Raw genomic sequence first — 144,179 nt, forward strand, 5'->3', positions numbered from 1 at the left:
AATGCTTAATCAAAGAGCAAAGGCATCCTTCCAGTGAAAAAGCTGAGGTGCGTCAGATGTGCCCCGGCACTGCTGGTACCGCGGTGTCCCACGGAGCCGGGCCCAGTCCTGACGTCCAGGGTGCAGGACACACTTCGGAAGGACCCTGGGGCGAGGAGGGAACCGCACCCGCGGGAGCCCGCCACCAACCAGCTACTCTCCATGGGTTTCTCCCAGTGACCTCTGCTTAAGACGGTCCTGCTCACACCGTGGAAGCCGTCGCCCGTTCCTTCCTCCATAGTCTCACAGGCGAGACCTCTCATGCCTTCCCCGATCACAGTCAGAACACGAGATTTGAAAGCACACTAAGAAGTCGGGAAGAAGAAGGCAGTCAGGAGCATCGCTACAGCGAACCGAGGCATCGCTGTTAGGGCAAGGCTGGGGCGCGACGAGCGGGTTGGGGCGGGGCGGGGCGGGGCGAGCGGTGGCAGGGCGGGGCGGGACGAGCGGTGGCGGGGCGGGGCGGGGCGAGCGGTGGCAGGGCGGGGCGAGCAGGTCGGAGCGGGGCGGGGCGGGGCGGGGCGGGACGGGGCGAGCGGTGGAGGGGCGGGACGAGCAGGTCCGAGCGGGGCGGGGCGGGACGAGCGGTGGCGGGGCGGGCCTCGCTCGGGGGTTACGAAGACGCTGTGCGCGGCCCTGTGGCTGAGTGCGCGGGACTGCTGCCCCCGCCCTGTGCTCACTTGACTCTTAGCCTTTCTTCGTTAGAGACATGCAGAGCCCGAGAACGGCTGTGCCTCTCTGCCTCAGTTTACCGCACCTGGGGCACTGGTGAAGAGGGTATGCAGAGGCGCAGACCTTAATAATGTACTGCCCCAATTCGGACTCGGAGTTCCCAGTTATTGGGCAAATCAATGTGTTTCAAGTATGAAACAAGTGTGTTGCGGTTTGCTAGCTTGCGTTTTACATTGGCACGGGCAGGACCATGTGTGTGTGGTCTGCGGAAGGCTTGGTGTGCTTGCACTCCGCGGCAGACTGCAAGCTGAGATTGCTTGCCTCCACAGGGAAGGGCCGTTGTTTGCTATTGTTTGCCAGAGAATGGTCCTGTACCCCCCCCCCCCCGCCCCCAGCCTGTTTTGCTGGAAGAGTTCAGAGAGAGAGAGAGGGGGAGAGAGAGAGAACCGAGGTTGGGTGCCCTCATATTTCAGCCGGGCCTATTTGGCTGGGGAGTGCTGAGACTGGTGGGGGCTGTGAGGAGAAAGGGAAGCGGTCCACCCTTACCAAACTTTAGATTTTATTAAACGGAATGGCCCACCATCCTCCCACTCCACAGTTCCTTTACCGTTTGACCTAATCCAATGAGAACCTGCATGGGCATGGCAGTGGTCATTGGCCTTACACCATTCTAGATCATTCCTTGAGTATAGGCAGATCTGAGAGCTGTGCATAGACATAGCTAAAAGCTGCACAACTTAAAATTTCATGATTACAACTGTAATCACCAGTTTTGCCTTCTACTCCTAATATGTCTGCGTTGGTGCCACCCTGGCTCCCATTCCTCTTTTTGCTCAAAGACGCACTGCCTCAGTCTCTGATGTCTCTGGTGCCTTTTGCATTCTCTGCATCAATCTGAGAAGTGAGTATGGGACCTTGTTTTCTCACAGCACAAGTTCTCTGTCCCTGAAATTGGCAAAAAAAAAAAAAAAAAAAAGGGTGACAGACAACACGAATCCTGGCTGATTAGTAACAGTTGCACATTAGACTGAAGATGTTTAATGTCCAAAAGTACCACCACATTTGTAGGTGAGATAATTTGAAGCCTTTTTGAGGAATCGGTTCAATTAATAGCAACTGGATTTATTGTGTACAAAGTGATGTGTGAGGGATGCTACACATGTTCTCTGCTTTCAAAGAACACAATTTCATCGAAAAGGGAAACGCCATTTGAGAGAATTCCTGTCAGTACAGTTAAGTGATGGGTGGGGCAAATTCTGTGTTTCCACTTCTGCGCTCAGCCTGAGGCAGGCTGTGGGGAGCATGGTGCCCTCTCCCCTCAGATACTCCCCAGTGTTTATTCTCTGCCTCTTCGGAGTCCTTTCTTCTTCCCTAGCCAGAATTAGTTCTTCTCTGACAGCCGGGGGGGGGGGGGGGTGGGGGGGTGGGGGGGGTGGGGTGGGGGGGGGTGGGGGGGGGAGTGAGCTGGGGATGGTAGAGGGATAAATTCTTGCAAATCTTTGTGATTTTCACCAAAATGAAGAGACACATCTTTTACACTGGTGGGTATAGATAGTAACAATGACCACAGCATACAGAGATGGTACCTGAGCAACAAGATAACAATGAGGGGTTCTGTGGTCTCCTGCTCTAGTGGGCAACTGTGCATTCAGGGGTCTGGAAAAGTGGATTGCTCTGACATGCCAAAGGTGTGTTATTGTAGATGCAAAAGTGTAATAGGCTCAGTTAAGGTGAAGACTGATATTTGTCAAGGAAGATACTGCCTAGGACATGACTAGCTGTTATAACAGGCTTTTTTTTTTTTTTTTTTTTTTTTTTTTTTTTTTTGAGAGAAAGGGAGGGAGACTTCCACATATGCCCTGACAGGGATCCACCCAGCAATGCCTATATGGGCCAATGCTCGCAAAGTAGCCTTTCCTAGTGGCTGAGACAGAGGCTCCATGGAGCCATCCTCAGCACCTGGGGCAGGTGCACTCCAGTCAATTGAGCCATAGTTCCAGGAGTGGGGAAGAGAGAGAGAGAGAAAAATGAGAGAAAGGTGAAGGGGAGAAGCAGATGGTCACTTTTGTGTGCTGTGACCGGGAATCGACCCTGGGACTTCCATACGCCATGTCAACGCTCTACCTCTGAGCAAACTGGCCAAGGCCATGACTGACTTTTAGTTAGAAAGTTTTATGTTCAGACCATCCTATGCAGTTACTTTCTGAAGTGTCTGAGTTTGTAAGGCCCACCATGTAGGCCACCCCTGGGCTTATCAGGTTTAGTATGTGGCCTTTTTGTTAAAAAGAAAATACACACACATATATACTGTTAAAATCTAATACAGAAGCTATATTTATCAAACTTTTGTCTAGCTGTTAATCTGAAAAGGCAACCCACAACCAAGTGAACAAAATAAGGAAAGAGAACAATCGTCTAGATACTTTTTGACAAATCCAATTTTGCTGACCTCTGGTTTAAGTTTTTTGGGGGTTTTTTAAACTTTAAATTCCACTATTTGTCATTCTGTTTCTTTAACAAGCCAGAGACTGAATGGAACTATTTACCAATTCAATTTTATTTCCATTTCAACTAGTACATTATTCTTTGCCTTACAGAAAGATTCCAATTCTATGTGTTCCTGAAATACAAGCCCATGAATATCTCTGACATCAAGTAATTCAAAGATAGTCTATTCACAAAGTACATTATTTGGACAGTTTCTAATAAAGTCTAATAAACTAAGTAGCTATTAAAAGGTTCAAAAAATATTAGAATGGATGATAGCTATGAAAACAAAGAGCAATCTTTTAAACAATCAACAAAAATAAAATGCCATTAGGTATTTACCTACATATTTATAGTTTATAGGTCTGTGAATATCCTGTCTTCTGCCAAAGTAGAAATTGTTATGCCTAATGTCTTCACATTCTTTACCTCAATTATATAAAAACCCCTTCTTTCTAATAATTTAATTTATTGACTTTTTAATGTATAAAATTCCAATGACTGAACTCCCAAAAAAAAAAAAATATTTATCATCCATAAACCCACTACTATTTATATTTGTTTTTATAAAATTTTAGCCTTTTGGAAAAACTCATAGAAGTAGATATGGTAAAATGCTTTCTTAAAGTGCTTTTTTTGTCCAATTAAGCAACTTAATAATCACTTCAAATTTTAATACAATATCAATCATTGCTCCCAAATTTCCCATGTTCCTAATAGATCAACACTAGTATAAATCAAAAAGACTTTATCTGTATTCATTTTAAATAAAAAAGACCATCTCATTTCCTAATAAAGAGGGAAACTACTAAATAATTTTATAGAGCCTTATTTTTATTTTTCATGATTAGTCTATTACCTGTTTGGAAAAAGTCTTTTAAATGGTATCTAAGAATTAGTTTAGTTTAGGAATATAGTTTCTGTTTAGCTTACATACTGAAAATTCTGACAAGCACCTAAAAAAATCCACAATTAGTGCAAAAAGAAGAAGGCATATTTTAAGTCATTCCTTCCCCATACAAATAAAACTAAGGTGATGCCAAATTTTATGTAAATATATAATAATTTCCTACTTTGCTTTCTAAAAGATAGCAAATACAAAAATAGCTTCACATCAGGTTTAATTAGGACACATGTATGATTAGTGTTGTTTTAAACTGAAAAAATATGTTAGCCACATTTAAAAAAAAATAAACTTACTGAGAATATAGCTATATTGCTAAAGGCCAGGTATCAATTCTTTTCCTTGTAAGTAGGATACAGGCCATAAAACTTAAGCAGCCACTCCGCAGAGATGAATACATTTTTTAAATACTGGTTAATCCGTGGGGAATTCCACGTCTGTCTCTGAACTGCATACATCTTGTAAGGCTTTGGTGTAGGTGAGTCACAGCATGTCCATCATTTATCTTTCTTCTTGGCCCTGTTCTTCTCCAGTTCCTCCGTCTGCTCCTCCTCCTCCCCTTTCACGTGTGCATTTGCGCCCCCTTCTTGCTTTCTTTCCTTCGAACTGTCAATTAGTTTGTAGTCCTCAAGGATCGTCTGTCCGGTCTCTTTAGCGGTTTTCTTCACCATCGCTTTGATGCCAATGTTGTCAATGTTATAGGCAGTTAATCCAACATTAATGGCAGAATCCACTGCGTCGTGCGTAGCTTCCCCCGCAGGGTGTCCGTACCTTTAACAGAGAGATCAGAGGAAGGACAATAAAATTATAATGTCTTCCAAATTAGTATTAAAGTGAGCATTCAGGGATAACACTATTAGCATGTTATCCCTGAAAACAAAATCAAAGGTTAGGTTTCAACTTAATAACTTAAAACATATGAAAGAATAGAATCACACTGTATGAAGGCTGTATTTTCTCCTCTAGCAAAAAACAGTATGCGAAAATAAACTCAAGCTAGTGGAGAGTAATGTAATATTGTTTAGGTTGAAGAATAAAATGTGAATGAAAGATTATTCATCAGCCATTATTTCCTTTTTTCATCTCTTCTGGAAATACTGAGAGAATTCCCACTGAAGCAAGTGCAGGTCACAGAGAATCTAGTTATGACAAGATTTCGAGTTCTACCTTAACTAGACTGGTAGACTGGTTAAGTCTTTTCAACCACCAGAATCTGAGTTCATCTTTTTTTGTGTGTGTGACAGAGTTGGAGAGACAGAAAGTGGGACAGATAGGGACAAAGAGACAGGAAGGGACAGAGATGAGAAGCATCAATTCTTTGTGGCAGCACCTTAGTTGTGCATTGATTGCTTTCTCATATGTGCCTTGACTGGGGGCTACAGCAGACTGAGTAACCCCTTGCTCAAGCCAGTATCCTTGGGTTCAAGCTGGTGAGCTGTGCTCAAACCAGATGAGTCCGCGGCTCAAGCTGGCGACCTCAGGGTTTCAAACCAGGGTCCTCTGCGTCCCAGTCCGATGCTCTACCCACTGTGCCACAGCCTGGTCAGGCCTGAGTTCATCTTTAAGCAGATATTCTATAATACTGTCTCCCCCTCACTCCACTCCACTGTGGACTCACTGGCCTTCTTGTTGCAGTTTGAACCCACCAAGCACATAGGCGCTGCCTTAGGACCTTTGCACTGGCTAGTGAGGTACCTGTCAAGACTACTTTCATTCCAGGTATACATTCAGCCTGGCTAACTGCCTCGCTTTCAAGTCAGCTCACTATCACCTTCTCAGTGTCTAATCTATTTAATTAGCCTTATCCACATGCCTCCCCCACTGCCTGTCAATCACCCCTTAAACTGCTGCTCTTTGTTCGTCTATAACTTACCATCTGCCATATATTCAAAATACAGACCTTATTTATGCCCATTGGTTTTGTTTTGCTTGCTGTGTCAGGAGAATATAAACCCCATTACAAGAGACCCTTTGCTTTGTTCATTAATGCATCCTAAGCACTCCCAACAGTGCCTGACATTCAGAATTTGTTGAATGAAATAATTATTCCTGCTCTATCAATCTCATAGTTTCCTGAAGATAAAACGTATAGCAAAGTGTTTGAGGAATTATGAAGCACTATACAAAAGTGGTTATTACTGACAATAAAATCTGTGTTTAATACCATTTCTATAAGAAAATACATTTTGAGATCCTGTACAAGGATACTAAAACTTACCCAGTTTTGTTTTACTCTTTACCTTTTTCTAAATACCAGACTTTAAAGCTCTTCTTTTCCATAGGTTTCCCCAAGTAAAGGATTGCTTGGAAAGAATTAAAAATACAAAGGCAAAATTTGACAATTTTCTCCAGGAAACACTGAAGTTTCCTAGGTGCTTTGTTACCTGCATCTGGACATGTTATACTAACACCAGATCTGACCTCTGAACTAACCTTCTATCGCTGTTAGCCTGGCCTAGCACAGGTCTTTGTGATCCTACCGGTTTATGCATGCTGGACTTTTTCACTCAGTGCTAGAAAGTGAAGCGATCTTACTATGCTCCTGAATGGGGATTCCAGCCTGTCCTCTGCCTCATGTTCACTGTAGCCAGAGCCCAGCTAATCCCACCATCTGTCAAACTGGACATCCAGACCAGTCTTGACTAGGGTTTTCTCACTAGTTAACAGACAGAAAAGCTTCCGTAAGTGCTTTCTGGTGCTTTGTAACCCCTCAGTACCCCGTAGGCCTTGCTGAGGTTGCAGAACGCACGGCATTCCCATGGCCAACAGGCCCCAGTCACATTACTGTCATGAGATGGCTAAGGCTGCATGAGAAGAAAGACGTAGTGGTGGTTTCAGCCACGGAAGAGTGACCATAACCTGTTAATTCTCTTAGGGCTTCTCTCTCCAGACGGAGCTACAGTGAAGTAGCAGGAAATCCTCTCCAGATTCACAAACTTGCACTTTTGAATGTTTGGAATGTTCCCCATCCTACCCACAGTCTGATACCTCTGCATGTTCTCGTTCCTCTATGTCAGTGGTCCCCAACCCCCGGGCCGCAGACCGGTACCAGTCCATGGGCCATTTGGTACCGGTCCGCAAAGAAAGAATAACTAACTTACATTATTTCCGTTTTATTTATATTTAAGTCTGAATGATGTTTTATTTTTAAAAAATGACCAGATTCCCTCTGTTACATCCGTCTAAGACTCACTCTTGACGCTTGTCTGTAAGTTTGACAATTATATTTAAAAATACCAGTTTTTACGCCGGTTGCATAACTTTATTCTGTGCATTTATCCGTCCCACCCTAAAGGCCGGTCCGTGAAAACATTTTCTGACATTAAACAGGTCTGTGGCCCAAAAAAGGTTGGGGACCACTGCACTATGTGACACACCCCTAGAGGCAACACTCTTTGTAACAAGGCACTAACAAGGGGCTGTGCGGGGGCTGCTAACGTTCTCGTCCTTCCTCCCATGCTGTCTCCACTTCAGCAGCAATCCCTGGTGGTTTGGGAAAGTGTATCAAACAGAGTCAGAAAACTAGGTTCTAATTCCAACTGTCAATAACTAGCCATATGGCTTTAGTGAAGCCTTGACCTTCTGCACTTCAATTTCTTCTTTATTTCATACATGGGAGATGTTAAAGCACATTAAAATCGCCACATTACTAAATGTTTATTTTTAAAGACCCTATAAAACAGTTCAGCATAATTACTTTTAAAGACCTCGTAAAGCAGCTCAGCAGTCCTGTGGATTGTTTTTACACCTCTGCTTCCCAGGATGCCCTAGAGTCAGTATTCCTGGCAGGCATCTGCTCTTGCTCTTCCTTCCTCAATCAGTAACTGCTCAGTGCTTTCCTTCCTTCATCTCCAAACTACGCTGTTAGAACTCCTCGAAATTCTAGCTCTAGCAAAAAGATAAAGCTTATTTGTGATCTGTTACTTTTTGAAAAGTTAATTGTAGACCTGACCAGGTTAGCTCAGTTGGTTAGAGCATCTTCCCAATATGGCAAGGTTGTAGGTTGAATCCCTGGTCAGGGCACATACAAGAATCAACCAGTGGCCTGACCAGGTGGTGGTGCAATGGTCAGAGCATCGGCCTGGGATGCAGAGGCCCCAGGTTCAAAATCCCGAGGTTGCCGGCTTGAGCGAGGGCTCATCTTGCTTGAGCATGGGCTCACCCGTTTGAGCTTGGGATCATAGGCATGACCCCATGGTCACTGGCTTGAAGCCCAAAGTCACTGGCTGGAGCCCAAGGTTGCTGGCTTTAGCAAGGGGTCACTGGCTCAGCTGTAGCTCCCTGGTCAAGGCACATATGAGAAAGCAATGAGTGAACATCTAAGGTGCTGCAAAGAACTGATGCTTCTCATCTCTCTCCCTTCCTGTCTGTCTGTCCCTATCTGCCCCTTTGTCTCTGTCTCTCTTGCTTAAAAAAAATCAACCAATGAATGCATAAATAAGTGGAACAACACACTGATGTTTTTCTCTCTCTCCCCCATCAATTAATAAAAATTTAAAAAGTTAATTTTAAGTAGAGATTTTAAAATAGATTTTATGTAGAATAACATTACCTACCAATTAAAGAATTAAAACTATGAATATAAAGTATGCTCTAAATAAGTCAATGGGATTCAATTTACAACCTGAGTGACTGAATGGCTGCAGTGGTTATGTCGTTGGCATACAATGAGCCTGAAGATGAAAAGCTAACCGGAACACAACTGAGAGCTGCCGGCATACAGGCGGAAACCGTGTCACAGGGAGAGGTGATATGCAGGAAATGCAGAAAGGGCTACAGCAGACAGTCCACCTTGCAACCCGTATTCACCGGGGAAGTGTGGAAGACAGCAACCCTGAGTAGTCTGGTAAGACAACACTGAAAGGTGAGCCACATGAGAACACACTGGTAGAACTGCAGACAGCAGTCTTAGCAAGCATGAAATCCTAGAGAAAGATCAAGCAGGAGGAGAAGCTATCGTAAGCATGTGATCAGATTTTATTCATGAAAAGTTTTAGAACCTAAGATGTAAAGAAGACATGTCTTTCAAGTCTACAGATAATACAAAGTGAAGGGCACCAGGACACACATCGAAATCTGAAGCCAGAATGAAGAACAGACTAGTGTTGAGTCAAAACTAACAAAGTGGAATTAAGCGTGCATACATGTGAAGCTCTTAATTTCAGGTACAAATATCAAGTGTACAAAAATTAGATGAAAGTTTAGATTTTAAATAAAAGGTACACTATAAAATACCAACTTTGCTATGGGTCAATAAAGCAATAGCTACTAAAAAGATAGTTTTCGTCTTATGTACTGTGTTTATCAAACACTAAGTATGACCAAATAAAAGGCTGGCAGGCCCCACTGCATTCAATCTGGCCACCACACCTGCGAATAGCAGATTCGATTCTGAGTTCCAGGTCTTGAGAACACTGACGAATGAAGGGTCTGGAAATCATACTTCATATGAACTTGTTAAAGGAACTGAGAGTATTTAGAAGACAATAAAAAATAAGTGAAAGACATAATGTGGTGTTGACATATTTGTTATAGTTACCAACAGAAATGAGAAGACTTATCTGAGGCAAGTCCTGAGTATGTGGTTACACAGAGATGGTTTTGGATGATATGACATCTGCCAAAAGAGTCAGCCTCAATGGGTCTGAATGTTCGAATTTACTTAAAAATAAATATATTAAATATAATAAAAACACAGCTGGCTTCCTAGGTTTCAACTCTGACCTAATACACCAGCATCACTAGAGCTTGGCCCAGGACTCTGAATTTTTGAAAAGCTCCCCAAATGGTTCTGCTGGAGCAAAGGAGCACTGGCCCTTGGACTAGCATCAGAGCCCGTGACTCAGAACAGCGTGTCAGGCTTAGACCCCCCGGTGTGGCGAGGCTCGTCCTCCCTCTGCTGTTGTGCAGGCTCTAACGCGAATGAGAATCAATAACCACTGTTCTGCAGTTCGCTGGCTCCCAGTCCATTTCCTAGATGCCGACACCTTTACTCGGGTAACGCTGTTTATACTGCTTTATTTGCCTCTTTACCCAATTCAAATTTAAGGGGAATTTGGATTAAAATTCACTAAACAAACCAATACAACACTGTACCTTTAAAAGAGTAAATTACTTACAAGAAAATATTTTTACTAAGCTTATTCTTTACAAATGTGTTTTCTACGATAAATATTATTGATTGGAAAACAAAAACAAACCTAACTTACTTAAATTATTTTCCTCTAAACAATTTAAAGTGGAACAAAAGGTGCTTAGTAGAGCTGAATTTAGAAGCTATGTAGGACAGTGGTAAATTATTTAGTAGATCCTACACTGCAATTAAGTACAACAGTTTTAAAGTGCTTATTGCTTTTTGTTGTTTTTGTAGGTCTTCATGTTCCTAAATCAAATATGAGACAAAAGTATTAATGCAACTAATGAAAATGAACAGTCTTAATGAATAATAATAGTTTCTATACATTTACCTAAAATTTTTAAGAGTGTCTTTAATTATTAACTGTATAGATCCTCAGGTAAACCATTCCTAATCAATGAACATGGTCCTGAGTTATAATCAAAAGCATAAAAGACACAGAAAATATACTTCTCCTAACACAATTGACTTCTAAATATGTCTAAATAAAGAAGATAATCTATGTATCAGCTTTATCACCAGAAAGCAGATGAGAAAATTTATATAAGACATCTGTTTTTCTCCTAAATATAATACACAGAATTAAGGCAGATTTAAAATAATTACTTGGGAGAATAATTTATCATAGATAATAAGAACATAAATTTTCTTTTTTATACTATCATCAGTTAAAGTAGAAAAACACAAATGCTCATTCTATCAAATACTTTTTCAGTGTAAATAAATGAAAATTCATAAATATAAATAAATATGTTTATTACATTTATAGTCACACATGTAAATAAATATAAATTATTGTAAATAAACGAGAATAGAATTAAATGAAAGAATATCTAGCTCTTCCATTTCTTCAGTGGTAAACACCTGATTTAATACTTGCAGTTTGTTCTCTTTAAATGACGATTTCTACTTCTGGGCCAGATTATTCATGAGTGGTAAAGCACTATGACTTGGATAAAACCCTTTATTACCCACTGCCCCTCCCATCTTTCCAAGTTTCTACTCAAATCACTGCTCAGAGTAAAGTAGCCTTATAGTTAGAAATACAAACGTACCTAACTTCCCACTTACCTGCTTTTTTTCACTCCGTGAATCTTTAGAGGAAAGGATAAGAAGAATAGCCATTCACATGGGAACAATGCAGTTCAAAACCACTGTTAAAATATCCTAGTCATCATACCAAGTTCTCCTCACTAAGCAACCCAAAGTACAAAACCTACACCAGAGTCCTGCACTTTCCTAAGCATGTGAACCCCTCCGCTCCATTCACTTAGGTCAGCACTTGTTTTCCAATCAAGCAGGAAATGGCCAAACCCAACAGAGCACTTCCTAATTTAACTGCCTAATCTGTGCTAACAAATGCCTCTGTTGATCTCAAATAATTCACTTTGGGTCTTAAAAGCACTTCTGATCTTCTCTTGCTCTTGCAACAAAAGAAACTATTTTTCTATTTACAGCTGATCCATCAGAGTAACTTTAGATGCATAACACAGAGTATCACCCCCAGGTCAATGCCACAGGTAGCAAGACAGTGTGACAGGAGACGGGTTTTGCATATCCATCAAAAGAATCTCAGATCTACTCTGTACTTTCTTTTCAAAATATTTTGGTAAAATCGACACTCCAAGATAATGTGCCACATTTCTTTGATTCAAAAGTATGCATGCCTCAGACTCAACAAAGTAACTCAGACAGGAAATTAAGTTAGCATTTTCTAGGCCAGTGGTGAAGTACTGTGATGGCAAGGAATCCAAATACCTGCTGGAGAGGCAGGAGACAACCCTAGATACTGAACTTGCGCAGACGTCCCATCAAGGCAGTTGCAGACAGATACTGCATGACAGTCTACTCTAAACTAATTCAAAACTAAGAAAGCAGCTTGGGTCCCTCATATTAGATTTAATTTTCAGACCCTGACCCCTCTAGTTTGGTTTGGGCTAAAGACAGGGTAAAGAGGTAAAATCAGAACATCCTATTTTAAATCTTATCTTTAATTCCACCACTTAACAGATGAGCTTAGACAAATCATTAATTTCTTTGTCCGTTCTTTAATATATGAAATAGAAGACATACCACCTGTCCATTCCAATACAAATGTACAGTGGCAGATTCAAGCAAGATGTGACAAGAGTTAACATCCTTTGTAAACAGATGGAGGTATATTAACACAGGAAAACAGTTTTTAAGAGAGACAGAGGGAGGAAGATTATCACTCAATCTTTTCCCATCAAAATATAGGCAAACACCACCCACTGAGAACATACAGTTAATAAAGTATACAAAAACTCAAAGCTTTTTATACATAAATCTAATTTTTTGCATTAATGATGAACAGATATTTATAACAATTGGAAATAAAGAAAAAAATCACAATAATTCCATTAATCTGCTAAAAATATTCTTCTCAATAAAAATAGTGAGTTAAAAGAAAGTTATCAGATACTTATTAAAAATAACTATGCAATCAATGAAATAGAGGTAAGCAGAAGTCTATTCCGACCAATGATGGTGCAGTAGCTCGTGGCTGGTCACTCTATGCTTACAGAACATTGGACAGAGGAAATGAAAAAAATTAATGTGGTTTAATTTTAGGAAGCTCAATAATCAAGGTCATGAGCTGGAACTGTTTACCGAGAAAGGCTGTAAAGCATCCTTTCCAAGGACTGAGCAGTCATGCAGATGTCTTGACTATATTAAACCAACATTTCTCCAAGCGTTCAGTGAGATATTATGATGTTTGGGGAAAGAAAGGTCTGTGATGAAATATTTTAGAAAATTTTGACTTGAAGAAATTAAATTTATTTACTAAAAAAGCAAAAAAAAACAACCCCAAAATAACTATGCAATCATTTTAATGGTCCTGGATCTTACAAAGGCTGTAAGAGATTTAGTCATTAAAGTATAAAATTCACCCTGGTTGGTTAGCTCAGCTGTCCCGAAACAACAAGGTGTGGGTTTGATCCCTGATCATGGCACACATGGGAAGCAACCAATGAATGCACAACTGAGTGGAACAAACGAATGCTGCCCTTCTCCTCCCCTCTCTCTTCCTCCCTCTGTTTCTCTAAAAAATCAATAAATAAAACCTTGGCAAGATAGCTCAGTTGACTGGAGCACTGTACTGGCACGGAAGCTGCCAGTTCAATTCCCTTGGTCAGGGCATATCCAAGAGCAGCTTGATGTTCCTGTCTCTCTCTCTCTCTCCCTGTCTCTCTCAAGAATGAATGAATGAATGAATGAATAAGTGAGTGATAAAATTTAACTTACTTGTATCTGACAGTCTGGACAGTTTCTGAGGAAACATTATTAACAATGCATTTAGCAGCGCATTCCAATCCCTGCCAGACAGTTGAAAATCCTGCAAATATATTTAAAAGTAAGTAAAAACAGCCTATAGCAAACAGACCTTCTTAGTAAATTTCCAGCCTTTCTGTTACCTTGAACACTGCTTGCTGCTACGACCATCGCGCCATCCAGGGGAGACTTTCCGCTTCTGTCTTTTTTGAGAGACTCTGGAACCAGTTTGCTCCCGTGCTTCTTGACATGAGGGGCTAGCTCCTTGCCAACACAGCTGGCTACAGTGCAAACGCCATCAACTAACACAACCATAAAAAACAAACAAAAAGACACCCAACTTTCAAAAACAGTATTCTTCTCTTGATTTTACTACTCTTATTTAGCAAAAATCTTCCACGAGCATCTCAAGTTGTTTACTGCATGTTACCATTTCTGTGTAAGGACGAGGACCAAGGCTGGCTATTTTTTAAACAAAGGCTATTGTCTTGTGTAGGGACCTGTCTGCAGAGCCTACTGATGTGTTAATCTTGCCTCTTAAATGCATGTTCTTTTTGGCAGTTTGCTGAAAGGAGAGACCTTCACCTGACTACCTGACTGCTGCAGTGCAGGTGGGCAGTTCACAGTCCATGTTTTCCTCCTAAGCATTTTTGTAATTCTTCTCCTTATCTGCAAATATCTTACTGAAATAGTACTCAAGTATTTAAGTCTATATAAAAGTAAACAAACCACAATCTGATTCAAAAGAAAATTAAATACCAAAGAGATAATCTTACAAAATGTAAAGATAATCCATTAAGAAGCTATCTAAATCATCTTAAAATGCCAAACTGAGAGCTGTCAAAGAAGAAGGGGTTAAAAGCATATTGGTTGGGAAGGCTGACACCAGCCTTGAATAATGAGACAGCCAACACAAATTCAGGACTGTTCCTTGTCAAAGGCACAGACGCTCCCCAACATAATCAAAACCACCTTTACCTAGTGTTTCTCAAACATCTTATATACAAATACAAGAACCACCCAGGGGGTTCATAAAATGCAGATTCCGAATCAGCTGGTATGTCAATCTCAGAAACACTGCTAAGGCTCTCTGGTAGGTGATTTGCCAGGTCTACAGAGCCTACTGTGAGTTGGATGGTCAAACTGCTTTGTCCTAATTCTTTAAAGTTAAACCATCTGAAGAAGCATTCAGAGTACCTTGAATGACATTATTTTTCATTTAACTGAAGAGAAGTCATCTAAAGTTACGTTACCCAGGAACTGGCTGACTTTGGCGGCTCCTCCTGTAGCCTGCTTTGCTATGTGAAGTCCCCTGGTCACAGCTGGATTAACCTCCACTGGCTTTTCTTCTGGTTGAATCCGTTCTCGAAGTTTAGAGGCACCTTTCTGGATTGCTTTCCCAGTAAATTCGGCACCTTTGACTAAACCCCAACTCACCCAGGAAGCACCTTTAAAAAAAAATTTTTAAGGCACAATATTATAGGCTGATTATACCTTTAAACCCTTTAATAACTAATTGATCAGCAGGAAAAAAGAAATCTCTAAGGAGTTCAAATATTAGATGCCAAACATGACATGAACTTTCAAGCCAACTCTGCACTTAACAGTTTTCTGCTTGGAATTATACACATTTTGTAAGTCAATTCATCTTTAATACTTATATCACGTACCCTTAGTAAGAGCTCTGTATCAACTCTGCTACCGCTATCACGTGTGGGTGTCCCTGCTCACCACAATACTGTTAGGGACAGATTTGGGGTTGCAGCGCCACTATGATGGGATTTGGCTAGAGCACCCAGGGATCCCTGGTCTCCTTCCTTAGCCCAGGCACCACGCTGTGCCCAGGGTGGCCTTCAGGGTGCAGACACAGACAACGCTCATTGGAAACCAAGGCCCTGTCTCTAAAGCACCAAGGCAGAGCTCTTGCTTGCTGGCTTTAGTCCAAAGCCATAAGGCAGGGGGTCCTGTTCCTCCCTTAATCCTAAACCCCAACGGCGGGGTCTCAGCACTTTGTAGCTTGCACATAAACCTGCATGACAAAGACAAGAGAACACCAAAGGAATGCATGAGGAGAAGATCTAGAGAGAAGAAAAGGGAGAGGCCCAGACGGTGTGAGTGTTTCCCATCTTCAGAGGCGGCTCCCGTCCTCTGCTTCACTGGGCGCTGGCAGCACCCAGGAAGGGAGAGCAGGTGGTGGAGACTTCTCTATCCTGTGTGGGCATAGCAGGAAAGAGACGGGAGAAGCAGGAAAAGATTCAGGAGCAGAGAAGGTCCCCTAAGAGTAGGGGAAGGTAACCCTGCTCTAGAGAGAACACTCAATTTTAACTGTTTCCTTTTTCACAATACCTCAAAACAAGTTTTTAAGGCTGGAAGGCTGGACATAAAAAATTCTTAAGTACTGTCCCCCAAGGTCTGTGCCATGGTTCTTACATAATTATTTCAGCCCACAAGTGAGCAGGTCTCCAGTGATATCTGAAAACCAGACCTATTTAAAAATGCTAGCCAACCAAAAGTGCCAAGTATAACTGATTAGAAAAAGTGATGTGTTTCTTCTTGTTTCAGCCAACATGTCTACCCTACCACCACTGTCCTGCCCTTGGGCGGATCAGGTCTCAAACCCAGGAAACCAGGTTCCATCTATGAGCTCCCGTAACAATTAAAGGGATTAAAGATGACTATTGAAAAAAATTATATTTCTAGAGTTAAGTTACAGGTTGAAATGTTTTAAGAAGTAAAAACCAGCTGGAGTTGAAGAAAGAAGACTGAGATACCATAAAATTAACTGACTATGAAGCAAAGGAGAGCTCCAATAGACTAGACTACAGTGGACCTCTGCAACAAACGAGGGATGAATCCATCAATGACTGCGGAAATACATGGAGATGAGATCCGTGGAAAGTCATAGGCCTAATTAAGGGAAATACTAGATGCAGCCATTGGCTGGTTGGCTCATTGGTAGAGTAGCAGGCTGGCATGTGGATGTCCTGGGTTCAATTCCCAGTCAGGGCATATAGGAGAAGCAACCATTTGCTTCTCTACCCCTCTCCATTCTGTCTTTCTTTCTCTCTTCCTGTCCCATAGCCATGGCTTGATTGCTTCGAGCACATTGGCCCAAGGCACTGAGGATGACTGTGGAGCCTCTGTCTCAGGTGCTAAAAATAGCTTGGTTATAAGCACAGCCCCAGATGGGCAGAGCATTGGCCCCAGACAGGGGTTGCCAGGTGGATCCTAGCTGGGGTGCATGTGGGAGTCTATTTCTCTCCTCTTACCTGGAAAAGAAGGGGAAAAAAAATACTTGATGCAAACTGTAAAGAAGCTCTCACCATGGATGAGCATACATTAGAACCGTAGACATTGCAGTGGTAGATAAGGAAATGCAGCATTTCATTGGTAGCTATTAGAGCTTTTAAATGGCATGTGTAGTGTCAGCAATAGATTTATTCTACCCACATTTGCATCCTGTGCCCCCAGGTAATGCTGATATAGAACAGGCCATGAATGGTTACTGAATAAATGATAGGATAATAGATGACTTAAAATGACATAACTCAAATCTAACCTAATCAGTCCTTTATTACCAATCATCTACCTGCTCCCAAATTAGCTCGCTAGATTCTACTCCATCTAACAAGTTTGGCAGCTACCTTCTTAAAATGGAAGTCCAGCCTTCTCAAGGCAATAGTCTACACAGGTACATTTCAGGCAATTTTACTTCACTTTTTTTCACCTTTTATATTCATAAAACAAGACTAACTTTTACTGACTATACTCATCCTTTGAGAAGTGAACAGGAATTAATCATGGGCTAGGTGAATCAACTCGATTAAGATACCGTATTTCCCCATGTATAAGATGCATCTTTTTCCAAAAAAATTGGGGTCTAAAAATTGGGTGCATCTTATACAGTGGTTATAGATTTTTTTACTTGCATTTCCCACTTTTTCACACTTGATTTTGCGCTCATTGTTGAAGTCAGTGATTCATCAGCAGACACAGATGAGAACAAGCTAATGGATGGGAGTTTTGACAGTGATGAGGAGTTGTATAAATTTTATGATGAATAAAACTTGAGTTCAATAACTTTAATATATTTTTTTTCCGTTTTGGACCCCAAAATTAAAGAGCATCTTATACACGGGGGAATACGGTACTTTGTATAAAGCCTGTGTGAATCAGGTAGAAAGTCTCTTGACAAATCATAATTTTCCCTGGATTTACTCTGGTATTTTCTGCACCTGTCTTTGTCATTTTGCCTTAAGTATTTCTTGAGCTAGTTGTTTTTCATTCCACTAATTATAAAGCAAACAAGGAGCCATACTGATCAGCAGTGACATGGTTTTAACGTCCCCAGCTGTGAGGGTGCTCAGAACTCTGTCCCTAAGGACATAGTATGAGAAGAAAAAGAGTGACAAGCCCAAAGACACGGAGAGTTCTTTTAAAATCGCTGAAGAGACCTCTCCCCAGGATGAGCTGGCTCTAAGGACATCTCGCAGCCCTGAGAATCTGTGTGGCACTAGAAGGCCTCAGCCTGTGGTAGATGAGTTTCCAGAGATGTCCAAAACCAGTGTCTCGTATTTCACATGTTCTCTCAACAAGATCTTGACATTCTTCTCATTGAGAATGGAGGGGGAAGGGTGTCTATGTCACATGCCCTTGACTGTGTGGCACTGGGAATTTCCAAGAATGTGTCAGAAAGGGTAATGCAGCTTGTGCCTGTTTGCTGGACCACTCACGCTGGGAACCCTGAGCTACCATAGAGAGGCTAGGCTAGGCGTAAGGCCATCATGCTGAGGAAGTTGAGCCACGTGGACAGGCCACATGTGCACTCCATTGGGAAGTCCTAGATTTTGAGTTTTACCAACCTGGATGCCAGCTGTAGGACTGAAGGAATTTCAGGTGGTGACAGCCCCCAGCTACAGAGTTACTGGTCAGCCTGGTTTTCTAGCAGAGGCCCTAATACCGTGAGGCAAATACATGCCATCCTTGCTAGGACCTTTTGAATAGTTGGCCCTCAGGATTCCAAACCATAAACAAATGTTTCTTATTTCAGGAGATTAAGTTTGAGATGGTTTGTTACACAGTGATAGTAAATGGACAATTTTATAGCTGTATAAACTCAAAAAACTTAAGAAAAGGACCTTTGAATTTAATCATGTACATACGTGTGGACATGGGCACAGCTACATGAACACTAACCTATAATAGCTGAGCAGCTTGTCAAGTTAAGGGACAATGTAGAAGAATGAAGGTTTTCTTTACAATTTTTGGAAAAATCCCTTGTAAGGGTCAACTTTAACTGTTACAATCATATTTTTAAAATTTAGCTTTATCTTTTCTTCTTGTCTCCAGCAATATTTTAACACTAGGCAAAATATTTTGTTAGCTCCTACCTAATTGGTTATTTTCAGTTATTTTAGCTTGCTGGTTTTGCATGTTGAAGATGTTTCCCTGCTTTATTATTATTATACACCTTTATTATTTCAATGAATTTTTATTCCAAGTGGAAACCTACACTGACAGTGGTTTAAATACTGGTGAAGATCCCTTTAATGAGTCATGAATCTCGCTTACTGAATATGACTGGCAATGTTTTTTTCCAAACTCAAATAGGTGGCCTAATTCTGAGAACTACAACAGTTGAAACAGTAAAATGTTAACCAATTAACCTTTTGTTTGTTTTTTTTTGTATTTTTCTGAAGCTGGAAACGGGGAGAGACAGACAGACTCCCGCATGCGCCCGACTGGGATCCACCCGGCACGCCCACCAGGGGCGACACTCTGCCCACCAGGGAACGATGCTCTGCCCCTCCGGGGCATCGCTCTGTTGCGACCAGAGCCACTCTAGCACCTGGGGCAGAGACCAAGGAGCCATCCCCAGCGCCCAGGCCATCTTTGCTCCAATGGAGCTTTGGCTGCGGGAGGGGAAGAGAGAGTCAGAGAGGAAGGAGAGGGGGAGGGGTGGAGAAGCAGATGGGCGCTTCTCTTGTGTGCCCTGGCCGGGAATCGAACCCAGGACTCCTGCACTCCAGGCCGACGCTCTACCACTGAGCCAACCGGCCAGGGCCCCAATTAACCTTTTGATAGTACGAATGTTCATGTACATCCTCATGCCTGCACGATCATACAAAAATTTTTATTTTAAAAATGTATAAGGCAACATTAAAAAAGGCAAATGTATGTTCTTCTTGTTCCCATAAATTGGTTATCAAACAAACATGATTTTAAGTTAATAAAACTGTAACTGGAACTAATTTCATTTTTTGGAAAAAAAACAAAACCCTCACTCCCAGGGGTCAGTAAGCATGAAAAAACTCACTACTCAAAGGGTTAAAGAAAGACATAGGTCGGTGATGATCATTCTGGTTTTAAAATAACTGGTCCTGGAGCCCTTTCTGACCATACTAGAGAGTGGAGCCTGCTCCCAGACGGCATGCTGTCCCTCTCAGCCCCGCTCCCAGACGGCGTGCTGTCCCTCTCACACCGGCTCCCAGACGGCGTGCTGTCCCTCTCAGACCCGCCCCCAGACGGCGTGCTGTCCCTCTCACACCCACCCCCAGACGGCGTGCTGTCCCTCTCAGACCCGCCCCCAGACGGCGTGCTGTCCCTCTCACACCCACCCCCAGACGGCGTGCTGTCCCTCTCAGACCCGCTCCCAGACGGCGTGCTGTCCCTCTCACACCCGCTCCCAGACGGCGTGCTGTCCCTCTCACACCGGCTCCCAGACGGCGTGCTGTCCCTCTCACACCCGCTCCCAGACGGCGTGCTGTCCCTCTCACACCCGCCCCCAGACGGCGTGCTGTCCCTCTCAGACCCGCTCCCAGACCGCGTGCTGTCCCTCTCAGACCCGCCCCCAGACGGCGTGCTGTCCCTCTCAGACCCGCCCCCAGACGGCGTGCTGTCCCTCTCACACCCGCCCCCAGACGGCGTGCTGTCCCTCTCAGACACGCTCCCAGACCGCGTGCTGTCCCTCTCAGACCCGCTCCCAGACCGCGTGCTGTCCCTCTCAGACCCGCCCCCAGACGGCGTGCTGTCCCTCTCACACCCGCTCCCAGACGGCGTGCTGTCCCTCTCACACCGGCTCCCAGACGGCGTGCTGTCCCTCTCAGACCCGCTCCCAGACCGCGTGCTGTCCCTCTCAGACCCGCTCCCAGACCGCGTGCTGTCCCTCTCACACCGGCTCCCAGACGGCGTGCTGTCCCTCTCAGACCCGCCCCCAGACGGCGTGCTGTCCCTCTCAGACCCGCCCCCAGACGGCGTGCTGTCCCTCTCAGACCCGCCCCCAGACGGCGTGCTGTCCCTCTCAGACCTGCTCACACTTGTGTTCCTGTGTGGTTAGGGAGGGCGGCCTTGCTCCCAAAGACAGAGGAATAGCTTACCATTTTTTGGTAGAGGAGAGGGAAGAAGGGGAGAAAATAAAAGGATTAAGAAGGAATTTCAAAGGGAAAGGGAAAATAACTAATTTTATGTTTAGAGCTATTGGAGAGTTTGGGCATTCCTAAAGCTTTTCACTATCCATTTTCCCAAGAGTAGAACAGACCAAGAACTTACACCCTAATGGCAATACGTGACATTCTAAACACTAGTTCCTTCTATTGTTGGTTAAGTGTTTATAAACTGATCATTTAAAACCAAAATATAAAATATTATCTTCCTAATATATTCTTTTATATATTCTTCTATATATTCTTTTAAGGGTTCCAAAGGTTTCACACAAAAGGGGGAAATGTTAACATTACTGTGCTACCTGACAGAATGTTCTGAGCCACCTTCTCGCTCCATTCAGGTAACTCCTTTGCCTTTTCTTCTGCCACTGGCTCACAGGGTACCAGGTGACTCAGATTAACCTCTTCGCTTGAAGTACCTTTAGCCTAAATAGTAGACATGTTTTAAAATGTGAAACAGTAACATACTAAGAGAGGAGAAAGTTATAAACCTTATGTAATAGAACATTAAGCCAACAAATACTAGCTATAATTAATAAAAGTATTTCCAGCCATCCCGGTTACCAGTACATTTTATAGCATACAGTGCAATACCACAAGTGCCATGGAGGTGAAACTTTCTGGTCTTCTATAAGGTAAAAGTGAGATTTAAATACCAACACACCTTCAATACAGCATTTAACAAATCATATTTCAGTTGACGTTTTTCTTTCCTTGACTAGACTTTGGGTCCTCTGTATTGCTATCACCCCCCAGTATGTATCTGGTACACAGTAAGCTTCGGAGATTTCTGCTAAGTGACTCAGTGAGAAAGGATGTACCCAAAAAACTGATTTTGACAGCAATCAAGTAAAAGCAAGTGAAAATATATAAACACAGAATGAGTCATTCCATTTGAATAGAAATGGGGAACACAAAATGCCTGTATCATTATCATTCAACAGTGTTGTACAGTATTACAGCCAACACTCAAAATCTCAACACTAAGTTTATTCATTCTAAGAACCTAGGAGCAGGCTAACTCGGACCTCATAGTATAAAATAACGTAAAAATCAAACAGCCCAATATAAACATAAAAAGAACTTCATTTAAAATATAAAAACATTAAAAACAAAACAAAAACTTCTATATGGGGGAAGGAGCCACTTTAAGTAAAAACTTAAATATAAATTTGTACAAAATATTTGACAATGGGCCAATATCTCTAAAATATATAGAGCTCCTAGAAACTGAGGAAAAAAAAGATGAGAAACTCAGTAATAAAAATGGATAAAGGACATTAATAGACATCACACAGAAAACAAAATTCAAAGAACCCTTACGCAGATGGGCATCACTCATCATAAAATCAGTGCAAATTAAGATATTCCAACATTGCTCTCCTCCTCCACCAGACTACCAAACACAGAATGCTAGCCACCCACCTCTGCCGGCCAGGCTCCGGACAAAGGCACTCGCATACACTGCTGCTGGGAGTGCTGAACAGAATGACCCTTAAGGAGGACAATTCAGTGAAATCTATCGGAGTTACAAATGCATTTCTCTTGTGACTCCATAACCCCACCTTTAAGAATTTACCTGATGAATTAACCTACAAATTTATCAATCAACAGACTTACAAACTTATTCACTGAACTAATGTTTATAATAGCAAAAAAACTGGAATCACGCCAAATACCTATCAATAAAAAATCGGTAAAAGACACTAAGATGTAGTCATAGTTGAAATACATGGTAGTTGCTGGCCCTGGCCGGTTGGCTCAGCGGTAGAGCGTCGGCCTGGCATGCGGGGGACCCGGGTTCGATTCCCGGCCAGGGCACATAGGAGAGGCACCCATTTGCTTCTCCAGCCCCCCCTCCTTCCTCTCTGTCTCTCTCTTCCCCTCCCGCAGCCAAGGCTCCATTGGAGCAAGGATGGCCCGGGCGCTGGGGATGGCTCCTTGGCCTCTGCCCCAGGCGCTAGAGTGGCTCTGGTCGCCGCAGAGCAATGCCCCGTAGGGGCAGAGCATCGCCCCCTGGTGGGCAGAGCGTCGCCCCTGGTGGGCGAGCCGGGTGGATCCCGGTCCGGCGCATGCAGGAGTCTGTCTGACTGTCTCTCCCCGTTTCCAGCTTCAGAAAAAAAAATACAAAAAAAAAAAAAAAAAAAAAATTAAAAAAAAAAAAAGAAATACATGGTAGTTGTAAATAAAAAAAAAAGTTGAGGCAGTTATTGACATGGAAAGAATGCCCCAATTTTTTATTATTTGTATGTACATAAATATCCTCACAAAATGAATATGTGTGTGAATATGTATTAATATGCATAAATCACACCTGCACACACTGGGACACTAACAGCAGCAGTACAGAGCTGGGAGCTAGGGGCCCGGGGGACAGGGATGGGAAGCTAACAGCAGTGCAGAACTGGGAGCTAGGGGCCGGAGGACAGGAATGGGAAGCTAACAGCAGTGCAGAGCTGGGAGCTAGGGGCTGGGGGACAGGGATGGGAAGCTAACAGCAGTGCAGAGCTGGGAGCTAGGGGCTGGGGGACAGGGATGGGAAGCTAACAGCAGTGCAGAGCTGGGAGCTAGGGGCCTGGGGACAGGGATGGGAAGCTAACAGCAGTGCAGAGCTGGGAGCTAGGGGCCAGAGGACAGGGATGGGAAGCTAACAGCAGTGCAGAGCTGGGAGCTAGGGGCCGGGGGACAGGGACGGGAAGCTAACAGCAGTGCAGAGCTGGGAGCTAGGGGCCGGGGGACAGGGATGGGAAGCTAACAGCAGTGCAGAGCTGGGAGCTAGGGGCCGGAGGACAGGGATGGGAAGCTAACAGCAGTGCAGAGCTGGGAGCTAGAGGCCCGGGGACAGGGATGGGAAGCTAACAGCAGTGCAGAGCTGGGAGCTAGGGGCCGGAGGACAGGGATGGGAAGCTAACAGCAGTGCAGAGCTGGGAGCTAGGGGCCGGAGGACAGGGATGGGAAGCTAACAGCAGTGCAGAGCTGGGAGCTAGGGGCCGGAGGACAGGGATGGGAAGCTAACAGCAGTGCAGAGCTGGGAGCTAGGGGCCGGAGGACAGGGATGGGAAGCTAACAGCAGTGCAGAGCTGGGAGCTAGGGGCCGGGGGACAGGGACGGGAAGCTAACAGCAGTGCAGAGCTGGGAGCTAGGGGCCGGGGGACAGGGACGGGAAGCTAACAGCAGTGCAGAGCTGGGAGCTAGGGGCCGGGGGACAGGGACGGGAAGCTAACAGCAGTGCAGAGCTGGGAGCTAGGGGCCGGGGGACAGGGACGGGAAGCTAACAGCAGTGCAGAGCGGGGAGCTAGGGGCCGGGGGACAGGGACGGGAAGCTAACAGCAGTGCAGAGCTGGGAGCTAGGGGCCGGGGGACAGGGACGGGAAGCTAACAGCAGTGCAGAGCTGGGAGCTAGGGGCCGGGGGACAGGGACGGGAAGCTAACAGCAGTGCAGAGCTGGGAGCTAGGGGCCGGGGGACAGGGACGGGAAGCTAACAGCAGTGCAGAGCTGGGAGCTAGGGGCCGGGGGACAGGGATGGGAAGCTAACAGCAGTGCAGAGCTGGGAGCTAGGGGCCGGGGGACAGGGATGGGAAGCAAACTTACTTTTCACCATATACGTTTTTGTTCATTTTGAATTTGTGTTTAGTGGGGCATTAACTTAAATTTAAAAAAAAATAAATTTCTTGGGACCATTTTGGACTCCCAATGTCCTCATAAAGCTCGTCTAAGATATTCAACGCAAACCACAGTGGCACTTTACAAGTAAATGTAGAATAGTCATCCGATAGTCATTAATTCAAAGATAATTACTGAGCACTAACAATAGCAATACAATAGTAAACAATCCTCACACAATGCTTTCTTTCTTTATACATTTTGTGTATATTACTACTTCTGCCTAGAATAACCTGCGACCTGCTCTCGTCTGACCAACTAACTCTTCACCTGTCAGAACTAATCGGAGCTGCCGTGCCCTCAGGGGGAGCCTCCTGGCTGCTTCCCGCCACAGCCACACGCCCTCTCGTAGTTATGAGGCTAGTTGTACATCAAACAGAAGGTACAACCCAGCTTTCTCCACGGTCTACGTGCTTTCATCTAATAATCACACTGGACGGAGATGATCTCTTTGCTAATATGTCCTCCCCACTGGAGAGTCAATTCCTTGAGGTAAGAAATTAAAATTTTTCCCACTATGCTCAGCATTCTAGCACTTAATAAATATTCACTAACTCTGATCCAGATTTACCATTTACAGCATACCATATACTCAGAATCTAAGAAATGAAATAAGAAACTACTAAATATCTACCAAATGTTTTAAATAACCCACTCTGTGTCCTCCTGACCACCCACGCATAAGGAACTGAATAAAAATGGCAGTCTGAGAAAAAGCACACCTAGTCTCAAGATCCTGGTATACATAGGAAGGTGAGGAACAACTCAAACTAAAAATATACGTACATCATTCATGAAAACATAAATATTTTTCAAGTAGTTGCAAAACAAAAGCTATCCCTCAAAACATGGAATGTCTTTTAAAATACTTAAGTAACAAACACTTAGGAAGGGAAATACTAAAACTGATGATGTTTACCAGTAATCACTCTGTGACTCCAAGAGTGGTTTTCTTTAGTAAATAGGGACAAGATCTCAGACATAATGGAAACTGGTGAAACGTACACACACCCCGCACCTCGTTGCTCTTCCCTTACCTTTTTACCCCGCTTTCCTTTATGATGCACGTCCTTACTGCCTGGGTCCACTGAAGGGCCCGGCTGTCTCACTTCGGAGCTACTGGCTTCCTTCAGGTGGTCAGGGGGGAGTCTTGCTCTGCCAGGGATCTGGAATTCATTTTCTCCTTCAGCCTGGTTCCAGTTGGCCTACGAAGTAGAGGACTAACTTTACTGACTTTCCTCTATGCTAATAACACACCTGGTTAAATGTCAGGGTTTGATAGTCTTATTTCAAATACAAGGACTTTTGTTTGTGTTCCTCTATCCAATCACCAAACCTCAAACTTGTGAGTTTGTTAGTGCACAGCATATGACCTAAACCAGATTTCAAAAGACAAAGAATAAAAAATTTATACCAGGTCTAAGCTATCATTAAATCAGATGCAGCTACATTTGAATTTAATTATATAACAATACATTTTCAGAAACCTATGTAAGCTTAAGTATAAAGGCAATGAACCAAACTGTCTAGTTTAACCACTCTGCATTGCTAGAAAGCTGATGGACGACCTTTTTTGCACTTAATACTAAAGGTGGTCTGCGGGTATGCACTTTGCTGAATGATTACTTAAGAGTGAAAAAGACTGGTCAAAATTATTGCTAGTAACTAACTTTTGTTTACAGTTGGAGCTTTGGGACAACAGAGCAAAGTAAAAACAGCATGCAACCAAAGAAGTACGCAAACATATAACCTAAAAGTTTAATTTCTTTCCTAAAGCCTAATAATACAGGCTCAATGAGTGCAGGAGCGAAGGGAAAAGCAGCTGAGTGTTAGGTCTGGGGTATGAAAGACTGTCACTCCATTCTACTGCTAAACAGCAAAGCTGAGACTTATACCCACATCCATTTCACCACGTTCCTACCTCTTATGAGCACACAGGCTGTACACACTTCTGTATGGGGATCATGTGTTCTGTCAACACAGATTAAATGTTTAGCACAGACTATGCTATATGTTGTACACTGAATAGGTCATTCATATACATAGTTCACACAACTTGATGCTGAGACGACTGTGACCTTTCACTCAGCTGGTGATGTGCTCCCATCACCTTTGATATTTAAATATCGGTGTGGATTCAGAGCATATTCTACTTTTTAAGAAGACAGGAATAATCTTTCAGAACCGAAATCAAAGGAAACTATAGTTGTGTGCCCTGGCCAGTTGGCTCAGTGGTAGAGCGTCGGCCTGGCGTGCAGGAGTCCTGGGTTCGATTCCCGGCCAGGGCACACAGGAGAAGCGCCCATCTGCTTCCACCCCTCCACCCCTCCCTCTCTCCTTCCTCTCTGTCTCTCTCTTCCCCTCCTGCAGCCAGGACTCCACTGGACCAAAGTTGGCCCAGGCACTGAGGATGGTTCCATGGCCTCTGCCTCAGGTGCTAGAATGGCTCTGGTTGCCCCAGATGGGCAGAGCATCGCCCCCTAGTGAGCATGCCAGGTGGATCCCGGTCGGGCGCATGCGGGAGTCTGTCTGTCTGCCTCCCTACTTCTCACTTTGGAAAAAATACAATAAATAAATAATAAAGTAATAAATAAAAAGGAGATAGAAATCATAAAAAAGCTCAGGCCAGTGGCACAGTGGATACAGCACCATCCTAGAGTGCTGAGGTTGCCAGTTTGAGACCAATTAAGTGGTCCCCAACCTTTTTTGGGCCACAGACCAATTTAATGTCAGAAAATATTTTCACGGACTGGCCTTTAGGGTGGGATGGATAAATGTATCACGTGACCAAGACAAGCGTCAAGAGTGAATCTTAGACGAACGTAACAGAGGGAATCTGGTCATTTTTTAAAAATAAAACATCGTTCAGACTTAAATATAAATAAAACAGAAATAATGTAAGTTATTTATTCTTTCTCTGCGGACCAGTACCAAATGGCCCACGGACCGGTACTGGTCCGCGGTCCGAGGGTTGGGGACCACTGAATTAGGACACATATGAGTTAGGACACATGTGAGAAGCAATCTATGTGTGTACAACTAAGTGGAACAATGAGTTGATGCTTCTTTCTCCTTGCTCTTTTTCTTCCTTCCCCCACCTCAAAAAAAAAAAAAAAAGGACTCATAAAAAGAACCAGTCAGAAACGAAGACTATAATAACTAAAATGAAGAGTATATTAGGTGGAATCAACAGCAGATTAGTTGAAGCAGAAAACCGAATAGGATTTAGAAGACAATGTGTGAAAAACACCCAACTGGAACAGCAAAAAGAAAATAAATCCAGAAATACGAGGATAGTTTAAGGGACCTCTGGGACAACATCAGCATAACAACATTCACATCATATGGGCTGCATAAGAAGAAAGACAGCAAGGAATTAACCTATGTGAAGAAATACTGATGGAACACTTGCTGAACTTGGTGAAGGAATTAGACATACAAGCGCAGGAAGTACAGAATCCCAAACAAGATGAACCCAAAGAGACTGACACAAGACACAACCTAATTAAAATGGCAAAGATAAAACCGGAGAATCTTAAAAGCATTAAGAGAAAAGCCACTAGTTATGTACAAGGGAGCTCCCTTAAGACTTTCAGCTGATTGGCCCAGGCTGGTTGGCTCAGTGGAGAGAGTATCAGCCTGGTATATGAACATCCTGGGTTCAAGTCCCAGTTAGGTCACACAGGAGAGGCAACCATCTGCTTTTGTCCCCCTCACAGTCCCCCTTCTCTCCTTCTTCCCTTCCTATAGCCAATGGCTCAGCTGGTCCAGTGTTGGCCTCAGGCACTAAAAATAGCTCAGCTGATTCAAGCATCAGCCCCAGATTGCCAGGTGTATCCTGGTCAGTGCATATGCAGGAGCCTGTCTCCTCTACTCTCATTTACAGACTTTCAGCTGATTTTTCAACAGAAATTTTGCATGCCAGAAGAGATTCACATGAAATATTCAAAATGATGAAAAGCAAGAACCTACAACCAAGACTACTCTATCCAGCAAGGCTTTAATTTAGAATCAAAGGAGAGATAAAGAGTTTCTCAAACAAGAAAAACCTGAATGAGTTCATTACCACCAAACCAGTACTAAAAGTCTTCTTAAAAATGTAAATATGAATAAGAAAATATCACAAAGGAAAAATTCTCATTGACAAAGGCAAACACATTATAAAAGGCAGTGATCACCCAACGCGAAAGGCAAAAGTAGGAAGATCACGTGTAAATACAAAGGCAAATTAAGGGATATATATTGCTATAAGCATACACACACACCAAAGTTAAAAATAATGACAAAAACATAAATCTATAGGGCCCACCCACACCAGGACTCCTGTGTTTCCTGTTATCCTGCTTTGCATTTTCTTCTATAGCTCTTATCTCCTCCCAATGTATTGCATACTAATTTGCTTGTGTGTTCAGAAATACAAGTTTGGAATTTGCTGTAAATAGTGATGAAGATTGTGAACTCTGGATTGAAACCACCTGGGCTTATGTTAAAGTAGGTTTTCTCTTTTTTTTTTTTCCTGAAGTTGGAAACAGGGAGGTAGTCAGACAGACTCCCACATGCGCCCGACCGGGATCCACCCGGCACGCCCACCAGGGGGCAATGCTCTGCCCATCTGGGGCATTACTCTGTTGGAACGAGAGCCATTCTAACGCCTGAGGCAGAGGCCACAGAGCCATCCTCAGCGCCCGGGCTAACTTTGCTCCAATGGAGCCTTGGCTGCAGGAGGGGAAGAGAGAGACAGAGAGGAAGGAGAGGGGGAGGGGTGGAGAAGCAGATGGGTGCTTCTCCTGTGTGCCCTGGCCGGGAATCGAACCCGGGACTCCTGCACGCCAGGCTGACGCTCTACCACTGAGCCAACCGGCCAGCGCCTAAAGTAGGTTTTCATCTTGAAGACAACCACATGTTACCTGGAGCCGAAGGTCAGACATTTGTCTTAACAGATCCTCGAAGAGTTCTCTATCATCTTCTGGTAATTCAGAAGACAGGACGACCCCCACAAAGCATCCTGACGCTTGTAACATTGTATCAGGAAACATGTAGGCTCCCACAGTGCATTTAAGAACTGGAGATCTATCCGGAATCAGAGGGTACAGCCAGTCACAAACCTAAAAGGATTAGTTTAAAAAAAAAAATCAATGAATGAAACTATGTTTTCACCAAGGTTTTTAAATTGTTATACCAGAAAATACACATTTCAAAGTTTGAAACGCATTTTACAAGGCTTAATAGAACCACCAGCATCAACAAGCCCCCAATAAAAATTAGCAATTTACTAGTGTGATTTTTCCAGCAAACCAGTCACAAGAACTGTAGTTCAACCTGACTTGTGGAGGTGCAGTGGATAAGGCGTCGACCTGGAACACTGGGACCCCAGTTTGAATCCCTGGGCTTGCCCGGTCAAGAAACCCATGAGAAGCAACTATAGTACTACGAGTTGATGCTTCCCACCTCCTCCCACCTTCTCGTTCTCTCAAATCAATCAATAAAAATTTTTTTAATCAGAAGAACTGTGATAAAAATGTTATTGCTCCACTATGTAAAACTGGTGGCTTTAAACAGACCACTGTTAAACTATTAACCGATAATGAGCATAGCTTTAAATAAATAATGGACAAAGTAAATGCAAGTTTTCTTTATTTCCTTTGTGGAAATAAATAACATCAAACTGTTTTCAAGTACTCTACACATACTTACTGATACAATCCTCAAAATTCCATGAAGTTGGTTAGTATTGTTTAATTAGAAACAATTAATTTAACCTACCGTGACAGAGGCTAGAATAAAACACTGAGTCACGTTACTACTGGGGACTCTGAGAAAGAAGACTAAGAACAGTTGCTGGTGGCTAACTGGGCTCACATTTTAAGAAACAGAGCCTGGCAGCCATTACTGCACAGGAGCCTCTCACAGAAGCTGCGCTTCAGGGAGAAGCCTGCACTGCACCCCCTGCCGGCACTGTGTTCCTGGCACCTGAGCCAGGCTTTATAGAGGAGTCCCTGGAGTCCTGTTTCAACCCAGAGGACTGTGGCTTCCCCCATCCAATTGGAGCTGCAGCTCCAACCAACCAAAGTGGCTCCATTCTGACAAATTAGGATAGTATTTGGTCCAATCAAACTGAAAGTTTCATTTGAAATAGTCATTTGCATGAGGGCAAACCAACCAGGGACCCATGGGAACTTGGGTCTGTATCAGTCAGCTCCCCTCTGGCTCTGGGAATGCCCTTCCCATTTCGCCACAGACTGAAAAGCAGAGCAGGCCAGCACTAGGCAGAGCAGCGCTGTCTACCCTGAGAGGGGACTGGTTGTAAGGCCACCTAACAGCAGTGCTATTTTCACAGCGTCTGCTGTGTCACAATTGAGCTATGTGCACTGAATACAATTTTCTTTTTCACTGCACCCCAAACTGGGGATTCCTATTGGCCAACAATGTTTGGCTGACCCTGTCAATTGCTGCGAAGTTTAGTCAAAATGACACAAAGTTGCCCTGCAAAGTCACCTGGGAGGGTCACATTGTCAGTACACTGAGAACTGAGACTTAAGCTCTCTTCCTAGAGATCTAAATTCAGAAGAAACTAAGTTTAAATTGGAATAGACAAATGTATTCACTTCCATTGAGATACCATTCTTTGAGTGACCTGAACATAAGTGTGCCCCTCACCGAGGACACTCTCTTCCTAACATTAAGAAACCTGCATGCCCTGGCTGGATAGCTTGGTCAGTTGATGCCGGAGGTTGCTGGTTCGATTCCCAGTCAGGGCACATATGCAGAAGCAGCTCCATGTTCCTGTCTCTCTCTCCCTGCAGGCAGGCAGGAGGGAGGAAAAAAGGAAAGAAGGAAGGAAGGAACTTGCTAGAACAATCTGTTACCAAAATACTGTGTGGTGAACATAAGGAACACAAAAGATTTCATATGAACAGATGGAAAATTCTCATACTACCATCATCTCTGACCAACAGAATGAACGGTCAGGGATCAGAGTACTCAGGTCTCTTTCCTGGAAAGTGCTTAGTAAACATCTGGAAATTCTTTTTCTTTTCACAGATTCTCTGTTTTCTAGTTATCTCAAAAGTCAATCTCTATCTTTTAAAAAAAGTCAAATTTCAGGCAAGTTACAATAAAACTGTATACTGCATTTTCCAAAATATGATATATAACCATCTGTGGAACGTGAAATAACTTCAAGTATACTAACTAAACTTGAGTAGTTATGTATTTTAATGTGAATCAGGAAAAAATACATCTTTCCCTCAATTTCATAGTTGTTACTGTTTAGGATAAATTTAACAAATGAGACATCTGAATAAAAATATTAAAGTAATTGCAGAGATATGGATTTGACTAAAAAATGGTAAAGTTACACTTAAATAACTCAAGTTGGAAAGTTTCGGAGAGGTGTTTTTACTATGCCTTGATAACTCTACTATTAACTCCCTTCTTATCACCTTGGTTAAACTGGAGTATCCCGAAATCTCGCGTAAACTGTTCCAGGCACTCCTCACAGCAGGTTCTACAGGCTGATGAGCATCTACCACTGGCTGATTTTGCCCAGTTCCACTTTCAGACGGCACCCTCGTGTCCATGTTCTATGTGAATTGACTACAAACTTAATAGGCTTAAAAAGTGTACTGAAACTAAAACCAAGAGCAAAATAGTTCTTAGAAGCCCTAAAATTCTAAGTCTGCCTACTTAAAAGCAAATTATTTTCCAATTTCCTAACTAGGCCAATAGTAATTTTTGCAGCCTTAGAAGTTATATATTCAACTTCTAATACCTAGCTGGTTTAGTGCTTGTTTTTTTTTTAAAACATGCAAATATCAATTGCTTTTTAGAATACTACAAATATCTAAAGACAACAATAAGAGCCCCTTAAAGAGACAAATTAAATTTTTGGTATAATTTTACTTTTTTATTTAGGACCAAAAATAGGAGAGAACAAAATAATTAAAAACAAAATTCAAAGCACTAAAATAAGACAAATTTTACTGGACACCGAGTCATTTTAAAGGCTAATCTCATGTAACCAGGTACAGTGTTTCTGGTGTTCATTTCCCACAGCTCCAGGAGCTCCTCTGCTGCAATGCAGCTCCATTACCAGATCAGCAGAAACTAGAAGCTCCTAAAAGCCTCCTCGCAAACCCTAGTAAATAATCCGACTCTTTTTGAGATGTGTGTGTGTGTGTGTGTGTGTCTGTGACAGAGAGAGAGACAGAGAAAGAAAGAGGCAGGAAGGAAAAGGGATGAAAAGCATCAACTTTTCATTGAGGCACCTTCGTTGTTCATTGATTGCTTTCTCACATGTGCCTTGACCGGGGGGGCTACAGCAGAGCCAGTGACCCCTTGCTCAAGCCAGCAACCTTGGGCTGAAACCAGCAACCTTGGCTGAAGCCAGCGACCATGGGGTCATGTCTATGATTCTAAGCTCAAGCCAATAACCCCACGCTCAAGCTGGTGAGCCGTGCTCAAGCCGGATGAGCCCACACTCAAGCCGGAGACCTTGCGGTTTCAAACCTGGGTCCTCTGGGTCCCAATCTGATGCTCTATCCATTGCACCACCGCCTGCAGGCTAACCCTACTCTTTTTCACCTCAAGACTTCTTTCCTATAATAGCCTACAGATTTCACAATATTCTTTCTGTCTAGTATTAAGTCTTGCTTTCAACAATGCCCCAAAATATGTTCTTCACATATTCCTAGTAATTATCAAACTACCTTTATACAACATTCAAGTTGACTCCATGTAAAAGCTGTGTAAAAATTAAAAAGAGAATAAACCAAAAAAGAAAATGAACTCAGACAACCAGTGAATGTGACTAAACCACATCTGGGCTGTGGACAAAAGCACCTACCTGCCTTGCTCAAATAATCTCCCATCCCCGTAAACACCTTTGTTCCACCCAATGTATACCGAGTCCTCATTTCTAGAACCTGTCCACCTGTACCAATGTCCCCACTTTTAAAAACATGTTACTGTCCTGCCACCTTCAGAACACCTCGGTAATCCACAACAATGCCCTAACAAAGCCTTTACTTATCACCAGCCCTTGCTCTCAGACCAAGGACATCCAGGTAAACTGATCTGCTCAGAATGTTAAAACTGTATTCTAAATTATCATCACAGCCTCATCTTCTAGACCAGGATTCTCAGCCTTGGCATGACTGATATTTTGGGTTGGATAATTTTTTGTGATTGGAAGATATCCTATTTAGATGTTTGGTGGCACCCCTGACCTCCATCTATCATATGCCAGTAGCAGCAGCATACTCCCTCCTCCCAGTTATGACAGTGACAATTGTTTTCAGGGTTGTCAAAATGTCCCAGGGGAGGGGAGGTCATCCCTGGGAGATCCACTCTTCTAGACTCTGGACCAGTATAAGGCTGGTGGTCACAGCCATGCAGTTCACACTGGATTTGGGCAGATGGTAAAGGAACTGTGGAACCAGAGGATGGTGGGCCATTCCATTTATTAGTCTTGCAACTGTGAATGAGCAAGCAGGCAGGGAAAACCGCTTCCCTCTCTCAGGGCTGAGGGGCAAACAGGCCGATGGTGGGGGACCCCTTCCTGGGCAAACAACAGCAAAAAGTGGCCTCTCCCAATGGCGGCAGTCAATCTACAATGCCAGCCTGACCCAGACACGTGGTGCTGCCCCGTGCTTATGCACCAATGAGGCAAAGTACAAGGGAGCAAGCCTAACATACTTGTTTGCCCAACACCCAGGGTTAGGCCAGTTCAGCCCCTCAGCTGGAGCATGGCTGCATCTGTGGGAATTTACAGTTATATATCAACATAAATCCCTTTTAAACTTAAAGTTATTAGGTTTCTTCTCTAAAGAATTAAAAATTGAAGACCTGAATAACAAATTTAATACTAAAACAAAACCTTGTGTGTTAAAAAAAAAGCCTATCAAACACAAACAGGCATTCAAAGCTCATAAATTTCATGTATTTAAATGGAACTAGGCTTTACAACGATCTTTTTCCTTTTGCACTTATTGCCTGTACCCATTATAAATGTTAACAAACAAAAATGTTATTTTTGCACATATTTCAAATTATGCTTACATCTTTCTTTGGCTTACCTGAAGAAACCCTGGAGGACGGTTTAGGAATGTATCAAGGGAATTATCCAAGAATCTCACGATCCGAAGGTACCCAGGATATGAAGGTGCGCTAACCTCCCCTGCAGGGTTTACAAAAAAAATCTGCACTCCGTTTGGTATCAAAATCAACTCATCTGCATCCAGCCCTAAGGTCTCAAGAGGAGGTGGCTGGGAATGGTTCCTGTAAAAGTCTTCTCCCACGGACGCAAACTCCCCAGATTCCGTCCCGTAGGACACGGTGTAGTGCCCCTCGGCAGCCTGGGGCGTGTAAGCAGGCGGGGCCTCGGCGGGACTGCTCTGAGGCTGCGAGCACAGAGCGCCAGGGGCGCACGCCGCCCCGGGGCTGGCCGCCGACGTGCTGCCATCTACATCCACGTGCTGAGGAGGGGAACTCAAGGACTGAGGCTCCGGTAACTTTCCAGACAGGTCTTTAGGGGGAAATTCTGGGTATAACTTTGGCACCTCCTGAAGGTCGTTCCGCAGAGAGGTGGCCAGACCCTTCTCTAGAATCTCCAACCTGGTGCGCACGTTCTGCAGCGTCTCCTTCATCTTCTGCTGCATCTGCCTAGCAGATTCCCACCCAGGACCTGCGTGCTCCGGGTCTGTGGATGAGATGCTGATTCCCCTGAGCAGGTGTCCTATTCCTTGCTTATAGTAGTTCTTTGCTTCTTCCTTCTGACCTAACTCATCTGTATTCAGTCCTTTATTGACAAATAAAAAGGCCTTCTGGTATGCTTCCTTGATGACCTTAATTTCGGCAGGTTCTCCATTCTGTGGCTCTTGCTCCATTTCTGCAAAACAGGAAATTATCTTCAATTATCTTACTTAGCTGTTTGTGTACTTATTATTTTCTTCTACCTGAATCTACTTCAAGAGGACCCGAGCCTTGTTTGTCTTGTTCACTGCTGTATTCCCTAAGCCTACTGTTAGATCTGACATAGAGAAAGCACTCTGTATGCAATCGTTGAATGGATAAACAATGCACTTGGTCCTAAATATCCTTTTAAATAAAAACAGAAGAGGAATAAGGCAGAATACAACTACTGAATAATTTTCTTGTTCCAGTTTCTTGTAAAAAATAAATGTCTTATCACTTATCTTTAACCTTGGAACCAAAGTGTCATTCTAAAATTCATTATAATATAAATGAGGTTGAACCACACATTGGAGATGACAGAAATGAAAAAAAAAAAAAATAGCTGGATGAAGCTTTAAAGTAACCCCACTTCCATTTAAAGCTGGCAGGCTACTCACATGCAGTTAGCTCCCTCCCAAAACTCCATTAAAATCTCTAACAAGATCATTAAAAAAGCATAACCGTTCTTTTTAATGAGAAAAAGGCATGAACAAACACTTCACAAAAGAACATTTAAATGGCACACAAAAAGTATTCAACACATTGTTCCCTCGGGGAAATAAATCCAAAATCCAGGTCAGTGTGACCACACACTTACCATACCACACAGTTAAAATTGCAAAGACTGACAAGTGTTAGAGAAGACAGCAAATGGAACTCTCAAACTTTGCTGATGTAAGTGAAAAATGGTACTACAAACACGACAGAAAACTGGCAATTTCTACTAAAGCTAAACATCCACCTGCTCTATGACCCAGCAATTCCCCTCATTTGTACATAACCAAGAGAAATGAATGAACACGCACACCAAAAACATGTATGATAATATTGATAGCAGCTTCATTCACAAAAGCCAAAAATTTGAAACAACTCATACACCAACCCACGGGAGAAGGGAGAAACGGTAGTATGTTTTTACAATGCAATAATGCACAAGAACTAAAAAATAAATAAACAAACCAATGCCTACAACACCGACGAATCTCACCAATTCTTGAGAGCTAAAGAAGCCAAACAAGAAAGACTTCATGTTAAGACTACACAATATATGAATAATTCTATACAATTAAAGTTTAAAAATAGGCAAAACTACTGTATAATCTATATAAATAAAAATGTAAATGTTCGTTTGTTCAAAATCTTATATCTCTGAAAGTTCTTCACCGATTGCTTTGAAATTTTGGCACAACATTGCATTAGAATATGCATGTGTTTTTATGTTTTTATATACCTACTATTATATAGATTTCACACCTGTGACAGGTAAAAACATGTTTTTGAAAAACAGCGCCATCTGTTGGACATAAAAGCAACACACTACTAAATATTTTACGATTCCATTTCAATGTTATGGGAGAAATATAAATTGCACATGGCTGAAGATATTTTCCATTGAATACGCAAGGAAAATTCAAATATGAACTCGTAGGTTTCATTTCTTTAACCCTGCCAACACAAGTTTCGTTTCAAGCTTGCGGCAGGTGACCAACCACAAAGGAATGTCTGATGTCACAATTCCAATGAAGTAATGGACGGTTGAAACTGCTGATGATTGGCCCTGGCTGGTTTGCTCAGTGGTAGAGCGTCGGCCTAGCGTGCAGAAGTCCCGGGCTCGATTCCCGGCCAGGGCACACAGGAGAAGCACCCATCTGCTTCTCCACCCCTCCCCTCTCCTTCCTCTCTCTCTCTCTCTTCCCCTCCTGCAGCCGAGGCTCCACTGGAGCAAAGATGGCCCGGGCACTGGGGATGGCTCTGTGGCCTCTGCCTCAGGCGCTAGAGTGGCTCTGGTCGCGGCAGAGCAACGCCCCGGATGGGCAGAGCATCGCCCCCTAGTGGGCGTGCCGGGTAGATCCCGGTCAGGCGCATGCGGGAGTCCGTCTGACTGTCTCCCCATTTCCAGCTTCAGAAAAATACAAAAAAAAACCCAAAAAACAAAAAACAAATGTGCAACATAGATCATATATGGCTCACGACGTCTAAAATATTTACCTGAAACATTACAAAAAAAATGTTACTAACCCATCCCCCTACAGAGTTAGTCTGATTCCAAAACTAATCATCTAGATCAGGGTTTCCCAACTTTGGTATAATTGGCATTTTGGGCTGGATAAGAGCGTCAGACTGGGATGCGGAGGACTCAGGTTCGAAACCCCAAGGTCGCCGGATTGAGTGTAGGCTCATTGGTTTGAGCATGGGCTCACCAGCTTGAGCTTGGGGTTGCTGGCTTGAGCGTGGGTCATAGACATGACCCCATAGTCGCTGACTTAAGCCCAAAGGTCACTGGCTTGAGCAAGAGGTCACTTGCTCTGCTGTGCCCCCTGGTCAAGGCACATATGAGAATAAAAGCAATGAATCTCTCTCCCTTCCTGTCTGTCTGTCCCTATCTGTCCCTCTCTCTGTCTCTCTCTGTCAAAAAAAAAGACTTTGTTCAAGGAGGCACACTTATCTCTATCTACTTGATGCCCTATGACAATGGCAAAACTCTCTGAACTTAGTCAAATGTACCCTGGGCAGCAAAATCATCCTTGCTGATAACCACTGCTCAAACCGGAATGTGTACCCCTGAAGCATCTGAAAACTTTTAAGAAAAAAGCTTCTAGATTCCTCAGCTCCCATTTGGTAAACCTCACTAACCATGACCTGCAGTGTGGGGACTGCAGCCTCATTACCATGCTGATTTTTTTTCTCTCTCCCAAGCTCTTCCCACTTCACAAAACAGTCATACCTCGCATCCATTCCTATTTTTACTATGGTTCATTATCCCAGGATAGAAAGCTCCCTAGGTGGAACTGCACACACACAAAAAAGTCAAAGGTACTGAAATCAAAGGTATTTATGACTTTGATTAAATTTAGCTTTAAATCCAAACTCTAGAAACACCCCCCCCCCCCCCCCCCCGTGCCTGGTCCGGTCCTAGTCTCTCCCCTTGGCTCATCAGCAAGCTGGAGGCAGAAGGCAGCAAGAAGTAGAAGACAAAGTAAAGATCCCACAGTGGAAACCTATGGCAAGCTAAAGATAGTTGACTTAAGTTGTGTTTCAGCTCCTAAGTCATAAGGTAGAACAACCCCCTGGCTACTTTCCCATGAAACCAGACAGAGGGATGTCAGAACTACCCTCAAGACCTAAAGAAATTATTTATTACCTTTAACCTCTGACCAATGAACTCCCAGCATGACCTCCAACCCCCTAATCCATACCAATGTGTCTTGTAACTTTGCCCTGTATAATCTGTAACCTACATATAGGCCATTGGGGAGTTTGGGACTTTGAGCACTAGTTTCCCATTCTCCTGAGTGGCACCCTTCTCCACTGCAGTGCTTGGTGTTTGGCTCTGCTACTTCCAGGTGAATGAACTCTTTCTGTTAATAATGTTGTTGATTTTAATTTAGAAAACTTTAATTATCCATCTCATTATGACAAATTTCCACTAAATGTCTTCTTTTCATATTTAATTATTATATCAAAACCCATCAGGCATTATGATTTTCTGACCAGCTATATTACTACCTCTAATAACTCAACCTAGATGAAAAATAACTTTTGGAGTTAAAGTCAGAAGAAATTTCTAAAATGTTTCAACTTAAAAACTATTATTAAAATATGTATGACAATAAGAAACTTTCAAGCATAAAGAAATTACATTAAGACCCAAATGCCCTAGGCAGCAGCAGCAGAGGGGATGGCAGGCCTGCAGACAGACCATACCTAGGGAACACAGAGGCCACACCCAGTGGACTCCAGTGGCCAAAACCTTCTTTTACACAGACAAAATGAGAAGGCAGAGAAATGCAACACAAATGAATCAAGAGAAATCCCCAGAAAAGGACCTGAATGAGTCAGATATAACCAAAATACCAGATGTAGAGTTTAAAATAATGATTGTTAGGATGCTCAAAGATCTTAGAACAACAATAGATGGTCATTACAAACACCAAAATATGGAGATAGCAAATATAAAAAGGATATTGAAAAAATAAAAAAGAATCAGTCAGAAATGACAAATACAATATCAGAAATGAAGAACACAATTGAAGGAATTAAAAGCAAGATAGATGAAGCTGAGAATCAGATCAGCGACTTAGAGGACAAGATAAATGATGGCACGAAAGCAGAGCAGAAAAAAGAAAAGAGACTCAAACAGTCTGAGGAAACTCTAAGAGAGCTCTGTGACAACATGAAGAGAAATAACATCCGCATCATAGGGGTTCCTGAAGAAGAAGAGAAAGAACAAGGGATAGAGACTTTGTTCAAACATATCATAGCTGAAAACTTCCCTAAATTAAGGCAGGAAATCATCTCACAAGTTCAAGAAGCACAGAGAACTCCATTAAAGAGAAATCTACACCAAGACACATCATAATTAAAATACCAAAGCTAAATGATAAATAGAAAATATTAAAAGCTGCTAGAGAAAAAAAGGCTATCACCTACAAAGGAGCCCCCATAAGGATGACTTCCGACTTCTCAACAGAAACACTTGAGGCCAGAAGGGAATAACAAGAAATATTCAAAGTAATGCAAACAAGAGCCTACAACCAAGATTACTTTATCCAACAAGGCTATCGTTTAAAATTGAAGGAGAAATAAAAAGCTTTCCAGACAAAAAACAAACAAACAAAAAAAACTCAAGGAATTCACTACAACCAAACCAATGCTGCAAGAAATGCTAAGGGGCCTGTTGTAAACAGATCAAAGGAGAAAAAGAATATAGCAAAAGAGAAATACAGTTTTAAAGAATAAAATGGCAATAAACAATTACATATCAATAATAACCTTAAATATAAATGGATTAAATGATCTGATCAAAAGACATAGGGTAGCTGTGTAGATAAGAAAACAGGACCCATACATATGCTGTCTACAAGAGACACACCTTAAAACAAAACATGCACATAGACTGAAGATAAAAGAATGGAAAAAAATATTTCACACACATGGAAATGAAAAAAAAGCTGGGGTAGCAATACTTATATCAGACAAAATGGACTTTAAAACAAAGACTATAGTAAGAGATAAAGAAGGTCATTACATAATGATAAAGGGAGCAATCCAACAGGAAGATATAACCATTATAAATATCTACACACCTAATATAGGAGCACCTAAATATATAAAGCAGACTTGGATGGATTTAAAGGGTGAGATCAACAGCAATACTATAATAATAGGCGATTTCAATACCCCACTAACATCACTAGATAGATCCTCAAGAAAGAAAATTAACAAAGAAACAGCAGACTTAAAGGACATACTAGATCAACTTGATTTAATAGATATCTTCAGAACCTTTCACCCTAAAGCAGCAGAATATACATTCTTTTCAAGTGCTCATGGTACATTCTCTAGGATAGACCACATGTTAGGGCACAAAAGGGGCCTCAACAAATTTAAGAAGATTGAAATCATATCGAGCACTTTCTCTGATCACAATGGCATGAAAATAGAAATCAACCACAACAGAAAAACTGAAAAATACTCAAACACTTGGAAACTAAATAGCATGTTATTATATAACGAATGGGTTAACAATGAGATCAAAGAAGAAATTTAAAAATTCCTAGAAACGAATGATAATGAGCATACATCAACTCAAAATTTATTGGACACAGCAAAAGCAGTCCTGAGAGGGGAGTTCATAGCATTACAGGCATACCTTAAAAAGCTAGAAAAATCTCAAATAAACAACTTGACCCTGCATCTAAAAGAACTAGAAAAAGAACAGCAAGTAAAGCCCAGAGCTAGTAGAAGGAAGGAAATAATAAAGATCAGAGCAGAAATAAATGACATAGAGGCTAAAGAAACAATACAGAGAATCAATGAAACCAAGAGCTGGTTCTTTGAAAACGTAAACAGGAACGATTAACCTTTAACCAGATTCACCAAGAAAAAAAGAGAGAGGACTCAAATAAATAAAATTAGAAATGAGAGTGGAGAAATAACAACTGACACAACAGAAATACAAAACTGTATTGTAAGAAAATACTATGAAGAACTGTAGACAACGTAGATGAAATGGACAAATTCCTTGAAACATATAATCTTCCAAAAATTAATCTGGAAGAATCAGAAAACCTAAATGTCACAGTCCAGCCACGACAAGTCTGTTATGGGGTCCTCAAATGGGAAAAGGTATGGAATTAAATAAATGACAGACAGAGAATTAAAGATATATACATAAAGATGGGTTTGGGAGGACCACATGGCAAGCAGTCTCTACTGCTCCTAAGCTGATGCAATGGCTGCCCCTAGAAGCTCATCGGTCTGTCTTTATGCTGGGAAAAAAATGTGGTCCATTAGAAATTTAACTGTTTCCAAGACAACTCAAAGACAACCCCCACCATACCATTTAGATCTAACTTTGCACCAATAAGAAACTAGTTTCCAGCCTCTTCTGGAGAACATGGGTGGGATAAGCAATAATCAGGTATAGCTCTTTGTTAACTGGGCAGGTGAGATGGGTGGTTAGGTCCAGCACCTGTCCCCTGGATATAAAAACACCCTGTTTATATTTCGGTCCCCAACACCTACACAAACTGATTACAACAAATGAGATTGAAACAGTTATAAAAAAAAACTCCCCAAAAAGAAAAGTCCTGGGCCTGATGGCTTCACAAGTGAATTCTACCAAATATTCAAACAAGAATTAACTCCTATCCTTCTCAAGCTATTTCAAAAAATTCAAGAGGAAGGAAGACTTCCAAGCTCTTTTTATGAAGTGAGCATAATTCTGATTCCAAAACCAGGCAAAGACAACATAAAGAAAGAAAATTATAGGCCAATATCCCTGAGGAATTTAGATGCTAAAATTCTCAACAAAATATTAGCAAACTGAATCCAGCAATATATGAAAAAAATCATACACCATGATCAAGTGGGATTTATTCTTGGGAGGCAAGGCTGGTACAATATTCACAAATCAATCAATGTGATTCATCACATAAACAAAAGGAAGAAGAAAAACCACATGATACTTTCAATAGATGCAGAAAAAACATTTGATAAAATCCAACAACCATTTATGATCAAAACTCTCAGCAAAGTGGGAATACAGGGAACATACCTCAACATGATAATGGCCATCTATGACAAACCCACAGCCAACATCATACTCAATGGGCAAAAATTAAAAGCAATCCCCTTAAGATCAGGAACAAGGCAGGGATGCCCCCTTTCACCACTCTTATTCAACATAGTTCTGGAAGTCCTAGCCACAGCAATCAGACAAGAAAAAGAAATAAAAGGCACCCAAATTGGAAAAGAAGAAGTAAAACTATCATTATTTGCAGATGATATGATATTGTATATAGAAAACCCTAAAGTCTCAGTCAAAAAACTACTGGACCTGATCAAATGTTGTAGTAATATAAGGTTATAGTAATTAAATATATAAAAATATAAAAATATGGAAGATATATAAAAGTAATTAAAAGGATATTATTAAAATTAAGTAAAGTTATGCCAATTGGATAGGAATTAATATAGTGGCTTAGTGCCATAACTCTGTAATGTGATAAACAGATTCTGACTTTCAAGCTGAGCCCAGTTAGTATGTGTGTGTAAAGTTATACATAGATAAGAAGTGGCTTGGTGTTATTTACATTAACTTTGTAAATTAATGAAAATAAGAACATCTTAAAAAGTGGTTTAATGTAAACATTTCAGTAGATTGACATAAAGGGGGTTCCCTGTGAGGAACTCCCAAAAAGGTGGTTTGAGGTGATAATCCTGTAGATTGACACCTGTTAGGAGGTGCTAGCCAGAAAGAGTACTAAAGCTGAGGGCCCCCCCCCCCAGGCCCCCCCCCCCCCCCCCGTGCTGCAGTAGTTGCCCAGACTCCAACGTTGTTGTGGACTGTCTCCACGCCACTCTGAGCTCTGACCAAAGCCAGCCGAGAGGAGCACGTCGACAGGGCCCCCTTAAGCTGTACCCAGGCACGCCAAAAGGATTTGTGAGTACTAAATTGCCTGTGCGATTATTGCAACTAATTTGTATGTCGGTCGTGTCTTTCCTCCGGTGGCATTTAACAGTAGCATCCTCATAGCCGCCTCAAGAGTAGTCTCGAAGAGGCTGCCAGCCCTGCTGATAAGCAGGAGTGTACAACTGCACGGGGAAGTCGAATCAGGGAGACCTGATCAACATAGAGCTTGGGCTCTACTGTCTACTGGGACATCAATGAATTCATCAAGGTGGAAGGATATAAAATTAATACTCAGAAATCAGAGGCATTTTTATACACTAACAATGAACTGTCAGAAAGAGAAATTAAGGAAGCAATCCCCTTTACCACTGCAACCAAAAAAATAAAGTACCTAGGAATAAATTTAACCAGGGAGATTAAAGAATTGTACTCGGAAAATTATAAAACATTGATAAAAGAAATCAGGGAAGATACAAACAAGTGGAGGCATATACCGTGCTCATGGTTAGGAAGAATAAACATCATTAAAATGTCTATATTACCCAAAGCAATTTATTAATTCAATGCAATACCAATTAAAATACCAATGACTTACTTCAAAGATATAGAACACATATTCCACAAATTTATATGGAACCAAGAGAGAACACGAATAGCCTCAGCAATCTTGAAAAGGAAGAATAAAGTGGGAGGTATCACACTTCCAGATATCAAGTTATACTACAAGGCCATTGTACTCAAAACAGCCTGGTATTGGCATAAGAACAGGCATATAGATCAATGGAACAGAACAGAGAACCCAGAAAATACCCCACACTTTTATGGATAACTGATATTTGACAAAGGAGGTAAGAGCATACAATGGAGTAAAGACAGCCTCTTCAACAAATGGTGTTGGGAAAATTGGATAGCTACCTGCAAAAAAATGAAACTAGACCACCAACTTACACCATTCACAAAAATAAACTACTCAAAATGGATAAAAGATTTAAATGTAAGCCGTAAAACCATAAGCATCTTAGAAGAAAACATAGGCAGTAAGCTCTCTGATATGTCTCGCAGCAATATACTATTTGCCGATTTATCTCCACGGGCAGTGAAATAAAAGACAGGATAAACAAATGGGACTATATCAAACTAAAAAGTTTTTGCACAGCTAAAGACAATAAGAACAGTATAAAAAGACAAACTACACAATGAGAGAACATATTTGACAATACGTCTAATAAGGGGTTAATAACCAAAATTTATAAAGAACTCGTAAAACTTAATACCAGGAAGACAAATAATCCAATCCAAAAAATAGGCGAAAGAAATGAATAGACACTTCTCCAAAGAGGACATAGAGATGGCCAACAGGCATATGAAAAAATGCTCTACATCACTAATTATTACTGAAATGCAAATTAAAACCACAATGAAATTATCATCTCACACCAGTCAGAATGGCACTCATCAACAAAACAACAAAGAATAAGGGCTGACGAGGATGTGGAGAAAAGGGAACCCTCCTGCACTGCTGGTGGGAATGCAGACTGGTGCAGCCACTGTGGAAAACAGTATGGAGATTCCTCAAAAAATTAAAAATTGAACTGCCTTTTGACCCAGCCATCCCACTTTTAGGAATATATCCCAAGAACACCATAGCACTGTATGAAAAGAAGAAATGCACCCCCATGTTTATGGCAGCATTGTTCACAATAGCGAAGATCTGGAAACTGCCCAAGTGTCCATCAGTAGACGAGTGGATTAAAAAGCTTTGGTACATATATACTATGGAATACTACTCAGCCATAAGAAATGATGACATTGGATCATTTACAACAACATGGATGGACCTTGATAACATTACACTGAGCGAAATAAGTAAATCAGAAAAAACTAAGAACTATATGATTCCATACATAGGTGGGACATAAAAATGAGACTCAGAGACAAAGACAAGAGTGTGGTGGTTACCGGGTGGGGGGGAGGAGAGGAAGGGAGTTGGGGGAGAGGAGGGGCACAAAGAAAACCAGTTAGAAGGTGACAGAAGACAATTGGACTTTGGGTGATGGGAAGGCAGTATAATCAAATGTCAAAATAACCTGGAGATGTTTTCTCTGAACATATGTACCCTGATTTATCAATGTCATCCCGTTAAAATTAATTAAAAAAAAAAAGAAATTACATTAAGATAATTTTCTGGGGCATTAAAAATCAAAGTACAGCCTGACCCAGTGGTGGCACAGTGAATAGAGAGTCGGACTGGGATGCGGAAGGACCCAGGTTTGAGACCCCGAGGTCGCCAGCTTGAGCGCGGGCTCATCTGGCTGAGCAAAGTTCACCAGCTTGGACCCAAGGTAACCCCAACACAAGGGGTTACTCGGTCTGCTGAAAGCCTGCGGTCAAGGCACATATGAAAAGGCAATCAATGAACAACTAAGGTGTCGCAACGAAAAACTGATGATTGATGCTTATCTCTCTCTCCATTCCTGTCTCTGTCCCTATCTATCCCTCTCTCTGACTCTCTATGTAAAAAAAAAAAAAAAATCAAAGTACAATTTCAGGAAAAAGGGACCAAGTAAAATATCATGTTTTAAATTGCTGATATAATTTTATGCTATATAAACATCAATATCATGTGGGGAAATGCATCTTTTGTAACTACATAGGTAATAAATCAACCTAAACGTGTGGAAGGGGACAATTTTACAAAAATTATCCTGGGAGTTCACAAGCAAATTAAAAGCATGGCTCTAAAACCAGTCACTACTATCTCTTTACAATTGCAAACATAAGGTGCACACGGTCTCTGGCCCTAGGAAGCACCATAATTTACTAAGTTTATTAAACTCTTTGGATGTACTTGGCACTGTTCCAAGAGTCATTTAATTTTTAAATCTTTGGATGTTAACATCTGACGTAGAAAATGTCATAAATACTGAGCAGCTTGCCCAAGGGCAAAGCTAGTAAAATGAGGAGATATTCAAAGAATCAGGTTCCACAACTATTTGACAGGAAAGTAGTATAATAAAACGTCTAGTTCCAAAGCTAAAGTTGTTACTAAGCTTACAAATGAACAGAGTGAGGAAAAGGTGAATGAAACTTGGGGTGTTTATGGTAGAAAGGAATTTGGCCTAAGCCTTAATAGGTAGCACTTGAAGGCAGAAAGAAGTCTTAACAAAGGAACTCCATTTAGATAGAAGCATAAAAAAACAAACAAACAAAAAAAAAACCTACACTAATATAACTGTCTTAAGTCATTAACCAAAACCTGGTCCCAGATACCAGTGGAACATTTTTTTTTAACGTCCTCATAAAAGAAGTATAATGTCTGCTTCAAACTTGTGTTTCTGGAGGCCCTGGCCGGTTGGCTCAGCGGTAGAGCGTCGGCCTAGCGTGCGGAGGACCCGGGTTCGATTCCCGGCCAGGGCACACAGGAGAAGCGCCCATCTGCTTCTCCACCCCTCCGCCGCGCTTTCCTCTCTGTCTCTCTCTTCCCCTCCCGCAGCCAAGGCTCCATTGGAGCAAAGATGGCCCGGGCGCTGGGGATGGCTCCTTGGCCTCTGCCTCAGGCGCTAGAGTGGCTCTGGTCGCAATATGGCGACGCCCAGGATGGGCAGAGCATCGCCCCTGGTGGGCGTGCCGGGTGGATCCCGGTTGGGCGCATGCGGGAGTCTGTCTGACTGTCTCTCCCCGTTTCCAGCTTCAGAAATGAAAAAAAAAAACAAACAAACAAAAAAAAAACAAACTTGTGTTTCTGTGTGTGTGTTTTAAAATTCAGGAGCAAAAGTAAAATTCTGAACTAATAAGCTGGCAACTTAATTCAATCCCACAACACTGAAAAAATAACCTATCTATAAAGGTCAATGTCACAAGTACTCTTTAATAATATGGCATTTATCTCCCTACAGAAAGCAGCAGAAGTTGCTCTAACGCCCTATCTGGATCTTTTCATAAAAAAAGAAGGAACTCTAACAAATAGCTGTATGGCCCAGGGATCCCCAAACTGCGGCCCCCTGAGGCCATTTATCCGGCCCCTGCCGCACTTCTGGAAGGGGCACCTCTTTCATTGGTGGTCAGTGAGAGGAGCACATTGACCATCTCATTAGCCAAAAGGAGGCCCATAGTTCCCATTGAAATACTGGTCAGTTTGTTGATTTAAATTTACTTCTTCTTTATTTTAAATATTGTATTTGTTCCCTTTTTGTTGTTGTTGTTTTTTGTTTGTTTTTTACTTTAAAATAAGATATGTGCAGTGTGCATAGGGATTTGTTCATAGTTTTTTTTTTATAGTCCGGCCCTCCAACGGTCTGAGGGACAGTAAACTGGCCCCCTGTGTAAAAAGTTTGGGGACCCCTGCTATGCAATCCTTTCCTCGGCTCACCACCCCCTTCTGGCTGGTTAGGGAAGCTACACATAGTGACATTTCAGAAAGTGCCACAGGCGAGAAGCAACGCACTTTAAGAGACAGGTTCCAGTTTCAAACAAGTTTCATATAAATGAGATCGGTCGTTAGAAAAGTAGAGGGAATTTAAAACATCGCTCTTTACAATTGGGGCAATTCTTCTATTACGTTTCGCTAATGCGTTCGGAAATTTCAAAGAAAACTCTAGTTCTTAAATATTTTAAGGCCGCATTTCAGAGATCACAATCTTCCACGCAAACCGATTACATTACAACACAATAAAGCCAACTTCCAAGGTTCTCAGGAGGCAGGGTGAGCCAGCACCGCCAGGTGGCCGCCCCCCGCAGCGCAGGGGCCGCGTCACGACCCGCATGCATTCCATGAGCGCGTTCCAGGACCAGCGCTCCCTACAACTAGAAAGGCATAGGGCCGCTTCCCCGCGGCGCTAACCCACACGCGGCGGGGACAAACGCACTCGGAAGAGTAACGTGGCGCGCTGTCCCTTCCCAGTGTCCCTTCTGTGCCCGCCTACCTTTCTGTAAAGAAAGGGTCCCCACCTTTCATCAAGCGGCGAGCTCTGGGGAGAGAGAATAATCGGGGCGAATTTCGAAGCCAGAACAAGCAGGGGGGGCGGGGCAGCCCGCGGTGTCAACAGCTCTGCTTGAGGGGACGCGACCCCGCAGGGATGCGCAGGGCTGCCCATCCTAGCCACGCGGGGAGGAGGCGGGCACGGCGCGCCGAGGATCCATAAATACGAGATGAGGGTTTGCTAAGAGCAACTTTCTCTAACTGCTGTCTCTCCAAACTGCTGCCTTCGCTGCCAGGTTCACAGGTCCACGTCCACGCCCCGGACAAGAGCGCTCGGCCTTCCTCCCAGGCGGCCCCGGCCTCCGTCCGCCTGGCCAGGCCGCGGGCCCGCGCGCTCACGCCGCCCCCCCCGCCCCCCCCCCCCTGTCCCGGGCGGGCGCAGAGCGCAGGCACCCCCGGCCACCGCCCACTTGCGCCTTCCGACCTTGGGCGCTTCCGCGCCGCTGGAGAGCTACCTGCGGGTCCCGAGGCCAAATCCCGGCTTCCTCGGACGCAGCGCGGCTGCGAGGCCCTGCCCCCCGGCCCGGGGTTCTCCACCGCCGCCTGAGCCGGGCGGGCTCACAAAGCATTCCCCGCTGTGGCCTCCCGAGCGCGCACGTCACGCGGCAGCCCCGCCCGCCGTGGCCCGCGTCATGGCCCAGGTCGTAGGGCGTTTATCCCGCAGACTGGCAACAGCCGGCCCAGCCTAAGTCCCGTATACCTTGGCCTTGTACGTCGTGGGTGGGAAGCCGTCAGTCCCGGAGTCACCACCCGACCCGTGGGGGCAGGAAAGCAGCGGGGACGAAAGGCCCAGACAGCCCACGTGAGCCAGCGGCTCAGTGTGGACCCGTCCGTGGCCCCCGCGCTTGCGCAATCTCTCTGCCCAGCGGAGCAGGGACCGCTGGAGGGACAAGGCGGGTAGTGGGCACTGAGCTGGGGCGGCTGGAGGGTACTCTGGGCACAGGGCACGTGGGGGAACAAAGGCCAAGTCCCTCAAGTGTCCTGGAACCTGACCTTTGTGACTCGTGCACCCAAAGAGGACACTTAGTTCCAAGAGCCCACATACACCGGTAGAAGTCTCAGTAAGGGTGGGGTGTGTGTGTGTGCGCGCGTGCGTGTGCGTGCGCGTGTGCGTGTGCGTGCGCGTGTGCACGCGCGCGCGCGCGCTAAAAGTCTGCAGCCATAAGATAAAAACTTAAATTCCTCACTCCTAAGGATAAGTAGCAGTTATGCTAATACCATTGATGATTAACTGAAGGCTGAAAGGGGGAAATCAGAGTGAACATACTCTTATCTTTCTTTGAAATTAGGAAAATACTATAGGTGACAGGCCTTATACTCTTGAAATAGACCTGCCTTTACATATAGCTAGTGCTCGACTTACGACCACGATTGGTTCCAACAGACCGGTCATAACACGATTTGGTCGTAGGTTGAGTAGGCTATATGTACAGTACTGTAAGTCAGGCCCTGGCCGGTTGGCTCAGCGGTAGAGCGTCGGCCTGGTGTGTGGGGGACCCGGGTTCGATTTCCGGCCAGGGCACATAGGAGAAGCGCCCATTTGCTTCTCCACCCCCTCCCCCTCCTTCCTCTCTGTCTCTCTCTTCCCCTCCCGCAGCCAAGGCTCCATTGGAGCAAAGATGGGCAGGGCGCTGGGGATGGCTCCTTGGCCTCTGCCCCAGGCGCTAGAGTGGCTCTGGTCCCCCCCCCCCAGGGGCAGAGCATCGCCCCCTGGTGGGCAGAACGTCGCCCCTGGTGGGCGTGCCGGGTGGATCCCGGTTGGGCCCATGCGGGAGTCTGTCTGACTGTCTCTCCCCGTTTCCAGCTTCAGAAAAATACAAAAAAAAAACAAAACCTTTAAGTCATATTTTATCATAATTTTCTTTCATTATTTTTATATATCATAATTTTCTTTGTTCATTTTATGCCATTTGTATCATCTCTACACCATTTTGTTTCTTATTTTTACATTCCTCAGGTTTAAGTAAAACACTGCATTACCAGTACAACTGGTTTAATATTTGCAAAGACAATTTCCTCTTGGTAGACATCGTGGGAAGGGTTTGATGAAAAATATCCAAGACACAAAACACAAATTGCTATACTGAGTCTGGGATAACAGTTGAAATGGTGCACGAGGAGATGGTAGTGCTGCTGGAAGCTGGTCCTCACTGTCGTATGCCCAGCTGGGCAACGCTTGCACTGTCAGACACGGAGCAGTCATGGCTAGCGATTGTGGTCATAAAGTCGAATGGTCGTAAGTTGCATAGGTCGTAAGTCGATCAATATTTGTATATGTATGTATGTAGTATATGTTCACTGCCTTGAGCATTTAAGACTAGCTATGTGACTTGTTGAACTTAATTCCAAGTGAAGCATTACTCCTCTGAATCAAAATTAATGATTCGAACTGTTGAATGGCTACTGGGGGAGGCTTTTAAATGTAGAATTAGGGGTCATTTGGGAGTTGCCACAAATCTCACAAAGGTCATCCCAAAGAGTAAAACCTGTTAGGGAAGTATGCATTAATACAGAAGTTTCAAATGAATTTGCTCTTACACCCCCTAAAAGAATTCTGAAAAATTATGACTGTGTACTGTCTTCCTCATTTTTAGCTTAATCAAACATTTTAATCTGACTTACGTAGTTGCAAGGGATGCAAATTGTTTTATTGTATATTGACTCTTTAAAATAAAAGTTCTGACCAGGTAGTGGTGCAGTCAACAGAGCATCAGCCTGGGAAGCAGAGGACCCAGGTTTGAAACCCTGAGGTTGCTGGCTTGACACGTAAGTGTGGGATCATAGACATGACACCATGGTTGCTGGCTTGAAGCCCAAGGTCGCTGGCTTGAGTAAGGGGTCACTGGCCCGGCTGGAACCCCTGGTCAAGGCATATATGAAAAAGCAATCAACAAACAACTAAGGTGCTGCAACTATGAGTTGATGCTTCTCATCTCTCTCCTTTCCTGTCTGTCTGTCCCTGTCTGTTTCTCTCTCTCTCTCTCCCCTCCCCTCAAAAAATGTCTTTTAAATTTGGGGGTTAAGCAATGAGTCATATGTGCCTCTGGGGACTATTTACTGAGATGGGGGACAGTAAAGAAGGATTACACATATGAGGAAAGGGGGAGAAAGAGAACAATTAATTTGTATCTCCCAGGTATCAAGCATTGCCCTAAGTAAGGACTGGGTGTACATATTCCCTCACTTCACTCTCAGAACCTCCCTATGGGTATAACTCTGTCTTACAGATCTGTAAAACTCTCTGAAATGAAGTGTGTTGTACTACATAGGCAAGTGAATCAACTGGTCAAATAAAATTTTTTGTGTAAAATTTTTCTATCCCACCCCCTCCCTCTGCCCTTAAATTATGAATTTAACATCAATATTTATATTGGTGTGTTAGAGTAGTCATCACTTTCAACCCAAAGCAGCCCTTATTCCGTGTGTGTGTGTGTGTGTGTGTGTGTGTGTGTGTATGTGTGTGTGTGTGACAGAGACAGAGAGACGAAGAGGTAGGGACAGACAGAAAGGGAGAGAGATGAGAAGCATCAATTCTTTGTTGCAGTACCTTAGTAGTTCATTGATTGCTTTCTCATATGTGCCTTGACCGGGGGGCTACAGCAGACCGACTGACCCCTTGCTCAAGCCAGCGACCTTGGGTTCAAGCTGGTAAGCCTTGCTCAAACCAGATGAGACCGCACTCAAGCCAGCGACCTCGGGGTTTCGAACCTGGGTCCCCTACCTTCTAGTCTGACGCTCAACTAACTGTGCCACCACCTGGTCAGGCCCCTCTAGTCTTTTAAGACATCCACAGACAACCTTTTGAGATGCCATGCAGGCTCTAAAGGTTCCTTGGAAATAACTTGGAGATCTATAATAGATTACTCTGTCCAGAAATATCATGGTGATACCAGAAAGGGGACCTAGCCCTTTGGGTTGGCCTAGGGTCAGCTGGTAGTGTGTGGGTTCTTGACTTCACGCAGGAAAAATTTCACAACATGAGTCCAGATGATTTTGAAAGTAAATTTATCAAAGCTGGGGACAGAGAAACAAGGAAGGGCCTAGAATAGAGGAAAACAACAGAAGAGAGCCTAGGTGGGGCTGCCCCAACTCCTCAGAAATTTTACCAGAAAGAAATGAGCCTACACTGGGAAGTCAGAGCAAAGGGAACCTTGGAGACGCATTCAGGGGGTCAGCCCAGGATGAACTGCTGCTGCCCATTGCTCTTCTGGTTGCAAGTCTCATGGGGACCCTTTGAGTTTAGGAGATACTCACCTGTGGGGGAGGAACATGGGTAGGGAAAGGCACCAGGCATGGCCCTGGGATGGAATTTGTGCTGGGTCCTTTGTTTTGAGGGTTTTTAAAGACTGAGAGTTTAGGGAAGGATTTAAATAGAGTATTCATCTGCTTTTCGAGGTGTGCTGTTTTAGGATTGTGATCTCTGCTGACCAGTCATTGCAGCTGGTCCTGGGACCACCTACCTGGTTTTGCTGCTTTCTGGGCCTTGCACTAAAATACAACTGAGGCCTAGATGTGATCTCTAGGGAGGTGAGCTTCTGTATAGGGCTGGAAATTTCTTGGCCAGTTTGTTCAGTTATTTGTCTCAGTTTCCCCATTCTACTTGCCAAAGAAATCTAGCGTCTTACTATCCTGACTCGATGGGATTGGTTCTAATACCAACATTAGGCACAGACATAGTATTATGGAGCTAAAACTCATGGTGTACCAATATTGCATATTAACCTAGTAACATTGTCTATATCGATTTTGTTGTTACTATATAATTGGTTCCAAATTGAAGCGAATCAAAGTATATGTTACTATTCCAACCTTCTGAATAATGTATGCTATCTGTATTATCTCAAACTCAAAATGTGTTATACCAAACAGAACTTCAAAGGGTCCAAAGAATTTGTGAAGGGTAGTATCTGAACTCTCTAACAAAAAAGAAACAAGTTCTTAATCATAGAACAACCCATGAAGTTTTCAGAGACAAGCACCACCAGAGGAAATGGACATTCATTTTTTGATTTGCTATAGTGCAAATATTAGGTGGAACCATATGAAAGTGTTACTTAATAGATTATAAAGAGCATAGTTCAAACACACAACAACCCAAAATTTATGAGACACAGCAAAAGCAGTCCTGAGAGGGCAATTCATAGCTTTGTCGGCCTACTTAAATAAGCAAGAATAATCTCAAATAAAAAATTTAACCCTACACTTCAGAGAATGAGAAAACAAACAACAAACAAAGCTGAGAGTAAGTAGAAGGAAGGAAATAATAAAGGTCAGTGTATATTAATGCCACAGAGATTAAGAAAACAATACAAAAAGTCAATGAAACCAAGATCTGGTTCTCTGAAACAATAAACAAAATTGATGAACCTTTAAACAGACCCATCAGATAAAGAGAGGACCAAATAAATAAAATCAGAAATGAAAGAAAAGAAGCAATAACTGACATCAGAGAAATAAAAAGGATTGTGAGAAAATACTATGAAGAACTATATTCCAACAAATTGGACAACCTAGGCAAAATGCATAAATTCCTAGATACACACAATCTCCCAAAACTGAATCTGAAAGAACCAGAAAACCAGAATAGACTGATTATAACTAATGAAATTGAAGCAGTAATTTAAAAAACCCCAGCAAACAAAGTCCTGGACCAGGTGGCTATACAGTCAAATTTTACCAAATATTCAAAGAGGAATTAGTACTTATCCTTCTCAAACTATTTTAAAAAATAATTCAAGAGGAGGGAAAACTTCCAAGTTCATTTTATGAGACCAGCATTATCCTAATTCCAAAACCAGAAAAAGACACTATAAAGAAAGAAAACTATAGGCCAATATCTCTTATGAACATAGATGCTAAATTTCTCAACAAAATATTAGCAAACTGGATCAAGCAATACATTAAACAGATCATACACCATGACCAAGTAGGATTTATTCCAGTGATGCAAGGTTGGTATAATATCTGCAAACAATAAATATGATTCATCACATAAATAATATGAAGGATAAAAATCATATGATTATATCAATAGATGCAGAAAAATCATTAGATAAAATACAGTACTCATTTAGGTTAAACATATTCAGTAAAGTGGGAACACAGGGATCATATCTCAACATAGTAAAAGCCATATGTGACAGACCTATAGCCAACAGCATACTCAATGGGCAGAAAGTAAAAGTGTCTCCCCTATCAGGAACAAGAGGGATGTCTGCTATCACCACTCTTATTCAACATAGTACTGGAAGTCCTAGCCACAGAAATCTGACAAGAAGAAGAAATAAAAAGCATCCAAATTGGAGAGGAGGAAGTAAAACTCTCATTATTTGCAGATGACACGATATTATATTAATACATAGAAAACCCTAAAGACTCCACCCAAAACTTACTAAATCTAATCAATGAAGTAGCAAGATAAAATATTAATATGCAGAAATTGGTGGCATTTCTATACACCAATAAGAAACTATTGCAGAGAGAAAGTAAGGAAACAATCTCATTTACTATTGAACAACAACAGAAAAAATAAGGTACCTAGGAATAAATTTAACCAACGAGGTAAAAGACCTGTGCTCTGAAAACTATAGGACATTGATGAAAGAAATTGAGAACAATACAAATAAGTAGGAGCATATACTGTGTTTGTGGATTAGAAGAATTAAGATCATTAAAATGTCCACCTTACCCAAAACAACTTATAGATTCAATGAAATTCCTATTAAAATACCAAAGCCATATATCACAGATCTAGAACAAATATTCCAAAAATTTATATGGAACCAAAAAAAGAACCCAAATAGCCTCAGCAATCTTGAGAAAGAACAAGGTATACTACCATGCCATTGCAATCAAAACAGTCTGGTACTGGCATAAGAACAGTCATAATAATCAATAGAACAGAACAAAGAGCCTAGAAATAAACCAAACTTTTATGGCCAATTGATATTTGACTAAGGAGGCAAGAATATATATAATGGGTAAAGACAGTCTCTTCAATAAATGATGTTGAAAAAATTGGACAAGTACAAGCAAAAAAATGAAACTAAACTACCAACTTATACCATATATATAAATAAACTCAAATTGGATAAAAGACTTAAATTTAAGTTGCAAAACCATAAAAACCCTAGAAGAAAACAGAGGCAGCAAAATCTCAGACATCACTCATAGCAACATTTTTGCTGATATACATATTCAGGCAAGAGAAACAAAGAAAAAATAAACAAATGACTATATCAAACTAAAAAGCTTTTGTACAGAAAAAAAAAAAAAAAAACACTCAAAAAAATCCCAATCAACACAATGTAAAAACAATCCATTAAATGGGAGAATATATTTGCCAATATATCTGATAAGGGGTTAATATCCAAAATAGAACTTATAAATCTGAACAACAGGAAGACAAACAATCCAATTTAAAAACTGGGCAAAGGGCCTGACCAGGCGGTGGCGCAGTGGAAAGAGCAGGGGTCTTTTTGGCTGAGAGAGCCATGAATGCCACATATTTTAAATGTAATTCCATGAAAGCCATATAAGGACCCGTGTACATTACACATTATCCAATAAAAATTTAGTGTTGTCCCGGAGGACAGCTGTGATTGGCTCCAGCCACCCACAGCCATAAACATGAGCGGTAGGGAATGAATGGATTCTAATACATGAGAATGTTTTATATTTTTAACATTATTATTTTTTTAATTAAAGATTTGTCTGTGAGCCAGATGCAGCCATCAAAAGAGCCACATCTGGCTCGCGAGCCATAGGTTCCTGACCCCTGGGATAGAGCATCGGACTGGGATGCGGAGGACCCAGGTTCAAGACCCCAAGGTCGCCAGCTTGAATGTGGGCTCTCTGGTTTGAGCAAAGCTCACCAGCTTGGACCCAAGGTCGCTGGCTTGAGCAAGGGGTTACTCGGTCTGCTGAAGGCCCACGGTCAAGGCACATATGAGAAAGCAATCAATGAACAACTAAGGTGTCGCAACGAAAAACTGATGATTGATGCTTTTCATCTCTCTCTGTTCTTGTCTGTCTGTCCCTATCTATCCTTCTCTCTGACTCTCTCTCTGTCTCTGTAAAAAACAAAAAACCAACCAAACAAAAAAAAACCCCAAAAACAAAAATGAAAACAAAAATGGGCAAAGGACCTGAATAGACATTTCTCCAAAGAGGACATATGATGGCCAATAGACATATGAAAGATGCTCATGTCACACTAATTATCAGGGAGATGCAAATTAAAACCACAAGGAGATATCACCTCACACCCATCTTAATGGCTATTATCAATAAACACACAAATAACACATGTTGGCAAGGATGCAGATTGGTGTAGCTGCTATGGAAAACAGTATGGAGTTTTCTCAAAAAAATTAAAAATGGAAATTTGACCCAGTGATTCTACTTCTAGGAATATATCCAAAGAAACCCAAAACAGTACTCTGAAAGAATATATGCACCCCTATGCTCTTTGCAATGTTATTTATAATAACCAAGGTTTGGAAGCAGCTTGGATGTCCATCAGTAGATAAGTGAATAAAAAAATCTGTGGTACATTTACACAATGGAATACTACTCAGCCGGAAAAAAATGAAATCTTGTGGCAGCATGGATGGACCTAGATGGCATTATGCTAAGTGAAATAAGTCAGAGAAAGTAAATACCATATAATTTCACTTATATGTAGAATCTAAAGAACAATATAAATGAACAAAGTGTAGAGAACAGCTGAAAGTTCCTAGATGGGAGGGTGTTGGAGGACTGGGTGAAAAAGATGGATGGAGAAGTACAGATTTGTAGCTACAAAATAGACATTGGAGTGTAAAGTGCAGCACTGGAAATACAAGCGATAATATTTTAATAACCATGGATGGGCCAGCTGGATAACTGGAAATATCGGGGAACACTTTGTAAAGTATAAATTGCCTAACCATGCTGTACACCTGAAACTAATACAAAAATAACATTGAATGTAAACTGCAATTGAAAAAAATTAAAAACTAAAAAAAGGAAAAGAAACATTGGCTTGAGAAAGCGATCTTAACGAATCGGTATGCTTCCTCTCTGGCACAGATATGGTTAAGTATTACAGCGAGCTCAGGGATTTGGGAGCTGATCAGGGAAATGATATGACCACAAGGTGGCAATAGCACACAATGAGATTTATTTGGGTGGTGTTTTGAGAAGTTTGCCCTGAGATGTGGAGAGATGGATGGAAAGTAATCTCTAACCATGAGAACTTCCAGAGACAATGGTATGGGGACACCACCCTAAATAGAAAGCATGCCAAGGAACTTTTGGGGAGAGAGAGGTGATGTCACTCTGCAGCATGCTGGGGAGTCTCTGGGTCAGAAAAACTCTGAAGGCAGCAGTGACTTGTGGTTTTATAGTCCCAGGTTTGTTTATCTAAGGCTAACTCATGTTGGGTGTACATTTGTGGGATATGCAAAGCAGGCAGGCTCTAAAAAGTATCCTTATTTGAGATTTTATACATATGTTTTTCTTTTCTTTTTTTTCCCTCAAGTGAGAGACAGACTCCTGCATGTGCCCCAACCAGGATCCTCCTGACAACCCTGTCTGGGGCTGATACTCTGCCCATCTGGGCCATACTCATAACTGAGCTATTTTTAGTGCCTGAGATGGAGCCTCCACAGAGCCATCCTCGGCACCTGGGGCCAATGCACTCAAACCAATAGAGCCATGGCTGTGGGAGGGACAGAGAGAGAGAGAGAGAGAGAGAGAGAGAAGGAGAAAGGGGAAGGGTGGAGAAGCAGATGGCTGCTTCTACTGTGTGCCCTGACTGGGAATCAAACCCAGGACATCCACATACTGGGCTGACGCTCTACCACTGAGCCAACTCTCCAGGGCCTGAGCTATATTTAAAACAATTGGATATGCCAGAATTTAAGTTTGGTACTTAAGTTTGGTACTGATAAGCTTTTGAGATAATGGTCCTGGCCCACATGAGAAGTGAACAGTATAGGGCCAATGTACAGGGCCATCTTTGGCTCCTTTGTCACAAGTATAAGTTACATCCTATAATTCAGTCAGTTTGTGTGTGTGTGTGTGTGTGTGTGTGTGTGTGACAGAGACAGAGAGAGGGACAAACAGGGACAGACAGGAAGGGAGAGATGAGAAGCATCAATTTGTTGCAGCACCTTAGTTGTTCATTGATTGCTTTCTCATATGTGCCTTGACCAGGGGGTTTACAACAGACCAAGTGACCCCTCGCTGAATCCAGTGACCTTAGGCTCAAGCTGGTGAGCCTTGCTCAAACCAGATGAGCCTGTGCTCAAGCTGGCAACCTCAGGGTTTTGAACCTGGGTCCTCTGCATCCCAGTCCAATGCTCTATCCACTGCGCCACCACCTGGTCAGGTTCAGTCAGCTTTTATTAAGTACCTACTATGCTAGACAATGAGCTTACAATGTTGAAGACGCAGTCCCTGACTTCAAGAGGCTTATGGTCCTGGAAGAGGGCTCCTTGGATGAAAGAGTGGGACTTTGAAACAGTAGATAGAAAGCTGTTGATCTTTTATTCTTCATGGGTTTTCCTGACATCATCAGAGTGTTAACTCTTTAGCAGACTGGCACAAGATTTCTGGCAGAGCACATCAGTTTGCAGACAGGCAGTTGGAAAACTGTGCCTTAGAGCATGTTTTACAGTTTCCTTCTGTGCCTTGACTCATGCAGTTTTCTCTTCCTAAAATATTCCCAAACCCTGCCTATTAAAACTGAATCTAAATTTCAAGGGTAAATGCAAAAACTGCAAGAAAATCTTTCCTGATTTCCTTAACTGAAAACGTACTTGGGTTTTAACCAGAACTTTCTCTGGACTTATTGGATGACAGCCTGCTCTACCTTATGGCTACTAACCATTTGGTTTTTGTCAGTGTTCCTCTCTTGCTCTGTTGGGCAAACCAATGTGTTTCAAGTATGAAACAAGCCTGTTTAGATTTGCTCGCTTATATATATATATATATATATATATATATATATATATATATATATATATATATATTGCATTGGCCTGGTCAGCGCCGTGTGTGTAGTCTGTAGAAGGCTGCAGGTGCTTGCCCTCAGGGTAGCAGATTGCAAATTGTGACTGCCTTCTTACTTGGGAGGGGCCATTGTTTGCTATTATTTGCTGGAGAAGGGGTTCCCCCAGCCTGTTTGGAGAGTGCAGAGAGAGAGAGCAGAGAGAGCGAGCGCTGAGGGGTTTGGGAGCCCTGGTATTTCAGCCCAGCCTGTCTGACTGAGGACTGCTGAGGCTGGTGGGGGGAGCCTAGGAGTCCACAGGGAGAGTCCAGAGAATCAGTCAGGGCTTTAGGAGCCCTGAGTGAGAGGGAAGCGATCTTCCCTGCCTATTTGCTCACCCGCCATTATGAGACTAATAAACGGAATGGCCCACCATTTTCTGGTTCCACAGCTTCTTTACCATCTGCTCAAATCCAATGAGAACCTGTATATTCACAATGGCAGTGGCCACTGGCCTTACACGCTCTCATTAATAAAATAAAAATGAATAAATAAAATATAAATATCAGTTCATCTGAATTACTCTCCTGAGGAGAGAACATACTTCCCTTCTCCCTTGAGAGGGGATAAACCAGAAGAATACGAGGGAAAGGAGCCAGCAGGGATAACTGAGTCAGCCAGTTATAAATTAACTACATCCCATAGTTCTCTAAATGGTTGCTTGGAGCCGCTTGCAACACAAAGCAAGAAAAGGATCTGTATGTAGCCATGGCCAGTGATCTGGAAACCCCTTCCCCCTCGCTGACCCCACTGAAACTCCCCTCCCCTCTCCTTGAGTCCTGGGAAACCTTAAACCAGGGGTCCCCAAACTTTTTACACAGGGGGCCAGTTCACTGTCCCTCAGACCGTTGGAGGGCTGGACTATAAAAAAAACTATGAACAAATCCCTATGCACACTGCACATATCTTATTTTAAAGTAAAAAAACAAAACAGGAACAAATACAATATTTAAAATAAAGAACAAGTAAATTTAAATCAACAAACTGACCAGTATTTCAATGGGAACTATGCTCCTCTCGCTGACCACCAGTGAAAGAGGTGCCCCTTCCGGAAGTGTGGCGGGGCCGGATAAATGGCCTCAGGGGGCCGCATGGGGCCTGCAGGCTGTTTGGGGACCCCTGCTTTAAACAAAGGAATCACGTGCCCATTGCTTAGGTACTGTAAAGGTATATAACTAAGGTGACCAATCGTCCTCCTATAGGGAGGACAGTCCTTCTTTTGTAAGTTCTGTCCTCCCTTGAAAAGTGTCCTCCTACAGGTCCTCCTTTTTGATAATGGAAGACTAATCTGTTAATGTCCAAATGTGATTGATGCAGAGTCAATCCATTGTGTGTGATGTGACATGTATCTAAATGAGTACTTTTTTCTTACAATTATTATTAAAAATTAATAGGCAGGTAAGCATAATTACAACATAAAATATTACAAACGTTTTTATCATGCATTTATCATATTATAGTATATTATTGTTGCAATGAATAAAATGTTTCTTTTATTTACAATATTGTTTTCTTCCATTTATTTTTGTCCTCCTTTTCATTGTAAAAAAGTTGGCCACCTTAATATAACCCATAAGAAAACCTAATTTGGGGAGCTCATGCTATGGTGCTACTGGCCCCACGATGCTCTGCTGGCTATTAATAGACTCTCTTTCCTCTATTAATTAAGCTGCCTGATTGTCTCCTCCATTGGGTGCATTGGCTGGGAAGCAAGGAGGAATAACGCCTGCGTTTGACAGACTTCAAATATCCCACTGGGAGCTCCCAAATTGCCCTGTAGATGTGCTTGCTGAGTGCACACCAGAGATTTCCCTGTGTGGATACCTCATAGGATGGAATGGGGAAACCCCATCTGCTGGCCCCAGCAACAACTAGACAACAGAGGAATGAGAAACTGAGAACACGTCAGAGCCACGGTAAGGCATACTGGGCACAGGGTAGCTAGCCGAGGTCCTGTCCCACTGGGCAGAAGGGAGGCCTGATCACCCTCTGGAGTAGTGACTGATCATCCTCCACAGGTTAGGAGTGTTGACTAATCACTCTCCACAGGACAGTTTAGGAGTGGTGATTAGTCACCCTCCACAGGTGTGGGGAGCGGGCCTCATGGGTTAGGAGTGGTGACTCATCACCCTCCACAGGGGTGGGGAGGTTGTATGAAAGAGAGTGAGTGCGGAGTGAATGAGACAGACACCAGGAGAGGGTTCCGACTCTCTCCCACAGGACAGAAGTGAGTGTTGAGTCCCAAACTGCAGTTCTGTTAGGGCACCTTGTACAGCTAAGAGGCAGAATTGCATGCTGACGGTTTATACCAGCCTGCCATAAACCAAGAGGGTCCGCTATCTCTGCGGGGGGAGCAGCTGGTGACAGACGAAGAGAGTGGCGTCCCCTCCAAGTTTCCCTGCCTTATCCCCCATCCCTTCTTGTGGCATGACTGGTGTTTCTCTGAGAGTCATGGGGGGTTCACAGGGAAAACCTACTCCCCTGACCACAATGATTAAGAACTTTAAGAAAGGCTTCTCAGGGTATTACGGAGTTACTATGTCCCCAGGGAAATTGAGGAACTTGTGTGAACTGGAATGGCCCACTTTTGGGGTGGGGTGGCCAGCGGAAGGGAGTTTGGATAGACCCCTCGTGCAGAAAGTGTGGCAGGTAGTTACTAGAGATCCAGGCCACTCCAACCAGTTTCCCTACATAGACACCTGGCTCATGCTGGTATTGCAACCTCTCCCCTGGCTTAGAGGTCAGGCTTCCACTGTGTTGGTAGCAAAGGCAGGGAGCATTTCACCAATCCTGGAGAGCAGCTGCCACCGCCAGTACCAGAAATCTTAACCCCTAGTGAAACAAAAGCAGCAAAAACTTTGGCTCCCCACCTTATGTACTGGTAAGTACCTTCCATACCTGGCTCCCTGTCCACCCAGAGACTGTGACTGATTCAGGCCCGTAATCACCAGACCTATCAAGTCCCAGCATAAGCTCGCCTGAGCCAGAGTGCCCCCCACTGCCCTGCCAGAACCAGGTCCAGGCTCTCCTCGCCTAGCTGGGAGGCTGCGCTCTAAGACAGTGCCCGGAGTGCAGATGCCTCTGAGAGAAGTGAGGAACATGGTGATAAAGGAACAGGGGCTCATAGTAGAACAACAGGTGCTGCTGTACCAACCTTTCACCACCAACAACCTCCTCAATTGGAAGCATCACATTCCCTCTGAAACAGAAAAGACTTAGGTCTTAATAGATCTCATGCAATCCATATTACAGACCGACAATCCTACATGGGCAGATTGCCATCAATTGCTCCTTTGTGTTCAACAAGGAGGATGAGGGCCGAATGAAGAAGAAAGCTCAGCTCATAGCTGCTGCCCTTCAGCACAAGGGCAAAGGAAAGCTTCCCCCATTTGAAAATGGAAAGAAAGATAGTCAGGCAGGATCCCCTTGCGGCGTGATAAGTATGCCATCTGCCGGGGAACAGGTCAGTGGAAAAATGAATGTCCCAACAGGGACAAAGGGGAGGCGTGCTTGCCACCTGCCCCCAGCAGGGAAAATGCACTGTTCAACATAGCTAAAGAATCCCCCTTAGACTGAAAGCAACCAGACTCAGAGGCCCCCAATGAGTCTATAGTCCATATGATGGTAGGGGGCCAACAGATGGACTTCCTGAATGATACAGGGATTGCACACTCAGTGGTGACCCCGCCAGTAGTGCTGCTTTCCACCCATAGAGTAGACATTGTACGAGCCACAGGAAAACAGGCAGAAGAGGCATTCTGCCTGCCCCGTAAATGTCCTATAGAAGGTCATGAGGTTATGTATCAGGTTTTGTACATGCCTGACTGTCCAGTGCCCTTGCTAGGGCATGATCTGCTAAGCAAACTAAGGGCTACTACATCTTTTGCTGACAGTGGCCGACTAGACTTACAGGTGCCAAAGCCTAGGCTTGTTCTAACTCTAACCGTCCCCAGAGAGGAGGAGTGGAGGAGTTTTGCTTCCAAGCCTGGGATGCTTCCCAGCCAGAGACTGACTCAGAAATGGCCTGGAGTATGGGCTGAGGATAATCCTTCAAGGTTGGCAATATACCCAGTTCCATTGTGGATGGAGTTAAAGCCTGGGACACTGCCTGTCAGCCAGAAACAATACCCAATTCCCAGAGAAGCCTTGGAAGGAATCCAGGTGCATTTACAGAGCATGACATTATTATCCTGTGTCAGTCACCCTGGAATACTCCTTTGCTCCCCATCAGAAAACTGGGAACCAATGATTACTGGCCAGTACAGGACTTGAAAGTAGTCAATGAGGCAGCCAGCTCTATACCCAACAGTACCAAACCCCTACACTCTCCTAAGCGCCCTCTCTGCCTGAGTCTCCTGGTTCACTTGCTTGGACTTGAAAGAAGCCTTCTTCAGTATCAGACTGGTTCCTGAAAGCTGGGAGCTGTTTGCCTTCCAATGGGAGGGCCTGCCTACAGGGGCAAAGGGGGAGTACACCGAGACGAGGCTCCCATAAGGACTCAAGAACCCCCCCCTACCACCATCTTTGGGGAGGCCCTCCCTCAGGACCTCCAGCTGTTTTCTGCACAGGACATTGGATGTATCCTCCTTCAATATATGGATGATCTGTTGCTAGGTCACGAGACTCTCCAAGGATGTGCTGGAGGAACAGACCAGCTTCTACACCATCTAGAGAAGAATGGATATAAGGTCTCAAAGAAGATGGCCCAGATCTGCCAAAGGAGATCAGGTGTGGGTCAAGGATTGGAATCCAGCTCCCTTACGATCCAGGTGGAAAGACCCTACACCGTGATCCTGACCACTTCTACTGCTGCTGAGGTAGAAGGCACACCTGCCTGGATTCACCACAGCTGGCTGAAGCCTGCATCTTCTGTGGAGATGCCCTCATGGACAGCAGATACTGACCCCACCAACCCTTATAAGTTGACCCTGAAAAGGACAACACGCCCTGCTCCAGCCACAAACCAGGAGCTAGCTGGTCCATGTACAACTGAAACCTGAGGAACCTCGCCATGGGGCTCCTTATAATTGGACTCTGGGGAGGGAGAACTAGGGCAGAGAACTGCGAACTGTGTATCCATGTCACCAAGGAAGGTCAAAAGGTCTCCACCACCTTGCTTTTCTATAGTTTCTGTGAGGGTAAGGGAACTCAGAAAGGGACCTGTACCTATAATCACACTCAATATTCAGTGTGTAACCCAGGGAATAAGCAGCCCTATGTCTGTTATAATCCTACAGATCCTCCTACTACAATAGTATTTGAAGTAAAAATAGTGGCAGAAGGATGGGGAAAATGGATAGGACCAACAATAGCCCAGACCAAAGTTAAAGAAAACCCGTCAAGTTACACTGAGGTTTGATGCATGTGCAGCCATAAGCCAGGTGCTGTGGGCAAAGGGAAGGAACTACAGGCCTCTCAGCTGGGAGAGAAGCTACAGGGTAGATGAAAAGTATATGTATGCCAAGAATATGAGACTCCAGCATAGAAGGAATTTCTAGTCTCAAAGGGGGGAATGAGGAAAAAGCAAGCCTCCCTTCTCCCTTGAGAGGGGAGAAACCAGAAGAATACAAGGGAAAGGAGCCAGCAGGGATAACTGAGTCAGCCAGTTATAAATTAACTACATCCCATAGTTCTCTAAATGGTTGCTTGGAGCCACTTGCAACCAAAGCAAGAAAAGGATCTGTATGTAACTATGACCAGTGACCTGTAAATCCCTTCCCCCTTGCTGACCCCACTGAAACTCCCCCTCCTCTCTGAGTCCTAGGAAACCTTAAACAAAGGAATCATGTACCCATTGCTTGGATACTGTAAAGGTATATAACCTATCAGAAAATGTAATCTGGGTAGCTTGTACTTTGGTGCTACTAGCCCCACATGGTCTGCTGGCTACTAACAAATTCTTCCTCTATTTATTGAGTTGTCTGAGTGTCTCCTCCATCAGGGTCATTTTCTTACAACACTCCAATTTAAGGTCTAACCATAGAACTAAAACAATTTAATTCTGATGAATTTATTTGAGCCAAACTGATGACAACTGCCAGGAAGTTAAGTATCATAGGTGATGGTTACATGAATTTACCAAAACTTCCAAACTGCCCTTTTGCTGTTCCACTTGTCTACCTGACCCCACCCTTACTTACTGGACTATCACTCCTGAAACAGAAAAGTTCTAGGAAGCTGGTCAGCCACCCCAAGGAGAAGCGTTCCAAGAAGCCGATATCGTAAAACTACAGAAAGGAGCATACCAGAACTGCTGACGCAACACACACTTGCTCAAAGCTCTCCCTTAACCCTATAAAAAATTTGCCTCAGAATCTGGGTGCACTTCTCCCGGAGGAGTGCCCCGGCAGGTCTTTCTCCTCTAATAAAGCCTGCACACCTGGTTTTTGAGTGCTGTCTCATTCTTACAATAGGATTGAGAAAATGCTCCAGAAAATGGCAGTTTTACCGCTTAAACATCAGAATCCAAGGGGAAGACATATGGGCATTACATGAAGCTCATTGGTGAGAGATTAGGGAGGCAGGAGAAAGCAAGGTGGTGAAATCCCTGGGGTTGGATAAAAAGTAAAATGATTAGACACATACCTATTAACTAACTACCTTCTCTTAAATAGGTGGGTATAGGATAACAAGTAAGACAGTAACAACAAGAATGAGGGGTTCTGTGGTCTCATGCTCTGGTGGGTGACTATGCATTGAGGGGTCTGGAACGGGTAAATTATCCTGACATTCCAAAGGTGTGTGATAGGTGCAAAAAGATAATAGGTTCAGTTAGGGTAAAGACTGACCCTTGTCAAGAAAGACACCAGTGTGACTTGCTTTTATTTAGGAGGTTTTAATTTCAGACCATCTTATTGTTGAAATCAGCAGGTAGCTAGATATTGATGGGGAAAGGGAGCAAAGGAGTTGGACATTATATTTAATAAAGCTGGGAAATGTAGAAGAAGACAAGATGGTGATGGAATAGGTGGATGTATCAACTTCTACCTCCCAAAACCAAAGTGGATTACAAACTAATTTTAAGAACCATCACCTGGAAGAACCAACTTTGGACTAAACTAAGAGGAGTATTCAACCAAGGAACACTGAAGAAGCCACACTGAGCCCTGGCCGGTTGGCTCAGTGGTAGAGCATCAGCCTGGTGTGCAGGAGTCCCAGGTTCGATTCCCAGCCAGGGCACACAAGAGAAACGCCCATCTGCTTCTCCACCCCTCCCCCTCCCCCTCTCCTTCCTCTCTATCTCTCTCTTCCCCTCCCGCAGCCAGGGCTCCATTGGAGCAAAGTTGGCCCAGGCACTGAGGATGGCTCTGTGGCCTCTGCCTCAGGCGCTAGAATGGCTCTGGCTGCAACAGAGCGATGCCCCAGATGGGCAAAGCATCGCCCTCTAGTGGGCGTGCTGGGTGAATCCCGGTAGGCTCATGCGGGAGTCTGTCTGACTGCCTCCCTGTTTCCACCTTCAGAAAAATACAAAAAAAAAAAAAAAAAAAAAAAACAACAACAACAAAAAAACCCACACTGAGACTGGTAGGAAAAGCGGAAACACGGAGAGGGCTGCCCAGCTCCCTGGAGCAATTGGCAGCCGGGAGAGATTCGAGTGGCGGGAAGTGAATTTAGCAGAGAGGGGAGGGTGCTGGGCCCTAGGAACAAAGCCCCAGCCTGCAGCCCCAGAGCCTAAAAGAGGCATATGGACAGTATTTATCTGGAAACAAGTCAGGATACTGTTTGTGAGAAAGAGACTGATTTCTCAGACCCAGAATTCTTCTTAAAGAGACTGCGCAAAAAACCTCTCTCACAACCACTCACCCAGGGCTCCAGGGAATAGGGAGAGAGGAGAGGACCAGAGTAGCAGGAAGAGAGTGTGATCTAGGAGGCATAGGGAGAAACATTTTGAGAGACAGCCACCCTAACCTCTGGGACGAGTCACTCCTCAAATCTGAAGCGAATATTTCCCCTGGAAACAGCAATACCAGCAAAGGGAAGCAGGACACCAGTCAAACTAGCTCTCCGGGGCACTCAGAGCAGAGTCGCTTAGAAGGAGGGAGCTTTCAGGACTACAGTAGTGAGTGATGGGTCTGAGCTGCAGCACCCCCACCCACATGGCTGAGAGCTTGCCTGAGGGCGGGCGGTGGCAGGATGTGGAAACGCGGTTCTGTCGGCAAGGGCAGAAGCCAGCTGGCCACTACTGAGGCCCAGGTGTGAGCTCAGTCTTGCCCGGCTGGGGAGGAGGGGGCATGCAAAAGTGGTCAAGCCCAGCTGCGGGCCCCCTGCAATCCAGCCTGCGGAGGGAAGGGCGGGAACCCCGGAAGAGGCAGAGACCCACCCTAAAGCAAGGGTGCAGGAGCACAGCCCCGCCCCGCCCACGGAACCGACGCTTGTGGCCTGACTTGGGAGCCGGCTCCTCCCGCAGGGGTGGAGCCAGAAGCCCAGAACAGGCAGAGTCCCACTACTGAGTGTGGGCACACAGTCCCGCCCGGCCTGTGGAGCCAAGGCTTGCAGCTGTCCCACAAGTGGGCTCCTCCTGCAAGGGCTGAGCAAAAGCCCGGAATCAGGTGGAGACCCACAGCTGAGCAAAGGTGCTCACCCCTGCACTCAGGGCCGAGCATAATGCCACCCTGCGGGGGCAGGGCGAAGTACAAGGCCATCCAGGCTTGTATACCCGAGCACGTGATCACAGCCACTCCTGTGAAGGAGAGGCAGAAACCACAGCAACACCCCAGTGGGCAGGCACCGGCAATGCCCATACCTGAATGCCATAGGCAGCAACAGCAAAGGGGGTGGTGAGCCTGCAGACAGACCACACCTAGGGAACACAGAGGACACACCCAGTGGACTCCAGTGGCCAAAACCTTCTTTTACACAGACAAAATGAGAAAGCAGAGAAATGCAACACAAATGAGTCAACAGAAATCCCCAGAAAAGGACCGGAATGAGTCAGATATAGCCAAATTACCAGATGCAGAGTTTGAAATAACGATTGTTAGGATGCTCAAAGATATTAGAACAACAATAAATGGTCATTATGAACACCTAAATAAAGAGATAGCAAATATAAAAAAGGACATTGAAATAATAAAAAAGAATCAGTCAGAAATGACAAATACAATATCAGAATTGAAGAACACAATGGAAGGAATTAAAAGCAGGATGGATGAAGCAGAGAATCAAATCAGCGAGTTAGAGAACAAGATAAATAAAGGCATGGAAGCAGAGCAGAAAAAAGAAAAGGGACTCCAAAAGTCTGAGGAAACTCTAAGAGAGCTCTGTGACAACATGAAGAGAAATAACATTCACATCATAGGGGTTTCTGAAGAAGAAGAGAAAGAACAAGGGATAGAGACTTTGTTCAATCATATCATAGCTGAAAACTTCCCTCAATTAAGGAAGGAAAACATGTCACATGTTCAGGAAGCACAGAGAACTCCATTAAAGAGAAACCCAAAGAAATCTACACCAAGACACATCATAATTAAAATACCAAAGCTAAGTGATAAAGAGAAAATATTAAAAGCTGCTAGAGAAAAAAAGGCTATCACCTACAAAGGAGCCCCCATAAGGATGACTTCCGACTTCTCAACAGAAACACTTGAGGCCAGAAGGGAACAGCAAGAAATATTCAAAGTAATGCAAACAAGAGCCTACAACCAAGACTACTTTATTCAGCAAGGCTATTGTTTAAAATTGAAGGAGAAATAAAAAGCTTTCCAGCCAAAAAAAAAAAAAAACAACTCAAGGAATTCACTACAACCAAACCAATGCTGCAAGAAATGCTAAGGGGCCTGTTGTAAACAGATCAAAGGAGAAAAAGAATATAGCAAAAGAGAAATACAGTTTTAAAGAATAAAATGGCAATAAACAATTACATATCAATAATAACCTTAAATATAAATGGATTAAATGATCTGATCAAAAGACATAGGGTAGCTGTGTGGATAAGAAAACAGGACCCATACATATGCTGTCTACAAGAGACACACCTTAAAACAAAACATGCACATAGACTGAAGATAAAAGAATGGAAAAAAATATTTCACACACATGGAAATAAAAAAAAAGCTGGGGTAGCAATACTTATATCAGACAAAATGTACTTTAAAACAAAGACTATAGTAAGACATAAAGAAGGTCACTACATAATGATAAAGGGAGCAATCCAACAGGAAGATATAACCATTATAAATATCTACGCACCTAATATAGGAGCACCTAAATATATAAAGCAGACTTGGATGGATTTAAAGGGCGAGATCAACAGCAATACCATAATAATAGGCAATTTCAATACCCCACTAACATCACTAGATAGATCCTCAAGAAAGAAAATTAACAAAGAAACAGCAGACTTAAAGGACATACTAGATCAACTTGATTTAATAGATATCTTCAGAACCTTTCACCCTAAAGCAGCAGAATATACATTCTTTTCAAGTGCTCATGGTACATTCTCTAGGATAGACCACATGTTAGGGCACAAAAGCGGCCTCAACAAATTTAAGAAGATTGAAATCATATCGAGCACTTTCTCTGATCACAATGGCATGAAAATAGAAATCAACCACAACAGAAAAACTGAAAAATACTCAAACACTTGGAAACTAAATAGCATGTTATTAAATAACGAATGGGTTAACAATGAGATCAAAGAAGACATAAAAAAAATTCCTAGAAACCAACGATAATGAGCATACATCAACTCAAAATTTATGGGACACAGCAAAAGCAGTCCTGAGAGGGAAGTTCATAGCATTACAGGCATACCTCAAGAAGCTAGAAAAAGCTCAAATAAACAACTTGACCCTGCATCTAAAAGAACTAGAAAAAGAACAGCAAGTAAAGCCCAGAGCTAGTAGAAGGAAGGAAATAATAAAGATCAGAGCAGAAATAAATGACATAGAGGCTAAAGAAACAATACAGAGGATCAATGAAACCAGGAACTGGTTCTTTGAAAAGGTAAACAAGATTGATGAACCTTTAACCAGCCTCACCAGGAAAAAAAGAGAGAGGATTCAAATAAATAAAATTAGAAATGAGAGTGGAGAAATAACAACTGACACAACAGAAATACAAAATATTGTAAGAAAATACTATGAAGAACTGTACGCCAAAAAAAATAGACAACCTGGATAAAATGGACAACAATGAGATAGAAACAGTTATCAAAACAATCTCAAAAAAGAAAAGTCCTGGGCCTGATGGCTTCACAAGTGAATTCTACCAAATATTCAAAGAAGAATTAAATCCTATCCTTCTCAAGCTATTTCAAAAAATTCAAGAGGAAGGAAGACTTCCAAGCTCCTTTTATGAGGCGAGTATAATTCTGTTTCCAAAACCAGGCAAAGACAACACAAAGAAAGAAAATTATAGGCCAATATCCCTGAGGAATTTAGATGCTAAAATCCTCAACAAAATATTAGCAAACCGAATCCAGCAATATATGAAAAAAATCATACACTACAATCAAGTGGGATTTATTCTTGGGAGGCAAGGCTGGTACAATATTCGCAAATCAATCAATGTGATTTATCACATAAACTAAAGGAACGAGAAAAACCACATATTTCAATAGATGCAGAAAAAGCATTTGATAAAATCCAGCACCCATTCATGATCAAAACTCTCAGCAAAGTGGGAATACAGGGAACATACCTCAACATGATAATGGCCATCTATGACAAACCCACAGCCAACATCATACTGAATGGGCAAAAATTAAAAGCAATCCCCTTAAGATCAGGAGCAAGGCAGGGGTTCCCCCTTTCACCACTCTTATTCAACATAGTTCTGGAAGTCCTAGCCACAGCAATCAGACAAGAAAAAGAAATAAAAGGCATCCAAATTGGAAAAGAAGAAGTAAAACTATCATTATTTTCAGATGATATGATATTGTATACAGAAAACCCTAAAGTATCAGTCAAAAAACTACTAGACCTGATAAATGAATTCAGCAAGGTAGAAGGATATAAAATTAATACTAAAAAATCAGAGGCATTTTTATACACTAACAATGAACTGTCCGAAAGAGGAATTAAGGAAGCAATCCCCTTTACCATTGCAACCGAAAAAATTAAGTACCTAGGAATAAATTTAACCAGGGAGATTAAAGACTTGTACTCGAAAAACTATAAAACATTGATAAAAGAAATCAGGGAAGATACAAACAAATGGAAGCATATACTGTCCTCATGCTTAGGAAGAATAAACATCATTAAAATGTCTATATTACCCAAAGCAATTTATAAATTCAATGCATTACTGATTAAAATACCAATGACTTACTTCAAAGATATAGAACACATATTCCACAAATTTATATGGAACCAAAAGAGAATACGAATAGCCTCAGCAATCTTGAAAAGAAAGAATAAAGTGGGAGGTATCACACTTCCGGATATCAAGTTATACTACAAGGCCATTGTACTCAAAACAGCCTGGTATTGGCATAAGAACAGGCATATAGATCAATGGAACAGAACAGAGAACCCAGAAATAAACCCACACCTTTATGGACAACTGATATTTGACAAAGGAGTAAGAGCATACAATGGAGTAAAGACAGTCTCTTTAATAAATGGTGTTAGGAAAACTGGACAGCTACCTGCAAAAAAATGAAACTAGACCACCAACTTATACCATTCACAAAAATAAACTCAAAATGGATAAAAGACTTAAATGTAAGCCATGAAACCATAAGTATCTTAGAAGAAAACATAAACAGCAAGCTCTCCGACATCTGTCACAGCAATATATTTGCCGATTTATCTCCATGGGCAAGTGCAATAAAAGACAGGATAAACAAATGGGTCTATATCAAACTAAAAAGCTTCTGCACAGCTAAAGACAATATGAACAAAATAAAAAGACAAACTACATAATGGGAGAATATATTTGACAATACATCTGATAAGGGGTTAATAACCAAAATTTATAAAGAACTTGTAAAATTCAATACCAGGAAGACAAACAATCCAATCCAAAAAATGGGCAAAAGAAATAAATAGATACTTCTCCAAAAAGGACACACAAGATGACTAATAGGCATATGAAAAAATGCTCAACATCACTAATCATTAGAGAAATGCAAATTAAAACCACAATGAGATATCACCTCACACTAATCAGAAGGGCGCTCATCAACAAAACAACGTAAAATAAGTGCTGATGAGGATGTGGAGTAAAGGGAACCCTCCTGCACTGCTGGTGGGAATGCAGACTGGTGCAGCCACTGTGGAAAACAGTATGGAGATTCCTCAAGAAATTAAAAATCGAACTGCCTTTTGACTCAGCTATACCACTTTTAGGAATATACCCCAAGAACACCATAGCACTGTATGAAAAGAAGAAATGCACCCCCATGTTTATGGCAGCATTGTTCACAATAGCAAAGATCTGAAAACAGCCCAAGTGTCCGTCAGTAGACGAGTGGATTAAAAAGCTTTGGTACATATATACTATGGAATACTACTCAGCCATAAGAAATGATGACATTGGATCGTTTACAACAACATGGATGGATCTTGACAACATTATACTGAGCGAAATAAATCAGAAAAAACTAAGAACTGTATGATTCCATACAGAGGTGGGACATAAAAATAAGATTCAGAGACATGGACAAGAATGAGGGGGTTATGGGGAGAGGGGGAGGGAGGGGATTGGGGGTGGGGAGGAGCACAAAGAAAACCAGTTAGAAGGTGATGGAAGACAATTGGACTTTGGGTAATGGGAATGGAGCATAATCAAATGTCAAAATAACATAGAGATGTTTTTCTGAACATATGTACCCTGATTTATCAATGTCACCCCATTAAAATTAATAAAAAACAAAAACAAAAACAAAACAAATAAAGAAAAAGCTGGGAAACCTGCTTCAGTAAGAAGCTTCAACATTCCATTTAGCTTAGTCTGCTCAATTACTCATTTCAGGAATCCCTGAGCCCATTGTGCCATTGAGCCCTTAAGAACAGGCTTTACCAGCTCCCCAGGGTAAACCACTTTAACACGTGCACAGTGGAAGCCAGAACAGTGACCATAGAGGCCTGTCAGTCTAGCCTAGAGAGATGTGATTGGTTAGTGGGAGGAACCAACACAAGCCCCCCCCTCCCATTTTAAATAAAGGCAGTCCCCATGTTGCAAAGGAGGTAGGTTCTGTAGGTTTGTTCTTAAGATGAACTTATATGTACCATATTTTTCACTCCACAAGACGCACTTTTATTCCCCAAAAGTGGAGGAGGAAATGCCCGTGCACCTTATGGAGCAAATGTTCATTATTTTTAGCTGCTGCGGGTTCCCGGACAACTATAAGAGTATTTGAACATTACAGTCTCTTCTCATTTGTTAATAACAGTGTTAATGGTTGTTAATACTGCTATTGAGTTTACATTGTTGAAATATTATTGTGGTATATTTTATTAAATATTTTAACACACCATTTGGTTCAGAATATTTTTTTTATTTTCCTCCTTAAAAACCCTAGGTACGTCTTACGGTCAGGTGCGTCTTCTGGAGCAAAAACTACGGTAAGTTGGAACAGGTACTTACTTATTAAATGTAACTTAGATGTTTAATTTAACATAGTATTTATTTTTACCTTTCTGAGCATATACATACTTAAACATTTTCAAACCTACAGAACCTATCTCATTTGTAACTCAGGGACTTCCTGTAAACTGATTAGCTTAAAGGGAAACTAGTCCTTCCCAGCCTGAAAATATAAACATGGGCTTAAGTTATTTGGCTGTTATCCTTTTTGCCTTCTAGACTCTGCCTCTCCGCTGAGAGAAACACGCTATTCATGTTTGCAGCATGATGTGTGGGCTGGCAGCCAGGACTCCCAAGTACAGGCTCTGAGTAGTGCCTGGACTACACCAGGCTTTATGGACTAAATTAGTGTTTTCAACCTCTGGTCCGTGGACTGGTCCGCCAGAAATTCCGTGCCAGTCTGTGAAAGAGGTAACCACTCTGATGTATGAAGATTATAGACCCAATGATCTTAGTAGAATTTGCTTATGTTCAGGGTGATTTCTGCCTCAGCGGTCCCCAAAATAATTCTATTTACACTGGTCCCCAAATGTAAAAAGGTTGAAAACCACTGGGCTAAATCATGGCACTGAATATCTGGATTTTGATCTTTATACTAGGTTTAATGAAGACAAGACTGGACTTTTTCCTTGGTGAGAGAGAGATGAGACATTGAGCACCTGTGAACCACCTTCTATTTCAACCCTGAATTAATCTTACTGAAACGGAAATATGGGTGTTTGTGCTGCTTGTCACCAATTCAGCCAAATAAGTGGAGACAGGGACTGAATCTTTTATGGGTACTTTATTCAGATGGTCAGTGACCTGAAGAGATGGGGTTATGTTCCCAAAGCTGTCTCAACCCCATCCCCAGCCAAACTTTTCTTAAGGGGAAGAAAAAGGTAGGTAAGTGTTTTAGAACTTAAGGGAGAGTTAATCAGTCATAGTCAAAGTTAACTGAATCATATCAGTGGGCAATCAGTCTTTGCAGCACAAAGGCTTTGTTTGCAGACCCCTGGGTCACAAAAGTGGACTGTTCATTATTCTTCTTAAGCCATGTAAGCCCCTTCTGGTATCCCAGTTCCTGAAAAAAAGCTTTTACTTGCATCAACCATTTAAGCCTACTGATTATAACCAAAGCCACCATTACTCAAGCTAATTTTTTTTTTTGAGAGGAGAGAAGGTAGTGAGACAGACTCCTGCATGAGCCCCAACCCAGAATCTACCTAGCAACCTCCGTCTAGGACCAACCTAGCTGTCCTCAGCACCTGAGGCTGACACTTGGACCAACTGAATTATTCTTAGCGCTGGGCTGACACTCGCACCAATCAAGCCAGTGGCTTCGATAGGGAGAGAGAAGGGGGAGGAGGGGTAGAGAAACAGACGGTCGCTTCTCATGTGTGCCCTGACCAGGGATGAAACCCTGGATGTCTGCACACTGGGCCAATGATCTACCCACTGAGCAAACCAGCCATGGCCCAAGCTAAAATTTTAACTCTTGAGTTCCCCCTATCATTACTGCAACAGCCTAAACTTCTCCAAACACAAGTTGTTTGCAATTAACTCTCTTAGCCCCGCAACCAAACTGCATCATAACTGATATCACCACAGTTTCTTTAGGTCTTGTTGGTCAAATAAGTTTGTAATATGACATATATGTTTGATCACTATAGTTTGTATTGGGTGTGGGGGACAGGCTGTAAGCAGGCAGGGTCGTTATAGCCTAAGGCTTAAGACAGCTTTTCCCCACACCCCTGACTGTTGCATGATGTGGGGTGGTGCACTCTCATGAGGAATCCCATTATGCCTCAGATAAGTGACTTTGTATCAGAGATTTCCTTGTTTGTATATTGGATTAAGGATTTTGATTTCTACACTATAAAATGGGACAGAGGAGCCCATGCTGGAGGAGAGGCAGACAAAGGCCACATGGAGGAGAGGAGAAGCAGCCAAGATGGCAGAATGCTGAGGGAGAAGCCAGTTTGTGCAGAGTTTGAGCAGAGAGGAGATGGGGAACAGAGATGATTAAGTCTGGTGAGCTAGAAACCTTTGATTCTAGGAAACTCGGATAAGTCAGTGGCTTTGGGAGCCCTGAATGGAAAGGGAAGTTTTTCCCCACTGTGTGTATTTCTTGCCCGCAGAGTGCAAGCTAGGATTAAAGCTAATGGCCCACCAGTTCTTGGCTCCGTTGTTTCATTACCGTCTGTCTGAATCAAATGCAAACCTGCATGGGCCAGGTGGCTGTGATGGTGGCCGCGGCTACTGGCTTTACAAATCTTAATTTGTAAGATCCCCATGCAGGCTTCCCCTGAGCTTGTCAGGTTTAGTATGTAGTCCCGTTTTCATCCACATCTGTGATAATATATGTATTAAGGCCATGTTAGGCTGCAGCTATTCACCTGAGAGGAGTTAAGGCAGTGGTTCTCAAACTTTTTGAAGTCGGGGCACATTTAAAATCCTACAAATAATTGGAGGCGCATTATATACAAATTTCTGAGAAATAAAGTCAAATATTAAAGAATATAAAGTCCAAGTGTGCTTTTATGATAATTAAATGAAATAAATATGACAAAATTAAATTTATTCTGACATTAGAAAACTTTGTTACATTTTTTGAGTTATGCTTTTTAGAATTCATAAAAAAGAGGGGTTAAAAACTTAAAAAACAACAAAAAAGTTATCTTTATACACACACACACACACACACACACACTCTCTCTCTCTCTCTCTCTCTTAAAATTTAGTAAATTCAGCAGATTCATGAGTGAATGTGTTTTTTCATTCTTGTGTTTATGAGAAACACGAACCTGATGCGTCCTAGCGATTTCTTCAATGTTTGGGCATATATTTGAAAGGCAAACTCTTCTTTCCTCGTCAATACATTGAAGAATTCCTCTCTTTTTAATCTTAATTGTGTTGAGTGCAGAAAATCCCCACCATACTGTAAAGCCAGTAGCCACGGCCACCATCACAGCTGCCTGGCCCGTGCAGGTTCTCATTTGATTCGGACAGACGGTAATGAAACAACAAAGCCAAAAACTGGTGGGCCATTACCTTTAATCCTAGCTTGCACCTGGCGGGCAAGAAATACACACATGCCTGACCAGGCGGTGGTGTAGTGGATAGAGCGTTGGACTGGGATGCAGAGGACCCAGGTTCGAGACCCCGGGGTCGCCAGCTTGAGTACGGGCTCATCTGGTTTGAGCAAAAGCCCACCAGCTTGAACCCAGGGTCGCTGGCTCCAACAGGGGGTTACTCCGTCTGCAAAAGGCCCGCGGTCAAGGCACATGTGAGAGAGCAATCAATGAACAACTAAGGTGTCGCAACGCGCAATGAAGAACTGATGATTGATGCTTCTCATCTCTCTCCGTTCCTGTCTGTCTGTCCCTGTTTATCCCTTTCTCTGACTCACTCTCTGTCTCTGTAAAAAATAAATAAATAAATAAATAAATAAAAAGAAATACACACAGTGGGAAAACTCTTCCCTTTCCATTCAGGGCTCCCAAAGCCACTGACTTATCTGAGTTTCCTAGAATCAAAGATTTCTAGCTCACCAGCCTTATTCACCTCTGTTCCCCATCTCCTTCTCTCTGCACAAACTGCACTAACTGGCTTCTCCTTCAGTGCTCCGCCATTGTAAAGCCAGTAGCCAGGGCCACTATCACAGCCACCTGGCTCATGCAGGTTCGCATTGGATTCGGACAGTCGATAAAGAAACAATAGAGCCAAAAGCTGATGGGCCATCATCTTTAAACCTATTAGCTTGCACCCTGCGGGCAAGTAAAAACACACACTGGGCTCCAAAACCCACTCACATTCAGTGCTCACAAAGCTACTGACTTATCCAAGTTTCCTAGAATCAAAAGTTTCTAGCTCACCAGACTTATTCACCTCTGTTCCCCATCTCCTTCCTTCTTCCTGCACAAACTCTGCACAAACTGGCTTCTCACTCAACACTCCACCATCTTGGCTGCTTCTCTTGGCCTCCTCCACGTGGACTTTCTGTGCTCTCCTCTCTGCTCTCTCCTTTAATATTAATCTCAGGAACCAAAAGCAAGCTCCCGTTCTGCTCCATTTTACAGTGTAGAAATCAAAACACTAATCCAATATACAAAATAGGGAAGTCTCTAATACAAAGTCACTTATCAGAGACATGATGGGATTGCACCATGCCACATCAAAAAGGGTGGGAAAGGCTTAGTCCTAAAACCAAGCCCCAGGCTACAAGGATCCTGCCTGCCCACAGCCTGCCCCCAACACACATTAACATCACCTGGGCAACGGCATCCACGTGGGCAGCGCCATCTTTAACAAAGTGAGTATAATATATTTTATCTGCCCAACAACCATTTTGGCTGCTTCTCCTCTCCTCCACGTGGCCTTTCTCTGCTCTCCTCCAGCATGGGCTCCTCTGCCCCGTTTTATATTGTAGAAATCAAAACCTTTAATCCAATATACAAACAAGGAAGTCTCTAATACAAAGTCACTTATCTGAGGCATAATGGGATTCCTCATGAGAGTGCACCACCCCACATCAAAAAGGGTGGGAAAGGCTTAGTCTTAAAACTAAGCCTTAGGCTATAAGAATCCTGCCTGCTTACAGCCTGTCCCCCTACATCCAATGCAAAGTATAAGCGAGCAAACATATATATCATATTTACAAACTTATTTGACCAATATTCCACCCCTTTTGCTCGCTTCACAATCTAAAGCATAGGTATTCCTGCACAAGGAAATTAGGCACATTACACAAATTAAAACAACATGACAAATCATACAATTTCAGCAATTACAAAGATACACTTCACCAGTTTCTGAGCACTTTGCCAAAAGCACAAAATGTCCTCAGCCTTCTATCTAGCCGTTTGAAAAGCTTCCTGGGGCAGGGGAGTACTTTCAGAAAAGCTGTCCCCCACCCCCATCAAGGCTATTTCACATTGTCCAAAATCCGTAAGTCCATCCCACAAAGGAGCCAGTGCCCACTCCGGTCATAGTCCAGGAATCAGTCCAAGCACATGAGGCCTCAGCCACCCCTCTCATCCCTGCCATTCTGGCAGGTCTTACACTGTCCCAAAGAGGAGCACGTGGCAATGGCAGTCAGCATTTCCATCTCTGCTGCGGAGAGCATGATGGCGTTCAGCCCTATGTCCCAAAATCACAGACCTACCAGGAGCATAGCAGGTACTCCTTGCTGCTGGGCTCTCACCTTCTGGAGACTGTGGATTGCAACTCCAGCCTGATTCTCCTCATCCTCCAAAAAGGAACTGAAAACACCAGCTCCCGCTGCTAAATCGAGCCCCAGGCTGCCGCCGCGTTCCGCTTAGCAGGTGTTGCAGCTCCAGCCCCAGCCTCCTGCCGCTACTGGCTCTCCATAACGTCCAGGGCAATCTGCAACTCACGAACCTGTGATTCCTCCTCCAGCAGGTGCTCCATTTCCAAGTGAATCTCGCGAACCGGGTCGGCCTCCTCCGGTGCTTGCTCCACCTCCAGGGTCAGCATCTCTTTCTCCCAGGTTTGCTCCAGCTCCTTCCACTGCTCAGATTGCAGGTCCCAGGCAGCCTCTTCCACAGAGTTCTCAGTTTCCTCACGCATAGCTGTAAAACTCATCCAGCCTATGGCCCCCAAAAGGACAGCCATGGGGAACCATAACAGCAGCCAGTCCTCTGTTAGATTCAGGGAGTACTGACATGCTGGGGCTGCCAAGAGTGTACAAGGTCCCTGTGACGCTGAGAACAAAGAGTTCAGCAACATCCTGCATTGAGTCAGAGACCCTTATCAGAAGTTTATGTTTGAAATTCTCCACTGAGTAATACCCCCCCTGTAACTGCGCACGACCTCCCTAGCCAATGACTAACAGCCACATCAGCTTCTGTATGATGCTTGCTCATCCTAGACAGCCACCCTATAAAAAGGAGCCATTTTAGAAGCTCGGAGCTGCAGTCCCTGCGCAGGTTTGGTTGGCTGCAGTCCCTGCGCAGGTTTGGGGGGCTGCAGTCCCTGCGCAGTTTGTTGGCTGCGCAGGTTTGGTTGGCTGCAGTGCTCCAGTCTCTTTGGAGGCGTGGGTTGCCTGCAGTCCCTGTGCAGGTTTGGGGGGCTGCAGTGTTCCCCTGTGTGGGTTACCTGCATCCCCTGCGCAGGTTTGGGGGGCTGCAGTGCTCCCTTGCATGGGTTGCCTGCAGTCCCTGTGCAGGTCTGCAATAAAACGTATAAAATTTACTTTGAGTTTGCTGCGGCCTATCTCGCCAGGATGTAACATCCTCTACTCCACTGCTCAAAGGTGGTGGTGACTCCATTCCAATCTGTATCAAAACCTGCCACAGACTATGGCAAATATAAAACCAGTAGCCACAGCCACCATCACAGCCGCCTGGCCCATGCAGGTTTGCATAGGATTCGGATAGACGGTAACGAAACAATGAAGCCAAGAACTGGTGGGCCATTTGCTTTAATCCTAGCTTGCACCCTACGGGCAAGAAAGTGGGAAAACACTTCCCTTTCCATTCAGGGCTCCCAAAGCCACTGACTTATCCGAGTTTCTTAGAATCAAAGGCCCCACCAGCCTTATTCACCTCTGTAAAGCCAGGAGCCGCCATCGTGGCCATTCACATGCAGGTTCGCATTGGATTCGGACAGTCGGTAAAGAAACAAAGGAGCCAAAAGCAGATGGGCTGTCATCTTTAATTCTAGCTTGCACCCGGCGGGCAAGTAAAAATACACACTGGGCTCCAAAACCCAGTCACATTCAGTGCTCACAAAGCTACTGACTTATCCAAGTTTCCTAGAATCAAAGGTTTCTAGCTCACCAGACTGTAAGGCCAGGAGCCGCCATCGTGGCCATTCACATGCAGGTTCCCATTGGATTCGGGCAGACGATAAAGAAATGGCGGAGTCAGAGGACGGGGGGCCATCCTATTTATTGGTGTCTCACCAAGACAGGCAAACCACAAAAGAAGACAAGGGAAAAGCAGAAAACCAGCTCTTCCCATGAAGGGCAAGGGATCAGGGAAGCCCCTGCAATTGTGATAGCAGGAACTGTGTGTCCAAGCTCCTGGTCTGTCCCACTTTATAGTGTAGAAAACCAAAATCCCTTAATCCAATATACAAACAAGGAAGTCTCTGATACAAAGTCACCCATCCAAGGCATAATTGGATTCCTCATGAGAGTGCACCACCCAGATAATACAATCATTCAAGGGTGTGGGGAAAAGCTTAGTCCCAAAACCAAACCCCAGGCTACAACGACCTGGCCTGCTTATAGCCTGTCCCCCACACCCAATATAAGTCACAAGCGAGCAAACATATATATCACATTTACAAACTTATTTGACCAACACAGACTTATTCACCTCTGTTCCCCATCTCCTTCCTTATCCCAAATACAAACTGCACAAACTGGCATCTCACTCAGCACTCCACCATCTTGGCTGCTTCTCCTGGCCTCCTCCACGTGGCCTTTTTCTGCTCTCCTCTGCTCTCTCTTCTAATGATAATCTCAGGAACCAAGAGCAGCAAACTCTCGTTCTACCCCCATTTTATATTGTAGCTTCACAATCTCTAATCCAATATACAAAGTAGGGAAGTCCCTAATACAAAGTCACTCCTCCGAGGCATGATTGGATTGCACCACCCCACATCAAAACGGGTGGGAAACGCCTAATCCCAAAACCAAGCCCCAGGCTACAAACACATTAATATCACCTGGGCGACGGCCTCCATCTTTAACAAAGTAAGCATAATACATTTTATCTGCCCAACAACCTCTGTTTCCCATCTCCTTCTCTCTGCACAAACTGGCTTCTCCTTCAGCACTCCGCCATTTTGGCTGCTTCTCCTCTCTCTCCACATGGCCTTTCTCTGCTCTCCTCTCTAGTGCTAATCTCAGGAACCAATAGAGAGCAAGCTCTCGGTCTGCCCCACTTTATAGTATAGAAATCAAAACCTTTAATCCAATATACAAACAAGGAAGTATCTGATACAAAGTCACTTATCTGAGGCATAATGGGATTCCTCATGAGAGTGCACCACTCTACATCAAAAAGGGTGGGAAAGGCTTAGTCTTAAAACTAAGCCTTAGGCTGTAAGAATCCTGCCTGTTTACCGCCTGTTCCCCTACATCCAGTGCAAACTATAAGTGAGCAAACATATATATCATATTTACAAACTTATTTGACCAACACAAACACATCATCTTAACTTTACACCAAACAAAAAACAGAAGAAACTTGCCTCCAGTCTTCCTGGGGAACACGGGGGTGGGGGTGGGATGTGTGGGGTGTAGTGTAAACAATCTAGCACTATAGTTTAACAGCCCTTTGCAACCTAATCGGGCAAGTGAGGTGGAGGGTTGGGCAGACTGTCAGCTTACAGCCAATTCCCCACACCTCTGTCCCCCCAAAATCTAAACTCCAAAATCCCTGTTGGTTTTTTGGTCCCCAACAGGCACATATTTCTCTGGAATACCATAGAACCACTGAGTTAAGGAAAAGGGGGTATGAAATAAGCCAAGGGTCCCACCTGGTTAAGAGTTATTTTCTTTGCTAAAGGCATTTTTCAGACTAAAGACAGCTAAGAGACACTGGATACTTTAGTACCCTTGTCTCTGGTCCTTACCAGATTTGAGTCAGGAACACCCAACTTCAAAAAGCTGGTTCTGCAGAAGCCCAGTGCTACCCTTTCCTCCTTTTTCTTCAACCTCAGAAAAAGTGATCAAAAGGACAGGCTCCAGGAACAAACTGGCTCCTTTGTTTTGGAAGAAAGGCAAAAAGTGTTAGGTTTCTGGTCATTTCTGTAAGGAAACCAGATCAAAAGGGACCTACAGGGAGAGTCAGATCATGTGACTGCAGGGAACTCCTATTCTGGCTACAGCAACTCCAGTTCTTGGCAAGACTTCCTCCTGAGTCTCCTACCTATCAGGCCTTCAGCCTGTCCAGAAATCACAAGTATTGCCGGGTGGGGGAGGGTTCTCAGGAAGACTTTCTAAAGCAGCCTCAGGTAGGCACTTTGCAAAGCAGGACATTTGGTCTCTGCCTGTCTGATTCGGCTGTTGCAGCAGGCAAGTGGTTAACAGAGCTACCCTGAGGTCTTCATATTCAAAGGCATAGAAATCCGGTGTGCAAATGGATCGCTGCCTCCTAGTGAATGAAATTCGTGATAAACGCATAGAAAAAAGTTTCATGTTGAACAAAACCCCTTTCTGAATTCTTCCTGCATCCAGCACTGGTTTCAAGATGCATCTCGACTTCCCACTAACATCTGACTCAATCAAATGCTTTTATCTGCATAATGAAAAATAATAAAGATTCTTATATTTGGTTAGCCAGGTGTAATTGGCCTCAGCAAGTGCCAGGGCTCCCAGTTTTTGAGGACCCTGTCTCTTCTCTTTTTACCCTCACGTTAGGCCCCCTGCTTCTTCCTTTAGCTGTCCATGGAGCCCCACCTTTTTCCTCCCCAGCATCCAGATATTCCTCCCACCCCTCAAGGCCAGGCCCTGCCATGGCCACCCGGGTTCCTTCCTCCCAGGTCCTAGCTTGGCATTCCTGGACAGGCGTGAAGCCGTGGCTGCTGGAACCCGTCGGGGAAGCCCTCTTTTGGGGCTGCAAGTACCAGTGGGACCCTAAAATCTCGAGTCCGCTGGCGGATCACTAGCACAGGAATCTGGGCCTGCGTGCTGCTCAAGGACCCAAAATGATCGACGACACGCCACCAGCACGCGTTAGGAGGCCCCGGCTCAAACCTGGGGCCAAGCCGCTGGTCCCCGGCTCCTGTCCTGGAAGCCGCGCAGGTGTGTGCGCCCGGGGGCGAGCGAGCCTGGCCTCGGGCGGGCGCGGCCGGGGCGCCGCGGCCTGCGAGCCCCGCGGACCCGCGTCGCCCTCCCGAGCCAAGGTTCTCAGGAGCGGGCCGCGGGAGAGACGTTAGCGGGAGGAGTTAGCGGCTGTTGGGAGGCTGGGTTCACGGAGACGGTCCCTTCCCAAGCCTGGCCGTCGCGGGGCGCGCAGCGCTCCTCCCTCCCACCCGGGTGCAGCGCCGACCGCGACAGCCAACGGGATAGCCCCGGCCGGCCGGGCTGCGCCTGAGGAGCCCGGAGCCACTGTCCGTTGGCTGCGCCCGGCCTGAGCGCCTAAGGGTCGGCGCGGCAGAGCGGAGCGCCTTGGGTGAGAAGGTCGCCATGGCGATGGGCCCGGGGGCGCACACGCCTTTGCGGTTGGCATGGAAGCGGCGCCCGCGAGCCCTGGGAGCGCCGCTGATTGGACGATTCAACAGATGCGGGGGGAGGGGGGCGGTGGTGGGAGAAAGTAATCAGCGCGGAGCGGGCCTGGCCGCAGCCGCTGGGAATCCGGCGCCCCGGTTGGAATCCGCCTGCATCCTTGTCCCCTGTTGCCCCGCCCCCACATCGGCCGCCCCCAGCCGGTTTCTCCTCGTCCTCCTGCGCACTTGCTACTTGTTCCAGACGTACATAAAGAAATAAGACTGGGGAGAGCGAGGCCCGTGGAGGCGCACCCTGCTGGTGCCTGTGAGGGCACTTTCCTTCCCGCAGTGCAGTAGCCTTGGTCTCCTCCCTTCAAGGGAGGCGGGGCGGGGGAGAGGGGCGGCAGCGGAGAAAGACTGCGGAGAAACAAGAAACGCGGGGCCTTAGTGTCCAGGCTTGGAGGTATGCCGGGCTGCTCCTTCGGGCCGTCCACCAACCAGGTATTAGAAGAAAGCCTGACACGTTCAAGTCGCTGTTCTGGTACAAAGCAGCTTTGATCGCTGGCTCCCCACGGCTCACACCCTTCCAGACCTAATAATTCCAGGGGAGATTCTATGGGTTAGTGCTCTCCCTCCTAGAGACTCGCTGCATTTATTGAAGCCCCCGGGAAGAGGTTGAATAACCGGTCTGTCTTGTTTCTCCTTCTCCGACGGCAGGAGAGCGAGGCCATGCATCTCAACAGCCCAAAGAGCGGAGTAGCTCTGGCTCCAGTGAGCCGAGGTCCTGATGCCTGTCAGATGACAACCAGAGCCCAGCTCGGCCCAGATCCCCAACAAAGAACAGTGTTAGGGGTGCTCACTGAGAATGGGCAGTACAGGAAAACCAGCGGCCAGGTAACGACGGAGAAGCCCAGGGGAAGTTGCTTGTCCACAAGGGCTCTCTTACAAATGGGAGGTGGGTTTCGCTTGCAGTTTTACCTGCAAAGTATTCCAACCCTGGTATCTGGGCTGTTGGGACACTGAATGTTTTAAGATCATCTTGTTGATTTCCTTTTTCAGCCAGAGATGGTGAATAATCTCACCCACCCAAATCGAGGATATAGGGCTAGAAACTGTTTGGATTAAGTATATGTAAAGTCATTTGCACGCTGGTTAAAAGGAAATGTGAATGCCCCCAAATAAAGGATAGAACTGGGGTTACTCCAGGTCAGTGGTGTCCAGAATGAGACGGTGCCTGAAGCATCCTGGGTAATCTTGGCAGTGTTCATTGAAGAGAGCTTCAGATCAGGATTGGATCGGGCTAGACTAGATTATTTCAAAAAGTGACTTGAAAGCAGATATCTCCCAGTACTGACAAAGGGCAGCTGGGCAAAGATAATGGTCCATTAGGTATTGCTTAACTGATTCCTTAACAGATTGAAAACAAATTCAGACACTGAAATGCATATGAAGGCTGTGGATCCTTAAGAATGATTTTTGAGGTTTAAAAAAAGCTTCCCTAAATCTGTTATTAGACAAACTCCTGATAACGGTGCTTTTTGAGGACTGTACAGTATTGGTGAGAAAAATTAAGAGGGTTAATTAAGAAAGGCCAAGGAAAAAAAGCCATAATGGGGGAGGCCAAATTAGAAGCCCCTCATATACTGACCGCTCAAGCCTTTTTTTTTTTTTAATTGATTGCTTTTGAGAAAGAGAGAGAGAGAGAAAAGCATTAATTTGTTGTTCCACTTAGTTTGAGTTTATTGGACGCTTCCCACCTCGAGAGAATGCTCCAACCAACTGGGCTAACCTGGTTGAATATAAATTCAATCAGGGCAGTTCTTTTTTAACATGCGGTTCATTGCTAAATTCTGGGTACCTAAAACAATATAAATTCAATCAGGGCAGTTCTTTTTTAACATGCGGTTCATTGCTAAATTCTGGGTACCTAAAACAATGTCTGGCACATAGTGGATGCTCATTAAATGTGTAATGAATTTATGTCTCCACCCTTGTATATATATTAATGTAGCAAAAGTCAAATTTGATAGCAATTTAGAGTTATGATTATCTGGTTATAGTAACTTATGATTTGGTCCTTTATAGTGCTGTGATTTTTCCAGTACTTGCATAGAGAATTTTTTATTAGAATATACATAAGCCACATATTTAACTTGCTAGATGAAAAGGAAAGTTACAGAAACACATAATTTAGAAAAAGTCTCAGCAGGAAACACTAAGATTAATTATAAATGATAATATGTTAATATGATAGCTATGCCTAGCATTTGCATACATATAATTCAGAGTCATAATGCTTGCCCACCTGCCCTGGTTGAGCTGACCTTCAGGCCCTCCAACATGACTCACCTGGCTCTGTGATGGTGTGTGATCCATTACACTCATTCACAAGGGGCACACACAGTTTTCATTGTTAATGTTACAGGAATAAAGAAAAGGGAGAAGCCACTGATTGAGAGTTAGATTTCTCTAGGGGTCATTGCTTCATGTCATCCAAAAAGATCCTATGGCAGTGGTTCTCAAAGTGTGTGCCAGGGTACACTAGTGTGCCCTATGGTATTCCAGAGAAATATATATGCCTGTTGGGGACCAAAAAACCAACAGGGCTTTTGGAGTTTAGATTTTTGGGGGACAGAGGTGCGGGGAATTGGCTGTAAGCTGACAGTCTGCCCAACCCCCTACCTCACTTGCCTGATTAGGTTGCAAAAGGCTGTTAAGCTGTGGTGCCAGATTGTTTACACTACCCTCCATGTTCCTCGGAAAGACTGGAGGCAAGTTTCTTCTATCCTTTGTTTGGTGTCAAGTTAAGATGATATGTATGATGGGGGTTTTGGATTGATGATTAAACATAAGGAATTGTCTCTTGAAGTCTTTTGGATTTCTTTAAAAGAAGAATATGTGGCAATATCTTAAAAAGCTCTGAACATTTTACTACAGTTTTCAACATCCTATTTATGTGAATTAGGGTTTTTACCCTCAACACAAGAGTAAAAAGAGAGGAATTCTTCAGTGTGTTGACAAGGAAATGAGATTTGCCTTTCAAATATATGCCCAAACATTGAAGAAATTGCTAAGACATAATGTTTCTCATAAACACAAGAATGAAAAATCTTAACACGTTTGTGCCGGGACCTGCCGAATTTACTAAATCTTACTAAGAATGTATCTATATATATATATATAAAGATAACTTTTTTGTCATTTTTTTATTTTTTAATCCCTCTTTTTTATGAATTCTAAACAGCATAACTAAAAAAATATAACATAAAAATGTTTTCTAATGTCAGAATAAATTCAATTTTGTTGTATTTATTTTGTTTAATTACCATAAAAGCATGCTTGGACTTTATATATTTTTTCTTTAATATTTGACTTAATTATTATAACATGTTTCTCAGAAATTTGTATATACTGCACCTACAATTATTTGTAGGATTTTAAATGCTCCTCAACTTCAAAAAGTTTGAGAACCACTGTCTTATGGTAAGATAATTTAATAGTATGAGTTTCTATAGTCATATTTCAAAATAATTGGATATAAAATGAAAACTTCATGGGGACCTGTAAAGCCAGTAGCCACGGCCACCATCACAGCCACCTGGCCCATGCACGTTCGCATTAGATTCGGACAGACGGTAATGAAACAAAGGAGCCAAGAACTGGTGGGCCATTATCTTTAATCCTAGCTTGCACCCGGCAGGCAAGTAAAAACACACACTGGGTTCCAAAACCCACTCATTCAGTGCTCACAAAGCTACTGACTCATCAAAGTATTCCTAGAATCCAAGGCTCCCACCATCCTTATTCACCTCTGTTCCCCATCTCCTTCTCTCTGCACAAACTCTTCACAAACTGGCTTCTCCTTCAGCACTCCGCTCTTTAGGCTGCCTCTGCTCTGCAATGCTGATGGCAGGAACCTTACCGAGGGAGCCCTGTTGTCTTATTTTATAGTGTAGAAATTAAAGCCTCTAAGCCAATATACAAATGAGGAAGTCTCTGATACAAAGCCACTTATCTGAGGCGTAACGGGATTCCTCATAAGAGTGCACCACCCCACATCACACAACAGTCAAGGGCAGGCATGGCCAACAGTTTTTGCCCCTGGGCCAGATTAGAAAGAAAACTTTTTTCACCGGCCGAGTGAAATATTAAAATTTAAAAATGTTAAGTACAAAAACGATTCATTTAAGTAAACAAAATTTTATTATGTAATTTATGAATAAATGTGAGTGAAAAAATTTTAATACACAATATTACTTTAATAAAAATAATGGTATTATACATACCGTATAAATATCCAAACTATCACAATCAATCGAAACAATATTTAATTAATAGAGTGAGCTTGAAGGAGTTATATCACAAATAAAACAATTATTTTGTTTTACAAACAGCCTGGACACGTTTTCAGTTATCAACTGCAGCTATTGTCTATGCTACAATGCCACTTGATTCAGCACACTTGACCACAAAAATAATGAATTGTTTGATTTTGGGTGCACACTGGCAAACTCCGCCTAAAAGAATGTGGGTTTCACATCGCTGCTAAATGTCTAACAGTTCATATCGAGTACAGATGAGTACAAAAGTTGTAAATCTTTATAATGGAATATTTTTAAAAAACAAAGAAGTATTGCAAATCCATTCAACCAATTATTGTAATTTAATCCTAGATTAGTCACACGTGGAATTCTTTTCCACGTATCACTATCCTATTAAATATCTCGATTTCCTGTACTCAATGACGCTTCCACTTCTGAGTAGCTGAGATTTTAAAGTAGCAGAGAATATTAAAAATTTAATTGCAGGCCGCATAAACTCATTACGCAGGCCGGATTTGGCCCATGGGCTGTATATTGACCATGCCTGATCAAGGGTGTGGGGAAAAGCTTAATTTTGAGAAGATCTTAGTATTAGAAGGATGTTGAAAGACTTGATATTAAAAGGGTGGGAAAGGCTTAATCTTAAAACTAAGCCTTAGGTATAAGGACCCTGCCTGCTTACAGCCTGTCTCCCACACCCAATGCAAACTATAAGCGAGTAAACATATACATCATATTTGCACTTATTTGACCAACAGGGCCTGTTGACTACAAGTTAACTATTTAAAGAGGAGGACTGTAGGAACTCAGTAACTATGCATCAAGAACTGTGCTGGGACCCTGGCTGGATAGCTCGGTTGGTTAAGAGCATTGTCATGATATGCAAAGGTTGCAGGTTCGATCCCCAGTCAGGGCACATACAGGAACAGATTGATGTTTCTGTCTGTTTCTCTCTCTCTTTTCCTCTTCCTCTCTCTCTAAAATCAATAAAATAAAAAAATAAAAAATAAAAAACAAGAACTGTGCCGAGTACTTACAAAATCCTGTAGCTCTCTAAGCATGAGAGCCAGTTTACAATCCCCTCCCATGTGGTACCTGTTTCATTTTGGGGAAGAGTTAGAGTTTCTTTTTTTTTATAATCTCGAGTTCCCTTTGATAAATATGTGAGGAAGATGACACATTTTAAATAGCTCATTTCCCAAATGTCAAATGTAGACAAAGATAAGGGAGAAGTCATACTTTGGAAGTTTCACTTTCTGAAATTATATTGCAGACATAGATATTTCAACTTAAGATCCCTCTCATCTTCCCAGCCTGCTTGGTTTGAGTCACACAGATTCTCGCCACCTGTTGGTCTTTGGGGTGGCTTCTAACAGAAAGTTTCATCTTCTCCTAGGGGATCACAACAATTAGGTGTTTCTCAGGATCAGAAAATGTCTTCCTTCAAGCTGGAAAGAAAGCAGTCTCTGATTGCGGGGCCCACATGCCCATCAAGCAAGGATTTGATATCTACATGGATGAGCCTGAGCTGGAGGACCAAAACAGCTGTGCAAGGAAAGATGGGACTGCGCGCGAGGATGTGTGTGAGGCGGATGCCAGCACACTCAGGTCAGACCTCCACTTCCTGCTGGACTTCAGTGCAGGTAATCGGACTCGCCCACAGCAGTAGGTAGCCTGTACTCATCATAATCACCTGCACTGCTCAGCAGTATATTACTAGGAAGAACAAGTCATGAAGTAATGACTGTTCTCACCACTGCTTGTGGAGGATTAGTGGATAGAAAGGGTTTTTAGATGAAATGTCTTACCTGATCGTGTTGAACCCCCGCAGTCTCCCCTATGCTGGTAGATTCGTCTCTCCATTCCCAGTCTGAAGATGCATCAGGTTTTGATACAGATGTGATAAATGTGGCTGAATATGCTGAAGAAATTCACCAGTACCTTAGAGAAGCTGAAGTGAGTTTTCCCAAATTTTACTTTGATTCCAGCACCCCAAGCACTTAAAATTAAGATAGTTATAAACTCTTGGTCCATAACCACTAATGGATGACATTCTTAGGACATCTAAACATAAGAATGTCTGTATGAAAAATAATAGTTGTGAGGTGAGTAGCAGTTACTTGGACTATTCCTCTATAATTCAGAGGGTTTATATATTAAGTATTTTACTCTTAGAAATAATCCGTGTTGTCATTCTACCCCCTCCTTTGAGTTATCTGTTACCTAACTGCATTACAGAACCAGAATTTCACACCTTCTTCTGTATCATAGTAAAGATTTATATGGCTCTTGATCAGTTTCCTAAACTTTGCTCATGAGATTTTTAAAATAGCAGCAGTCAGTCCCGTGGCGTGACCTTCCTGATATGGCAAATATTTAAATACAGAACTCTTTCCCCAAACAGATAAGATACAGGCCCAAAGCACACTACATGAGGAAACAGCCAGACATCACAGAAGGCATGCGGACGATTCTGGTAGACTGGCTGGTTGAGGTCGGAGAGGAGTACAAGCTTCGGGCTGAGACCCTCTACCTGGCTGTCAACTTCCTGGACAGGTTTCTTTCATGCATGTCTGTTCTGAGAGGGAAACTGCAGCTGGTAGGGACCGCGGCCATTCTTCTGGCTTCGTAAGTGTCTTTCAGCTTAAATCATCTGAAGCTACAGCCTGTCAAAACTCAATATTTATTCATTTATTGAAGAAATGCGGTGCTTTATAATTAAAACTTATTCATACCTTCTTGGATAAAATATAATTTTTATAGCATTTAATGAAAAATTGAATCTTACCACATGTTCACTCTTTAGTTCAGATGTTTATGATTTACAGTGACAAGTACAGTTTCATGACTAAGGCAGCCATCAGCTCAAATTCAATATACAATTTAACTGTTTTGTGCTGTAGTCTTTTGGCTGTATTGTAGTACAAGTAAAAGTCCTATTTCAAGAGATTTCGGTTATATAAAAGCAATTTTTGTGATCTGGTAAATGACCCATAAAATACAGTTTATGTGATTACAGTGAATAAATTATTTTAGCTAGTTCCTGTTACTATTAGTCATTGATAATAATATCTAATTGTGTGGGAATGAGTTGGGTTGTGGCTGAGCTGCCTTTAATTAAGGGACCTGTTTGTGACTAGTAGTTTCCTTTCTATTCTTCTGGTCTCAGATATTCTAGTCATTAATGCCTAAAACCTTGCCAAAATTTCCCTACAGAAATGAGAAATAAAAGCAAAAGCGAAGAATTGATACCAGTGAAATTTTATCGTTATCATTCTCTTAAGTCTATAGCATCATTTACTAATTCAACAGAGAAAGCTAAACATAATCTTTTTAAAAATCTAAGACTTAAGAAATTTTTTCTACCCTGCATTCAATGTAATGTTCTTGCCCACAAGATGGTTTGAATTAGGAGGAGTTTACATGTATGACTGTCATTCAGAGTCTTTCAGTGTGTTAGAGGCCAAACCTAAAATTCTTAGTTGAAACCATTTCCATTATGGGCCCTTAGCAGTAAATACACCGTATCTTTTGTGATACTCATGTTTGTGTTCTGGAAACAAGCTCCTGATACTTTTACTGCCTATGCGGTGAGTGAGTTTGAAGTCGGCCAGGGCCTGTGCAAGGCACATCAGTGGGAGCTCAGGGAGGGGAGCTGCCCGTTCCTGGCCTTACTTCCAACTCTACCTTTTCCAGGAAATACGAAGAAATATATCCACCTGATGTAGACGAGTTTGTCTATATAACTGATGATACCTACACAAAACGGCAGTTGTTAAGGATGGAACACCTGTTCCTGAAAGTCCTAGCTTTCGATCTGACAGTGCCAACCACCAATCAGTTCCTCCTTCAGTACTTAAGGAGACAAGGAGTGTGCATCAGAACTGAGAACCTGGCCAAGGTAGGCCACATGGCTGCCAAGAATGTTGGGTAAAAGTAGCCATTCCAGTCGTCCTTCAGTTCTTCCTTCCTTTTCAGTTTTTTGTCTTGGGCCCAGAAAAGCTTTATAGCAATGAAAGAGAACTGCTTTTAAGAACATGACTTGTGTCTGACCAGGCGGTGGCGCAGTGGATAGAGCGTCGGACTGGGATGCCGAGGACCCAGGTTCGAGACCCCGAGGTCGCCAGCTTGAGCCCAGGCTCATCTGGTTTGAGCAAGGCTCACCAGCTTGAGCCCAAGGTCGCTGGCTCAAGTAAAGCTTCACCACTCTGCTGTAGCCCCCTCCCCCCATCAAGGCACATATGAGAAATCAATGAACAACTAAGGAACTGCAACGAAGAATTGATGTTTCTCATCTCTCTCCCTTCCTGTTTGTCTGTCCCTCTCTCTGACTCTCCCTGTCTCTGCCACAAAAAAGAAAAAAAAAAAAAGAACATGACTTGTGGTTACGAGATATTACTATTGATCATGTTTGACTGTCTAATCACTCAACCGTCAAAGAGATTTAAGCTTGGAAATGGTTCCTTTGTTGGGTACAGACCACATGCAAGCAATGCCTCTTAGGTGTACAGACTAGGAGCAGGGTCAGTGTGATGTGATTTGGCTCAAATCTCCTCCTAAGATATTAAGTAATTAAGCATTATTTGGTCATTTGGAGTTGTAGAACTTAGTCGAAGACACTAATGTATTGGTTTGGAAAACTTGGTTTTTCAACCATTATGATTTAATATACTTGGTATTTCTGTACTATGCAAACAGTAATAAGGAAATCTATATACATTTCCCAATATCTTTCTTCTTCTTTTTTTGTTTGTATTTTTCCAAAAGTGAAAGGAGGGGGGGCAGCAGACAGACTCCCGCATGCGCTCGACCGGGATCCACCTGGCATGGCCATCAGGGGTCATGCTCTGCCTATCTAGGCCATTGGTCAGCTGCAACGGGAGCCATTTTAGCGCCTGAGGCAGTGGCCATGGAGCCATCCTCAGCCCCATGGAGCCTTGGCTGTGGGAGAGGAAGAGAGAAGTAGAAAGGAAAGGGGGAAGGGTGGAGAAGCAGATGGGCACTTCTCCAGTGTGCCCTGACCGGGAATCAAACCTGGGACTTCCACGTGCTGAGCCGACGCTCTACTGCTGAGCCAATTGGCCAGGGCATTTTTCTTCTAATCTGATAAATTCCCACTGGTTCTGTTCTAGCCTCTGAATGGCATGTTTTTGTCTGATTAATTAATAGCTTTGATATTGTCATAGTTTGCCTTTGGCTGAAGTCTATAGTCCCACTCCAGGGGCCAGAGCACTGCCACTCTGCCTGACCAGCATAAACCTGTGTTACTAAGTAACCCATCACATATACTGTGTGCAAAGGCCAAATACTTGTATAGGGAAATGTTTTACAATATAAACATTATTCTGCCTGTGGACAGGCATGGCAATTCTTAATCTAGTGAATAATTTTGAACAAAATAATTCAGTGTGTTCCCCTGACATTTTTAAGTTTACTTTAACCTTACTCGAATTCCTAATTCCAATGAGATTTTTCTCACTTGCTTTTAGTATGTGGCGGAACTGAGTCTGCTTGAAGCTGACCCATTCTTGAAATATCTTCCTTCATTGATAGCTGCAGCAGCTTATTGCCTGGCAAACTATACTGTGAATAGGCACTTCTGGGTAAGAGTCTAACTGCCTTTTTTTTTCAGATAAAATTTAAGATCTACCTAAAATCTATTCAGTAACTCTGAAGGTTTAGAATAGGCTGGCCTCCTAGAAGTCTTGCCAGCAGATTACTATAGCCTACATTGCTGCAAAGCAGCACGGCTAGTCATTCAGTTCCCAGGCTAGTAATTCCAGGTCCTGAGTGGGAACGGCGCGGAATTAAGAAAATACGGTTAAAGTGAAAGGATGGGCTTGGGAGGGCTCTGCAATGCTGATGGCAAGATCAGAGCGCGGTCCACACCCGCTTCTTGCTGTATTTATAGGGCAAAGTGGGCCATTAGCAAATCAGAGATCTCTGATCACATTTCCAAGGCAACCCAAGAATTCTACCAAGTGCAGAAAAACCCCACCGTACATAACATCTTAACTTCACACAGAACAAAGGATAGAAGAAACTTGCCTCCAGTCTTTCCGGGGGACATGGGGGGCAGGATGAGTATAAACAATCCAGCATCACAGCTAACATGGAGGTGTGGGAAAGGGCATGTAAATTGTCTTTGCCAACTAATACAATCAGTAAGAGGTTGTGGGGAAGGGCTTAGCCTTAGTAACTTAATCAGGCAAGTGAGGTGGGGGGATGGGCAGACAGTTTCCCACACCTCTGTCCCCCAAAAATCTAAACTGCAAAGACTCTGTTGGCTTTCGATACCCAGCACTTCATGGCTTTGACTCAGCAGCTTTGCTCTATGGAGAGCAGAGATTACGAAAGTCAGGAAGGTGGCAGTGGACTGACTGCTCATTCAACAGAAGCAGGCCTGGAGCCCTCAGTGCCTGCTCTTGTCCAGGGAAGGCCCTCATAGTGCAAGTGCTGACTATTTTTTCCTCTAAAAGTTGGTGACAACGTGCTTCAAAACAAGATGGTTGGAAGGTTGGCTCATACTTTCAAGGGACTAGGGAAGTTTTATTGTTGCCTCTTGGCTGAAGAAGGTTGCAGGATTGCAAATGGGCCCCTGGGTTTGGTTCTGAAAGATCACTTTTGTGTTAAAAGAAGTGGGGTGTCTACTTTTATTTTCTAGAATACTTGTTTCTTATTCTGCATTCGGCTAAGAATCTTTATAGTCTTATGTGAATAGGGTATTCAGTAAGTACATTATAAATGTATAAAGTGAGCAAATTTAGAACTCTGGATATAGTTCCTAATATTTTATAGAGTCTAGAGTCTCTGAAGAAGAATTATAGTTTCTTTTGAGATAAATGTGGACACTTAAGTAATTTGTTTTATTTCAGTTTTATCTTCAAATTTCTCATATATTAGAAAGTTTTATGATGTAATCTTTTTTTTCATCTTGATTAGCCAGAAACTCTGGCTGCATTTACAGGGTATTCACTAAGTGAAATTGTGCCTTGCCTGAGTGAGCTACATAAAGCGTGCCTTGATATACCCCATCGGCCTCAGCAAGCCATTAGGGAGAAGTATAAGGCTTCAAAGTAAGTTTCTGAATTTTTCTTTTCTAGGCTCACTACTTAAAGCTTTAATAGGTCATAGGAGTGTTGGAATCAAATGTAGAACGAATTATATTATCTGGCGGTAGGCTGGAAGAGGAAGGCTGTATGTTAAATCAAGAAAATCAGTTCGAGGAGACCTAGATTTATAACCTGTCTGCCTGTTATATGTGCATATGGTCAGCTAACTTCCTTCCTTTCTGTTAGAAATACTAGAAAGTTTTTTGTGGCCTCCCTGAGATGTGACAAAACTGAGGTCCTTGGCTCGCGTTGAAGTTGCTTTGCATCTCGTTTCAGGTACATGCATGTGTCTCTCCTGGAACCGCCCGCTGTCCTTCCTCTGCAGTAAGGTTCAGAGTGGAAGCACTTTCAGAACTTATCCTCCACATCAACAGAACTGGTCCTGATTTGTATAGGTTTCAGTGGGCTGCATCAACTAACTAGTGTTTCTACAGTATAGGTGACATTTTAAAAAATGTAAATGTATTTAGATTATCTTAGATTTAGTAGCTTGTGAAGTAGTCTTAACATTTTAAAAAGAATAAACAACTTACCTTATGGCTATGTGTTAGGTTTATTTACTAATTACCATGGCTGACATACATACATGCCTGAATTTTAGTTGAGAGTATTATAAATGTCATCTCTATTTTAAGAATTCTTCTAAGTTGGTTTTTAAAAATCTGGCATGCTGTTAGGGTTAAGTGTTCTGAGGAACCCAGAGCTTTTCGTGTTCAGGAAATGGCTGCCCTGAGACTTTCTCTCATCTCTTCACATAACTCTCCATAAATTGACAAAGGAAGGAATTCCAAGCTTAGACGTGATAGTGAAGTGATATAGACAAGCACTATCTATTTTAGCTCCTCCTAGGCCCCTCGGAAGAGGCAGTGGGTGGAGGACTACATGTGCTCCGTTACCTCCAAGGGGAAACATATTTAATGCCAGTTCAGGGATGTGATGCTCATTTTCTAAAGGGATAACATTACGTCAGTGCTCAGCTTTTTTTAATGTTCAGTTTTGATTTGGTTGTCCATCAAACATATATTTCAGTTTTAGAAAATGCTCAGAGAAGTAGGTAAGGCAAATTTCACCATAGATGGGACTTCAGAATATTTAAGCCAACCCTCGTGTTTCTGTCTGGGAGATAGCCGCGTGAAAGCCTTCTCTGGCTCCCATCGCTCATGGTCCTGCCATTCACCGCACTTCATATGTCTGTAAGACCCCTCCCAACAGCACTGCGCACAGCACAAGATGGGAAAATTGAAAACACAAACACTTGTTTTGATTTTATTTTAAAGATTGAAAGGGAAATCGAGAGTAGACTTGGCCTTAAGGGAAGGTGGTGCTTATTGGGGATTGACCATAAATTTCGATAATCTCAGACTTTCTGTGTCTCCAGGCCTGCCTGGGGCTCAGCCTGGTGGCTCTGTGGAGATAAGAACAATAGGAAACGTGTTTTCTAGATTCCTATATACAGAAAAGACTAGACCTAAGTAGGTTTTGGGGAGTAGATGAAATTAACTCCAAATATTATGTTTGTTTTAAGCTCTAGTGAAATTATAAATATAAAAATACAGTCGTGTTACATATTTTGTGAAGACGTGAAGAGTACCCAGATTGCCTTTCCCTGTCGATTATCATTGTCTCCACTTCTGGTGCCACTGAATAAATCAGCATTCCCTGAGTGCTTTGTGTGTTATTACCTACATTCCACAAAGCGGGTGCACGCCCTGTATCAGTACTGACTCTGATGCATCCAGAAAGTCAGTATTTGTGCTGTCACTATACAGCCAATAAGCAGAGGCAGGGATTGAATCTTTTCTTTTTTTCTAAAGTGAGAAGCAAGGAGGCAGAGACAGACTCCTGCATGCGCCCCAACCAGGATCCACCCAGTAAGCCCCCTATGGGGCGATGCTCTGCCCACCTGGGGCTATTGCTTCATAGCTCAGCAACCAAACTATTTTAGCACCTGAGGCAAGGCCAGGGAACCATCCTCAGCACTCAGGGCCCACTCACTCTAATCAGCCATAGCTGCAGGAGGGGAAGAGAAAGAGAAAGAGAAAGAGAAAGAGTGATAGAAGGGAGAAGGGGAGGGGTGGAGAAGCAGATGGTCACTTCTCCTGTGTGCCCTGACTGGGAATCGAACCTGGGACATCCACACACTGGACTGACGCTGTACCACTGAGTCAACCGGCCAGGGCCAGTGATTTATGAGCATTTTATTCAGAGGGCTGGCAGATCTGAGTAGATGGCAGGTTATGTACTCTAAAAACCAATCATATTAGCATCTCATTTTAAGCTGGCCTTTTTTTAAGGAGGAGAAAGGTAGATAAGGGGTTTGCAATTTAGAAGGGGGAAAAAGGTTACTTGCTCCTGGAGTAGCTCATCTCTCACAGAAATTGAAACCGAGAGGCAGACACAGGGAAAGGTCAGTGCTGCCCCTGTCTTTTCTGACCATGAATTTATCCTCAACAAAGACCATTAGACCAGGGTCCTAATTCCAATTTGACTAATAACTATGGAGTAAGACTCATTGTATTCAAGTAAGCTGGTTGCTTTCAACTCCCCCTACCTCAAAATCTCTGTAGCTCATCACATTAAAGATTTATCTCTCAGGTCACTCTCCAATATGTGTTAGAAAAAAGGAGATTTTGTTTCCACATGATCAGCCTTCCCTAGGAGTCCCCCAGTGGATTCTTGTTTTCAGCTGGCGAGGAAAGAGAAACAACCTGGAGAAAGTGCACCCATTGTTCTTTCAAGGGTCTGGGAAATGGGATTTAGCTATAAGTTCTGGAAGGAGAGGGCACTTCAGTGTGGATGAACAGTCAGACTGTGCCAGTGGGCATCCCAGTGCCTGGAACTTCAATCTCATCATGAATGATGACTTTGTCAACTTTGAGTCACTTATCTATATTTACTATTTATCCCACATCTAGATAGCTTCTTTAAATGACTGATATTTTAAAAACCCAACCTCTTCTGAACAGTAATATTCCTGAAATAATGGATATGATATGCTAGTTATATATTTTTAATACACATTATGTATTTAATTACTGAATGTGAGTCACTTACATTTCTGTACCATCAGGTATCTATGTCACCCCTTGGGAAATACTCCATTCCAATTCTGTAGAATATTTGTAATGCTTCAAAAACTAAATGCTGACTAGAATAATCTTTTGGGGTATCCTAAACTTAGGGTGCTTGGGCAGGAAGTATGAAGATTGGTCATGAACTGCATTCTCTATTGAGAAGGATAAATTAGGATAATTAAGGACCACAAAAAGGGGTGATATATATTTTTAAATAAAACTGATGAACCCCTGTCTAGACTCACTAAGGAAAAAAGAGAAAGGACTCATATAAACAAAATCAGAAATGAAAAGAGAAGTTACCACAGATATCATAGATCTACAAAGGGCCATAGTAGAATACTATGAAAGACTATATGCCACCAAATTCAATAAACTAGAAGAAATGGATACATTCCTAGAACTATACAATCTTTCTAGACTGAGTTGTGAAGAAGTAGAAAATGAAAATAGACCAATAAATAGTGAAGAAATAGAAACAATTATCAAGAACCTAGAAAATTAAGTCCAGGACCAGATGGCTACACTAGTGAATTCTACCAGACACTCATAGAAGATTTGATACCTATCCTCCAAGCCTTTCAAAGAAGAAGCAATACACCCTAACACAGGGGTCCCCAAACTATGGCCTGCGGGCCACATGCGGCCCCCTGAGGCCATTTATCCGGCCCCCACCGCACTTCCGGAAGGGGCACCTCTTTCATTGGTGGTCAGTGAGAGGAGCATAGTTCCCATTGAAATACTGGTCAGTTTGTTGATTTAAATTTACTTGTTATTTATTTTAAATGTTATATTTGTTCCCATTTTGTTTTTTTACTTTAAAATAAGATATGTGCAGTGTGCATAGGGATTTGTTCATAGTTTTTTTTATAGTCCGGCCCTCCAATGGTCTGAGGCACAGTGAACTGGCCCCCTGTGTAAAAAGTTTGGGGACCCCTGCCCTAACACATTGTATGAGGCCAACATAACCCTGATACCAAAACCTAGCAAGGGTAACACATAAAAATAGAAAACTACAGACCAATATCTCTGATGAAGACGAATTCAAAAATCCTAAACAAAACGCTAGCAAATTGACTACAACAATGCATTAAAAATAATAATACAACCCTGGCCGGTTGGCTCAGTGTTAGAGCGTTGGCCTGGCGTGCAGGAGTCCCAGGTTCGATTCCCGGCCAGGGCACACAGGAGAAGCGCCCATCTGTTTCTCTACCCCACCCCCTCTCCTTCCTCTCTGTCTCTCTCTTCTCCTCCCACAGCCGAGGCTCCATTGGAGCAAAAGATGGCCCGGGTGCTGGGGATGGCTCCTTGGCCTCTGCCTCAGGTGCTAGAGTGGCTCTGGTCACGACAGGGCAACGCCCCGGATGGGCAGAGCATCGCCCCCTGGTGGGCGTGCCGGGTGGATCCCGATCGGGCGCATGTGGGAGTCTGTCTGACTGCCTCCCCGTTTCCAGTTTCAGGAAAAAAAAAACAACCCAAAAAAACAAAAAAACACAACCCATCATGATCAAGAAGGATTCATTCCAGGAGCACAAGAATGGTTCAACTTATGCAAATTGATCAATGTAATATGCCATATTAACCAAAGAAAGGACAAAAATTATATGATCCTATCAATAAATGCAGAAAAGGCATTTGATAAGATACAACATCCATTTCTGACTAAAACACTCAATTAAATGAGTATATAAGGAAAGTACCTCAACATAATAAAAGCCATATATGTGACAAACCCTCAGCCAATATCATATTCAATGGTGAAAAACTAAAAGCTTTTTCTCTAAAATCAGGAACAAGACAAGGCTGCCCTCTCTCTCCACTCTTATTCAGAGTAGTGCTGGAAGTCCTTGCTAGAGCAATCAGGCAAGAGAAAGGAATAAAAGGCATCCTTGTTGGGAAAGAGGAAGTAAAGGTATACAAAAAGGTACTTTTTTCAGATGACATAATTCTGTATATAAAAAACTCCAAAGATACCACAAAAAAATTATTAGAAACAATAAACAAATACAGTAAAGTCACAAGATACAAAATCAATATACAAAAGTCTATTGCTTTTCTATATGCCAACAATGAAACATCAGCAAATGAATTGAAAAAACAATTTTTCATTTGCAATTGCAACAACAACAAAATACCTAGGAATGAACCTGACAAAGGATGTGAGAGACCTATATATTGAAAACTACAAAGTATTTTTAAGAGAAAATGGAAAACATGGCCCTGGCCAGTTGGCTCAGCGGTAGAGCGTCGGCCTGGCGTGCAGGGGACCCGGGTTCGATTCCTGGCCAGGGCACATAGGAGAAGCGCCCATTTGCTTCTCCACCCCCACCCCCTCCTTCCTCTCTGTCTCTCTCTTCCCCTCCCGCAGCCAAGGCTCCATTGGAGCAAAGATAGCCCGGGCGCTGGGGATGGCTCCTTGGCCTCTGCCCCAGGCACTAGAGTGGCTCTGGTTGCAGCAGAGCAACGCCCGGAGGGGCAGAGCCTCGCCCCTGGTGGGCGTGCCAGGTGGATCCCAGTCGGGCGCATGCGGGAGTGTCTGACTGTCTCTCCCTGTTTCCAGCTTCAGAAAAATACAAAAAAAAAAAAAAAAAAGAGAGAGAGAGAAAATGGAAAACACAGTGAAATAGAAAAATATTCTATGTTCATTGATTAGAAGATAGTTAAAAGGACTATATTACCCCACACAATATACAGATTTAATGCAATCCCCATTAAAATCTCAATGTTATTTTTAAAGTAAATTTTAGAACAAAAAAAATCATCATATTTGTATAGAACTATAAAAAAACCTGAATAGTCAAAGCAATCCTGAGAAAAAAGAACAAAGCTGGAGGTAGCATGCTCCCTGACTTCAAATATACTACAGAACCACGATAATCAAAACAGTATGGTACTGGCAGAAAAACAGACACGCAGACCGATAGAACAGAATTGAGAGCCCAGACATCAAACCACATGCATATAGGCAAATAATTTTTGACAAAGGAGACAAAAACACACAAATGAGAAAAGAAAAACTCCTTAATAAATGGAAAAATTGGAAAGCCACATGCAAAAGGATGAAACTCGACTACACCTTGTCCTCATGCACAAAAATTAATTCAAAATGGATCAAAGACCTAAATGTAAGATCTGAAACAATAAATTACATAAAAGAGAAAATAGGTACTAAATTTATAAACCTTGATTGTAGAGAACATTTTATGAAATTGATCCCAAAGGCAAGGGAAGTAAAGGCAAAATAAATAAATTAGACTATATCAAACTAAAAAGCTTCTGCACAGCAAAAGAAACTGACAATAGAACAAAAAGGCAGCCAACCAAGTGGGAGATGATATTTACAAACAACAGCTCCAACAAGGGGTTAATATCCAAAATATATAAAGAACTTACAAAGCTCAACAACAAATAAACAATCCAATTAAAAAATGGGTAGAGGACCAGAACAAATACTTCTCTCATGAAGACATACAAACAACAAATAAAAGAAAAAAATATGGAGAAAAAAGAACCTTCATTGACTCCTGGTGGGAAGACAGTACAGGAGTTCCTCAAAAAAAATTAATAATAGAGCTACTATATGACCCAGCAATCCCTTTACTGAGTATCTACCTGAAAAAGTCAAAAACACTTGTATGCAAAGACATATGCACCCCCCATGGTCATTGCAGCATTAATCACAGTGCCCAAGACATGGAGACAACCTACGTGGCCCTCGATAGAGGATTGGATAAAGATGTGGTACATACACAATGGAATACTACTCATTCATAAGAAATGTTGACATATTGCCATTTGTGACAACATGGATGGACCTTGAGAATACTGTATTATGCTAAGTGAAATAAGTAAATCAGAAAAAGCTAAGAACTATATGAGTTCATACATAAGTGGGATATAAAACTAAGACTCATGAACATAGATAAAAGTGGTTACCAGAGGGAGGGAGGCGGGGAAGGGGAGTAAAGAGGGACAAATATACAGTGACAGAAAATGATTTTACTTTGGGTGATGGAGACACAACACAATGAGTAGTTCATATGCTATGGAGATGTACACTTGAAATTTATGTATTCCTATGGACCAATGTAACCCTATTAAATTTGTTTTCTAAATTAAAAAAAAATAACAATGGGATAACATTGCATTTCAACCTATTTCACCTCCCCTTTTCCCCCTCAAGCACTAAAAACAAGAGCCAGGGAAGTGGGAAGATTGCAGTGTCTATTTTGAATGGACAATTTGATGTGGCAGTTCTGACATTTAGGGCAAGAAAAAGGCTGGAAAAGGCCTAAGGTGGAGATGACACATCAAACTAGAATTCCACATAGAAATAAAATAATAGCGGTTATTCGCCTGGTGCTTGCCCTGTCATTTCTCATCTGCATCAATCCCTGTAGCAACCTCCGAAATAGTACTAGTTTTTTTTTCCATTTTTCCAGGGGTTTCTGAAATAAAATCGGTGCCTTCTCATTCCTGTATCTCATTCTTCAATATCTCATAAACACTGGGAGAACACAAGGAGCACGTGGTCCCCTCCCTGGCCAGACCCGGCTGCCCCTCACTGTCCCTCTGCACTGCTACAGGAGGGTACTCCCTGCACGCCTCCCCTCCCCTGCTCCCTCTCACAGGCTGCTCTCTCCAGAAGTGTGTCGCACCGCTCTGCACCACGGGGCACACACCCCTGTACCACGGGGCTGCTGCCTCTGAGGTGATGCTTCAGAGCTGATTTTGGCTTCATATCCCCTGTCAACCTTGGGGCCAGTCCTGCTTGTTCCAACTGGCTGTGCCCGTCTGTCCTCACAGAGCACATACTTCATCCCTGTGTTCATGATGTCAGGCTTTGTGCTGCAGGGTCCATAATGTTTTGTTGAGTGAATAAATGGGTTATACTTCTATAGGCAATCGTTGGCCCTTGAGTTAGTCCATTATAATGTGATATTTCTGGGAAGCACAAAGCTTTACAAAGCACATTTGGAGAAAACAGTGAGAAGGAAAATGCAAAGTTGAAGGTAAGGACACATGGTATCGACGTACAACATGCATTCTTTTCGCCATCCTCGTGTTTCATGTAACATCAACTAGAAGATAAAGGAAAATTTTCATTTAGGACTTTAAGACAAAAAGCACTTCCTCAATGAAAATGAGGAATGCAATGGCTTTTTGAGAGACAGATCCAGGTTTTGCTCTTTTTAGGCCTTTATGTATTTCTCCATCTGCCTTAAAGGGAAGGTATTTGTCTTCAAAAGAGAAGAGAAGTCATCCTCAGCTGTGTTTAATGAGCAATGACAACTTTATTTTTGAGAGTGTTGTACATAAAACCACCTATGTAGTGCTTGACTCTCAAATTAGAGCTTTGATAATTATTACTGCTTTTATTTGTACACACAAGGGTGAAAAATTATGAGAAACACCCTATCCAACCCGTATCACTATCCTATCCTGTTTTTGTTTCCTAAATAGCTTTTGCTTCCCTGGATTACGTCCTAGATAGCTCTTAGCTCTGTGGTTTAACTCTGGTTAAACTCACTTAATTGTGCTCTCTACCACAATGCGATGCTAATGGGAGCTGGAATCTTTCACTGGAGTTGCCTTACTGCACAGAAAGCATTTGCATCTTACAAGCTCTGTGAGGTGGGCACAGCACACAGTGTAGTGATCCCCATAGGGGTGTCATTGACGGACTGGAAGGAATAATCTCAGACAGCTAGCTGAGCCTGCTGGGAAAGAGATCTTCCAGATTCTCTCTGAGGCTTGCCTGACATTGGTGTGTGTGGGATGGCTTTGTCTCTTGGGTCATGTAACCACTGTGCCCACGAGTCACATGAGAACTTGAGAGAGGAGAAACCAGAAGAATTCAGGAGAGGAGAAACCAGAAGAATTCAATTCATTGTAAACCAGAAGATACAATGTCTGTGATCTTATGCTCAAGCCAGTGACCTCAGCGTTGTTTTTTTTTTAATTTTATTTATTTATTTATTTTTTGCAGAGACAGTGAGTCAGAGAGAGGGATAGACAGGGACAGACAGACAGGAACGGAGAGAGATGAGAAGCATCAATCATTAGTTTTTCATTGCACATTGCAACACCTTAGTTGTTCATTGATTGCTTTCTCATATGTGCCTTGACCACGGGCCTTCAGCAGACCGAGTAACCCCTTGCTGGAGCTAGTGACCTTGGGTTCAAGCTGGTGGGCTTTTGCTCAAACCAGATGAGCCCACGCTCAAGCTGGCGACCTCAGGGTCTCGAGCCTGGGTCCTCCGCATCCCAGTCCAACGCTCTATCCACTGCACCACCACCTGGTCAGGCGACCTCAGCGTTTTGAACTGAGGTAAAAAGGGTTGACTGAGAAAGTTTGAAAAATAACAAACCACAGCTGTGGTCCTTGTTATCAGTTCCCTGAAATAAACTTGCAGCATCAGCAAGAAGAATGGATTATACGAATATTCAAGGACAGATGGTCAAAACCTCCTCTCTTACCCTCTCCGCTCTTAGCGACACAAAAGTCACGTAGGTCTGCAAACAAAGAAGTCAAAGAAATCAGGCACTTGTCGCGTTAAAGCTAAAGCTGTAAAGATATATAAGACATAAGAAATCTAACTTTGGGGAGCTCGTGTTTTTGGTGCTACTAACCTCATGTGCTCCACCAGTTACTAATCAACCCTTCTTCCTCAATCAAGTTGTCTGGGTGTCTGTTATCCTCCGTTTGCAGCTAATTCCTGCTACAGACTATCTCCTGCCCCCTCACTGGCTGGAGTCGTGAGTCAGTCATCTTTCCTTCCTGGGTCTGTTACTTCTTCTGAGGAAACCACTGCCTACATTGTGCGCCGTGGTTGTGGGGACCTATTTAGAGACACACAAGAGACAGAACTCTAGCACCCTTTAAAATTCACATAGAAACAGATTTTCTTCACATGATCAATAAAGAGATATAGGTTTGCTGTTGGCTCATTCTGCTAATGACTTCAGTGTGTCACTTTGGACACATTCATTTCTGCCTTTTATGGTTATTTCATTTTCGCTCAGGATATGGGAGCAGCTTAAGGTTTCTGCTCTCTTCTGTTCCTTCCTGTGTCTAGACTGGCAAGGCACACTTGCATTAAATGGGATTTTGGTACCAGCAGACCAGCTACTGTTAGGATATCATGGAATGTGACCTTGCTTTTGCCTACAGATGTTAAATACAATGTGCAGGTGACCCCATAATTTTGTTTCTAGTCTGCATACTAAGTACATATTTGCATCCATCAGAAGCAAGCATGTAGCATAATCTGTTTTGCTAAAATATATATAAAGGTCCTACTGGAATTTGTTGCTATCTCTGACATAAGAAAAACGCAAAAAAAGAAAAACTCATTTATTGCCAGGTTTTTGCAAGTTTGCGATTGTTTTCTATGCAAAAGTAGTATCATAGCACAGCATGTTATATTTGCAAAGTATCATATGGTTTTGTAAAAGAAACATTGCTTTATTAATTATACAAGGAATCATGAATATATTCTTATTGAAAAATTTCAAATATAGAAATATATAGAAGCAAGGATTTATTTAGGGAAGGAAACATCAAGGGGAACTTGATGTGAGGGGTTGGTTGAAAGAAGCTCTTCATTTTGCCTTTATATTGACTTTTTGAGTGTTACTTTTAGAGTTTTTATAACCATTTGTATACCTGTATGTATAGATAAAATATATTTAATTTTTTGTTTAAATAAATAGAATCCTACTACAGCTATTGTCTAGTAATTTTTTTTTTTACTTAATGTGACTTGAGTTTTCTGAATCATTAGAAAACAGGTTTGCTGCATTAAAAAATATATAGCTACATGGTATTCCCAAGATATGCCTTTTTTTTTTTTCCTTAAGCTGGAAACGGGGAGGCAGTCAGACAGACTCCCGCATGTGCCCGACCGGGATCCACCCGGCACGCCCACCAGGGGGTGATGCTCTGCCCCTCTGGGGCGTCGCTCTGTTGCGACCAGAGCCACTCTAGCGCCTGGGGCAGAGGCCAAGGAGCCATCCCCAGCGCCCAGGCCATCTTTTGCTCCAATGGAGCCTCGGCTGCTGGAGGGGAAGAGAGAGACAGAGAGGAAGGAGAGGGGGAGGGGTGGAGAAGCAGATGGGCGCCTCTCCTGTGTGCCCTGGCCGGGAATCAAACCCCGGACTTCCGCACGCCAGGCCGACGCTCTACCACCGAGCCAACCGGCCAGGGCCAAGATATGCCATATTTTAATCACTCCCTTACACATGAACATTCATTTTGAATTTGTTGGAATGACAATGTCGCGATAAGCATCTTGTGCATACATCTTTCTTCTCATGTACCAGTATCTCTTTGTGGGGCAGAAAACTGGAAGTGAACTTGCAGAGTCAGACTTTGGGTGAATCAACCCAGGTCTCAGTTTCCTCTCCTGTAAAGTTGATTTATGTAACCTACCTCGAGAATTATTTTGAGGATTTAAAAATTAAAACTAAGTGTTAAAATTATAAACACAAGTCCATTTTCTCTATTGAAGTCTTGTTAAAAAAATAATTTAAAATTTTTCTCTCCCCACCCCATTTTTCGCACAATCATTTTTAGCCCTCAATATCTGTTCTTGTATACTGAGAGGTTTGTGCAGAAATAAGTGAAACAACTATTTAAGTTCCTCTCCTTCACTTTCCATTTCATTCTCTGTTCTTCTTGGGAAGGTACAGAGTACTCTGAAGAGTAAATAGAACCATACAATATGTATTTCTTTTTCTTTGGCTTCTTTCACTCTTCTTTTGAGATTAATTTATGCTATTGAATATGACAAGAGTTCGTTACTTTTTTATTTTTGAGTAGTTTTACATCACATGGGTATACTTTGTTTGGTTTATTCACTTATTGATGAATATTTGGCTTATTTATAGTTTTTTGTAACTATGAACACTTATGAACATTCACGTACAAGTCCTATATGAACATCTATTTTCATTTCTCTTGGGTAAATACCTCAGCAGTAGATCATATGGTAGGTGTGTGTTTAACATTTTAAGAGGCTATCAAATGGTTTGCTGAAGTAGTTTTACCATTTTTTTCTCTTTGCCATCAGGGTGTGGGAGTTCCTGTTTCTCAACATCTCATCAATGCTTATATCATCAATCTTTAATTCTAGCTTGTCTAGTGGGTATGAGATGTATCTTATTGTAAATTTATGTTTCCTCACTAACTAATAATGTTGAGAATATTTTTGCATGCTTACTAGCCATTTATATATCTTCTTTTGTAAAGTCTCTGTTTGAATCTTTTACATATTTAAAAAATTGATTTGCTTGTCTTCTTAGAACTTAATTATGAGAGCTCTTTATATTGTCTGGAGATAAGTCCTTTAAAAGAAAATATTTTATTCTATTATGTGGCTTATGTTTTTATTTTTAATGGTGACTTTTGAGGAGCCTATGTCATTAATTTTTATGGAATCTAATTTATGAACTTTTATGTTCATTCTTTCTGTATTTTAACTAATAATAAATTTTCATCTACTCCAAAATTACAAAGATTTTCTTTTTTGCTTTCTTCTAGAAGTTTTATAATTTCAATATTTATATTTAGGTCTATGACTAATTTTCCTTTATCTTATGTATGTTGTAAGGTACAGCAGTTATTTATTGTTTTATAACAAGTGACTCAAAAATTTAGAAACTAAACCAGTAAACGCTTATTATCTCATATAGTTTCTAAGAGTTAGGGATCTGGAGTGACTTATCTGGGTGATTCTTACTCAGCATGTCTCCTGAGGTTCAGTCAAACTGTTGGCTGTGGCTGCAGTGGTCAGCAGCCTGACCATGGCCACAGGATGTGCTTCCAGGAATGGCTCACTCACAGAGTTGTTGGCACAAGACCTCAGATCCTTACCAAATGGGACACTCTATAGAGCTGCCTAGGTGTCCTCAACAACTTGGCTACTGCTGTCCCCCAAATTTATAACCAAGGATCTCAGCCAGATGACTGAGTGAGGAGGAAACCAAGGTATCTTTTTGAACTAGTGCACAAAGCTATATACAACATTGCCTCTGCTTAATCCTATTCATTAGAAGTGAGTTTCTTTTTTTTCTCTTTTTTACTTATTTTTTATTCAGTGAGAGGAAGGGAGGCAGAGACAGACTGCCACATGTGCCCCTACCAGGATTCACCTGGCAAGCCCACTATGGGGTGCCTTTCCTCCATTGCTCAGCAACCGAGCTCTTCCTAGCACCTGAGGTGGAGGTCATGGAGCCATTCTCAGTGCCTGGGACCAACTCACTCCAATTGAGCCATGGCTCCAGGAGGGGAAGAAAGAGAGAGAGAGAGAGAGAGAAAGAGAGAGAAGGAGAGAGAGAAGAGAGAGGGAGGAAGGGGTAGAGAAGCACATGGTTGCTTCTCCCTGTGTGCCCTGACTAGGAATCGAACCCAGAACATCCACATTCCAGGCTGTTGCTCTACCACTGAGCCAACTGGCCAGGGCCAGGAGTGATTTTCTAAGTCCAGATCACATTCTAGGGAAGAAGAATTCATTTAAACCTTTTTAAGGTAAGAGAACCAAATACGTGGGCATATTTGAAATTATCAGATGAAATAAAGTTCAAAGTTAATTTATTTCCTGTATGGATATCTAGTTGTTTTACCATCATTTATTGAAAATGATTTTCTTTTCTCTATGATTGGCATTTTTAGGTCTACTTTTTTTTCAGATTAATAGCATTCATGGTTATATTTCAAAAGCAAATGAAATTTTTGAAAAGGTCAATCCCACAGGAAAAAAACAGATAAAATTAAAGTTATATATGTAAATAAATAATTCAAATATTGTTATTAATTTCTGATACTGTACTCTCTACGAGTTTGTATTTTTAATTTGCAACTGCATACTTAATACAATCTTGGTACATCAACGTTGGAGGAAATCTGAGACCTAAGCTGTTTGATCTCAGTTGTTTTATGAATGTAGAAGCAGAGTTCTGGGAAATGAAATGAATGGCTCAGGAGATAAACAGATAGAGGTAGATATGTGGTCATTGGCCATGTTGTCTTCTGGTGCAGTAATCTTTCTAATACATCAGAAAGCAGAAAGCTCTGGACATGAAATGTCAAGGCCTTGGCCTCTGCAACTATCACCTCGAAGTCCATAATAGGCATGTTTGTTCACATCTTATTGAATATATTCCCACTAGGGTCAGTCTTGTTTCCTCTATTCATTCCCACTTCCCTTTTTCGTTTTGTTTCACCCATCCATCCATCCATCCATCCATCCATCCTTTTACCCATCCACCCACCCATCCTTCCATCCATCCACCCACCCATCCTTCCATCCATCCATCCCTCCATCCTTCCATCCATCCATCCATCCCTCCATCCTTCCATCCATCCACTCATTTATTGTTTAATTCACAAATATTTGTTGAATGCCTTCTATGAGCCAATCGTTGGTCCAGTTGTTCAGGGTCCAAATCCTAAGGAAAATACTGTCTTTGCCCTCAGGAAAATGGATCCTAGCTTTCTCTGCTAGACCCTAAGGCCCTTTGTCTACCAGGTCATCATGCAGGGTCTTTGTCTGCTCAGGCTACCATCACAAGTACCATTGACTGACTAGGTCAGGGGTCCCCAAACTACGGCCCACAGGCCACATGCGGCCCCCTGAGGCCATTTATCCAGCCCTCACCGCACTTCTGGAAGGGGCACCTCTTTCATTGGTGGTCAGTGAGAGGAGCACATTGACCATCTCATTAGCCAAAAGCAGGCCCATAGTTCCCATTGAAATACTGGTCAGTTTGTTGATTTAAATTTACTTGTTCTTTATTTTAAATATTGTATTTGTTCAGTTTTGGGTTTTTTTTGTTGTTGTTTTTTTTTTGTATTTTTCTGAAGCTGGAAACGGGGAGAGACAGTCAGACAGACTCCCGCATGCGCCCGACCGGGATCCACCCGGCATGCCCACCAGGGGCGACGCTCTGCCCACCAGGGGGCGATGCTCTGCCCCTCTGGGGCGTCGCTCTGCCGCGACCAGAGCCACTCTAGTGCCTGGGGCAGAGGCCAAGGAGCCATGCCCAGCGCCCGGGCCATCTTTGCTCCAATGGAGCCTTGGCTGCAGGAGGGGAAGAGAGAGACAGAGAGGAAGGGGGGGGTGGAGAAGCAAATGGGCGCTTCTCCTATGTGGCCTGGCCGGGAATCGAACCCGGGTCCCCCGCACGCCAGGCCGACGCTCTACCGCTGAGCCAACCGGCCAAGGCCTTGTTTTTTTACTTTAAAATAAGATATGTGCAGTGTGCATAGGGATTTGTTCATAGTTTGTTTGTTTGTTTTTTATACAGGGACAGAGATAGAGTCAGAGAGAGGGATAGATAGGAACAGACAGGAATGGAGAGAAATGAGAAGCATCAATCATCAGTTTTTCGTTTTGACACCATAGTTGTTCATTGATTGCTTTCTCATATGTGCCTTGACCGTGGGCCTTCAGCAGACCAAGTAACCCCTTGTTCGAGCCAGAGACCTTGGGTCCAAGCTGGTGAGATTTTTGCTCAAGCCAGATGAGCCTGCGCTCAAGCTGGCGAGCTCAGGGTCTTGAACCTGGGTCCTCCGCATCCCAGTCTTATGCTCTATTCACTGCACCACCACCTGATAGGGCCATAGTTTTTTTTATAGTTCGGCCCTCCAACGGTCTGAGGAACAGTGAACTGGCCCCCTGTGTAAAAAATTTGGGGACCCCTGGACTAGGTGGCTCAACCATAGAAACTTATTTTCTCACAGCTCTGTAGCCTGACAGTCTTGAGATCAAGATGCCAGCTCAGTTGAGGTCTGTTGAAGACCCTCGTCCCGGCTTGCAGATGGCGACCTTCCTGCTGTGTCCTCTGATGGTGAAGAGAGTGATTTCTTTTTCTCTTCTTGTAAGGCCACTAATCACATCATGAGGACACTACGCCCCACGATCTAATCTAACCTTAATTATGACCCAAAGGCCCATCTCCAAAAACCATCATATTGGAGATTAGGACTTCAACATATGAATTTTGGTAGAAAAGGCATTTAATCACAAAACCTCAGAGAAAGATAGTATTTCCTAGAATTATGGAGGATTGCAAGTGCTTGCTAAAACTCTATGTGAAGGAACTACAGAAAAACAGAGGCCTTCTGTCATCAGAGTGAATCTTCCCCTGCCCCTGCCGCCCCAGGTTTTATCCAACTTCTTAAAGAAATGTGGGGGGAAAGTGCTAGGAGTTTTGGGGATTAGTCACAGACTGTTCCACCTTTCGCTTCTTTAACTGGGATCAATATCAAACATGTTGAGTGGCTAAATATGTGTTAGATATTTAGGCTGCACCTTGGCAATTTATTCTGGCACCAGAATCAGGGTGCCTCAGTGGAGTGTGAGCACAGAAACTGCTCCTGTTCATGATGAGAGCCTGCTTCCCAGGAACACTTTGCTTTATGTCTTGTTCCATGCCTGTTTTGGTTCAAGCATCACTGGAGCAGGAAGGAGGGAAGGTTTGGGATGCACCTGTGTGACAGCTGTCCCCTTTTCACAGCAGACATTGTTTCTTCTCTTAAGTGAATAAGGAGTTTAAGTAAATCTTGCCCATGGTTTTAGAATAATTTCCACAGTGAGTGTATTTGTCAGGATATGAAGTCTACCAAACGGGGCTGCTATTTCCTCAATGTGAGAACCTTGTGATCTTGTGATAAATATCAGGGGCCATTCAACAGAGGGCACAGAGGCAGAGGTCACTCTGGATAAGGTTTCACCTGAGTTCTGCTGTGAATAGAGGATAGAAATTAAGGGTTAATTGTCCAGACAGTCTGCTAATGGAACTGGAAAGAATAGAAACTAAGCCAATGATAGAAAGTTTCAAACCTGATTGTCTGTACTTGTTTCAAAGGACTCGGGAGTAACACTCCCATTTCCAAAAAGGCAGCTTATCCTCTGGTCATAGTTTGTGACATACCCTTAGGATTCTTAGCTGTAAACACAGAGGCTGACTCTGGAAAAGAATGTATCAGATGGATTTCACATGTTTACAGAGTCACTGAGAACCGGGTTTGAGATTGCAGTCATGAACAAGAGCCTGGTCACACCGCAGCATAGGCTGAGTGATGGCACTGCTCTGTGGCTACCTGGCATTGAACTGGGTAGTCTGCACCCTCCTACCACTGGTCCTGGACTCTGGAAACCTGCGATCATTATCATCAGGAAATCCCCAAAGTCCTTCCTCCTTTGCCTTAATAGCTCCCAAGTCAGAGGCTAAGAGGGTGAGTGACTGGAGAAGCCTAAGTCACCGGATTGGGTCTACCTGCAAGGGAGGCTGGCACAGTGAATAGCTGGCATTTTTAGTTTCCATGAGAGAGGTAGCCCCAGTTCTCTCTAAAACTCATGTGAGGTGAGGATAGGGGAGGCAGGATTTACCAAATAGTGGAACAGAGCAGAACTGGCCAACTGTCTTAAGAAAAAAGTCATGTTAAAAAAATTTGTTGGTGCGACTTCTCTGGCTCATTTTGCGGACCAGAGAACCTCGTCCAGGATGCGCTCTACTAAATAAAGCTTTTGCTGTTCCACACTTGGTGGTTACACCCTTCTTTCTTTCTTGGCAGGGAAAATACCTTACATTTAGTTCCGAAACCCGGGAGGAGTTTGAAGTCCACAAGGGACCGCTCCTCTCCCCTTCCCTTCCGAGGAAGAACCAGGATCTCCGACTTTCCACCCACTTCGGCACACAGTGTGGTAAGTCCTCTGCCTCCAGCCTCCCCTCAATTCTTTCCGCCAAGACTCCCTGTCCATAATTGCAGCTGCGTCAGGGACCTCTTATCCGTTCCGAGTGCGTGTGTGCCCGTAGAGACGTCCCGGACACTCCCACTCTACCTGACCATCCGGTGGCCAGAGCTTGAGTTTCAGGATGCCAATTCTCATCTCTGACCACTCCAAGGGCGGCCATGGGGGCAAAGGAATTCAAACCTGACTCTAAAACACCCCTGGGGTGCCTTATCCAGAATCTCTCAAACATTGATCCTTCCCTAAAAAAAGAAGAAACTAATCTTCTTCTGCAATGTGGCCTGGCCCCAATACCCACTGGATAACCAGACCAGGTGGCTTTCGATTTTAACACTTTCACCAATTTAACTATTGCCAAAGAACTGGGAACTGGCTGGAGATCCCTTACATTCAGGGCTTCTAGTATTTGTGCTTCCGTCCTAATCTCTGTGCCGCCTGCTCCATGGCACAGACCCTTTTTGGCCAAAATAACTCAGCTAAACCCTCCACTTCTGATCTTTCCTCCTTTGCCAACCCCCAACTCTCTCCCCCTCCTGCCCAACCCCTGGGGGGGCACCCCTCCCTCGGGACCCTTCTCTGGTTCCTCTGCGGACCTCTTCCACTCGGGTCTCTTCCCTCAGGAAGCCCCCTCCCCTGCCGGCCAGGAGCCCCTCCCTTCTCTGCTGTGTTCTTAAGCCCCTCCCCTGTCAGGCCCTCCTCTGCCGGCCATTGGCCCTCACGCGGGTTTGCAGGGCTCCTGACCCCACAGCCCAACCCCATCTTCTTGCAGGAAGGCCTGGCCCTGGCCCGCCTCTGGCTCTGGCATTTCCGGCTGGATCTGGGTGCCGGGCTCCCCAGGAGCCCCCCTCCTCTTATTCTCAACCCCCAAACCCTTATCCGAGACCTGACAAACATGGCATTTAGTTTTTAATGGTTGTGGCTAGTAGTAAAAGGCCGAGGCTGACAGCCCTGGCCGGTTGGCTCAGCGGTAGAGCATCGGCCTGGCATGCGGGGGACCCGGGTTCGATTCCCGGCCAGGGCACATAGGGGAAGCGCCCATTTGCTTCTCCACTCCCCCCCTCCTTCCTCTCTGTCTCTCTCTTCCCCTCCCGCAGCCAAGGCTCCATTGGAACAAAGATGGCCCGGGCGCTGGGGATGGCTCCTTGGCCTCTGCCCCAGGCGCTAGAGTGGCTCTGGTCGCGCGGCAGAGCGACGCCCCGGAGGGGCAGAGCATCGCCCCCTGGTGGGCAGAGCGTCGCCCCTGGTGGGCGTGCCGGGTGGATCCCAGTCGGGCGCATGCGGGAGTCTGTCTGACTGTCTCTCCCCGTTTCCAGCTTCAGAAAAAAAAAAAAAAAAAGGCCGAGGCTGTTTGCCAGACCCACATGCAGCAGAAGGTAATGCTCCAAACCCAGGTTCTTGTGGCAGCCCTAAGGCTGGCAGAGCAACAGGGGCAAGGCACAGGAGATGCCCGACCCAAGTCCGGGCCGCAAAGAGGAACCCCATCAGAATCTTGCTTTAAATGTGGCAGGAAGGGCTACTGGTCCCAGCAGAGCCCCTGCCTGAAGCCACCCACTAAGCCCTGTCCTAACTGCAAGCAGCCCGGTGACTTGCGGAGCGATTGCCCCCTTTGGGCAACAGGCTCTTCCTCAGTGTCTCTACGTGGAGGATAAGCCACCCAAATGGGAGGCCAAGCCAGCAGGCGGGCCCCTCGCTCGAACTCCTAGGCCTCATAGACAATAGATGCGACCCGAACTTGAAGACCCCCATCACCTCGTGGAGCCCAGGGTAATGCTACAGGAGTGGATTCTTACAGGGCTGCATCCACGAGGTTTCTCAAGTCACGGTCAAACAGATGCTTCTACACCCATATACACAACTCCCCTCAGAGCCACCACCTTCCGACCTCCCTTTCCCAGGACGCCCCTAACCAGCAGGAAGTAGTCAGAAGAATAGCAGCGCCCCTATCTACATAAAAGGTCAGAATGTGAGGTCAGTTGGCAATGGGGGAAGGTTACATGAGGAACCAGGCCCGGGAACTTTGGCTGGAACCGCCCACTCTCATGCACACCAAAAGAAACTTCCCAGGAGCCCTTTGAAAAAGAACTGTCAGCCAATGAAATTTTGCCACGTCATATTAACCCGACCACCCTACCGACGCTAGAAATTACCCCCAAATGGGAGGCAGTGCAACTTCTCTGGCCTGTTTTGCAGACCAGAGAACCTCGTCCGGGATGTGCTCTACTAAATAAAGCTTTTGCTATTACACACACACACACACACACACACACACACACACACACACACACACAGTTGTTTCCAGCACTGGCTGGTTTGCTCAGTGGTAGAGTGTCAGCCCAGTGTGTGGAAGTCCAGGTTTGATTCTCAGCCAGGGCACACAGGAGAAGTGACCGTCTGCTTCTACCCCACCCCACCCCACCCTGCAGCCATGGCTTGATTGATTCTAGCGCAACGGCCCCAGGAACTGAGGAAGACTCCCTAGAGCCTCCACCTCAGGTGCTGAAAATAGCTCTGTTGTGATCATGGCCCCCAATGGGCAGAGCATCTGCCTCAGCTGGGGGTTGCTGGGTAGATCCAGGTGGCGGGCGTATGTGGGACTCTGTCTCTCTATCTACCCTCCTCTCACTTGGAAAATAAGAAAAAAAAACACGTTCTCGTTTCCAATGAAGAAGAAGGTGGCTAGTAGTGACATCTAAGCACAGCCGCTGACTGGGGGATTAACTAGGAAAACCTCTCAGCTCCAGAAAAGGACCTGGAAGGGCAGAGCTCAATGGCTGTCACCTTTGGTTCTAGTTAGGATCACCTGGAGAGCTTTCAAAGCCAACTATCACCAGCGCTCCTTTCTATACCAATTAAGTCACACAATTTCTATAACTGAATTATTTTTAAAATCTCCTTAGTGGTTCCATTGAGTGGCGAGGGTCCAATCCTACTGAATTACACCCACGGCACCTGCAGAAGAGAAACGCGCTGGCTCGGGAGATCCTGGCGGGTGGCTGCTGGTAGGCGGATGGCTCCATACCCGCTTTAAGCAAGCTTAGCATTTTCCTCATCCCGTGTTGCTGAGTAACAGCAGGAATCATCTTGTACCTCGTTGCTATTTTTAAAGGCCTAACATGACGGAGACCTTTGAGGCATTTTCAAAGCTGACAAACATGGCATGATGAATAAAAACGGTCTTTTCCAGACAGTGGAGGAGGGGACGGTGGGGTAGCAGTGTCAGCTCAGTCTCAAGCTCTGGGGAGCGGTGGGCTTGGAAAGCAGAGCCCCAGCCCACCACCCAGACTCTCCTTTATTTGTCCCGGAATGATTCATTCTCCTACATGAATGAGTCATGTGCATGGATAATGAGAAAAGCTTGGGCTTGCGCCTTAGAAGAGGTACCCCAGTGTGCACAGCTGGGCAAAACCCTCCAAAGGGCCCCAGCAGCCTGTTCTGGACACTCAGTGGGAGGCAGGAGCAGGAGGAAGTCTTTGTGAATCACTCGGACTTCCTGGACTGTTGCTGCCTTTGGCTCAGCCAGGAAAGGTCTGGAATACCAAATGCTTCTATATTTATTTAAGAGCACCACCTTGGGAAAGAAGGAGGTTTGGAATCAAAGCGAATTTCCTCACTGGTGAATTGGCTCCCTAATTTCAAACTGGACAGAAGATTAAAGAACGTAATTAAGTGAAGAATGTGTGTATCAAGGAGCCAAGTAATTAAAGCAAAAGCCAGTGGTAGCAGGTATCCATGTTTGCCTTCCAAAGCAAACATCAGAGGAAATGTTTGGAGCAAGATGGAAGATGCGTTGAGTGCAGCAAGCAGTGTGGACAGCCCTCCTCCGGCTGCGGTGAGCTCCTCATCAGTCTTTATCTGCTAGTTAATGTGATGGATGAAGTCATTGCCAGCAAAGCTGCTGGCTCTGCCCTTTGCGTTGCCCCATCAAGGTTTGAATATCACCTTAGAGTAGGGGTCTCAAACTCAACTCAGCATGTGGGCCGCAGAGCAAGATCACAGCCGTTCCGCGGGCCGCACTAGGTCTACAAAAGGCAACTGTTACGCAACACTTTTCTCACTGCAGTTGAAAACAAAAAAAAAAATTAGTACAACAAGCACAATCGTACATGCAGTTTACTCAGTGTCACAAAACGACCAGAAACTGTAGTTCGCATCACAACTGCTGTTAACTAAGCTAATATCTAGCTAGGATGCTAGAGAAATGAAAAATACAAGTAGGCCCCTAGGCTTACTTAATTTTATCCAAAATATTTTGAACATAGTGGATTAGTCTGCGGGCCGCACAAAATTGTTTGGCGGGCCGCGAGTTTGAGACCCCTGCCTTAGAGGGAAGATTCCAAAGGACACTGCCGATGGCTGCTTTCCATTGAACTACTTGACAGCCACTGCCAGAGAACTGCCCAGCTGCTCCTGTCAAGGCCTGCTTATGTCCTCTCCTGAAACATAACAAAGTGGTGCCCGAGTTCATGACAAGAGCCTTCCGAGTGTTGTTTTATGGTTTGGGGGCAAATTATTGGCTGTAAGAGTGATTAAAAAGACCATGAAGAAGATTAAGAGAAATACATAGTAATAATTAGGCTGCAGTAGTCTTGAGTATTGCTAGGTGGTTTTTAATTTTTTATTTATTTTTATTTTTTGTATTTTTCTGAAGTGAGAAGCCAGGAGGCAGAAACACAGACTCCCACATGATTCCAACCGGGATCCATCAGGCAAGCCCACAAGGGGGCGATGCTCTGCCCATCTGGGGCGTTGCTCTGTTGCAACCAGAGCCATTCTAGCACCTGAGGCAGAGGCCATGGAGCCATCCTCAGCGCCCGGGCTAACTTTGCTCCAATGGAGCCTTGGCTGTGGGAGGGGAAGAGAGAGATAGAGAGAAAGGAGAGGGGGAGAAGTGGAGTAGCAGATGGGTGCTTCTTCTGTGTGCCCTGACTGAAATCAAACCTGGGACTTTCACACGCCTGGCCGATACTCTACCACTGAGCCAACCAGCCAGGGCTGCTAGCTTTTTATTTTCTATTGTTTTTCGTATTTTTCTTAAGTGAGAGGAGGGGAGATAGAGAAACTCCCACATGTGCCCTGACTGGGATCCACCCAGCCACCCCTGTCTGGGGCCAACACTCAGACCAACAGAGCTATCCTCAGCACCGGGGCTGATGCTCAAACCAATCAAGCCACTGGCTGTGAGAGGGGAAAAGAGAGAGAAGAGGGAGAAGAAGGGGAAAGAAGCAGATAGTAGCTTCTTCTGTATGCCCTGACCAGGGATTGAACCTGGGATGTCTGTACGCCAGGTCGACACTCTACCTACTGAGCACACTGGCTAGGGCCAACTAGTGACTTTTACTTGACACTTGAAATTACTTCTTTTCACAAATTGGAATAGGAGAAATTGACCTTCAAAAGATGGCTAACTTTCTCTGAGATTTATAATGGTAAGGTTTCTGTTTGGCATGTCATTTAATGAATATTTATTGAATGTATATTGTGCTGTAGGTACAAGATGAACACGTTCAAAGTCACCGTTCTTATAAAACTTATATTCAATAGGAAAGGAGAGAAGTGTAAACAGTTATCAAATAGAGTTAGTGATGGAATTAAGCAGTGAAAAATGAGAAGCACGAGGGCAGGGAGGGCAAGATGGTCAGACCTGGTATCTTCTTTGAGGAAGGAAGCAATGGAGCTATAGAATGCGGAGGAATTGGGGTGTTTGCATTTATTAGCTTTAGAATTCTTCTTTAGCTTAGAAACAATCTCTAAATTTCTTTAAAAGCAATTTATCTGTGCTTCTCCTAGAAGCTTCTAATTTTCAATTAATATATGCTTCCCATTTATTCATTTTAATGTTAGAGCCAGCATTTTCTGATTTTGCATGCAAAAATTACTTTAGGCATCAAACGGGCTTCATTTTGGCCATGCAAAGTTGATGTCATTTCCAGTTAAGTCTTCCCATTTTTGTTAAATACTTTCTGGCAAAGATTTCCTTATTTATTATGTGTCAGCAGGAGTATTGATGGGGCCCGGAGCTGGGGGCGAATTTCCAGCCCTGGAGGTTTTATTTTGGTATTTGTACAGTCTGAACAAATTTCTAGGTACATTATGTGGTGGCTGGAAGTGTGCTTCTTGCGTGTTGAACTCCAAGGGAATGCCACTTCCCAAAGTGTCTCAAACCCTCTTTTGTGTCTGGTTTCTCTCCTCAGCTGTCTAATACAGCTGTGATGACTCTGAATTCTAGGTAATTAACTTTTCTGTGCACATCCCTGGGCAAGTCAATTATTTCATTACAGTTGAGTTGGAATTCCCTATGGGTCTCTTGCATATCATGGGAATGCCCTCTGATGCCTCCACAGAGACTCTCAGTCACCTAAAAATACCCCAGATTCAGGCTGGAGGGAGAAAGCACTCCTTATCTTCAGAGCTGAACAAGTCCAGGCTCTCATTTATCCAGCAAAATGTTTTGTTCAGATCCTCTGAAAGCTATTCTATTTGAAAGCCAAAGTTAAAAACCAGTCATCTGTTTTTCTTCTCCTATCCTGCCTTAGCCTGGGTACTCTCAACCCTTAACCTTTAGCTCTAGCTCAAGGATTGAAAAAAAAAATCACAAATAAAATCAGGACCTTTAGCTTAAAACAGGGAGGTCCAGAATTCCAAGGGAACTCACCCATGCTCATCTGATGCAAAGCTAGAAATTGGTGGGGCACAATGGGCCCCCGCTGGTACCTAGCATGGGACCAGGTCTGTAAGGCTGTCGTGGGTGGGCTCTTCTGGAGTCCTGCCACACTAAACCATGATAAAACAATCCAAGTCATGGCAGGTGAGCCAGATGGGCTGCATAGGGGCAGGAAACAATATCCTTTTATGGTTGCCAGAAATGTTGCTAGACAGAGAACCTGGCCCTTCAGGTCAGCCTAGGTAATGCAAGGGCTCTTGGTTTCATGCAGGAAAAATTTCCCATGAGTCCAGGTGATTTCAGGAGTACATGTATTAAAGCTGGGGACAGTGAAACAAGGTTTAGGATATAAGAAACAACAGGACAGCTTAAGGCGGGGCTGGTTTGTTTCTCTGGAAATGTTATAGAAAAGAAATGGGCCTAGTCTGAGCTGCTTTGGCTCACTGGGAAGTCAAAGAGAAAAGGGTATTGGAGACAGGTTCAGGGGATTAGCCTGGGATGAGCTACCACTGCCCACTGTTCCCTGATTGCAAGTCTCATAGGGACCCTTTAGTTTAGGAGATGCATTCCGTAAGAAGGATAGGGAGGAAGAAGAGGAGAAGTAGGTAAGGGGAGAAGGTGCGTGCTCCCAGGAGGAGAGTGCATTTAGTCCTTGGTTGTTGTTTTTAATTAATTGTTTTTACATAGATTCTAGGGTCACCCGAATGCCTCCCCTCTCCCCCTATTTCTCTCAACATCTCCGTAGCCCCCCTCTCTACAGCGCCCTCCCCCTTCCCTTCAGGTTTATCCCATCATATCATCCCCTTTCCCTCTGTCCTCTTTTCCTCTGGTCCCTTTGATCCCTCCTCTGTCTCAATTCCATTCCTCAGTTCTCATTGTTCCTTGGATTCCTCAAATGAGTGAGTTCATACAATACTTTTCTTTCTCTGCCTGGCTTATTTCACTTAACATAATAGTTTCCAGGTCCCTCCATATTGTTGCAAAAGGTAAGATTTCCTTCCTTTTCCTAGCCCCATAGTGTTCCATTGTATATATATACGTACCACTGCTTTTTAATCCACTCATCCACTGACGGACACTTGGGCTGTTTCCAGATCTTTGCTATTGTGAACAATGCTGCCATAAACATGGGGGTGCGTTTCTTTTTTTCAGTCAGTGATATGGTGTCCTTGGGATATATTCCTATAAATGGGATGGCTGGAATATAGTCCTTTGTTTTGAGAGTTTTTAAAGACTCAGAGGTTGGGGGAGAATTGCAGTAGAATATTCATATTGGTTAGCCCCAGGGCAGGGACTCATTAGTCCTTATAGCTGGTCCTGAAGTCAGCCAGCTGGGCCTGGAGCTAAAATACAACTAAGGCTTAGATATTATCTCTGAGAAGGTGAACTTCTGTATCTGGCTGTAAATTGCTCAGGTATTTGATCAGTTTTCCCATCATATTTGTCAAGGACTTTATCTTTCTACATTCTGCCTCATTGAGAAGACTTCAGCCAGCCTGAAGTACCAGTCTCATTTCTGCCAAATACGTGTGTAAGGAAGAAGACTAATTTATCTCAAAAATGAGAATAAAAAAACTTTACCACATTGTGCGGTTGTAAAAATAAAATAAAATAAAATAAAATAAAATAAAATAAAATAAAATAGTACAGGAGAAAGTACATTATTAACTCTACAGTTCCCATTTAAACAATTCTAAGTACAGTGGTACCTTAAGATATGAACAGACCAACATATAAATTTTTTTAATATACAAGCTGTGACTCAGTCTGTATTTTTGTTTGAGATCCAAGCAAAATTCCGAGATATGAGTTGTGATTCGAGAAGCTGCAGCTAGTTGGTGCTTTGGCGCAGGGATCCAGTATCAGCAGCACAACACCAGCATCTTGTTCTTTCTCACGTGTTACCAGAAGAATTAAGTCGAATCTCATGCACTTTACTCATTCTTGCATCATTTTTGCATTTTTTACTAATTTTTATTGTGTGCTATCATGGGGCCAAAGAAAGTGAGTGTAAAGGACAGTGGTGAGAAGAAGAAGAGAATAATGTTGATAGAAAAAGCAAGAAATAATAGAAAAACATGAGCATGGTGTACAAGTGATTGAACTGCAGAGGCTGTACAACCGCAATACATCTACAATTTGTACCATCCTTAAACAAAAGGATGCCATCAAAAGCACAAATCCAGCGAAAGGAACTACAATTCTGTCCCAATTAAGAACAAATATCCATGAAGAAATGGAGAAGCTTCTGCTGGTGTGGGTGAAAGAGAAAGAGCTGACAGGAGATACAGTGATGGAGACTATAATATGCGAAAAGGCACGCATTATTTACAGCGACTTGAAGAAGAAAGAACCATCAACCTCAAAAGAGGCAGCAGAAGATACGTTTAAGGCAAGTCACAGCTGGTTTGAAAATTTCAAGAAGAGATCTGGCATCCACTCGGTGGTGAGGCATGGTGAAGCTGTGAGTGCTGACGTTAAGGCAGCTGAAGAATACATCCCACGTTTTGCTGCGCTTATCACAAAGGAAGGCTACATTCCCCAACAAGTATTCAACTGTGACCAACGGGATTGTTTTGGAAAAAATTGCCCCAGAGGACTTTCATCACCTCAGAGAAGAAGCTGCCAGGCCATAAACCCATGAAGAACCGTCTGACCCTTGCATTGTGTGCAAATGCTAGTGGTGACTATAGAGTAAAGCCACTGCTAGTGTATCATTCTGAAAATCTTCGAGCCTTTAAGACTCACAAGATTCTTAAAGAAAAACTGCAGGTTATGTGGCGTGCCAATGCTAGGGTATGGGTTACGCGGCAGTTTTCTATTGAATGGGTGTTGTGGACCATAAATGGCAGAAAGCTATTGTAGATTCGAGGCTTAGCAAAAGGCTAAGTTCTCCCCCCTCCATCTCCATATTTGGCTATTATGCTGAGTATTTGCACCCACTTCACTTGCTTCCTTGGGTTGCTGGAAGCAATTTACATGCCCTTCCTCTGACTCTTTGTTTGTTTTCAGATGTTGGTAGATTTCACTAATGCATCCTGTTTATGCCTTGGGAGAGTTCTTGTTTTAGCCTCAGATGTGTAACTTTGTGTCAAGAACTTCCTTGATTTGCATATGGCTATATAATAAAGCAAACTGGGGCTCTGGGGCACTCGGATATTGCCATCAGCATTTGAAGAGTCTTTCCGGTCCAATCGTTTTTTTTGATAAGTGTGTTTTCTTAATTCCGCACCGTTATTAGGAGCTGCGCTGGTCCGCGGCAAGTGGCGCCCGAACAGAAGACTTGAGTATGAGTACGAGGAAACTAAAACTGAAGGTGACAGAACTCCCCAAAGTGAAGTGCGCACAGTGAGTAAAGAAAGTTTTTGGGGAAAGTGTAGTCAGGAGTAAAAGATAATGGGACAGATAGGGTAAAAAATAAGGGACCTTTTTGTAGAAATGTTTCTGTATGAAGACAAATCGTTGTCTGAAGAGTATCAGGGTGAGCTGGAAACAGAGGGATGTGAATACGAGGATAACTTGGAGTCTGAGGATGACACAGGGGATAAAAAATCTGTGGCTATGGCTGCCTTAGCTGTGGGGCCTCCGCTGCCCTCAGCTCCTTCCTACATTCAACCCTCTGCTCCTCCGTTCCCTTATTGGGCTGATTGCGGAGTCTATAGCTCAAAATCTGGGAAATCCCCTCTCCAACAATCTATACACCAGGCTCGAAATGTAGGGGAAACAATAAATGGCTTTACCCATTTTCCTGTTGTAGAAAGACAGGACTATACAGGGAGACTAGTGCAAGAACATGAACCTGTACCTTTTAGAACTCTGAAAGAGCTTAAACTTGCTTGTGTTCAGTATGGGCCTACTGCCCCCTTTTCACTTGGTTTATTAGATACTATTAGTATCAAAGGCTCTTCCCCCAAATGACTGGAAGGCGGTTGCTTGTGCTTGTCTCTCCGGGGGGTGATTATTTGCTGTGGAAGTTGGACTTTCTTGAGAATGGATAGGAGACTCAGGTATTAGGAAGATTACAGCTTTTCCTCTCATGGTCTGATTTTCTTTAATGTTTTAACTACAATCTTCTGAACTATCATTTTGTTTCTTTCTTATTCTTTGCCTGGAAATTGAGGCAGGGGACCTGTGTTGGATCTGACTATAAAAAATATCCCAGCAGCTGCTCAGAGCAAATTTTCTCGGGGAGATTTTGTTTAGTCACATCCTTCAGTCCCTCTGTCAGAAAATGCCCTGACTAATATCAGGCAGGCATCTTTCTAATCTAGTTGTGCTCTAAAATCCCAGGTTTCTCTCTGGTTTGTCTGGTTCATCTAATTCTTGTTTCTGTTTAGTCTTTGTTTAATGTTGTCTAAAATGTGTCTGTTTTTAGGGCCTGAATTAAGTATTTTTGAGTGCAAAAATTGGAAATGGTGGCCCTAATATTTAGAAAAAATGAAATGTTTTTAGAACTTACAAGGAGCGCTCATTTAAATTTAAATAGAATAGAATGTATATCCTTAAGACTTACTGATTTTGTTAGTGCATTGTGAGATGTGTTCAGAGTTAGGAGCCAAATAGCAATTTAAGTATTAGAATTAATCAAAGTTATATGTTATACTTGTGTTTTTTGTGTGTAAATTGTCTTGTTTATGTGTAAGGTTATACTCAGTTAGGCAAAACAAAGGAATTGAGCAAAATTAAGCAGGGCCCTAATAAGTCATTTCAAGAATTTGTCTCATGGCTAATTCAGGCAGTTAGAAGAATAGTATAAGGATGGTAATTCTGCTTCTCATGCCACATCCTGCAAAAGGGGCCCCAAGGAAATTGGTGATTTGGCTCCTCTGATTTTGCCAATTGGATTCAAAAAGTAGGTCAGGAATGCCTGAAATGGAACTAACAATACAAGGGTGTAAATTTAAAGGACTTTTAGATACTGGGGCTGGTGTATCTGTTATTGCTAAGCTTGGCCTCCTTCTTGGCCCACTTATGCAGCAGCCACAGAATTACAAATCCCCTCAACAAAAAGCTCTAGTTTTTATAATGGGAAGATAAAGAAGGTCATTCTGGATTTTTTCAGCCTTATGTGCTCCCTGGATTGACAGTTAATTTGTGGGGTAGAGATGTTTTGAAAAATATGGTAGTGTTGCTTATTAGTCCTAATGGTTTAGTCAGTACTCAGATGCTTGATCAGGGATTTTTTCCCACTAAGGGACTAGGAAAAGAACAGCGGGGAAATCTCACTCCCATAGAAGTGGCACCCAATACTGGAAGGCATGGATTAGGATATCAAAATTTAGTATAGGGGCCTTGGTAGCTTCTGCTACCCCAATAATGCATTGTGCAGACCCAATTACTTGGAAATCAGATAATTCGGTATGGGTAGACCAACGAACCCTTCCTCAGGAGAAAGTTAGGGCAGCTGCTCAATTGGTACAAGAGCAGTTACAGCTTGGGCACATTGAACCTTCTAATAGCCCATGGAATACACCTATATTTGTCATTAAAAAGAAATCAGGAAACTGGAGGCTATTACAAGATTTGAGAGAAATAAAAAAGACTATGGAAATTATGGGTCCTCTCCAGCTATGACTTCCTTCTTCTACTGCCGTTCCATGAAATTATCACCTTGTAATTATTGACTTGAAGGATTGCTTTTTTACTATTCCTTTAAGCCCTCATTGATTGCAAGCGTTTTGCATTCAGTGTTCCTTCACTTAATTTCCAGGCTCCATTGGAGCGATACCAGTGGAGAGTTTTGCCTCAAGGTATGGCTAACAGTCCCACCTTGTGCCAAAATATGTTGCTCAAGCTATCTCTCCAGTACAAAGGCAGCACCCTAAGGCATACATAATTCATTATATGGATGATATTCTTATTGATCATCCAGATAAAGACATTGTGTTGACCATTTTGCAACAACTAGAATATTCTCTGAAAGAATCAGGACTTTATATAGCTCCTAAAAAGGTACAGTAATCTTTACCTTTTTCTTATTTAGGACAAATTATCGAGAGACAACAAATTTGTCCATAGAAATTAGAAATACAGATCATTTGCAAACTTTAAACGATTTCCAGAAACTGTTAGGAGATATTAATTGGCTTAGACTTTCCCTGAAATTAACTACTGGGGAACTGAAGCTACTTTTTTATATTCTTAGAGGCCTGGCTGAACCAGCTTCTCCTTGGCTACTTACAGCTGCAGGACAGCAAGCTTTAAAGCTTGTAGAAAAAGCCTTGCAACAAGCACAACTAAAATGCATAAATCCCGAAGAATCAATTGCCTTACTAATTTGTCCCTTGAGTTACACTCCAATGGGACTATTGTGGCAAGCTTCAAGTCCTATTGAATGGATTCATTTGGCTGTTACTTCTTAAAAAGTTTTATCTCCGTATTTTGATCTTGTCGCCTCCTTGATTATCAAGGGTCGTAGGCGACTTTTACAACTTACAGGTTTTGAGCCTCAAATTATTGTTGTCCCTTTTTCAAATGATCAACAACAATGGCTCTGGGAAGCTTACACTAAATGGCAAATTGCTTTTACAAATTTTACAGGCCAAATTGATTCTCACTACCCAGCTGATAAAATAGTTCAATTTTCATTAATTACTACATTTGTATTTCCTAAAACAATTGTTAATGAACCCATTCCTGAAGCACCTACAATCTTTACTGATGGATCCAGCTCAGGAATAGCAGGCTTAATAATCAATGGACAACTTTATACTGAAACAGTCAACTTAAAATTAGCTCAAAGACTAGAATTACATGCCATTATCATGGTTTTTCAGCATTTGACATATTCTTCCTTTAATCTGAATACAGACAGCAAATATTTACTTACGGTTGTTTCCACTATAGAGACTGCTGTCTTAGGGACAACTGCTGATGAGAAACTATTTCAGCAGTTTCTCCTTCTTCAAAGACTTGTATGTCAACATAGAGCTCCATGTTTTATAGGACATACTCAAGCTCACTCTATGCTCCCTGGAGCTTTAGCCCAAGGGAATGCCCTTGTTGATCAAGCTATCCAAAAGAAAATTATTGGAGCAACCATGACAGATCAACCAATTCAGTCTCATACTGTTCATCACCAGAACACTGCAGCCCTATGTAAACAGTTTCAACTTTCTCGGGAAGCAGCACGGCAGATTGTTAAATCCTGTCCGAGGTGTCCTATACTACAATCTGTCCCTTCATTTGTAATTAACCCTCGAGGACTCCTACCAGGACAACTTTGGCAAATGGATGTTACTCATATACCTTGATTGGGCAAACAGTCCTTTGTCCACGTTACAGTGGATACTTATTCTGGATTTATAGTAGCCTCTGCTAGAACAGGAGAGGCTGCTAAGCATGTTATAACTCATTGTTTGTATGCATTTTCTATTATTGGACTTTTTGATGTGATTAAAACTGACAATGCTCCTGCATTTGTAACAAAAGCATTTATTGTATTGTGTCAAACCTTTCGAATTACGGGTATTTCTTACAATCTTTAAAGTCAAGGTATTATTAAAGTGTACCCAGCAAATATTTTAAGGTCAATTTAAAGTGTGTGTGTGTGTGTATATATATATATATATATATATATATATATATATATATATATATATATATATATATATATGGGGGAGTCATATCCTGGAACTCCTATGGGTCTACCTCATCATGCTTTTTACGTTAAAAAAAATTTCTTTGAATGCTGATGAACAGGAGATGCCAAATCTTTTTCTCCTGCAAACATCTATCCTTTTTTATTTGATTCAGCGAATAACACTGTTTTGTCTTTTTCCAAATAGCTCCAGATATATAGGCAGATAGGGACCCTCAAACCCCTCAGCAAGATCTTCTGAGCATGGCTTTTAAGGTACCAAGAGGCAGAAAAAGCCCAATAGAGATCAGGTGAAATACCAGCTCTTAGGATATGCCCTTAAAGGCTCCAATGCCCCCAAAGGGGTCTCATAGGACTCCATCTGCGCCCTGCTTCAACAGTGGAAAGGAAGGTCATTGAGCCAAAGCCTGCCAGGCTTACATGTCTTTGCTGTGAGGAAAAAGGGACACTGGAAGGTAAGCTGCCCCCTCGCTCCTCTAAGGGAGGATTCTGTCTCTTCCAGCCCTGCTCCAGCCACCTGTGACCTAACCTTGCCCAGAATGCTGGGATTTGCCACTGAAGGCTGAAGGTGCCCAGGGCCGTCAGCCCCATCTACGACACTGTGGACGAGCCTAGGGTATTTCTTCCAAGTAGCAGGTAAACTGATCTCATTTGCACAAGGGCCACTTACTATGTCTTGCCTGAATATTCAGGTTTTACTCATCCCTCAAAGATCTCTGTTGTGGGTGTTGATAATCCTATTTTCTGCTGCTTTGTTTAATATATAGTGTTTCCTTTATTCCTCCTGCCTCAATGCCCCATTCATATTTCAGGCTGGGACCTACTCCTAATTTAGAGCTCTCTTTCTCCTTTTTGCCAACTTCTACTACGAATTTACCTTTGCCACCCAGTTTAGTGTATCCCAAGGTTCTCTTTACGCCATGGTTGCAGAGCTCCAGGGAAAAGCACCCTGGTCTCATCTCTCCAGGCAGAGGAGAACAGAAGCTCTATCTCCACACATGCAGCAGATGGCTTTTCCAGTCTACCTGAATCATTACCAGCTAGAAGCAGCGGTCACTGGGACTTGGTTGGACGTGAGCTGCAAAGTATAGGAATGTGACAACAATTCCAGTGCCATGTGGACTTTTCCTGAATGTGGACTTTTCCTGGACTCCTGCTCCTGTGACAGCTCCTAAGGACTGAACTGGGGTTGGGTTGCATTTGCAGGGATTTGGAATGGTGTTGGTGCCAACTTAGACTTGGTGAACACGTTAAGGACATTACTCTTTTATAGATTCTTGTTATATTGGCCAACAATTTGCTTAAAGGCTTTAATCACTGTAATGTATTAGAATGTTTGTTTGGGTATCTGTTAGCATTGGCTATACTAATTTTGTGTTTGTTCTGTATTTTTTCAGTCTGCCTCCAAATTAGAATCAGGGAAACTAGAAAATGAGATGAGTGCAAATCTCAGCACACAAATTAAAAATAAAAAAAGAAAAGGGGGATATGTTGTGGACCATAAATGGCAGGAAGCCATTATAGATTCGAGGCTTAGCAAAAGGCTAAGTTCTCCCCCCTCCATCTCCATATTTGGCTATTATGCTGAGTATTTACACCCACTTCACTTGCTTCCTTGGGTTGCTGGAAGCAATTTATATGCCCTTCCTCTGACTCTTTGTTTGTTTTCAGATGTTGGTAGATTTCACTAATGCATCCTGTTTATGCCTTGGGAGAGTTCTTGTTTTAGCCTCAGATGTGTAACTTTGTGTCAAGGACTTCCTTGATTTGCATATGGCTATATAATAAAGCAAACTGGACTATGGGGCACTCAGATATTGCCATCGGCATTTGAAGAGTCTTCCTGGTCCCTTTTTTTTTTTTTTTTTTTTTTTTGATAAGTGTGTTTCCTTAATTCTGCACTGTTATTAGGAGCTGCGCTGGTCTGCGGCAAATGGGTAAATCTCATCTTTGGTCCTGCAATGAAGAAATATCTTCAAGAAAATAAACTCCTGATGAAAGCATTACTAATCCTTGATAATGCTCCAGTCCACCCACTTGATCTTGAAGATGACATTCTCAATGAGTTCAAATTCATGAAAGTCCTTTACCTCCCACCTAACACAACTTCAATCTTGCAACCTATGGATCAGCAGGTCATTTCCAACTTTAAAAAGCTTTACACAAAGTACTTGTTCCACTGCTGCTTTGAGGTGACTGAGAATACAATTCTAACCCTTTGAGAGTTTTGGAAAGATCACTACAACATTGTGATATGTTTATGCATTATTGACTTGGCATGGCAAGAGGTTACAAGAAGAACCTTGAACTCGGCATGGAAAAAGTTATGGCCTGATGTTGTTGCAGACAAGGGCTTCAAAGGATTCGAACCAGAGACTGAGACTGAGGTAGAAACGTTGGAGGAGATTGTGTCCCTTGGAAAGTAGATGGGTCTGGAGGTAGATGAGGGTGACATAAACAAGCTCATCGAGGAACATGAGGAGGAACTCTCAACTGAGGAGCTGAAGGAGCGACAGATGATGCAACATTCGGAGCTTCTGCAAGAGATTAGTAGTGAGGAGGAGGTAGAGTCGGAGGAAGTGATTTGTACAAGTGAAATTAAAGACATGCTGGCAATGTGGGAGAAGCTTTCAAGTTTCACTGAAAAGAAACACCCAGAAAAAGTTTCAACCGGTCATGCTTCAGCACTTTTTAATGACACTTGTTTGTCACATTTCTGCAACATTTTAAAAGGCAGGCAAAAGCAAACCTCTTTGGATAGATTTTTATTCAAAAGTCCTGCAAGTGAAAGTGCCAAAAGTGCAGCCAAAAAGGCAAAAACAGGTGATGATTAAGTGAAAAATGCATACTGTTAAGCTTAGGTTAAGTTTAAAGTTAAGAAAGTACTTTTTTTTATAATTAAGTTTCTGTGGTTTCATTTTAGGTAAAGAAAGTGCAGTTTTAGTTTTGTTTAAAGTAAAGAAAATGCAGTTTTAGTTTACATTTAGTGTTAAGAAAGTGCAGTTTTAGTTTACGTGTCTACAGTGCCTGCATCCCTCCCTCCCTCCTGCCTCCTCCACCATTCACCTCTGTTAGCCACACTCATCTGTTTCCAAGGTAAGAATACAGTACTAAATAACATTTTTTCTTTTATTTCATATATTTTGTTATGCATTGGTAAAGTATACATGTGTGTTTCTTAATTAAAACCATGTCTTTTTTTATAATTTAGGATGGTTTAGGGATGTTTCACAGGGCTGGAACGAATTAAATCTATTTCAGTTATTTTAAATGGGAGAGATTTGTTTGATATATGAGTTGAGTGACTTACGAGCTCAGTTACAGAATGAATTAAACTCATATCTCAAGGTACCATTGTATTGTATAATAAGCGAAGTTCAAAAGCACTATATGAAAGTCTTAACTCTAACAAAAATAATCTTGATATTAAAATTTAAGATAACCACGCATGTGTTGTTCTTTTTTGTTTTTGTTTTTGTTTTATGACAGAGACAGAGAGAGAGTCAGAGAGAGGGACAGATAGAGACAAACAGGAAGGGAGAGAGATGAAAAGCATAAATTCTTCGTTGCAGCGCCTTAGTTGTTCATTGATTGCTTTCCCATGTGTGTCTTGACCGGGGGTGGGGCTACGAGCAAGTGACCCTGGGTCAAGCTAGCGACGTTGGGCTTCAAGCCAATGACCTTTGGACTCAAGTCAGCGACCCTGGGGTCATGTTTATGATCCCACACTCAAGCCAGCGACCCCGCGCTCAAGCTGATGAGCTTGCGCCCAAGCCGGCGACCTTGGGGTTTCAAAGCTGGGTTCTCTGCATCCCAGTCCAATGCTGTATCCACTGCACCACCAACTGGTCAGGCACAACGCATACTTTTAACATGTCTGGCACTCTGCTAAGAACTTTACTCTTTGCCTCATTTGGTCCTTAAAATGACCTAATAATAAAGCAGTTCTTTTTGTTGGTGGTAAAAATGGCACCCAGTGTTAGACTGTTAGAGTCAGACTGGATGTTGGTTCAGCGGTCTCAGTACAGGAGGTCATCAGGTTACATCTTAGTTCTGTTCTTATGACAATGACATAACCCGAGTTTTGTTGTGAATAAAAACACACCCTAGCCTAAGTCACTTACCTGTCCTAACACAGTTGTGAAATCATAATCTAGAACATAAAAACACAACTAAGCCACAGAAAAAGGAAAAGGACATAAATATACTGTACTGTACACTGTACTGTAGTAACAGAAAACATGAAAAAAATTAGTGTAAAAAAATTCCTTACCTTTATTCCTGTGTTTGGCTTGCACCCTGGAAGGGGCATTCCAAGGTGGGAGAGAGTGACAGGAGGAAGCCAGAGAGGCAGGAGATCTTGCAGAAGGCGCTGGAGACACTGGGTCAGGTGAATCAGGATTGCCTAACGTGCAGGAGACACTGGAGATGATCCTACCTGTACTACAGGTGTTTCATCTCGAGAAGCAGCTGGTGTAGAGGGTACAGGATCTGCTGCAGGCCTCTCTACCTTCTTAAAGAATTACTCCAGGCAAGTTTGGAAGGTTGATGACTTCTTCTCTTCCAAAGTCTGCCTATAGCATTGCAAGGCATCCATAACAGCTCTGTAGACTTTACTGAATCTGCCATCACTGGGGTCCTCAGCCTGAAATTTTGCTAATCCATCCTCTACCACAGAAAAACCTTCTGCCAAACCCTTGGTAGTGAATCTCTTGGGTTCTGGGGTTTCTATCTTTTCCTCTTTAACCAGCTGCTTCTCCAGCTGAATGAGGTCCTCAGTAGAAGACCATGTAGTTCAATGATAATGACATACGCCCAAACACTCATATCTTAATTATTAAACATTTTTATGAGAGTGAACTTGAAATGCATATGTTGAGTGTTTCGTAACCCAAAGACCCCCTGTACTTGAGTTCTGGCTAAGAAAGAATTCAGGCAAGATTTAAACCATAAGAGAAAGTTTATTTAGAAAGTCACAGACATAGGAGAAGTGAGCTGCAGAAGAAATGAGTTCAGGAAGCAAATTACAGAGGCAAGACCTGACCTGTGGTGGCGCAGTGGATAAAGCGTCGACCTGGAATGCTGAGGTCGCCAGTTCAAAACCCTGGGCTTGCCTGGTCAAGGCACATATGGGAGTTGATGCTTCCTGCTCCTCCTTCCCCCTTCTCTCTCTTTCTCTCTCTCTCTCTCACTCTCTCCTCTCTAAAAATTAATAAAAGTTAAAAAAAAATTACAGAGGGAAAAGAAGGGCCCTTGATGCTTAGGAGCAAGAGCGAGGCAAGGAAACAGTGCGTGGGGGAAGGCGGTGGGGAAGAGCGTGGATGTTCTTCAGAGAGAGAGCCGTGCTGGGTCCTCCATCTTGAGGGTATTTATCTGGAGGTCTCAGGGGAGGATCCAATAGAGTATTCATCGGCTTTCCTTTAGAGTATTCATCGGGTGTGTCCTTTCAGGGTTGTGGTCTCACCTGATTGGCCCACATCAGGGCAGGGGGTCATCAGTCATTACACCTGGTCCTGAGGTCAGCCATGGTGTTGCTTGTCTGGTTTTGTTGATTTTCTGGACTGGAAGCTGAAACACAACTGAGACCTAGATATATTTGCGGTGGGTCAGAATGTCATTATTTCACGGGCTTAATGTTAAGAGATAGTCTTCGGCACCTTTGTTTGTTTCCCCTCGAAGAGGGTCTAAGCCCCATGACTAGCAACGTGCCGGAGTAGGAAAGGGGAGGGGAGGGTCTGAACCACATGACCAGCAAAATGAGAAGTAAGGGGATCTAACCCGCATGACCAGTGATATGCCAGCGGAGGAAGGTCACTTTGGGGGCGAGGGCTTGTTTTCCTAGTAACCCGCATGACCAGTGATGTGCCAGCGGAGGAAGGTCAGTTTGGGGGCGAGGGCTTGTTTTCCTAGTACTGCTTGTGGCCAGGCATCTGGGGCTTCCCTGGTGACCTTCTGAGCCTGGCCACATTTTCAGCATTCCAGTTTTGCCGAGTAACTTGCCATGCTCACACCGCTAGAAAGAGGTAGAATGAGTATCTGAATTTAACTCTATATGATTCCAAATCCTATGTGTTTAGTCAATTCTCTGTATTATTTCCTTGGGTTTTCTTTGAAGGTAAGCTTTTTGTTGGAGATGTACATGCTTCATTTTGGGCAGGAATATTTTTCCTCCCGCTCTCTTAGGTTCTTTGGCTAAATGAGTGATCAAATTAACACAAAAAGATTAACAGGAGAAAATTCAAATTTAATTTTGTACACATAGTGTCTTCATGAGAATCTGGGGGCCCGTTGGGAGTCAGGCAGTTGAGGCTTCTATGCCATTCTGAATTAAGGAGAGAGGACCAGAGGTCCCTGGGATGGAAAGGAAAGCATTCACCCAGAGGGGAGACACACGTATTTGGTAAAGGAATGTTTGTTGTGCCACGTGGAGACCCTGGAGTGAAGTCAGAGGACTCTGATCTCCACAGCCCCGGGGAGTGTCCCCTACCACACCTACCCACATGCTTTGTAGATGTCTCTGGTGGTCGTGCTCTTTCTGGGGCAGGGCCTTCATCTCAATTCCTTCAGGCAGTTAGAGGGGGGTGAGGGTTAAGAAGCTCTTCCTGAGCCTTTTGCTTTTTAAAAATAACCAGCCTAAAATAATCTTTATGCCACATGCTGGGTTGGCAAATTTTGCTCCCTAACAATGACAATGTAATCCTTCACTTGTACAATAGATAAATCTGCCCCGACATACCTGAAAGAGAGCTCTTAGCAGAGAAGGTCTGGCTGAGCCCTGAGACCCAGACACCTGCAAAGACAAGCAGAAAAGCTGGGCACAGCCCCCACCACCACACTGGCTGGCGTACGTCATCTAGAAGCAACAAGTATACTATTTATGTATATTTACAGACAAACTGACTGGCCTAACAGCACAATGACAGGGAAACTGGAGTTTCAAGGAGTAAAGAGGCCTGTTAGCAGCCAAGGAGCGTGTCCCCAAAGCCAGAAGCGAGCCAGAGACAGATCAGTGAAGGCGGGGAGGGAAGAGCTCACCCATGGCCAGGGAGCACGCAGGGGCTCTGGCAGTAGGCCTGGAGAAAAAGGCAGGATTCTAGGGATAGCCCAGGTTCAGGCGAGGAAGGCCATGTAGATAAATAGTGCTCACATTCTCATGTTGGGTGCACGGATTATTCAATAGGCAGCCGGAAGAGATGCTCGAGCAAACACCTGGTTCAGGCCCACAACCTGGCTCTGCTCTGAGGAACACCATCCCTTGACTCAGTAATTGTTTCCTGAGCATTTGCTCTGTGCCACGCAGTGGGATCCAGCCATGACACGTACATGAACACAAGACTGCTGGCGCCACATGGTCTGCACTCAGAGACTGTGTTCTTGTAAAATCACTCTAGGCTGAAAGCCCTTATTTGGCCATGTCTTCATGTCCATCAAATGGTCGCTCACTATCCCAATTCATGTCTTCCTGACAGTTAACAGAGAAAAGAAAAATATATTTCTTTCTTTTTTAAAAATCCACCTGTGGGAGGGGTAGTAACAATCTGAGGTTATAAAGGCATTGCTCAGAATAAAGGCTTGCAGCTGTTTGTACCGAAAGGTTCTTCAAATCTTGAAAGCAATCCAAAATTAATTGCTGTGAAGTGATCTGCTATTGATCCTCATGCATTTGTAAAGCCCAACTCGTTTAAACTCTTCAGTGTTCATTCAGTATCATTCCAAGTGGGTTTTACTTTCTGCATGTGCAGATACATTGTTGCTTCTCATCTACAGATTAATAGAAAATAAATAGGTGGTGTGACCTGCAGCAAAGCCTTTCTCACGATACGGGGGCTTCGAATTAGACACCTGTGTATTTGGTTCTGTAATCTGTCCTCACGAGCCAGGTGTTGCTCTCTCCGCTGGTGTAAGTACAGGTTGCTATACCTGCACTACAGGAGTTTGTGTGACCTTAATGATTTCAAATTTAATTGTCTTCACTAGCTGTATGGCCAGTTGCCACGGCCACCATCACAGCCGCCTGGCTCATGCAGGTTGCATTACATCTGGATAGACGGTAATGAAACAATGGAGCCAAGAACTGGTGGGCCATTACCTTTAATCCTAGCTTGAACCCGGCGGGCAAGTAAAAACACACACTGGGCTCCAAAACCCACTCATTCAGTGCTCACAAAGCTACTGACTTATCCAAGTTTCCTAGGATCAAAGGTTTCTAGCTCACTAGCCTCATTCTTCTTTGTTCCCCATCTCCTTCCTTCTCCCTGCACAAACTCTGCACTAACTGGCTTTCTTTCAGCACTCTGCCATCTTGGCTGCCTCTCTTCTCCTCCACGTGGCCTTACTCTACTCTCTGCTCTCTAATGCTAATCTCAGGAACCAAGAAAGCACAAGCTCCCGGTCTGCCCCTATTTTATAGTGTAGAAATCAAAACCTTTAATCCAATATACAAATAAGAAAGTCTCTGATACAAAGTCACTTATCTGAGGCATAATGGGATTCCTCATGAGAGTGCACCACTTCACATCAAAAAGGGTGGGAAGGCTTAGTCCCAAAACCAAGCCCCAGGCAACAAGGATCCTGCCTACCCACAGCCCTCCCCCAACACACATTAATATCACCTGGGTGACAGGCTTCCACGTGGGCAGCACCATCTTTAACAAAGTGAGCATAATATATTTCATCTGCCCAACACTAGCACCTTTCAGTAATCAGGTTCATTGCCTGGGACAAAACAGTCTTGTTACAACAGTTGTGTAACCAGTAAACTGGCCAGAAATGCATGATGTGGATTGTAGGTACATCTTGCATCCAGCTTTTTTTCCCCATGAGGAAGGGGAGCACGTGGGAGCTTCCTTCGCCTCTGCTCATACCACTCTCTCTGTCTGCATGGTCATCCAGCCTCTGGCCCAGCCTTTTAATTCCTGCTTCCACAGCTCCAATCCCACCAGCCCCGTGCCGGTGTCTGCGCTTCGATCTTTTCCTGTAACACACTCTGTCTGTCAGACTATCTCTTTGCTGGAGAGGGGAGGGCATGAAGGAGGGTTGGGAGGCCAGTATGAAATAAGTGGAGATGAATCCAATGAGAATAGGCAATGGCTATTTATACCGAGTTTGCTATAGCACGGGTGTCAGCCTTCACCACATGCATTTGGCTGAGACACGAAGGCAGGTGGAGGGTGGGGAGTTTTATGGTGACAGCAGAGCAAGGCTTTCGGTATACTCTGACTTGCTGTTGGCACAGGGAGCTGCAGGTGGATGACTGGCAGAGGCGCATCCTGTGCAGCTGGCTAGGGGTGCAACTTGGATTTCTTTGATTGGATTAATTTGGAAGTAGGGACAAAAATTAGGGAAGCTGTCGGTTATAAGTTTTGGGCCAATTGTTACAAAGTGTATTATTAGGCTTCCCGGACTATTGTTAGAGAGAATGGTATGACTTCCTATAAGTCTGACTTGCAGACAGTAGGCTGGCTTCCTGGGCTGGTTTCTGTGTATGATGGGTTGGTTTTCCAAAAGGGTTGCTGCAGGTAACAGGGCAGAAGACTGTTCTTATGTAACGGCTGCCCACTGTTCTTTTAGTATATTCAGTTTCTCACCAGGCAGGAAGCTCAGATAACTGCCCGAGTTATTGAGGTCAGTGGGAAACAGGGGAAGGCATAGAAGGACCGGATCTGGTAACAAGTGGTGTTAGGAAAGACTTCAACGACCAGAACAGCGATGAAAACTACTGCTACCAGATTGCCCGGATGAATTCCAGCTCTTCCCCTCACCTGTTGAATGTGAGGATAATAATAGTATCTACCTCTTCATGTACTGTTAGTTGTTGAATGTAAATTAAATCAGACATTATATATAAAGTGAGTGTTACTATTCTTATTACCTTAGGACAAGGGTGATGCTATTAGCTGATAGCCTGCCCTATCAGAAAGAAAAACAGGATTTCAAGCAAACTTTGAACAAGTTTGCATCCTTAGATGGTGCTGAGGAGTCTGGCCTTTCCCTTGATCTTGTATGCTCCCAAGAGTACCACAGTGTGTATAGTTACTAAGGACTAAATATTTGTGTCTCCTCAAAATTCAGATGTTGAAGACCTAATCCTTAAGATAATGGTGTTATAAGGTGGGCCTTTGGGAGATAATTGGGTTTACATGAGGTCATGAGGGTGGGACCCCCATCGTGGAGTTCATATTGTTATAAAGTACTGCAATCCACGGATTACATAAAGACATTAGGCAGGTTACTACAGAAGAAATTTGAGGAGTTTCTTAATTAGCCGGCTAGCTAGTTACATGGAGCACGGTCCCAAATCATGTAGGCCCTCTTACAGTTCTGAATCTTCTTTTATACAAAATCAAGTACTGGTTGGGGTGGGTAAGGAGGGAGCATGGTACAATAGTCAATTACTAACAAGCTTACTAACATCTATCTACAGGATCTATTAAAAGGAAAAAGCATTCTTACACATCAAGACCACAAGATAAACAGTAGTGATAATTGTTTTACATACCCGGCAAAGACATTCCCAAATCTTCTAGTGTCTACCCCCCATCTCTGTCACCACAAAATGTTTAGCTTAAGATAAGGAGAGAAGCTAAGTGAAATTACCTTTGCTAAAAGTGTTGGGGAAAACCTAATAAGCTAGTCCCTGCTTGTTTAGTTTACAAGTTTTTATACATATAAAAAATTTCAAAAGGGATGATTATTAGAAAGCATATAAAATGTTGCAGAATGAAGGTTTTTCAAGCAAGGGGAGTGGGCTCGTGATCCCTTTGTCTAGAGCAGAGGTCCCCAAACTGCGGCCCCTGAGGCCGTTTATCCAGCACCCGCCGCACTTCCGGAAGGGGCACCTCTTTCATTGGTGGTCAGTGAGAGGGTGGATTCGCATCCTGTGCTCCTGGAGTACTGTATGTGGTGGCGCCGCAAAGCATGGTGTCGCTCACGTACAGTGCTACTTCCGGTGACGCGGGACCCACACGTCACGGCTCCGGAAGCGTGTCATATCACTTGTTATGGTTAGCAGTGACAGAAATGGAACCGGACATTGACCATCTCATTAGCCAAAAGCAGGTCCATAGTTCCCACTGAAATACTGGTCAGTTTGTTGATTTAAATTTACCTGTTCTTTATTTTAAATATTCTATTTGTTCCCGTTTTGTTTTTTTACTTCAAAATAAGATATGTGCAGTGTGCATAGGGATTTGTTCACAGTTTTTTTTTTATAGTCCGGCCCTCCAACGGTCTGAGGGATAGTGAACTGGCCCCCTGTGTAAAAAGTTTGGGGACCCCTGGTCTAGAGGTATAGGTCACTCTCAGGACTCCAGGAGGGGAGGAAGAGTTAGAATCAGTGTAGGAATTTTAATTAAGATATGTAAACATTGTCTCCTAAAGCATCTTAAGGATGGGGAAGAGGAAGTTTTCAGATAAGTTTTATCCTCTTTGTTGTCTAGCAAGTAGTGGCCTCAGTCTTTCCAGAGAACTATGAATAGTTACTAACCTTGGCCCCTTTAATCTCTTTCTCTGGTTTTTTTTTTTTTTCTTATCAGAGAGGAGGGGTAAAGGGGCCTGACTCTTACTTTTAAAATACTAATGTTAACAATTTTTGCAATTCCTTGGCACCTTATCACAGTATCCTTATAAAATAGACCAGAGACAGAGCTTGCTCTTTTTCCTCTGAGTACATACACTGAGGAAAGGCTAGTGAAGACATTACAAGCAGATGGTCATCTGAAAACCAGGAACTGGGTTCTCAGCAGACACTGGAATCTGCTGGCACCTCGATCTTGGACTTCATATCTTACAGAACTGGGAGAAATAAATATTTGTTTTTTAAGTCACCCCGTCTATGGTATTTTGTTATTTCAGCCTGAATTGGGAGTGTTCTTACTCCTGTTTTGGTTAAACAATCTCTTGTAATTTGTGATGGTTACTGGAAGGTTTCTTTCCTTCCCCTAAGGAATTAGTGACACTACCCTTTGGGCAAACAGCATTATTGGTCTGAAAAATTAAATAACCAGAGCAATGAATAAAATGCAAAATGAGTTTTAAAAAAGTTAAAAGATTGAAAATTGTAGTCAGAAAGGTATCTTAGTGCTTTATAGCAACCCAAATCATTTTCTGTTGATAGTAATCTTAGGCAAATAAAAATAATTATTTTTGACTGCTAAAAAATGCAGGGCATAAGTGTTATAAATGGTAAATTATGAATTGATTCAATCCCCTCTGATACCTGGTTTTCAGTTAATTAGTACCCTATCCCTTCCAATTTACACTGGTGTTCTCCACTGCCATTTCTAGGTAGAAACGGAGTTCGTCAACTTTCAAGTATGACTCATAAGCATATATTAATGCTAATAAGTTAGTTACTAACCTGGAATTCTATTAAAACACCTTGTCTCACTTATATTCATTTGTTTACATGAGATCTGCTTTAAAGTCCAAAGTATTTTCCAAAGTATTCAATTCTTTGGTCATCTTACTGCAGGTAGGGAAAGGGAAGGGATGTAGCAAAGCTCAGTGAGAATCTTAAACTTCAAACCACTTTTTATCCATGTTTACTGTAGTTTTTTTATATGAAAGAAATTTCAGAAACCTGATTATTTATTCCAGGTACATATGGGTGAACTGTCTGTTCTCCATAGTTGGGATAGCTTTGCTCAGAAAATAAACAGACATTAGATGCTTGCTGAAGTGTCATTAATTTTTCCAACAGCCATAAATACACATTATAGGGGTAAGGAGCAGGAATTTGTTTTACTACTGTTATGTAAAACAAGGAAGAGGAAACATTTAAAAAGGAGTTTAAATACCCACTGAGTAAAAGACAAAACAGGTTCTCCCCTTCCTTTGGAATTTCTTTGCTTTGCTTCTGACTAAAGGGGTGTAAAGCCAGTGGCCACGGCCACTATCACAGCCACCTTGCCCATGCAGGTTCGCATTGGATTCAGACAGTCGATAAAGAAACAACGGAGCCAAAAGCTGGTGGGCCATCATCTTTAATCCTAGCTTGCACCCAGTGGGCAAGTAAAAACACACACTGGGCTCCAAAACCCACTCATATTCAGTGCTCACAAAGCTACTGACTTATCCAAGTTTCCTACAATCAAAGGTTTCTAGCTCACTAGCCTTATTCACCTCTGTTCCCCATCTCCTTCCTTATCCCAGATACAAACTCTGCACAAACTCGCTTCTCACTCAGCACTCCACCATCTTGGCTGCTTCTCCTGGCCTCCTCCATGTGGCCTTTCTCTGCTCTGCTCGCTAATGCTAATTTCAGGAACCGAGAGAGAGCAAGCTCCCGTTCTGCCCCCATTTTATAGTGTAGAAATCAAAACCTTTAATACAAAATAGGGAAGTCTCTAATACAAAGTCACTTATCTGGGGCATGATGGGATTGCACCACCCCACATCAAAAAGGGTGGGAAAGGCTTAGTCCTAAAACCAAGCCCTAGGCTACAAAGATCCTGCCTGCCCACAGCCTGCCCCCAACACACATTAATATCACTGGGCAACAGGCTTTCATGTGGGCAGCGCCATCTTTAACAAAGTGAGCATAATATATTTTATCTGCCCAACAAGGAGACGCAAGCAACATTCTAAAGCCATGATGGTTTAATACATTGAAGAAATCTATCACATTCCTACATTTCTTAAAAATATAATTCAATATACTTATGGTTTGAAACCACCATATTTTCTAGACTTTTTAGCCAACGATGCAGTGAATTTGCCAGGCTGTTTCTGTAGGGAGTCGGATGTCCTCTGTCCCTGGACCCATCTCAGAACCTTCAGAGCTTTGAACCTTCTGTGATTAAAACCATTCAGGAAGAATGCTCTCCTAATTAAAAAAAAATTTCCTGCAAATGAGTTCTTCTCCTTTTTATTTAAAAATATGACAAAACCTTTTGCTATTAATCTGTGTGTGGAGGTGTCTTAATTGCAAGGCAAATGAATATTGGTTGGCTCACCAGCTCATGAAGTGAATCTGCTGTGACTTTCATGGCTACCAACAAAAAGAGCTGATTTCTAGATGGATTCAACTTCCAGTCACATTATCTCAGGGCATCTTTACTCTGCTTAACTCTAGAGGAAAGGAATAGGCTGGCTGTGCCTCACTCTTTGGTGTTCGCTATAGATTTGTCATGTTTGCCCTTTCATTTTGAAAGATGTTTTGTTTTACTCACACTCAAGTCTGATTAAACCCCAGAGATATTTGCAGTTTTGAAGGACTCACTACACTTTTTTCTCCAGACGTAGTTCTTTCTTTCTTTCTTTCTTTTGTTAATTTTATTCTGCAATCTATCTTTTGGCCCACAGTGAATGAAAGGAGAAGGGCTGGGATAGAACTCCAACACACCCGTTCTGTGAGTAGCTATGGACTGAGGATTTGTGTCCCTCCAAAATGCATATGTTGCCATTCCATGTTTTAGGAGGTGGGGCGTCTGGAAGGTGATCAGGTCATGAGGGTGGAACCCTCCTGAATGGGATTAGTGCCCTTATAAAAGAGACCCTAGAGAGACCCCTTGTCTATTCTGCCATTTGACAGGACAGTAAAAAGACAGCAGTCTAGGAAGAGGGCTCTCGCCAGACACTGAATTGGCCAAATCTGTGGATGCCTTTGTCTTAAGTGTCCCAGCCTCTGAGACTGTGAGAAATGTATTTCTCTTGTTTATAAGCCACACAGTCTCTGTTACTTTGATACGGCAGTCCGGACAGTCAAAGCCACAGGCTGGGAAGGGATCTGGTAAAGAGGCAACAGAGGCAGCTGATGCTGTTGTCTTAGAGAAAGTTTCCTGTGATTCTTGAGTTTTTCATTCCCAGTCCCTCCAGCTCCAAGATTTCATGAAAAATGAGAGAGCTCATCATACTTAGGAAGTCCTCATCCGGGCACACTGGAGTGTGAGTATGTACAACTTTATCAGCTTTTCTGCGAGACAGGTCTAGCCACACTTGACTCAGGAGCAGGAATTCCTGATACAGTCTGGTGGCCAATTGAAATCCAGAAAATTTAAGCTTCAGCCTAACCTGTGGTGGAGCAGTGGATAAAGTTTCGACTTGAAATGCTGAGGTCGCCGTTTGAAATCCTGGGCTTGCCTGGTCAAGGCACATATGGGAGTTGATGCTTCCTGCTCCTCCTCCTTTCTCTTTCTCTCCCCCTCTCTAAAAAATGAATAAATAAAATCTTTATAAAAAGAAAATTTGAGCTTCATGAAAGTGATGGCATAAGACCCAATTCTAACAAAATGAATGCTCATAAATGGTTGTAGTAAGCCTGATTATTAAATTTTGTGAATCATGGATATGACCTTCCATCTCAATGTATTTTTTCATTAGTGAAATTAGTGGATCAGTGACTAACATTTTACTCTCCCATATCAGTAAGCAATAACTCAGTGCAAATACCTTTTCCGTTCTGTTAGAGGCAGCAGCTTGCTCAGGTAGCAAGCAAGAACGCAGACCCTGTGACACAATGGCGAAGTGGTGACATGGGCTCTACGCACAGCAGACCAGAGTGTGGAGCCCACTGCAGCCTTCTGTTAGTATCTTCCCCAGCTCTCCTCCGCAAACTAGAGATACGGAAACACATATCGTTAGGCTGACTCTGAGTAGTAAATGAGCTATTACTGCCTAAGTAAGCAGCCCACAGATGTAAATTCCAATCCCTCTCTTACCTATCTTATGAATAGACTATAATTATTGCCGATCCTCACAACTGGCAGTGTGGGTAGAAGGAACCTCACACTTGCTTCAAGGGTGGCAGGAGAACCCAGCAAAAGACTTAGGATTTGAAGGGCGAACTTGACTCATGCATGATCATTATTTCTCAGGCAGCAGTGGGCTGACTCCTGAGCTTCCCTGGAAGAGAAGAAAAGTACAAAGAATGGTCATTGTGCCTCAGTTTTCCGGCAGGAAGACCTCGCCAGGAATCTCCTAGACATAGAGAACCAGCTGATCAAAGCCCAATAAAAGTGCTGGGCCAGCCCTGGCTGGTTGGCTCAGTGGTAGAGCGTCGGCCTGGTGTGCGGAAGTCCCGGGTTTGATTCCCGGCAAGGGCACACAGGAGAGGCGCCCATCTGCTTCTCCACCCCTTCCCCTCTTCTTCCTCTCTGTCTCTCTTTTCCCCTCCCGCAGCCAAGGCTCCATTGGAGCAAAGATGGCCCGGGCGCTGGGGATGGCTCCATGGCCTCTGCCTCAGGCGCTAGAATGGCTCTGGTCGCAACAGAGCGACACCCCGGATGGGCAGAGCACCTCCCCCCCCCCCCCCCGTGGGCATGCTAGGTGGATCCCGGTCGGGCGCATGCGGGAGTCTTTCTGACTGCCTCCCCGCTTCCAACTTCAGAAAAATACCAAAAAAAAAAAAAAGTGCTAGGTCAACCAACTTTTTTCTCATTGCCTTACTGGCCTGTGCATAATGAATCAGTCCAACCAATGATAACGTCTCC

At 43.3% G+C, this 144,179-nt stretch overlaps 2 protein-coding genes and 1 long non-coding RNA gene across 8 annotated transcripts; 2 read left to right on the forward strand and 1 right to left on the reverse strand.

The window, feature by feature from the left end:
* Positions 1 to 3,249: 3,249 nt before the first annotated feature.
* SPART (spartin) lies at positions 3,250 to 49,551 on the reverse strand. 6 transcript variants are annotated; one of them, XM_066381039.1, is made up of 9 exons: positions 49,188 to 49,551; positions 34,715 to 35,526; positions 29,546 to 29,743; positions 25,676 to 25,843; positions 21,277 to 21,400; positions 14,786 to 14,980; positions 13,676 to 13,834; positions 13,506 to 13,596; positions 3,250 to 4,873 (listed from the first exon to the last, which is right to left on the reverse strand). In XM_066381039.1, exons 2-9 carry the CDS (start codon positions 35,522 to 35,524, stop codon positions 4,600 to 4,602), a joined length of 2,019 nt encoding a protein of 672 aa, XP_066237136.1. In that variant the 5' UTR covers positions 35,525 to 35,526; positions 49,188 to 49,551; the 3' UTR covers positions 3,250 to 4,599. The 6 variants fall into 6 exon arrangements, with proteins under 6 accessions (XP_066237136.1, XP_066237133.1, XP_066237135.1 ...); XM_066381036.1 differs by lacking the exon at positions 49,188 to 49,551 and adding an exon at positions 48,912 to 49,120; XM_066381038.1 differs by lacking the exon at positions 49,188 to 49,551 and adding an exon at positions 48,943 to 49,097.
* Positions 49,552 to 61,220: 11,669 nt separating this feature from the next.
* Positions 61,221 to 75,637, forward strand: LOC136404430 (uncharacterized). The gene is made up of 3 exons (XR_010751246.1): positions 61,221 to 61,438; positions 73,993 to 74,035; positions 74,657 to 75,637. It is a non-coding gene; the product is annotated as an uncharacterized lncRNA (long non-coding RNA).
* Positions 75,638 to 84,653: 9,016 nt separating this feature from the next.
* On the forward strand, positions 84,654 to 96,171 carry CCNA1 (cyclin A1). Its single transcript, XM_066383739.1, has 9 exons — positions 84,654 to 84,722; positions 84,939 to 85,115; positions 89,940 to 90,186; positions 90,375 to 90,499; positions 90,948 to 91,171; positions 92,240 to 92,444; positions 94,033 to 94,146; positions 95,486 to 95,619; positions 95,932 to 96,171. The coding sequence occupies exons 1-9, from the start codon at positions 84,687 to 84,689 to the stop codon at positions 95,981 to 95,983; spliced, it is 1,314 nt and encodes a 437-aa protein (XP_066239836.1). The 5' UTR covers positions 84,654 to 84,686; the 3' UTR covers positions 95,984 to 96,171.
* Positions 96,172 to 144,179: the final 48,008 nt, after the last annotated feature.

Source organism: Saccopteryx leptura, chromosome 4 (assembly GCF_036850995.1).
Source record: "Saccopteryx leptura isolate mSacLep1 chromosome 4, mSacLep1_pri_phased_curated, whole genome shotgun sequence".
Taxonomy (NCBI): Eukaryota; Metazoa; Chordata; class Mammalia; order Chiroptera; family Emballonuridae; genus Saccopteryx; species Saccopteryx leptura.

Coding starts and splice junctions, on each gene's coding strand:
- SPART (XM_066381036.1), bottom strand. CDS start 49,056: ATGCTTTGTGAGCCCGCCCGGCTCAGGCGGCGGTGGAGAACCCCGGGC. Junction 25,844..29,545: donor TGTCTGACCTTCGGCTCCAG/GTAACATGTGGT, acceptor TCTACTTCGTAG/GCCAACTGGAACCAGGCTGA. Junction 13,835..14,785: donor CAAAGTCAGCCAGTTCCTGG/GTAACGTAACTT, acceptor TGGTTGTGTTAG/TTGATGGCGTTTGCACTGTA.
- CCNA1 (XM_066383739.1), top strand. CDS start 84,687: ATGCCGGGCTGCTCCTTCGGGCCGTCCACCAACCAG. Junction 91,172..92,239: donor GCGGCCATTCTTCTGGCTTC/GTAAGTGTCTTT, acceptor TACCTTTTCCAG/GAAATACGAAGAAATATATC. Junction 92,445..94,032: donor GAACTGAGAACCTGGCCAAG/GTAGGCCACATG, acceptor ACTTGCTTTTAG/TATGTGGCGGAACTGAGTCT.